At 39.4% G+C, this 144,179-nt stretch overlaps 1 protein-coding gene and 1 pseudogene across 1 annotated transcript; one reads left to right on the top strand and one right to left on the bottom strand.

The window, feature by feature from the left end:
• The first annotated feature begins 51,563 nt into the window (after nucleotides 1-51,563).
• On the top strand, nucleotides 51,564-52,290 carry LOC125157824 (uncharacterized protein CXorf51A-like). The gene is made up of 2 exons (XM_047844863.1): nucleotides 51,564-51,730; nucleotides 51,921-52,290. The coding sequence occupies exons 1-2, from the start codon at nucleotides 51,608-51,610 to the stop codon at nucleotides 52,164-52,166; spliced, it is 369 nt and encodes a 122-aa protein (XP_047700819.1). The 5' UTR covers nucleotides 51,564-51,607; the 3' UTR covers nucleotides 52,167-52,290.
• A 2,437-nt stretch (nucleotides 52,291-54,727) lies between these two features.
• On the bottom strand, nucleotides 54,728-132,289 carry LOC125157081 (tRNA pseudouridine(38/39) synthase-like; annotated as a pseudogene).
• Nucleotides 132,290-144,179: the final 11,890 nt, after the last annotated feature.

Genomic DNA, 144,179 nt, shown 5'->3' with positions numbered 1-144,179 from the left:
AACATGGATACAAAAATTCTCAACAAAATACTAGCAAATCAAATCCAACAATACATTTTAAAAAATCATTCACCATGATCAAGTGGGATTTATTCCTGGAATGCAAGTGTGGTTCAGTATTTGCTAAACAATCAACATTAATAAAAAGAAAGGGTAAGAACCATATGGTCCTCTCAATAGATTCAGGGAAAGAATTTTACGAATTACAGAATCCATTCTTGACAAATCTTGACAAAGTAGGGGTAGAGGAGACATACCTCAACATCATAAAGGCCATATACAAAAACCCCACAATTAATATCATCATCAATGGGGAAAAACTGAGAGCTTTTCCTCTATGGTCAGGAACAAGACAGAAATGTCCACTGTCACCACTGATATTCAATATAGTACTGGAAGTCTTAACCTCAGCAATCACACAACAGAAAGAAATAAAAGCCATCCAAGTTGGCAAAGAAGTCAGACTTTCACTATTCACAGACAACATGATACTCCCTGTAGAAAACGGCAAAGACTCCATCCAACATTGCTAGAACTGATACACAAGTTCAGTAACATCACAGGATACAAAATCAACATACAGACACTTGTTACATTTCTCTACAACAATAATGAAGCAGCAGAAAGAGAAATTAAGGAATCAGTCCCATTTACAATTGCACTGAAAATCATAAGATACCTAGGAATAAACCTAACCAAAGAGGTAAAAGATCCGTACTCTGAAAACTATAAAACAGTGATGAAGGAGCTTGAAGATGATGCAAAGAAATAGAAAAACATTCCATGTTCATGGATTGGAAGAACAAATATTGCTAAAATGTCTATACTACCCAAAGTGATCTACACCTTTAACGAAATCTCTATCAAAATACCACCAGCACTGGGGCACGTGGGTAGCTCAGTTGGTTAAGCATCAGACTGTGGCTCAGGTCACGATCTCACAGTTCGTGAGTCTGAGCCCCACATTGGGCTTTCTGCTATCAGCAAAGAGCCTGCTTCAGATCCTCTTTCCCCCTCTATATGCCCCTCCCTTGCTCTCTCTCTCAAAAATAAACAGACATTTTAAAAATATTTAAATATCACCAGCATTTTTCAAGAACAAACAATCCTAAAATTTGTATGGAATCACAGAAGACCTTGAATAGTCAAAGCAATCTTGAAAACGAAAAGCAAAGCTGTGGGCATCACAATCCCATATTCCAAGGTATAATACAAAGCTGTAGTCATCAAGATAGTATGGTACTGGCACAAAAAAAGACACACAGATCTTTGGAACAGAGTAGAAAACCCAGAAATGGAACCACAACCATGTGGTCAACTCATCTTCAACCAAGCAGGAAAGAATACCAATGGAAAAAAGGCATTCTTTTCAACAAATGGTGTTGAAAAACTGAACAGCAACATGCCAAAGAATGAAATTGGACCACTTTCTTACACCATACACAAAAATAAATTCAAAATCAATGAAGGACCTAAATGGGAGACAATCAAAATTGTAGAGGAAAACACAGGCAGTAACCTCTTTGACATTGGCTGTAGCAACTTACTAATCACATCACTGGAGGCATGGGAAACAAAAGCAAAAATGAACGATTGGGACTTGATCAAGATAAAAACTTCTGCACAGTGAAGGAAACAATCATCAAAACTAAAAGGCAACCTATGGAATTGGAGAAGATATTTGCAAATGACATATCTGATAAAGGATTACTGTTCAAAATATATAAGGAATGTATAAAACTCAACACCCAAAAATGAAATAATCCAGTTAAAAAATGGGCAAAGGACCTGAATACACATTTTCCAAAGACAACATACAGATAGCTAACAGGCTCATGAAAAGATGCTCAACATCATTTATCATCAGGGAAATACAAATCATAACTTCAATGAGATATCACCTCACTCCTGTCAGAATGCCTAAAATTAACAATGCAGGAAACAACAGATGTTGGCAAGGATGTGGAGAAAGGGGAACCCTCTTATACTGTTGGTGGGAATGCAGCCCCTCTGAAAAACAGTATAGAGCTTCCTCAAAAACTTAAAAATAGAACTGCCCTATGTTCTAGCAATTGCACTGCTAGTTAATTACCCAAAGGATACAAAAATACTGATTTGAAGGGATACATGCATCCTGATGTTTCTAGCCAAAGTATCAACAAGAGCCAAGTTATGGAAAGAGTACATATGTCCATCAAAGGGTGAATGGTATATATGAATGGTGTGTGTGTATGTATGTACAAAATGGAATATTAGTCATCAAAAAGAGTGAAATATTGCCATTTGCAATAATGTGGATGGAGCTAGAGGGTATTATGCAAAGCAAAAAAAGTCAGAGAGAGACAAAATATCACATGATTTCACTCATAAGGGGAATTTCGGAAATGTAATAGATGAACATGGGGGAAAAAAGAGAAGCAAACCATGAGACAGACCCTTAACAATAGAGAACAAACAGGTTGCTGGATGGGAGGTGGGTGGGGGGATGGGTTAAATTGGTAATGGGTATTAAGGAGGGCACTTGTGATGAGCACTGGGTGTTATACAGAAGTGACGAATCACTAAATTCTACACCTTAAACTACTAATATTACATTGTATGTTTTCTAACTGATATTTAAATAAAAACTTGGAAGGAAAAAAATTTTGCTACAACTCAACACTCAAAAACAGAAAGAATCCAATTTAAAAAATGGGTAGAAGATATGAACAGACATTTCTCCAAAGGTGACCTTCAGATGGCCAATGGACACATGAAAAGATGCTCAACATCACTCATCATGGGAAATGCAAATGAACACTCCAATGAGATATCACTTCACACCTGTCAGGATGGCTAAAATCAAAAACACAAGAAACAACAAGTGTTGCCAAGAATGTGGAGAAAAAGGAATATTCATGCACCTTTGATGGGAATGCTAATTGGTGCCACTATAGAAAACAGTAGGGAGTTTCATCAAAAAGTTAAAAAATGGAACTACCTTATTACAATCCAGTAATTGCACTACTGGGTATCTACCAAAAAAATATAAAAGCACTAATTCAAATGGATACATGCATCCCAATGTTTATAGCAGCATTATTTACAATAGCCAAATTATGGACACAACCCAAGTGTCCATAGACTAATGAATGGATAAATAAGATGTGAGACTGAGACACACACACACACACACACACACACACACACACACACACACAATGAAGTACTATTCAGCCATGAAAAATGATGAAATCTTGCCCCTTGCACTGAGATGGATAGAGCTAGATAGTATAATGCTAAGTGAAATAAATAAGAGAAAGACAAAAAAAAAGGAGAAAAATGAGAGAGAGAGAAACCAAGAAACAGACTCTTCACTATAGAGAATAAATGGATAATTACCAGAGGGAAGGAGGGTGTGGGGATGGGTGAAATAGGTGATGGGGATTAAGGAGTACATTTGTGATGAGTACTAGGTGATGTACAGAACTGATGAATCACTGTAGTATACACCTGAAACTAATACAACCCCGTATGCTAACCATACTGGAATTAAAAACTTCATTAAAAAATAAAGTAGCTTCCTTTCATCCTTTATCCTACCAGTATTTTTCATCTCAGCCCCCCTGCACCTCACCTTCATAGAACTTGCCAGTGCATTTGTAATTATACGTTCATTGGTTTCATTATTTGACAAATATCTCCTCATTCTCCACTTAACAAGTATATGTTGAGAACATATATATGAAGCCTGAATTTCAATATTGAGAATATATCAGAAAACAAGTCAGAAAGGATCCCCAGCAGACAGGCAAGGTCCCTTCTCTCACAAAGCTCACATTCTAGTATGAAAGGATGACAACAAACAAGTAAACACATAAATAAAGAAAATATCAAATAGGAAAACATTTTGGTAATATAAAAGAAGATGGTAATATAATAGAGAATTATCAAAGGACTCCTTAGCCTTGAGTTATTAAACTGGGCAAACTTTTCCACGAGGTAATGTTTGAACAGAGACCTGAACTATGGGGGAGTCAGTCACGCAAAAGTCTGAGAGGTGTGGGGTGTGGTAAAGGGATTTCTTTCCAGGCAGAGGAAAAAGCAAGTACAACTTTCTTAGACTGGGAAAGATCTCGGTGTTTTCGATGATTAACAAGGAAGCCAGAGTATATGGAATAGACTTAGTGAGAAGGGAACCTAGGAGATCAGGCAAGAGAGGCAGGAAGGAGCCAGATGACAAGGGTCTTGCAACGCCACGTTAAGAGGGGTATTGGAGAGTCATTGGAGAGCTGTGAGATTTTGGGTTTGTCTGTTTTTGTACACCATGGACGCAAACTCATATCTGAGATATGATAAGCACTATTTTTGATAATATATTTAATTAATATACTATGCCTCTTGAGAAATACAGAATCATATTCCCTTTGCCCAACAGTCTCTTTTAAACCTTCTGCAATCCCTCTTTTGTGTTCAGAAATTGAGAGTACAAATTCTAGGGCTTCTTCTTCAACACTTTTGGTGGCCACAGAGAACTTTCTCTACTTACCGGCCATAGGTAGACTTTTGAGATGTTTGGAAAATGAATTCCAGATAGGCCTAGGGGATATACCTCCAATGGTTTTGCTAAGATCTAGTCTTTCTGGAATGAAGACCTTGAGAGCTATTCAACCTGGGAATGCCACACCCAACAACTCTACTCTCCGTGGTATAGCACACACACTAACTTCTACAGGCATCAAGTTTATCAGCATTTGTTTACTGAACTCCTATTGTGTTCCAGCATTGCTTAGAAACTTAAAAGACAAGGGTGCCTGGGTGGCTCAGTTGGTGAAGCATCGCACTCTTGGTTTTGGCTCAGATCATGATCTCATGATTCAGAAGTTCAAGCCCGGCATCAGGCTCTGCACTGACAGCACAAAGCCTGCTTGGGATGCCCAATCTCTTTGTCTCTCTGTCTCTCTGTCTCTCTGTCTCTCTCTCTCTCTCTCTCTGTCTCTCTCTCTCAAAATAAATAAATAAACTTCAAATAATTTGTTAAAAGACAGTGAACAAGTGTACAAATAAGGTATTGTTTTGATGCAGGTAGTGATTCATTGGGAAGAACCAGTCAATATAAAGTAAAATTAAAATAAACAGAAGCCCAAACATAAAATTTCTCATAGCAATAGTTTTTCCATAAAAATAAAAGTAGTTGGTGTGATAGTTGTAGGAGGAAGAGGGGACTATTTTAAATAAAGAGGGGTATGAGTTCAGGGATGGCCTCTCTGAGGGACTGACGTTGAAGCTGAGACGACCTGAAATAAGGTATCCGGTTCTCCCCCAAATCACCAGTTCTGGTTAAAATGGAAGAGAAACTGCAAAGAGAGCACAAGCCAGGGAGCATCTGTGTCTGTGTTTTAAGTTCTCATCTAAGTCTCCTTTAGAATGTTCAAAGCAAGTATTGAGACGCCACTTGATTAACAAGATTGTAAGACTATTTCCGTCATTGATGTGCAGAGATGAGAAGCCTCACAGAGTCCCCTTGGTCACATTCCTAGAGCAGTTCGCTTCAGGGTGCCCTCAGTCATCTGTACCCTCCTTTCAACATGACCATTTGCTTGAGGGGATTGAGATGCAATGATGGCAACTTGGACAAAGCTCCTATTCAAAAATCCCTTAAGTACTAGGGAGGAGAATGTACAACACAGCTCCAAGGTGGCACCGTTGAATAATGTATTTGCAAAAAGAAAAAAAAAAAGAAAGAAAGAAAAATCTGGCATAAACCTATGTAATTTTTGGACATTCTGAATGTTCTTGTTTGTCCTGCTTTGTTTTTACACCAGGGTTTGATCGCGATTGAAAGATGGTAGCTGAAACTATTCTTTCAATCGCAAAGTCACTCCATAAAAGATAGCCATTGTAAGTAACATTATTAAAATTAATACTGATTCTTGACGAAGGCTTCTTGATCACTGTCCATGGATGGCTTCTGATGTGGGGCAGTTGTTTGAGAATCTGCAAGAATTGGATGGCATAGGTGTATGAACAAACTCTAATAAGCTACAGTGAGGGCATATTTGTAAACACTGGAATAATGGAATTGAGATGACCAACTGTGGATCCTGACTCTAAAGGCACTTATGATTTTCCCCAAGTCTCACTGGAAGACCAATCAAATTGGAATCACTCACTGGGCACATCTCATTTCTTGGATACTGTAATGAATTAAATAGTCAAGTTATTGTTCACTTACATGAACTTAAGGTAAAAATACTCAGAGTAAAAATACATTCTTAGCATTGCGGACAACTGACACAACCCATTCCTGGACCAGAAAGAACAGCATGGGCCTCTCCCTTCTGAGATTCCATCTTGGAAAAATGTTTTGGAGAATTTGCTGTCACTCCTCAAAGGGTAAATTATAGTACTGCTTTAAATGCCTCAGTCACTGGGCTCTAACTATGGGAATCTTCAAAAGGAACTTATGGGGCTGTATGTCTGAAAAGTGGGAGCAAACAATTATATAATTGCCTTTGGGGTATGTTCTGTTCTTATCTCTATCTCATAGGAAACTGTGGTTCAAAAATTGAAGGTGACTTTGCTAAAGGTGACAGTTAGTCAGTGCCTTAACTGGAGTGGGACAAATATTTGTCTACTCTAACATTATATCTCAGGGAAAAGGTTAAGCATAAGGTTTTCAGTGGCTTGATTTGCGTCTATTCTGCAGATTCTTATTAAGGACTGTGGATGGCATATTTAAAATTGCATTTGTCCAAGAAGTATTTGGAGGACATGTAATTGGAAGTTGATGGAGTCTGGGACCTGTGAAAGATGCTGAGTTTAAAAAAAGTGTTTTCCCACTGCATCCTAGTTGAAAAGGAGTCAGGTTGAGGTACAAGGGGGTATCAGACATACAACCCACCCAAAATTTCTCCCAGTTACTTCAGAGCTTGTTACAAAATCTAAGGCCCTGTCTATCTAAAGAAAAATCTGAATCTGCACATAACCCTGCCATTGCCCTGACCCCTGGCCTGGGAACATCCCCCTCCCCCAAATGGAGATATTCAGAACCAGAAAGACAATAATAGAGGGAGAAAAGTAGATATTAACAGATAAATGGGGAAAGTAGATAGGCAAATGAAAGGTGGATCTTCTTTATATAAATCTAAAATTGTGCTTGGTCAAAGTCATTGATAAGGGCTTCATGATATACTGTACCTGAAGGTGAATCAGTAACATTTCATCTGAGAGGTTTCTGCCCTCCAAGAGCTCACACTCTAATAGGACAGATGGACAACTCAGCAGGCAGTTTAAGTAAAGAGTGGTATATATGGTATATAATGTAGGACGTACAGGGGGTTATAGAGGCTCATAGGAAGAAAAACAAACTTTTTGTAGGTCCTGCAAGGGTTATTGGAAGAAGAGATATTTCAACTGGGGGCTGAAAGATGAGTAGAAGTCAGTCAGTCTAGCAGTGTAGATGGCTGGGTGTGTGCATGGGGGTGGAGAGTGATTGCTGTATTGTTTTGGGTTTTGTTTTTTGTTTTTGGCTCCTGGTGACATAGCAGGAAAAGTGAAAACAAACACACCTGCTTCCCACAGCCCTGGAAGAACAGGGCCCTTATTGGTTTATCCATAAGTGAGCTCACTGCATCTCTATCCATATCTTTAGTCACACCTTTGGAGGAAAGTAAGGAGACTGTGTGTGTCAAGCCCTTTAACAGGGGTTATGATCAATGTTTTCAGAATAGGAGAGGATAGAGGCTAATCCTTTAAAAGAAAAGTAAATGGCTTTAATCTTGTGGGGGAGATGGTGACTTTTCTTAGAGACACTGGATAGAACCTGAGACTGGGGTTTATATAAATGCGAGGGGGCTGAGGTTTCACTCCAATACAGCACCCCTGAAAGGTGATGAAACATTTAGGTGGTATACGGATTCATGAGTGGAGAGGGGGACACATAAGATGTGGTCAAGAATGAGTGCTAAGCCCCTTGGTACCGATAGCTAAGGTGCAGATCCTTTTGCCCATTTCTCAGCATAGAAATATTGGTGCTTTCCATGTTGAATGGACCATATGGATTTAGATAACGAGCGTCTCTAGGATGACCACCATAACTAAGAACAGAGCCCCTTTCATGGTTTTTCAGCACAAAGTAAGTCTGGGATTATTTAAAACCCAATGTAGTCAGGAAGGGACTCAAATGATGACTAAGATTAAATTTCCCAGGGGTGCCTGGGTGCCTCATTTGGTTAAGCTTACGACTTTGGCTCAGGTCATGATCTCACAGCTCGTGGGTCTGAGCCCCGCGTTGGGCTCTGTGCTGACAGCTTAGACCCTGGAGCCTGCCTCCAATTCTGTGTCTCCCTTTCTCTCTGCCCCTCTCCCGCTCACATTCTCTCTCTCTCTCAAAAAATAAACAATTTTTTTTAATTTCCCAGGAGCCAGATGTTTAAATGAAATTTAACTTGAATTAGAGAAATTAAATAAATGAAATTTATTGTTGTTCCTAAATGTTGGTATAACTCACATAAATCTTTATATATAAGATCCAAAAGCAGGGGAGGTCATGGTATATGTTGTGAACTGAAAGTAATTCAGAATCTTATGGGTATAATGCCATCTCATTTAAAATGTGGCAAGATTATTTGGTAGCAAATTGAGAGGGGAAGGAGGAGGAAAGTGATCTAAGTAGGCAGAAACATCATGTGCAAAATTAGAGAATATGGCATGCATGTTTGAGTAGCTTAAAGAAATGTGGGATGCCTAACATTCCAGTAGCATTTGAACAACCATATCTGAAATACAGAAGAGAGAACTGGGTTGGAGATTTTGTATTTTTCAGCATTTAAATGGTAATAGAAACCATGAGAATATTTGGAAAGAGGAAAAGGACCTATGACAAAAGTGTCAATATTTATTTTATTTTTTAAAAAATCTACTTATTTTGAGGGATGCCTGGGTGGCTCAACTGGTTAAGTATCTGACTTCAGCTCAGGTCAAGATCTCACGGCTTGTGAGTTCGAGCCCCGCGTCGGGCTCTGTGCTGATGGCTCAGAGCCTGGAGCCTGCTTCGGATTCTGTGTCTCCCTCTCTCTCTGCCCCTCCCCCACTCGTGTGCACGCTCTCTCTCTCTCTCTCTCTCTCAAAAATAAACGTTAAAAATTTTTTCTAACTTACTTATTTTGAGAGACACAGAGACAGCACAAGTGGGAGAGGGGCAGAGAGAGGGGGAGAGAGAGAAAAATCCTAAACAGGTTGTACACAGTCAGCACGGAGCCCCATATGGAGCTCGAATTTACGAAACTATACGATCATGACCTGAGCCAAAACCTAGAGTTGGACACTTAACCGACTGAGCTACCCAGGTGTCCCAAAAGTATTAGTATTCAAAGATGGACAGAGAAGGGAAACCTACACAGGAGACAGAGAGGCACTAGAAGAATAGGAAACAAACAGGAGAATGTAGAACAGTGTGTTTCTTGGCTCCTATAAAGGGCTCATATAAGGCAAGGAATGAAGCATGTCTGCTAGATTTAGCATTTAGAATGATTGTGGTGACCTAGGCAAGGACAATTTTAGTGGGATAGTTAAGGCACAAGCCAAATTACAGTGGGTTTGGGAGTGGATACGATCTGAGGACATAGAGAAGAAAATGTAGATCATTCGTAAGAGTTTTGACTGGAGAGCAAAGAAAAACTCTAACAACTTGAGAGCGACATGGGTTCCGACATGGCGGGGCTTGAATTTTAGTCTAGTTGGAACGGAATTCACATACACGATGATGTGAAAGTCACGAGTATGTGACAGCACCTAGAGAATAACAAAGTTCTGGTCTCAATTCTGATTTTCTAGTCTATTTCAATAAAATGATTTCTGAGCTCTCAATTAGAGGAGACTACCAGAAGAAACTGAAGAAGCTATTAACACAAAAACAGAAGAATACTAGGAACTCTGGAAAACGTCGAGCAGCCATAACATGTCAGCAGCGGTGGTGATTGATGGGAGAAAAGCCAGAGGAGAAGAGGAAGTCATATGGTAGCTATCGTATAGCAGCAGAGGTCTCATTTAAAAGCACCCATGAACTACTCCACTGGTACTTTCAGAGGTAATTGAGGGCAGGATATTTGTAGAGGTCTGGAACTGGAATTCATAGATTTAAAAAAAAAAAACTAGGAAAGTAGAATATAGCGTTCTCTGATTATTTTGATTCCATTCAAGTATAAACCCAGAAACGCGTGGGTCAAACATACAAACAACCACAACACACAGCAGAATTAAATATGCGTTAGCAAGAGATGCAAAGTAATGACAAGAATAACAAGGAAATGCCGGGTGACATTCCAAAGAAATGAACAGAGAAAGCCTTCTGGAGGATGTGGCATTTGGAGAGATAGCGGAGAGATAGGATTCTTTCTTGTGATCTCATAGTTTAGCTATAAAAGCTTTGCACATAATTGGCACCAAGTGAATTGTTACAGGAAGCCATTTTGGAGCAGATTGAGTCAACCCAGAAGAAGGATATGAATGGGAGAAACGGGGTTAATTTGGGAATGCTTCCTGACAAGGGCTTCGTGCACTGAAAGGATGTTCTGTCCTAGGAAGACACTAGGAGGAATTACTCCACAGAACAGAAAGCAATGAAGTGATTGTAACTGGAATGTGGGAAGGAAGAGTTGGGCTGTAGCTTAGAAGGGGTCCCCGAATGGAATGTGAATGTAACTCGGAAAACTGCTACTTGACCTTAACATTTTAGAACCTAAACTGCACTCATTTTTAAATCTTATCCTGGTTTTCCTGCATCTTTAAACCATCTCAAAATCACAAACTCGTTTCTATTTGCGTATGCGTTCCCTGGATAAAGCCTTGATTCACAGCACAGAATAAGAATCAGACCAAGTAATATTTAGAATGTAAGGTTTTATATTTTCAAAGAGACTTACAATTTTAATTTAGAAAGCGTTCCTATGAGATGCTGGTTTTTTCACCTGCTTTTACATTTAAATTGGAGTTAATCTATTTTTTCCCCCATTCAGGGATAAACCCTTTAAGAGAATTTATATGCACTTGAAAATGTGCACAGAGGATTATTACAGGCCTGAATATTTAAAATTTTAAAATAACTTTACTAAATATTAATTTATGAATTCCAATTTTGAAGGAAATCTTTTACAGTTCATTAGCTATTTATAGCAACTGATCATATACAAGATAAAGGCCAGCTTAAAGTTGCTTTGTTTTTCTGAAAGGTAGCCTAACATTTGAGACAAATTTCACTTGAGACCAATTTTCTTCGACTTTCGAAGTCCCTCTTGTATGTATTTGAAATTCTAAACTCAAATTTGTCCAAGACTATTTTAACTTTGTTCTATTTACTTTTGCTCTCCTAATGATTTGCCATTATTCTAGGTTCATAAAACCATCTTTTCAGGGCGCCTGGGTGGCTCAGTCGGTTAAGCATGTGACTTCGGCTCAGGTCATGATCTGACAGTTCGTGAGTTTGAGCCCCGCATGGGGCTCTGTGCTGACAGCTCAGGGCCTGGAGCCTGCTTCCAATTCTGTGTCTCTCTCTCTGCCTCTATGCCACTTGTTCTCTCTCTCTCTCTCTCTCTCTCTCTCTCTCTCTCAAAAATAAACATTAAAAAATTTTAATAAAAAAACCATCTTTTCTATAAAGAAGGTTGGGCTATAATCTTTTGAGCTTAACTCTACGTGGAAAGATTAGTGATTGCATACCTAAAGAATAATTGGCTGGTAATTACCAGCTGCTTGGCCATTTAAAATTTCCACATTTAGGGGCGCCTGGGTGGCGCAGTCGGTTAAGCGTCCGACTTTAGCCAGATCACGATCTCACGGTCCGTGAGTTCGAGCCCCGCATCGGGCTCTGGGCTGATGGCTCAGAGCCTGGAGCCTGTTTCCGATTCTGTGTCTCCCTCTCTCTGCCCCTCCCCCGTTCATGCTCTGTCTCTCTCTGTCCCAAAAATAAATAAACGTTGAAAAAAAATTTTTTTTTTAAATTAAAATTTCCACATTTACCATAAGCTTTTTTCTTAACTCTGAAATTTTTACCGAAAATCTATTTCCAAGCCACTTTTCCAATGAGAAATGTTTACCACTGACACTTTGTCACTGAAATATTTTATGTTGAGATGGTGAAATGGTACGAGCAGTGTTATGGTTTTTAGAATCCTGCAGCTGAGTAAGAAGCCATTCTCAGCCACATAATAGGTTTCTGACAACGTTCTGTTAGCAGTAAAAGATATGAGGACCACGAACGTTGATGGAAGATACAGGTACGTTAAGTCACATGTACCACAAATAAGACTGGCAAAAAGGCAATGACTTTGTCGACCGAAGTGCACAGAGAGGTTCATGGCAACAGAGGACACTGTCGCCAACCTTTCAGGTGAGTTTTTCTGCTTGCAGGGCCGACTGAGAGTGTCCCTCTCGACAGGCTGTACCAGCCCCACCACAAATGGGAGTCAAGGAGCCCTCCCTGAATTTCAAGTTCTGCCTAAATTGTAGCTCTAATGGAATGGCAATCTTTTCGAGCATTCACCAAAAGCCTTGGTCTGTTTCCTTCCTGTATATTTGAAATTGGATGTATTTTCTCTGCTCTTAATTTCAGTCATACCCGCCTTGCCCATTAAGTGGGGGGAAGATGCGTTTGTAGATAACGTCCAAGCGGGACGATGAAAGGATTTCTCCTAAACCCTTTTTCATTTCTTGGTTCCTGACTTTTCCAGACTGAGCATAGGTACGGGATGGCTCCTGACATATTTAAAATGTGCTAAAGCCCCTAATCCTTGTTTACTTCCTCCTGAACCTCCTAGGAGGGCAGAAGAAAATACGAACCTCTGGCCAAACATAGAAAGTTGCTTTCTCAGAAAACTCTGGTCAATTAAGGGAGCCAGCCTTTAGATCGTATTAACCACATGATATTTCCCCCCTTGGCCTAGTTTTAAGCATTACAATGGGGACTGTGAGCTTTGCTTAGTTGTGTGTTGTCACTTCTATTTAGTCCCCTCATGAATCTTTCACCAAAAATGAACTCATTTCAAGATGAAGTGGCGAACTGATGCAGTTATATAATCCAGCAAAGACATCTAATTTGAGAGTCTGTCAATTAGAATGTGGCGGGGCCTCTGGCCTTCACAGTCAAAATACCAGTCTACTGGGGTACGTGTTTGTTTTGTTTCTTTGTCCTCAGATGCCTCTCGCGGAGAATATTCTATTTTTGACTCCCCTCATATCAGAGGTCAACATGTGGCGCTCTGCAGCTTTCATAGAGGAAGATGAAAGGCAAAATGAGAATGTAGTTCTGGAGTCTCAAGCACGTGGCCCCAGGCATCCTGGAGTGGACAGCAGGCAGATGGCTGCAGCGGTGTGGAAACGCATCCGTGGCCGTGGTGCCAACTGGCGCCTTTCCAGAGGCATGCCGGGTCACAGAGGTGGCGCTCCTCAGGTTAAGCGTGAGTTTCCTGTGGGAGTGCAGTTGCTGCCCCGGTTGTTCCAAATAAACCCGACGTTGGAAAGAGCCCGCCCATCAAAATGGGCATTTCCAAACACCAATGTTTAAAATTGCACCGCATCAACCGATTTCGGGTCTGCTATTTACGTGCGATCTGTGGTTGGTTGTCTAACGGGATTGACCCTATGATGATGCATGTTGCAGATGAACACGAGCGAGAAAGGGCCTCTTCTGTGGCAAAAACGAGGGCAGCCGACGTGCCTGTGTTGTAAGGGTCCGGGGTGGTGAAATCTACTGGGCAGGTGGGACGAGGCATACTGTTCTCCGCTATCAGTCCTTCTCTCAGAGAAAGGGGACCTTGTGTGAGCAGAAAGACTAATCGTCGTCAGAAGATTGTCAACACATAGGAGAAAAGTCTCCACTATTATCGCAGGGAGTCTGGGAACAACGGTTCATTGCTACGTTTCAATCTTATCTTTCCTTTCCTACCCTTACTGACACGGGCAAGATTTTCCCCACAGGAGGAACTACTGAAAATAAGGAGTAAATAGTGACTCTTAAGAGCAGCCAGAGGAAACGGATACCTTACAGACATGGGGACATGGATACAAATGACAGTTGAGTTTTCAACATCAATAATGGACGACAGAGGACAATGGGTAAATATTCTTAAAGTACAGGTGGAAATAAACTTAAGCAGGACTCTATCTCCAGCAAATAAATGTATCTTTTATAAGTGAAGGCAAAGAAAAGGCATTTTCAGACGGACAAAAGTTGAGATAATTTGTCCTGAGCAGACCAGCATCTCAAAAGATGGTGTAAAATAATTTTCAGGGTGAAGGAAAGTGATGTCAAATGGAATTCTGCCGGGGAGAGAATAAGAAGCAATACAACACTACAAAGTGTATGTATCTAGGTAACTATAAGACCCCTTCTAAAAATGAGTCATATATATTAAATATTGATTGTTTAAAGCAAAGCTATCAATAATGTAAATTTTGTAGCATGTGTGGAAATAAAATAGAACACAAAAGCACAAAAGATAGGAAGAAAGGTAAATAGAATTACACGGTTTTAATTTGTTGTCTTGCTCTTGAAGTGATCTATTTTTTGAAGACAAGCTACGATAACTTAAAAATACACATCGAAAGTTTTAGAACCAATTAAACAACAGGACGAGGAACGCCTAAAAAAGTTCTCAGAGCAGATAAAACAGAATACTAAAAAATAATTGATTTATCCAAAAGAAGGTAGGAAGAAAGGGACAAAAAAGAACTCTAAAAACAAAGAATTCAAGATAATTTCCAGATATAAAAAGATATATTTCACAGCAATAAAAAAGATCAGTTCATGAAAAGACACTTAACAATACTAAATCACCGTGCAACTAAGAAGGCAATTTCAAAATACATGGTGCAAAAAAAAAAAAAATGACAGAACTAAAAAAAGACATTAAAAACCCTATAATCACAGAGATTTTAGAACCTAGCTCCCAGTAACATGTGGAAAAATAGACAATAAAAGCAGCGAGTACATATAAGATTATAACAACACTATATACAAAGCGATTTTAGATCATACACTCAACAAAAGCACAATACATATTCTTCTCATACGGACGCGAAACAGTCACCAAGACCGGTGTATAGTCCCATATCCTGGGATTTAATACACATTCCAATAAATGCCAAAGCATCTACATTATGTAGAGTATAGCCTCTGGCCAAAATGTGAAGGTTTGAAGTTACACAGTGTGCTTTTTAACCACAACAGAGTTGAAGTCGAAATCAGTTACGATAAGATATCCAGGCAATCCAATGTATTTGGAAATTAAATAGCATACTTCTAAACAAACATGGATCAACGGATTCACAAAGAAATAAGAAAATAGTTTGATGTGAATGGTAACGAAACAGTGCTTATCAAACTTTAAAGTACAATCAAAGCAATATTTAGACGGTGATTATAGCTTTAAATGAGTACATTGGAAAACAAACAGACAATTAATTATTAAGAGACCTAATGTGAGAGGACAGAACTCTGAGCCACACGCAAGAGGAGTTCACATCCACTTGATTTCTTGCTCATGAGAAACAGAGGTCGGGCAGAGGCTGAGAAATCCCCCTTTATGGTACAGGCCAGGGAGAAGACGATAGCACTTTATGAAGCTCCATAGGAATAAGCCTTCTCTATTGCCCATATGGAATAAAAGTATTAATTCACTGTGGGAATAACAATAAACTTCATCACTCTGAGGCACCGATGAAAACCAATTACAGCTGGGAGAAGGAAACAGAAAAAATCTCTCCATAACTAGGCAAAGGGAAGAAACACAGCTTTGTCCCAGAACAATAGAGACACTCTACTGCTGGAGGAACAGGATCAATAAGAAGGCCCCATAATGATAAGGGGATGTGATAAAAAATTATATGGCAACAAATTGGGCAAACTGGAAGAAATAGATAAATTTCTGGGAACATAGAAACTACCAAAACTAAAACAGGAAGAAACAGAAAATTTGAACAGACCCATAACTAGCGAAAAAAATTGAATCACTAGTCAAAAATCTCCCAACAAACAAAAGTCCAGGGCCAGATGGCTTCCCAGGGGAGTTCTACCAAACATTTAAAAAAGAGTTAACACCTATTCTTCTCCAACTGTTCCAAAAAAACCAGAAATGGAAGGAAACCTTTCAAATTCATTCTACAAGGCCAGCATTACCTTGATTCCAAAACCAAAGAAAGACCCCACTAAAAAGGAGAATTATAGACGAACATCTCTGATGAACATGGATGCAAAAATTCTCGACAAGCTATTAGCAAATCAAAACCAACGGTACATTAAAACAATTATTCACCACAATCAAATGGGATTTATCCCTGGACTGCAAGGGTGGTTCAATATTTGCAAATCAATCAACACGATACACCACATTAACGAAATAAGGGATGAGAACCAAATGATTCTCTCAACCGATGCAGAAAAAACAGTCTACAAAGTACAGCATCCATTCTTGACAAAAACCCTCAACAAATTAGGGATAGAGGGAACATACCTCAACATCCTAGAGGCCATACTAACATCATCCTCAATGGGGAAAAGCTGAGAACTTTTCCTCGATGGTAGGAACAAGACAGGGATGCCTGTGCTCATCATTATTATTTAACACAGTACAGGACGTCCTACAGCAATCAGACAACAGAAAGAAATAAAAGGCATCCAAACTGCAAGGAAGAAGTCAAACTTCCACTATCCACAAATGATGTAATACTGTATGTAACAAAAACAAACAAACAAACAAAAAAAGGCCCCACGATGAGACCAAGGAGGGAGACACAGAGCCTGCTGCATCTGAGCCAGAACAACTGAGGACACTCGTCACCTTCTGTCAGGCTAGTGAGCTTTGAGTAACAAGCAACAACAATCTTCTGCTGAGAGAGGGGGTAAGAGAGACTTACTCTGAGATATTGGCAAGAGAGAAGACCTGCCACTGGAGGAGGAGCAGACATTAGAGAAAGCCATCTGGAAATCCAGACTGTACCCTAAACACAAAGTAACACTAGAGGAACCTGAAGACGGTGGTGCACTGAAGGTCATCATTACAACAACAAACCCCTACCCAGCTCAACTACTTAGTAGATAGATAATCTCAGTCTCCCACACTGAAGACAAGGCGTGCTTGTTTTCTGGGCATACATATTATAAATCTTAGTTCCTACTGTCCTAAACAAAATGCACAGCATTTAACCAGAAATTAGGAGACACACAAAGAAGTAAAAACATTATGAATCAATCAAGCAATTAACAGAACCAGACTGATAGAATTCAGTAGTTGGATCTATCATACTGGGAAGTTAAAAACAACAACAACAACAACTTTGATTATCAAGTCACTGGTTGAAAAGGCAAACTATGTGCACAATCAGATGGAAAATTTCAACGGAAATACAGAAATTATAAGAAATGAACAAATGGAAAAGGAGAGTAAAAAACACAATAAGATAAATGAACAGCTCCTGTGTCAGACTCATTATTAGAATTAATGAAGCCAAGAAAAGAATCAGTGAACTTGAAGATAGGTCAGTAGAAACCACCAAAGAGTGAACACAAAGAGGAAGAAAAAAAGAGTACGCGTGGGTGGGGGGTGGGCAAGTATCCACAACTGTGGGACTGTATCAAATGCCCTGAAATATGCATCATTGGAATCACCAACGTAGAAAAGAAAGAGTGTATGGGGTAGAAGAAATATATGAATGGGAAATGGCTGAGAATTTTCCACACACACACACCCAAACCATGTAAACAAGAAGCTCAGAGAACACCAAACAAAATAAATACCCAGATCAACCACACCAAGACGCATCAAACTGCGGGGGAAAAAAAGAGAAAATCTTTAAGGCATCCATTAAGCACAAAACAAATATTACCAAATTTAAAAGAACTGAATGATACAAAGTTTCTCTGACCAAAAAGAATTAAACTAAAAGGAATTACAGAATAATACATGAAAAATACTCAAATACTTGAATAACCTAGGGGTCAAAAGGGAAATTACTATAAAAAGCAGAAAGTATTTTTATTTGACTGAAAATAGAAACACAACATATCAAACTATGTGGATGTAGCTAAAAGAAGGTGTTTTGTTGTTGTTGTTGTTGTTTATTTGGGTTGTTTTGTTTTGTTTTAGAGAGAAGATAACGTGTGTGAGCAGGGGAGGGGCAGAGGGAGAAGCAGAATCCCAAGCAGGCTCTAGGCTCAGCACAGAGCCCAATGGCGGGGCTCAGTCCCACAAACCTGGGGATCATCACCTGAGCTGAAATCAAGGTCGGCTGCTCAACCAACTGAGCCACCCAGGACCCCTAAAAGAAGGTCTTAAGTGTAATTTAAGGTGTAAAGACTTATACTAGAAAATAAGAAAAGTCTCAAATAATAACCAAAGCTATCACACTAAAAAACTAGAAAAATACATGGAACTTAAAGTCAAAGAAAGCAGACAGATGGATATAAAAAAGAACAGAGATAACAAATGGAAAATAAAATAGGAGAGAAAGCCAATGACTAAAAACTGATTCTTTGACACAGTCAATAAAGCTAATACATCTCTAGTCAGATTAAAACATAAAGGTAGAAGACACAAATAACAAAAATTAGGAATGACACTACAGGCTATTCAGACTATGAAAATAATAAAATTTCCTCATTTTTATATGTTATCTATGAAAAATCTACAATTAACATTAAGTTTACCATTATAAACTGTAATCATAATTTCAACTGTGAAAAATTAAACCCTTTTCCCCTAAAATCAAGAACCCAGCAAAGAAGTTTGTTTTCACCATTTTTATGCAACATTACACTAGGCTTCTATCCAGTGCAATAAGGCAAGACACGCATTAAAAGACTTAAAGATTAGGAAAAGAGAAGTAAAATTCTTGTTGTTCCTAGATTTGTTATGAAATAAACTTTATGGAGTCTTAAAAAAATGCTTTTAAATGAAAATTTAAAAAATTTTTTAAACACCAGTACTCAGCTAGTTTAGCAAAGCAGCATCCTGCAAAATTAACATAAAATTTCTATTTTAGAGCTATGTACTAGCAAGAATCAATTGGAAAATAAAACTGAAATTATTGCCATTTTTAATAGCACAAGAAACAGCAAATATTTAAGCAAGAGTCTAATGAGATGTGTGATACAAGTACACTGGAAAATACAAACATCGCTAAAAGAAATCAAAGAGTAGTGAAATACATGTGGAAAACGTCTATGGACTGAAAGTGTCAGTATTATTAGGATATCGTGCTCCTCAAATTTGCCTATATTAGATGAAATCCTTATCAACCTTTCAGGATGAATTTTTTTTTAATTTTTTTTTCAACGTTTATTTTTATTTTGGGGACAGAGAGAGACAGAGCATGAACGGGGGAGGGGCAGAGAGAGAGGGAGACACAGAATCGGAAACAGGCTCCAGGCTCGGAGCCATCAGCCCAGAGCCCGACGCGGGGCTCGAACTCACGGACCGCGAGATCGTGACCTGGCTGAAGTCGGACGCTTAACCGACTGCGCCACCCAGGCGCCCCCAGGATGAATTTTTAAAAAATAATTATCTGATCATGAAAAAGATCTAACACATCCAAAACAATCTTGAAAAAGAAATTAAATATGGAGGATTCAACCTACCAGACTTCAAAGCTTAATCTAAATGTATAGTGATTAAGACAGTGTGGCATCGGTATTAGGATAAATAATAGATCAATGGAACATAATAGGTAGCCCAGAAATAGACTCACACTTATCCAGCCAAGTGATTTTATACCAAGATGCCAAATCAATTCGATGGGGCAAAAAGTATGCCTGTTTAAAAAAAAAACAACAACAACAAAAAAAACAACAACAACAAAAAAACGCTGGGAAATTGTAATGTTCATATAGGGAGAACAGAAATATCAGTCTATATACAAAATTTATTTGAGACGGCTCATAGACCAGAATGTTAATCCCAGGAGTACAAATCTCCAGAAGAAAATATTTCAGAATGTTTTGTAATTTGGGGGTAGGCAAAGATATCTCAGAGAGGAACACACACACATATGAATCACAAAAAGAAGCAGTGGGGCTGGGGCACCTGGGTGGCTCAGCCGGTTGAGGGTCCGACTTCAGCTCAGGTCATGATCTCGCCGTCCGTGAATTTGAGCCCCGTGTCGGGCTCTGTGCTGACAGCTCGGAGCCTGGAGCCTGCTTCCGATTCTGTGTCTCTGCCCCTCCCCTGCTTGTGCACTCGCTCTCTCTCTCTCTCTCTCTCTCTCAAAAATAAACATTAAAAAAAGAAGTATTAACTGGACTTCATAAAAATTAAAAGTCGTTTTATTCAAGGCACCATTCAGAAAATGAATAGTGAGAAGTACAAAAGATCTCTCAGCATTCCTGCACGAAGGGACTTGACCACCACTACCATGGCCTCTGGCAGCCTAAGGGTGCTTCCCTGAGTGACCTCCTTCCCCAAGTTCCTGCCTGTGAAGAACCCAAGGCTTATCAAAAGAATTTCCTGTTTGTTCCAGCCAAGGCCCCTGACGCATCTCCCTTTTCTCAAAGCATTTACTACAAAGAGCTGACAATTACAAATCCTTCTTCTGTTCCTTTCAGATATGTATGTATCTGCGCTGTGTTTTTCAAGGACTTGAAAGCCATCCCTTGCAATATCATCCCCATGAAGGAGAGGGACTGTTTCCAAGTCTCTATGGCAGGACAGAATCCCTAACTTCTCTAATCACCAGCCGGCCTAATCGCATTTACACTGATCAACTCTTTGTAATTTTTCACTCGAGTCCTTGCTCACTCCCCCTCCCTACTGAAGAAAACCTGTTTTGACCATTTCATGTCTGGCTTGGTTGATCTTTGACAGAGTCATGGACTGGGAGAAAACATTTGTGCACATCTATCTGACCAAATGTTTCATAGCCTGATCTATAAAAAACTACAAAACACTAGCTTCTTGAAAAACAATAAATACATGTTTGTGTATGTGATGTGTATGTATATATGTATATACATGCAGTCAATAAACATGTAATGAGGTGCTTAATATTGTAAACTCACTAGGGAAATGCAAAATAAGATCCAAATGAGGCAAAATTTCACATTCAATACATTGGCTAAAATATAAAAAGTTTGACTACGTCAAATTTTGGCAAGGATGTGTATTCCCAGTGGGAGTGTAAAACTGTACAACCACTTTAGAAAACAGTTTGGCAGTTTCTTATAAAGTGAAAACGTACATTTACCCTATGACCCACCAATTCTATTCCTAGGTACTTACTGAAAAGACATGAAAACAGATGTCTACAAACTGACTTGTGCAAGGCTGTTCATTCTTAGCAAATTTGTTTATAATATCCCCAAACTGGAAGCCAACCCAAATGCCCATCAATGGGAACATGGATAAACAAACTGAAATATACTTGCATAATGGAATACTTCTCAGCCAGAGAAAACAATGAAACAGAAGTAAATGCAACAACACGGATGCATGGAAAAAACATGACTTTGAGTGAAAGAAGCCAGACACAAAATGTGCATATTGTATGATCCAATTTATATAAATTACAACAACAGTCAAAATTAATCTTTGGTGAAATAAGTTACTAAGTGGTTGCCTCTGTAAGGATGATGTGGAAATTGGCATAGCAGAGGCATGAGAAAACTTCCTGGGGTGATGGAAATATTTGATATCTTCATTGTGATGGTAGTTACAGGGGTTCAAACACTTGTCAAGTCATTGAACTGAACACATATTTGTGCATTTTATTGATTGCAAACTCTACCCTAATTGAAATCAAGCTTAAACAAGCAATCAGGAAGCAGTTCAAAAAGTGAGTGGCTATGTGTAATGACTTTCTTTCATACTGGATTTTTGGCAAATATCCTAGGAATGGAAGTAGAGAACACAGTAAAAATAAAGTATTAATAACCTGATTTATTTTAGAAAATATTTTCATTGCTCAAGAGGTCTAAATATAGCCTAAAAATGGATTCATTTCATTGTCTTTTTTTATTGATGTAGGATTGTTAACAGCTGAGACGACTAAGTCCTTACGATGCTCAGTTGTTGAAATGGGAGACTAAAATATGCTTACTTAATGAATAAGTCGAGGTCTCAATCAAATTAACTAATAGTATTAACTAACACACTGAGTACTTACGATGAGCTGGGTGCTGTGCTAGGTGATTGACATATGTCAACTGATGCATTCTTTTCAAGTAGCCACTGGCTCCCTACTGACGAAGAAACTATAATACGGCGAGGGTCAGGTAACTTGCCAAAGGCCATGAATCTGGTACAGCATATAGCTACCATTTGGTGCTACTGCATCAAATTTGTACAAATTTGTTTATAATATCCCCAAACTGGAGGCGGGTACCAAATACGACCGCTTTGGTACGACCGCTACCACTACGTGGCACAGAAATATAATGCCTCAAATACCAAATAATACAAAGGTAAATCAGTGTTATCCATTACATCCCTAGTAACGTTTTATTTGTATGTTCATTCATTTTAACACACGTACGGAACAGCAGCTACCCTGTGTCAGATAAAGTGGTGGGATTTGGGGCAATTCAAGATGTTGCCTCCTCCATGATATTTAAGGGTCTAAATACTTGCCATATTGCAGCATTTGCAAAGCACTGTGGGAGCACAGAGGATGGAAGTTGTTTCTGATTCAACCTAGAAGTTGATATTTGCTCTGGGCTATAACGAATGAGTTCACTGGGCTGGAGAGATTAAAAAAAATTTTTTAAAAAATGGTGCTCCGGGTAGAAAGAAAGACAGCATGTGCACACATGAAAACACGGAGAAAGGGGTATTGGGATGCACTTGTTTTTATTTTAAAGAGAACATGAGATAATATAATAAGATTAAAGGCTGGAAAGATAACCAGGGACTAGATCACAGGGAGTCTTAAGTACCTAATATATTTGGAGATTTTATCTTGCACCCCCAAAGGTTTACAGATTTTTTTCTTAAGCTTTTTTTCCAAGGGAAAACTTATGCAGGACTCAAAACATAAAATAAATCACAGAGGCAACTCTGGATGAAGTGGGGACAAGGATACCTGGAGTGCCATTTTATCAGGCACTTTAATATTTCCCCCCACCCAACCCCATCAATTTTAATTGGGCTAGAATAAAACATTTGATCTTCTATGCCTAGGGTACTCACTCCTTAGGAGCTACAATGAATGTCATCTCCTCTGTATGATTATAGGTCTTCCAATAAGAATATTTGAAAAACAGTGCTGTAGGCAATGGAGAGTTACTGAAGAGTTTTAAACAGGTCGGGGGTTCAACGATCACATTTTTGGTTTAGAAAAAGACCCTATAGCCAAGAAGGACCAAGACAGTGACATAATACACTGACGGTGGTAGAAATGGAGAGAAGATAGGTAATAAATGCTACTAAAGCCTGCAACCTGATTGCAGGGATAAAGAGAGGAAAGAATGAGTTTCTTGGTTGATGTGGTACCATTACCAGAGACTATTATGCTCAATGCAAAAAAAAAAGGGGGGGCGGGCGCTTCATAGAGCTGAAAATCATGGGTCTGCAGAAGTAATTCATCACAGGGGGATGTTAATTTCAAGACAGGAATATGAAGAGGTATCCAAAACTGATACTCAGAATTCACTACTAAAATCTCCTAAGTACCCTATTAACCTAACCCAGAGAGTAGGAGAGCAGATCCTTTTGGAAAATAAAGAATATCAGGAGAGTGGAACCAGGAATTCTAAAGCAAGATGGTTTACGTTATAATTATGTAAGAATGGATTTGTTTGTCCAGGGATATAGTACTTGCTGTGGTTCTAAAGGGAACAAAAGGCGCTTTCCACTCTCTTCAGAGAATTCACCAACTGAAAAGAGGAAGAGGAGGAGGACACCGTTTAGGTCAAGAAACATTTACAGATTCCTATTTAGATGGCAAACACCAAATACTCTATGCTCCTGACAGACAAATCAGTGGGGTTTTTTTTGGGGGGGGGTGGGTTTCCACCTTGAACCTGTCCTGGCTTCAGAATCCTTCTCAATTCAGCTACTGTCAATTCCAGTTGGTACAGGAGATAAACCTGTTCAGCATTTCTGGTCTGGAAGATATATATTGGACATCCAGATGGGAAAGTCAGTAAGCACTTAGGTACATGAGTCTGATTTTCATGAGGGTCAACAAAAGTAGAAATACATACTTGCAAGTAATCAGTGTGGAAACGGCAAGTAGGCTGTGGAGGGGAACGAGGTCACCCAGGGAGAGTCTGACTTAGATGTCTAAGGACACTGTTCATTCTTTGGGGGAAAAGGGCGTGTCTTCTAACCCTTTATGTTGTCCCTAGCACAGAATTTAGCCTCAGGGGATGTTCATTTATTTCTGTCATCTCCTAAACTTTTTCCCAATATGGACTACAATTACTTTAATGCAAATACCTAGGGTAGTGATTCTCAAAGCATGTTCCCTGTAGGAAAAGGAACAGCAATCCCTGGGAATTTGTTAAAAATGCAAATGCTTAGGCTTGACCCCAGAACTGCTTAATCAAAAACCATGGCGGTGTAACAGCAACCTGTGTTTCCGTAAGCCCTCCCAGTGATTCCGATACACAACCCAGTCTGAAAACATAGGCCTCTAGACGATACAGTTAAGCCTGTTCAATCTCTCAGGACTAACCTGTGGTCTACCATGTCTCGTTATACTTAACTCGTATACTCTTTACTGTGCCAAGATATGGATATACCATTCATATCTAGAGGTTAATCATCATCTTGATTTCAATACCCTTAATCTTTTATCTAACCCAGATGTAACAAAGAGCTTTTATTCTACAGGCTGACTCTGATTAATTGATAGTGGTTGATTGGCAATGTTAGGAAAGACTCTGGGGGAATATGTAGGGTCTGTGTGAAAGAATGCTGTGATCTGTTAGGTCCACCATGGGTGCTGTTGGGCTAATGTCAGGCACTCCCCTATCCTTCCAGGGTGTTATACTGATCTGCCAATTTCCAAGGAGACCATGCTTCTCAATGCAATATAAAAACCAAAAAATATGTATGCTCAACTCTTAAGCTGACATCTCCCTCCAATCCCCAATTATAAATCAGTTCACACAGAGCCCACTTGGCCTGAAATACAAAAACATGAAAAAATAGAGTGGGTGGGGGATATAAACCACCAGACTAATTTGCCATGGCATTAAAATGTAGGGAAAAAGTTCTGTAATATTTCTTTTGGTGTGTTCTACCTGAAATCAACTTAGAGTTTATCCAGCATTATGATAAAATCTCATTAGTGCCCGGCTTTATGTCAGCAAATTACCCTAAGGACATATTTTACTTAACATGAATTCTAGAAAAGCGTTGTAAATGCGGGAAAATATCAAAGGCATTTTTAAATTATTTATGACATGCACTCATTCAACAAATATTTAATGAGTACTACTTAGTATTGTATTAAGGCTTAGGAATCAGAAATGATTCATACATAGTTCATGCTTGCAACAACTCTAGAAGAAACGAGGAGTCATGATAGCTTGCTGTGGTAAGGCCCGTGGTAGTGGTAAGACCAGGAGGCAAATAAAGGAGATAAGTATGTGAAGATGGGATGGGAAGAACAGAAATAGAAAGCCTTCAGGAAAAGGCAGAATGAGAACTGAGCTTCCAAGGACAAACATGAGTTAAACGGATGAGTGGAGAAACTACCACGTGGGAAAATTTAGAGGTGATAAATAGCATGATGCTATTCATTAATTACATGTGCTTACGCGTGACTGAGACAAAAGTTTGGGGGGGGGGTAGGGAAGGAGGAAGTCGGTAAGATGGAACTTAGGCTGCAGAAATGAGTAGGGGCAAACGCCAGCCAAGGGGAAGTTCCTTTGAGGACTAACCAGCTCTGAGTTCATTTTGATTTCTGCTTTGCCATCATTTCTCTGTGCTACTGTTCAGAGCCATCCTGGAACAGTTCACTCCACATCAATTTCATCCATTTGGAAACTAGTCTGGTAAAAATAGGTTGAAAGAAATTATGCTGTCCTCAGAAATTGTGAGGAAAAAGGTTGCTGGCATGTGTACACGGCCATTTCTTTCTGGAAAGACTTGCTGCTGGATATGGCCGTTGTTGGCTTTCTCCTGCTGTGCATGGGAGATGTGCCTGCCTTCCAGAATTCTGATAGGTGTTATTAATGATTTTTGGTGGATGTGGAGGGACTATTGCAGAGCCCTGCATTCTCGGATTTAGAAAAGATTGCATTCAGTTGATAGTATCAGAGAACTTTAAAACAGTGGATGAAACAAATGGGATTTGTTATTTTTCTTTTGCCAAAGTCTGCAATTAGGTAGTATGGGGTTTACATAGTAGCTCTGTGAAGTCCTGAATATCCTAGGCTTCTTTCTTTTCTGTTCTGCTTCCCATAGTCTGTGCCTTCCACCCATGGGTCATCTCATGATCTCATTATGGCCACTGCAGAGGTAGCCATCTTGTTACCCTTTCAGGATGAAAGAAGAGTGGAGAACAGCAAAAACCTGTGTGCCAGCAGACTCTGATCTCTTGGACAGTTTTGTTCAGAAACTCTGCCCAGTGACTTTTACTTATATCTCATTGGCCAGAACGATCACATGACAATCTCTAGTTGGAAAGGAGAGTGGGAAATATAATCTTTTAGTTGGTCGTGCTGTTATCCAAAATAAAATGGTGGCACAGTGAGCAACGAGGAGATAATGCCGATTGGATAGACAATTAAGAATCTGCCATATCGGAAGTCTCACCTGAAGCTGGTACCCAGCTCTCGTAACTCTCAATGCTAGTTTCACTCTTCCTTTTCTCCTGTCAACACACAAGTGCTTTGTCAGAATCCTCCAATGCTGCAGTTCCTATTTTGGGTCTAGTATGTTGTCACCACTTTGTTTCCAAGCCATTTTCCTCTCCTTTTCACGCTTCTCCTTTTTTTTTTATCCTCTCTTCTATTCACCACTGGTACAAAGGCATGTGGGTGCTGCACACATATGTGCAGTATGTGTTTCCAACCGCTCTGAGCTTATGCAGGAACATGGCATTATTTCCTGAGGCGGGACTACATGCTTTATATTTCTGGTTTACAATCTCCATTCATGAAAGAGCTCAATTGCTTTCCAACCCCTCCTCTCCTCTGCCTTTGGAAAATTATCCTTGAAGAAAAACTCAGTGGGTTGCCCCATTTGTCAGCAAATGAAAGAAAAAGAAAAAAATGTAGAAAAGAAGCCCATGCCTTTCATAATTAGAACTTAGGCTTACATCTGTGTCCTGGAAATTGAGACTTTAAAAACAATTCCTTAAGGGCTAATTAGAGGAAAGTTCGTTGTGCGTTCTGGCAAGAGTTTCTTTGCAAGAAGATATTGAGGGAAGATGGAAGGATGACTTCACTCCCAGCACTGTTCTGAGTTCAGGAAAAAAAAAAAACTTCAGCTCCTGGCATACCGAATATTTTATCGAGCATAAACTTCCCAATTTAACCCATTCCCTGGATGCTGTTTGCCTTTCCTCAGTTGGAGACAGATTAAAAATGAAATGTAATAAGATGACATTAGAGAACACAACCACACAATTAATGTGGAGAATCGTCCAGAATAAATACAGATCATACTGCCTTTGGAAGGGGCACCAATTTCTTCACAGATGTTTAGCTCATTGGGTCTGAGGAAGGGTACATGGGGGTAAGCATTTCCAAAACCAAACAGGTAGATGGGAATTACTTCACGAATTGGAGAAAATGTCTGGCAAAAGAGGGTTTCACCCCAAGGTACTGCTTTGGCCCATTTTCTGTTTTGTTCATCCACAGACCTTTTCCTTTAGCTCATCCCTGCCTCATATCCTCCTCCGACCTCTCTCACCCTACCCGTGAGGAGAGTTATAAAGCTGGTCGTACATGCACTGTTTGGGGTCCTCCCAATCAGTTCCCTTGCCTTAAATGGCTCTTTATGAATGTAATATAAAATTTTCTTTAAAAAGAGTCTTTAAAAGATTCTTAGATAACACCAATTCCTGAGTTTCCAATGAGAAAATGAAGAATGTGTTTCAGATACTCTAAGGTACCACCCAAGTGCAATGAATTGTCATTATGACCCAAAAGGTGAATTGTCCTGTATATACTTAGCACACATAGAAGCCACACGCACATATACATAGTATCCTTATGAACACATACACGTATATTCACGCACAACCCTTTAGCATGCATGTGAATATTTCTAGATATTTGGAGTTCTAGAATTGTCTCTGCTAGATTTAAATAGTTCATGCAGTTTTCATTGTGATAGATGATACAAACTGCTCACCCAGAAAGGATGCATAAATATACCCTCTTCCCAGCACTTTCATGGGGTTACTTGTTCCCCCATATTTTCATTAACAGAGCTTATTAGCAAACATGTTTTTGCTAACCTCAAAGATGAAAAATGGCATTTCATTTTAATTTGCATTTTTGCATTAGTGAGGTTGAATATTGTTATATGTTTAATAACAAGCTGCATCTCCTATAAATGGACCATTCATGTTCTTTTGTACATTTTGTCACCGGGTTGTGTTGTTTTTCTTTATTTTTAGTGAGAAGGACTTTAGAAGACAAAAAAGTCTTAGGAAGACATTCCAGGCTTAGGAGATGCTAGAGAGCAACGTCGAAGTGGCACGAAAGTGCATGGCAAGCCTAAGAACTGTCAAGTCGACCAACATGTCTGGAGTGTAGGGTAGGTGAAGGCCATGGGAAATGGTGCTGAGAAAATTGCTCTGCGTCGAGCCGAATTGAACAGGGTAACACCATGCATGATTATGGGAAAAGTATTTCTTGATGCCAAGATTAGTCTCTGTGCATAAGCAACATTGTGGATTCACAGGCTGTGGACCACTGTTTGCTAACTGCATGGTGAGAAATGTTAGGTGTCTTCTCAGGTGGAAGACTGAAGTCTGAATCGAGAACCAAGAGCCTTGCAGCGAGCAGCTGGGAAACACTAGCTACGAAACACCATCTGAAGCAGCACAAATGCTCTTGGCCAGACCCCAGTTTGGGGAGTTGGTAAATGTGGATCTGCTCCGGATTTGACTCTAACTGACCGGGTGAACTTGACCTAAGCATTTTCAATCCCTGAGCAGTTGCCTCATGTTCAAAATGAGGTCCATCAAAAGACTTTTACATTCTTTGTAACTTCAAAATCCTGATACTTATACATGTTCACACCATTAGATAGTTCCACTTCGTGATAGGCCATGATGTTTGTTCAGTCCAGAACATGAAAGAAGGCTGAGGGTACTGTGATCATGTCTCAGTGCTCCTTGGGACCTCATTCAGTGCCTGCTAATTAACCGCAGGAGCACACTCATTTCCCAGGTACATTTTCAGGGATACAAATGAAGTGGAAAAATCTGACATTTTCAGAGTCCTTTTGCCTTCTGTTTTTAAAGATATGAACACCATTTTCACCTCTTCAGAAAACTCTCCAGGCCTCCTGCTTAATCTCTTTGATTTTTCTTGATCAACGTGTTTATGACAAGTGAGCGCTTTGGTTCCAAAACACGTGTCGTGTGCAATCTTCTTACAAGTATATTAGTGAGGAACTTAGCCTACCTCAGGCCCATTCTTCTCTATGTTATCAGATCTTGGTATGATTTCATTATTCTCTAATAGAATGTTTCTTCCATCACTAAATGTTACAGGCGACAAGACAAAATTTCTGATTGCTTTCATATGTAGCTGCTAATAAAAATTGTTTCTGGATAGCTCTATACTCATGGATAAATTCATTTCATTTTAAATAAAAAGAAATTAAGCAAAAAGCAACAACTGATAAAATGAGGGCTTCCAATATTTCCACAATCATACCTGTGATCTTTTATTAGAGAAATCTTATAGTCTCCAGTATGGCTATAACCGTATATCATTTATTAAAATACATAAACCCCTTCCTTTCAAAGGCTTTGTTGCCATCAATTTTAATTGCTAGATGAAAAATTTTATAACAAAGCTAAGTAGTAAAAATTTCCTTGCTAATATTTTCAATTGAGCATTAACATTTTTTAGTTATTAAAAGCAATGCAAAGCTCTCATAATTAAAGTGCTCTCTTTCTTTTAATATATGAAATTTAATATCAAACTGGTTTCCATGCAACACCCAGTGCTCATCCCAAAAGATGCCCTCCTCAATACCCATCACCCACCCTCCCCTCCCTTCCACCCCCCATCAACCCTCAGTTTGTTCTCAGTTTTTAAGAGTCTCTTATGCTTTGGCTCTCTCCCACTCTAACCTCTTTTTTTTTCCTTCCCCTCCCCCATGGGTTCCTGTTAAGTTTCTCAGGATCCACATAAGAGTGAAAACATATGGTATCTGTCTTTCTCTGTATAGCTTATTTCACTTAGCATCTTAAAGTGCTCTTTTTATTTAGGAAAACCTTTGTTCCTCTTTGGAAAGGTTTCACAGACCATAGATCTATAAATTCGGGCTAATGCCATTTTTTGATACGTGCTTACGAAAGTTGACAGAATCTGTTTAGAGAATTTTATTTCCCAAACCCTAAACCCAAATTAATGCTAGAAATAGAAGTAAAAATAAATAAAAACCTTTTTCATAAATGAATGAACTAAAAGGCTTTCCCTCATAAAGCATTTCAATTTAACAAAGTCATGATATTTATATGCTAAAGAAGATATTGCCATTCTATTTAGATTCTAAATGTTACAAAAACAAATCGCTTTTGTTTTGTATAAGGCACTTGAAAGGCAAAAGAAAGCAATTCCTTATTCACTGACATTATCCAAACCGAAGCAAAATTTAGTTTTGTTTGTCAAATTGACAACATCTTGACTTTCTATTTAGTCAAAACTGGTATATCATAAAGTCAACGGAAAAGTTATTTGGAAGACACTGAGATACTCCCCCTTGCCAAAGAATTGTCATACTCAAGGTTACAAAGACAAATGATTAAAGGCGTGGAAACCCTGGGAGGGGCAAGCACGTGGTAGGGTCCACAGAACAGGAAAAGGCTAGCCAGCTTCCCCAAACTCCTCTGGGTGGAGAGCCAATCAGAGCCAAAGGTTTTGGAGACTGGGGAGAGGTATATGCCGTTTTCCAGAAGAGGGAAGTTTCACCAAATGTGTGAACACCGTAGTTCTGGTTAAACACGTAGACCCAAGGATTTTCCTTTTGCAAATATTTGGCACTATCCGGGGAAAAAATTGACAGAGGATAACTCTTCACACACACACACACAAATCTGGCTATTATGTCTAGAGTGATATTTTCCAGGTACAAGGTATGAGATTGAAATGGGCCTGTAATTCAGAAATGCTACAAATTTCACAGATACCTATCTCATTGAAAGCTTCCAGAAGAAAATCAAGTAAGGTTACTGGTATCTACCCTATTTGGATTGCTTTCTGTTATCAACCTTGCTAATTTACAGGCAATCTATTTCAATTGTCCAAAGTCTATTCACAGTTCAAACTTAAGCACTTTTTAACCTCAATCATTAGAAATGAAAGTGGGAAACATATTTACAGGTTCTTACAAGAACAACAACAACAACAAAAACCATAAGAAGAAAAGAGAAGAAAAAAAGTTACAAAGGAAAGGCAAATGGAACCAACTTCCTTATCCCCCTAATTCCTACTCTGATCTCAAAACAGAAGATTTTCATAGGCTGGGGAAACTTCCTCAGGGTTCATGTAGTAGGAAATGGATATTACATTGTTGACCTCTCCTAGGCCAACATGTCACTGCCAGGCCCCCATTTGTAGTTTGCTTGTTTTTGCAGGAGAATTCAAGATGGGGTCAAATTGAAACTCAAAGTATCATCTAGAGAAGTAAAACATGTACTACCATGTACATCTCCTCTTGATTACGGCCGTCTAAAGATGCTTTCTTCATTGTTCCTTCCCATAAGGTAAAGCTATCTTCTCACAGGTACTTCTCAAAGGTTCAATTACAGCAGGGATAGGAAACTCATATTTCACTAACTAGTTTACTTTGCTTGGGAAAAAACAAGGCATGACGATATCAGATGTCAAGCATTTATCTTTCCTGTTAGTGCTTACCTAAGCAAAATGATATTCAATCCATTTTATATAAACAAGTATCATTCTCCAAGTTTGGAACATTAGACAACCTGTATTTCTCTTTTTTAAATGGGAGAGAACAGGGGTGACTGGGTGGCTCAGTCGGTTAAGCACCTGACTCTTGATTTTGGCTCAGGTCATGATCTCACAGTTCTTGAGTTTGAGCCTCACATCAGGCTCCACACTGAAGGTGCAGAGCCTACTTGGGATAGTTTCTCTCTCTCTCTCTCTCTCTCTCTCTCTCTCTCTCTGCCCCTACCCTGCTCGCACCCTCTCTCTCTCTCTCTCAAAAAATAAAAAAATAAACTTTAAGACAAAAAGGAAGAGAACAATACTCAGAATAAGAAAATCCCTAATTCACAGGCTGGTACCTGCTTCATCCTTTCTTGTTCTAATTAAGATTATGTAAACACTGTTTTAAGACATTTCTATATTCCCTATGTAGCCATCATGATTCAGACTTGACGTTTCATAGTACAGTCTGAAATAGTGAAAATGGCTGTAATAGATTCCAGATATAGGATCATGTAAGGAACAGCGCTTGAAAGAAATATTCTTTTTAGTGAACACAAGTGGAGTTTTACATGTACCAGGAATTTGGGGACAGGCACAAAAGGTTGATGAATGGCTGAGGCTGTTCCAAGAAGCACACCATGAATAAAATGGTTTCTTATTTTACCAATGAGGATCAGTGTCCTATTCTACTCTTCCTTCTAAATTGCAAGTTCCTTGTAGACATTATAGTATGCTTTTTACATCTTCATGTTTTTTTAATCACCCCGATTGCTAAGAAGTGTCTGGGCTCATAATGGATGCCTAATAAATATGTAGTGGTTTTCCCAACAGGCTATAAACTCTATGGTGGCAGGGACAAACCCTATTAGGCCTGTACATCACTATATATCCAGTGCAGGCCCAATGTCTGATATATTGTAGGAGTTCAAAGTATTTATTAAACAAATCAGTGGGTTAGTGAATGAATGATCCCACCATGCTCCAGTGATAACTGAATATGCAAATTTTGAAGAAAACTGCATTTATTCAGCCCTTTCTATTCAGACACGTTTGAGGAAGAAACCCGCAAGTGGGAACCTCCACATGGTTTAATAGATCTGGGAAACTTGAATTTGAAATTTGAAATAGAATCTGTTCATGGGAAAATTTATTCAACAGTTATTATGTACAGACAGCAACACCTGCAACTAATTCTGATTCTCAAATATTGCCCTTGCCAATTCCCAGCATATTATAACAGGGAAATACTTTAAAGGTCAGAAGGCACACCTTGACAACGGGGTTGTTTTCCCTTAACAGTCCTAGGGTAGAAAGACTGAGACAAGCAGCCTCAAGCAATCCCAGAAAAGACTCCCCAAATCTTACTGGAAAGACGTTTATTCTATTACTCCATCGGCTGGTGTCATTTGGCAGCTGTTTATGAAAAACAGTGTTAAATGCAGGGATGTGTTGCAAACTTACAACCAGAAGACCAAACTCACCAGCTCACTACTAATCCATTTGTGCCAGACCTTATAATACTAATTGAAGTGACAATAGAAAGCTACATCTCCATGGAAGTCTCTACTACTCAATATATCCATAGAGGTTGACCTTTATAACCAGACCTCGATTGTGATTAATTCATTAAAAAACTCATTCTCTAGATAATGAACGCTTCTATTATATTTTTCAGCCATGGCTGTAGACATGAAAAATAGAAAGTTGAGGGGCGCCTGGGTAGCTCAGTCGGTTGAACGTCTGACTCTTGGTTTAGGCTCAGGTCATGATCTCACAGTTCATAAGATAGAGCCCCGTATTGCCCATGCTGTGAGCATGGAGCCTGCTTGGGATTCTCTAAATGAATAAATAACCATAAAAAATACAAAGTTGAGTAATACATGTCCCCTGCCTTCAAAGATATTGCAACAAAAGAAAAGACTTATGGTCCAATTTTGTGCATGATGCCAAAAGCACAGAGGAAGCAGGGCTTCATTGTCCTGGGTGGTAGAGAAGGTTTTGCAGAAGAAATGAAATGTAAGCAGCATCTCAAAAGATGGAACAAATATTCAGTAGGCAAGCAAAAGCAAGGCCTGGTGGGTAGAGGGAACAATATGTTTTCAGAGTGTGTACAGCTGGTATTTTAGAGAAAAGAGAGAACCACATGTTGTTAGAGAGTTAGACATTTAAGTCTAACAGTACAACTGTATTGGATGGTGAGCGGCTAAAGAAGCTTGGATAGTTAATGACCTTTGTGTTTTATTTTAAAATTGTTTGACTCTTCCTGGTAACTGAAAGGAATCCTTTGAAACTATGCAAAAAGACCATCTGTGTATCTTCTTTGACAAAATGTATAGTCTGCCTCATGTTTTAGATCATTTCTGGAGAGTTTCTTTGGGGTTGGGTTGTTTCAGTTCTTTATATATTTTGTATATTAACCCCGTCTCAGCTATGACATTTGCAAATACCTTCTTCCATTCAGTAGGCTGCCTTTTCATTTTGTTGAAATGTTATTTTGCTGTGTAAAAGCTTTTGATTTTGGTGTCGTCCAAAAAGCTTATTTTTGCTTTTGTTTCACTTGCCTAGGAGACATGCAGATGGCCAACAGAGACATGAAAAGATGCTCATTACTAACCATCAGGGAAATGCAGATCAAAACCACAATGAGATATCACCTTACACCTGGCTAGAATCATAAAGACAAGAAATAACAAATGTTGGCAAGAACGTAAAGAAAAGGAATCCTGGTGAACTGTTGGTGGGAATGCAAATTGGTACAGCCATTGTGGAAACAAGTACAGAGGTTCCTCAAAAGATAAAAACAGAAATACCATATGATCCAGTAATTCTACTATTTACACAAAGAAAATGAAAACACTGGTTTGAAAAGATATATGCACTCCTATGTTTATCGCAACATTATTTACAATAGACAAGATATGGAAGCAATCCAAGTATCCATCTATAGATGAATGGATAAAGAAGATGTGGGGTGTGTGAATGTGTGTGTACGTGTGCGCACACACACATGCACAAGAGTATTATGAAGCCATAAAAAAGGATGAGATCTTGCCATTTGCAACAACATGGATGGACCTAAAGGCTATTGTGCCAAGTGAAATAATGAAGACAGAAAAAGACAAATATCATATGATTTTACTATATGTGAAACCTAAAATAAATAAATAAAAAGAATCAGAACTATAAATACAGAGAATTGATGGCTGCTGGAGGGGAGAGAGTGGGGGATGGGCAAAGTGGGTGAAGGGGAAAGAGAGATACAGGCCTCCAGTTGTGGAATGAATAAGTCATGGGGATGAAAGTTACAGCATGGCGCATATAGTCAATGATACTGTAGTAGCATTGTATGGTGACAGATGGTAGCTACATTGTATGGTGACAGACGGTAGCTACAATCGTGAACATAGCATAACATGGAGAAGTTGAATCGCTATGCTGTAGGCTTGAAACTAACGTAACCTTGTGTCAACTCTACTGAAATAAAAAATTTTAAACTATATAAAAAGAGGACGGTAGCTTGAACTGGAGCACTAGCAGAGGGAAAGGCAACGAGGGGCTGATTTTGAAGTGTGTTTCTCATGTGGAATCAACATATTTTTGTATGGAGGTGGCAGACTAGATTTAATAGAGGAGGAAGACTTGAAGCTGGGTGTGTAATTATGAACCTGTAGGGTTGGACAGATCATTGTATTAAAGTTTGGAAACAAAAGGCAACCGAAACAAACAAGAGGACATTGGTAAAATCACTTCCCTATTTAAGTTCAGTGTACTTAACAGTAGGTGGTTAAGAGTTAAAATAGTCATCTTCAAAATTATGCCCAAATCTAAAGGTCGATGAGAAATAATTTGATTTTATTTTTAAAATGCTTGGAGTGAATTTCCAGTTTTCATACTTCCTTAAATGTTATCGCCAGGGCTGCAGATTGGTTTCTGCTACTGTCAACTATAGCAATCATTGGAAAGGAATGGGAGAGACATACTCTCATTAGTGAAAAATCTATTCCCAGAGAACAATTAAATGAAGTATTCACTGAGTGACAGATCTTAGAATTTTTAGCATGAATTGTGCGTATATGCTTTCGGGTTTGCTCTACCATAATTAAGCGATGCTAAAACGTTTGCCAAAGTCTCAGAAGTCAAAAGCAGAATTCCCTTTTCTTGTGATTTACAAGAAGGGGTGTTAATATCTGTATTAAAATCTCACATTTTGGCTGAGGTCCAAGAGCATATCGAAGAAAAATTAAAGTGAGGTTTTTTATGAATAATGAAATTTGTAATAAAGATTACACTCTGCCTTGAATGAAGACTGCATTTCACCCCTACTTTCATTTTAGTTCCACAAAGTTCACTAAGATGTGTTTTGAGGAATAAAAACCTCTTGATGACATATCATCTTTGCTAGAAGAAAAACATATGAATGCTTTCAATTAAAAGTAAGAAAATGTTGCCCAAAACAATAAAAGCCCCCCACTCGAATTTTGCTTTACCTTAGGTGAGGCCGAATGCAGTCAATTCTCAGAATTCTTCCATCTGTGACTCCCTATAGAGCAAGTTCTTGGATATCAGACTGTGGTCTCAGATTTGCAAGGTAAAAGATAGATTAGGCATGCCTGGGAGTTGCCATTTCCTTGATAGTTTCTACAGTTTCAGATCTAGTTGGCCTTGAGTACTTCCTGATTCTCCTATTCCTATTTTAATGCCACTTCTATCAAATCTTTCCTTATTCCTCCAAACTTTACTCGTATTCTAATAGTGTCCTTGTCTGTAATACCGCAAGGCATCGGTCTTTCAATTGCTAGAGATCTTGACACTTGTGTTATAGTTAGGGGCATGTGTGTGTAAAATATACATTATACAGATTATATATATAAACTCACACTTGCTATTGAGATCCTTGAGATGTCTAATTCATCATAGTGCCCCTCGAAACTTCAAGCTAAAATAGACTCTAGGATCCTGGTCAATTCTAGGGCCACAGCAAGACCTACGCCTTTGAAAATTTATAAGCTGGGAGTGGGCATGTTTCAAAATCACTACTTTATCTTCTTAAACTTGCTCACTTCGTTTGTAAAAGTACTGTAGTGATTGACAAGAATGTCTCTCCTACTAAATTATCATCTTATCGAGGCATAACTGTGTGAGATTGAAATGCTTCACGAAAAACCCATGAACCCTGGAACCATTTATGCCTGGGTCAGATTGTGCACTGGTCTCTTACTCTGTGGCCTTGTGTGCTAGGTATGTGGCTCCCTCCATATCCTTTGTCTATCGTCCTCCATCCTATTCTCTGCCTGGCAGGCCGATTGTTATGAAATACACAAACAGACTCAATTGGTTGGGGGAATGGGTTAGTCAATGGAAAACCCCAAGGAAAAGATATGAGGGGCGGGGAGAGAGATCTATTACGTGGGCATTGCCAGCCTGGTTGTATCCCTAGACATACTGGCCCTGCTGCTCTCAATGAGTCCAGCTTTACATAATTCTATCCCCACCCCTTCCTAATTGCGGTTCCTGCAGTATCCTTCGAGTTTCTTTTCTACTCCACCCACACCTTTATAATCATAGTTCCTTTCTAAACACCTACCCTGCTCCACAAATTATTCTAATTTGAACAGATTCTCTGTTTCTTATGGAGACCTTAAGTGATAAATATTAGAGAAGTTATTAGGGATAACAGTGACTGCTACTGAAAGTTCTTGGGAGAAATAAATAAGAAAGGGCACATCAATAGTCCGCCTGCCACAAATCCTGTTGCATAATCTGCATTCAGCAGACAGTAGTGATCATTTTTCTTATTTTTCATGTCTATGTATAAGCACAGACTCTGGCATGAACAAGATACTCATTAAATGTTGGTTATATGAATAAATACAATTGCAAAAAAGGCCAACTGAGACCTCATTTATAAATTGACCCACTATCATTCTATTTTAATTTTCCTACACTCTTCCTTGTGGTTTTCTCTCACATTCTCCTTTGGCTGTGTCTCCAGGACCTGACCTATATTTTAAGCTCTTTCAGATTAGGAACTGTAATTTTAGTTCCTATTTTAAAATAATTCCTATTCCTTCTATAGGACTGCTTCCTACCTAGTGGGCACACATGTTTTATGAACTTTAGGGATAGACAACCGTTCTGGCACGTAATTTTATGTGTTTCTGCTGTTATCTCAAATTTAATTCATTAAGAGCCTTTGACAGGTTGAAATATCATTTTGATTCCTAAATACCAGCATCACTCCATCAGCAGTGACTTACTGGAGAGAACAAGCACACTGGTAGCAAAAACACTGTCATTACTCCTTTATAGGTCATAATGTATTTTGCCACGTCATCTCATTCCAACAGAACACAACTTCCTTTGATGTTGTACATGTGTGCTTATTGTCCTGTTAAGTCATACTGTACAGTCAGGCTCATTTAACTTTATTTTTCTCTTGATTTCAAAAAATGCCAGCAATCCCAAATCATTCCAAAATAGGCCGTTAGGACCAAGTTACCATCATACCTGCCTCACTTGGAATTGTTGGAAGCGACGAGCCTATCGCCAGAAGGGAGACTAAAGGGTTTTTTAATCATTTTATAAACCTAATAAATTGGAGGCAAAACTCCTTACTTGAATATCTGAAGAACTGAGTCTATATAAAATAAATGTTTTTAGCCTTCGCAATTTCATTAAAGGCTAAATGACAATGTGGGAGCAATAAAAAACTATTTTCTTTCATTGCATATATATTTTGATTTAATTCCTTAAAGAATTCAGATGTATCTCACTTCCAAATTAAATGTACTTTATGTATTTGAATCCCTGCCATGAAGACTACTCTGGGTTTCCTAAATGTCTAAAGTCCCCAGGTACTTTACTCCAGAGGCATAAGATAATAAGGTAGTAGATTGAATATACACATCTAATTTCACTTCCTCTGAAAACTCCACCCGGATCCACAAGGACAGAGAGAACGTGAGTGAATAAAACAGCAACAACATTTTAGGAGTTGGAAAGCAAATGAACCAGTGATAATTGGCTTAGAACTAAGAAAGCTGTATCTCAAACAGGCCGTAGGAAAAGTGAGAACCCACCAGATTCACATTACAGAATCCTTACAGATTCAGGAAATATTAGCACTAGGTACTTACTGGGCATGAAAGAGAGCTACTAAAGTAAGGAGAAAGGTTAAAAACTGTTGAAAAACATTCAGATTTCTAGATCCCTTATCCAGTCTATGTCCCTAAAGAATGGTCTCTGTCCCACTCCAGCAGACAGCTAGAGGTTTACTCTCTGGAAATACCAGGCACAGTTGAGGGTATGTGTACTAAAAAACGGATGTTAAATGACCATGAACCATGTGCATATCAAATGCTGACAATTCCTGGCTCTCCTTCCTTAATTCTCACTGAATGTTTCTCCCAAATCGCTGGCAGCCAGCCAGACCTTTACCATCCAGAAAGGAGTTAAGAAAATTCTTCTCAATGATATTTGATTAAAGAAGAATGACATAAAGCTATAAACACGTGGCATTCTTTAATAACAAACATAGCATTCACATAATGTCACAATAAAATTCAATGTCAACCAATGATATTCACACACTCCCAACTCAAAACATTATTTTATTCCTTTATCCTTAATTATGAGCAGATAATCAAGGGTTATCAGACATCTGACAGAACGTTCAAGCAAAGAAAATGAAGAATAACACAGAACCAAAGTAAAACAAATATATACTGGAAACACACAGAGAATACAGTGGGGAAAGAAAACTTCAAAAACACTCTTAGCATTACCATAATCACAGACAAAAGACTAGGTACTACCCATCACATTTCCACGGCTAGGGAACATTAGGATTTGTAGAGGCTGAAAGGCTTGCCAATATCCCATAGAAAGTGATTTAGAAAATTTTATTTTTCTTTTTATGTTTTTACATAAAAATATGTCATAGCTTAAGCCTTGAAATGCAGTAGTGGTTTATAATGCAACATTTAATAATCTCCCATTACACAGCTTTCTTTTCACACCCCATTTTAATAGATACCCCAGTATCTACTTTATGGGTTTTATTCAAATAAATTTGTTATGTGCAAAGAAAGGCCGGTTGGGGGCGGGGTAGACAGAGGCAGAGAGGGAAGGAGGAAAGAAGGCAGGGGAGAGAGAGGGGAAGATTCCACTACAATGCCTGGTACGGGGTAGTTTATTTTCCTATAAACATTGGAACACATTATGTATATGCTTATGCCACTGGTTTCCTCCCTCATCACTCCATGGACATCTATACCACCATGTATCCATCACTGGACAGATATGTAGATCTGTATACAGTGTACTTTAATTATTTTTACTTTTTATTTTAGAGAGAGAGCATGAGCAGGGTAGAGGGGCAGAGAGGGATGGAGGGAGGGAAAAGAGAGAGAGACAGAGAGACAGACACAGAGAGAGAGAGAGAGAGAGAGAGAGAGAGAGAGAGAGAGAGAGAGAAAGAGAATGAATCTCAAGCAGGCTCCAGCCCTACGTGGAGCTTGACTCCACAACCCTGGGGATCACGACCTGAGCTGAAATCAAGAGTCTTATGCTCAACTGACTGAGCCACTCAGGCACCCATATAGACAATGTATTTTAAAATTAACCTCTGGAAACCACAAGCAACGTCTTGTAGGGAGAGGTGTTTTTTGTTTTTGTTTTTTGGCGAAATGGAATCTTGATTTTTCAATGTACGATTCAAATTTATCTGACAGCATTTTGTGTATTCATTTTTCCATTGTGCACTTCATTAAAACTCTAGCTGATGCCATACTTTTAAAATGTATGTATATGACAGATCCATCATATACTTTGGCTCTGCCGTTGCCAAACCCCTTAGCTGGGGTACTTGTATTGGCTTAGACATAAGAAAGCTTTTTTGCCTTCTTTATGCAAACCTAGGAGATTTTGTTAAGACTTCGTGTAGCAACTAACTAAAAAATTGCCCAGGTAGGCAAATATCAGTTGCATTGACTGAATATTTGACTTCTAAAAAGTGAAAATAAAATTAAATACTCAATATTTTAGAAAAGAAAGATAAACACTGTGACCACTGGTAAGGGTAGGAGGGTAATAATCATCCTCTCATATAAGGAGGTATTATGATGTGTAAGTTATAAGCAGGAGCTCTAGAATCTGGGAGACTGCATCTAAAATTCAGCTCTGTCACTTACATAGTAATGTAAATCTTGGAAAATTCCTGAACTTCTCTGAGTTCTGATTCAGTGTTCTCATCTTTAAAATATCGGGTCAGTAAACATTTTCTGTAAAAACTCAGATAGGAAATAATTAAGGCTTTCCAGGTTATATAGGTCTCTGTTGCTTTAGCACAAAAGCAACCAAAGGTAATATGTAAATGAATGGGTATGGCCAGATTCCACTAAAATTATGTTTGTAAAAATGAACTGTGGCCTATATTTGACATCACATGGACAGTGGTTTGCTGGCCCCTAAATCACAGCGGTATATTATATATGTATGTATTTATATATGTAGGTGTGTATAACATATATAATATGTAACATATAATATGTAAAACATATAATATATAAATAATATATAACACACAGATACATGCACACACTTTAATAATTGTCATCAAGAAAGAAGAATTCTAGCTAGAATTTAAATACCAACATCTAAAACACATATAAAAGACTTAAAAGAATACTATAAAGCTAAGAAGTTTGGAAAATACAGCCAAATGGATGATTTCTTCACAATTACACAATAGCAATTTTCACACACTAAATTGCAAACAAGGGGGGGAAAACCAGAACAAGTGACCAAAAGAAATATAGAATTATTAAATGTATAAATCTCACTTGGTCCTTATTACAAAATATAATAAAAGAGAGTTCATCTAATGATTATTTACAATAGATGGGCAAAACTCTGACAATATAGCCCAGCAACACAACCTGAAGATGATTTAATTGTGTTACAAACGATAACAAAGTAAAATGTGGACGTACAACATTATTGACTGTAAAGGAAAATGTTTTCATTGATTTTTTTAAAAAAATATGCTATTTAAAGTTATTGTTGTCAGGTTTAGGTTTATATTTAGTAAGACAAGTTTTTCATATCCTAAAATTGCTTTACCAGAGAGAGAGTACATATTTTTACCACCAGTAATAAGAAATATTAATCATTCCATCATGTCATTTCTGACAGTCACATATTGACCCTATTTCTTGGCACTATCTGCAAAGAGGGTATTTCACTTATTAATATTTCACTATTAGAAGCTCTGCTGGGATCTGAAAAGTTAGTTCAGGTTCCAGAAAGACCTAATTGTAAATATTGGGTTAGGTAAAATCAACATTTCTAAATATTCCTTCTTTGTAGCAACCCCATTTCATACTGCTTTTCAGAACACATTATTTTTACTAGGCTACTTTATCTTAAAATGTCTGGGGAGGAACTCACACCACAGTTTTCTGTATGCAAATATTTACTTAGTGCCTACTACGGGTTTAGTTTTGAATGATGATTGAAAAAAATTATCAAACAAAACAGCATAATTTAACACAAATTATTGGTAGGAAATATTAGGAAAATTGTTTAAGCAGAAAACACAGAAATATAGCAAGATATTTGTATTTTATCTTGAAAGAGTGACGGTAATTCCTCTGCACGAACCTTTCTATGCTTTATTTGGCTTCCTATGAATTTGCATTTAGAATCCTTTTTACTGCTTTATAATATAGGTGGAATTGACACTGATACATAAGTCTTATTCATTGTGAAAATAAGTAACTGATCTTTCTAAAAATAAAACACAAAAACAGCTTAAATCAACTCTCAATTTCGTAGCCCAAAGTCACAGCTGGGACCAGAAACCTAGCTAGCCTCAAGAGTGCTAGGATCCTACCCTGAGTCCCCACCTTCATTTTAAGAAATGTTCTTACTTTGAGAAATCAGAATAGTAGTGCCTGAAGGAAAAGCACACTAATAATACTAGAGATGTTTGATGTTATTTGAGAGAATGGTATACTATTACATAGTGCTCCACAGTGATGCCTTCGTTGGAAAGGTTTTATTTTATTTTACTAACTTTCATCTTGCTTATTGCCTCTAATTATATTAATGGTCAACTATATTCTGTGACCTGCAGGAATACACAGATGAATGAAACCTAAACCCTGCCCTCAAAAACCCCAGGGGTGGACAACGTTCCCCCCCCCCCCCTTAAAGAGCTAGACACTAAATAATTTTGGCTTTGTGCGCCATATGGTCTTTATCCCAACTACTCAACTCTGTCCATATAGCATGAAATTAGCCATAGAAAATAGATACATGAATGTGTATATGATTTTTTGTTTTGTTTTTGCCTAATCAGGCAACCAAACTGAATTTGGCCCACAAGCCATCATTTACTGACTACTGACTGATCTAGCATCAGAACAGAGAGGTTATATATGTATATGTAAATTTTTTGTCAATGTTTGTCCATTTGGACAAATGGCTAGGATGTTGTGTTTAATTGGATTCCGAGGCTGCAGCAGGAAAATATCATATGATCAATTAGCTATGCTTTCATATATGCATTGGGGTGGTTGCAGAAAAGTCATTTACCTACATAGTTTTTAATATGAAAGACACTAAAAATAAAACATTAAAACATGTGGAAAATGCCATAACAGACATATGTACATAAGGAAAAAAGGACTTAAAAGATATTGGAAATACCAGAAAGGATTGCTAAAAGTTTCACAAGAAAGAACAACAAGCCTCAGTGTCTCCAAATCAAGACTTGCTCCCAATGATATTTTTTAAATGTTTATTTATTTTTGTGAGAGAGAGCGAGAGGGTGCAAGTGGCGGGGGGGAGCAGAGAGAGAGGGAGAGAGGGAGAATCCCAAGCAAGCTCCATGCTGTCAGCACAGAGCCCAATGCAGGGCTCGATCCCATGAGCCGTTGAGATCATGACCTGAGCCAAATCAAGAGGCGTTTGCTTAACCGACTGAGCCACCCAGGCACCCCAAATTTTTATCTAGCCAAATTTTATGTAGCCAATTTTCATCTGTATTTGTCTTTTTCTTTATGGCTTGCAATATAGCTTTTAAAATATCATGTTGTTGGGGCACCTGGGTGGCTCAGTTGGTTAAGCGACTGACTCTTGATATGGGTTCAAGTCATGACCTCATGGTCATGAGATTGAGCCCTGTGTCGGGATCTGTGCTGACAGTACGAAGCCTGCTTGGGATTCTCTCTCTCTCCCCCTCTCTCTCTGCCCCTCCCCCCTCAAAATAAATAAATAACCATTAAAAAATTAAACATCTCTAAATGTCAAATAATGATGAACACATTTCTCAAAAGACAAATGAGAAACTGGGCACTATATTAGACAGATACATTTGACAGACAAAAGGCAGTTTTACATAATATAGTATGAACTTTGTACAGTTTAAGAGTAATTTCTTTATACAAATAGGGAAATTGAGGATGAAAATGTCAAAGGAAAGGACATGAGAAGCACTTAAAAAAAAACTCCAATGGTTTACTGGCATGTATAAATACGTATTACGGTTAATTAAATGTTTAAACAAAATGAGAAGATAATTCTCAATAATTACAGATGACTATGTGAAAGCTGACATTTAGTGCTTCAGAGTAATGGTAGTCTCACTGCCTATAAGTTGCCTCTACACTTTTCCACGCATCTATGTGGTCATTCACTTACTCATTCAAGCACCTACTGAGCTCCTGTTATATGTCCACTGCTTGAATGGAGAACAAATCCTATACCTTCTGTTCACTAAAAGCTCACATGTTAACAATGAAGGTAAAGATGTGAAAGATCAAAAGGCACTGATTTAAAATTTCCCAGCTAGGGGACGTCTCAAACGTTTCATTTCTTCTCCTCAAAAGTACAAATGTAGGGGGACTTTTCTGACACCTACTAGGGTCCAGGGACCTACATCCTTTTGTAATGCTCATAGATGTTTTGGGGCTTTGCAGAGAAAGCTCTGCCTAGGGCCATCACATGGAGATATGGCCAAGTCAGGTATCTGTCCCACTAGGTAATCAGTGGGTAAGGTGCTAACAAAGTGAGGCCCTCATCAGAAGTATGGTGGGTGAAAATGAAGGGATGGAAATAGTTATGCCAGGCAACTAGAAACCAAGAGAGAAGGGGACAAAAAAAAAAGGAGAGAAGGAGGATCTCATTAATAGAATCAATAACACACATTATTTTCAAGCAATAACACACATTATTTCAATCAAGGAATAGTCTCAACAATTGACAACATGCAAGTTCACAAAGAAAGCCTTGGGGCGTCTGGGTGGCTCAGTCAGGTAAGCCTCCACCTCTTGATTTCAGCTCAGGTCCTGATCTCATGGTTCATGAGTTCGAGACCTGTGTCGGGCTTTGCACAGACAGTGCGGAGCCTGCTTGGTATTCTATCTCTCTCTCCCTCTTTCTCTGCTCCTCCTAGCTCTCACTCTCTCTCTCCCTCAAAATAAGAACTTTAAAAAAAAAGAAAGTGGGGCGCCTGGGTGGCGCAGTCGGTTAAGCGTCCAACTTCAGCCAGGTCACGATCTCACGGTCCGTGAGTTCGAGCCCCGCGTCAGGCTCTGGGCTGATGGCTCAGAGCCTGGAGCCTGTTTCCGATTCTGTGTCTCCCTCTCTCTCTGCCCCTCCCCCGTTCATGCTCTGTCTCTCTCTGTCCCAAAAATAAATAAACGTTGAAAAAAAAAATTTTAAAAAAAAAGAAAGCCTTAAAAACTTTAATGAGTCATTATCATATAGACTATGTCCTTTGAATACAATAAAGTAGAAATAAATTTTTTAAGAATAGCTTAAAAATTTAACATGCTTAGAAACTAAGATCATAGTAGATAATGATTGGATTAAAGAGGAAATAATTCAAAAATTATGAGATATTCCTAACATTACTTAACACTAGAAGATTTGCTAAAATATTTTTTATCAGAAATAAAAAAAAAATACTGAGGACTGATAAGCTATATGTCCAGCTCAACAAGCTGGAAGAAAAGGTAACAGAGTAAATGCAAAAGAAACCAGAAGGAAGGAAATAGACATAAAGACCAAGAAATGTAGACCAAAAGAACCATTACAACATCAAGAAACGATTACCTAAAAAGACTGATAAATCACAAGTGAGACATGAAGAAAAAAACCTAACACTCAAAATATGAACAAGGAAAACTACCACAGCAATTAAAAAAGTAATGAAACACCCGATTTCCCCTCTTGTTGGGATGAGCACCGGGTGTTGTATGGAAGCGATGAACCACGGGAATCTACTCCCAAGACCAAGAACACACTGTCCACACTGTATGTTAGCCAACTTGACAACAAATTACATTGAAAATAAATAAACAAATAAAATAAAGTGTGATGAAACGGTATTATGTACGAGTAAGTGCTTGCCCATAAACCGGAAGCTCAAGAAGAAATGAACATATTGTCGGGGGAAACAGTATAAATGGCTAAATTTTGCAGAAAACACCCATAAGGCCAAGAGGTTGAGAGACTCTTCTTTGTTCTGGTGCACTTGTTAACACCTTTAACCATCTTGCCACCACCTCACTCACTTCTCCCCAGGAAGAGGCAGGGATTTAGTTAGTAAATTTGTAAGTGGCAGGGCATCCTTCACTCAGTCCCCTCCCATCCACTTTTCACAGGACAACCAGCTGAAAGGTGAAGTTTGGTCTGCCATGCGGTCAAGGGTCTGGCGAATTCAAAGGTGAGCCATTAGCAAATCCATTTGGCTAGAGACCTAAAGTCACAACTTGCAGTCACCTTTATCTGGATCTCTCTCTCAATAGGTTCTTAATTCTAAAAGGGAAGAAATGGGTACTATTAATTAGCCCTCTTACAAATTCAAATGCACATCACTATTAAAGAAATAAAAATGATAATCAGACTCCCCTCACCTACTGCCCCACATACAGTAAAACCCTAGATTTAGATGGCTTTATACATTTTACAAAATGTTCAAGGAACACACAATTCCCTCTCATACAAGTTGTGACAGAAAATTGAAGATGAGAGAAACCTTACCAAACTGTACCATTTTATAAGACTAGTAGAACTTTGGATTCAACACTAAGAACAGACCACAAAATAAAATGTAAAGGGGGATTTCCTTATAAACATAGATACAAAATTATATAAGGATAAGGATGTATCATAGTCAAATAGGGTTTGCCTTGGGAACGTAAGACGGATTTAAGGTAGAAAAATATATCTATGCAATTCTCCACCCTAATAAAATAAGGAAAACATTTCATTTAAACAATCATCTCAATAGGTACAGCAAAAACATCTGATACAGACAATTTTTATTTTTTAAGTGTTTTATTAGTTTCAAGTGTACAGTATAATGATTCAACACTTCCATGGGGCGCCTGGGTGGCTCAGTCAGTTAAGCGCCCAACTCGATTTTGGCTCAGGTCATGATCTCAGAGTCATGAGACGGAGCTGAGAATCGGGCTCCACACTGAGCGTTGGGCCTGCTTGGGATTCTCTCTTGCTCTCTCTCCCCCTCCCCTACTCATGCTCTCACTTCCTCTCACTCCAAATAAATAAACATTAAAACTGAGGGTTGATGTGGGGGGGGGGGGTTGGCGATGGGCATTGAGGAGGGCACCTGTTGGGATGAGCGCTGGGTCTTGTATGGAAACCAATTTGACAATAAATTTCATATTTAAAAAAAATAAAAAATAAAAAAAGATAACAAGCTATAGACCAACCACTTGCAGAAAAGAAATCACAACTAATAAAAGATATAAACAATACAGGAAAACATGTTCATACTTTTAAATGATCAAATGCAAATAAAGCCATTGTTTAAAAACAAAACAAAACAAAAACACTTCCATACAACACCCAGTGCTCATCACAAGTGCCCTCCTCAATCCCAATTACCTATTTTACCCACCCCCCCACTCACCTCCCCTCTGGTAACCATGAGTTTGTTCTCTATAGTTAAGACTGTTTCTTGGAGACGCCTGGGTGGCTCACTGGGTTAAGCTTTCAACTTCAGCTCAGGTCATGATCTCACAGATTGTGAGTTCAAGCCCCGCATCTGGCTCTCTGCTGTCAGTGCAGAGCCCACTTTGGATCCTCTGTCTCCCTCTCTGCCCCTCCCCCCCCTTTCTCAAAAATAAACATTTAAAAAAGTCTGCTTCTTGGTTTCTCTCTTTCTCTCTTCCTCTTTGCTCATTTAAGTTTCACATGAGTGAAATCATATGGTATTTGTCTTTCTCTGACTTATTTCACTTAGCATTATACTCTGTAGCTCCATCCATGTCATTGCAAAAGGCAACATTCTGTTTTTTATGGCTGAATAATAGTCTATTGTGTATATATACCATATCTTCTTTATCCATTCATCTATCGATGGACACTTGAGCTGCTTCCATAATTTGGCTATTTTAAATAATGCTACTATAAACATAGGGTGCATGCACCACTTTGAATTAGTTTTTTTGAGTTCTTTGCGTAAATACTCAGTAGTGTGGTTGCTGGATCATAGGGTAATTATATTTTTAACATTTTGAGGAACCTCCGTACAGTTTTCCACAGTGGTACTCAAGTTTGCATTCCTACCAACAGTGCATGAGTGTTCCTTTTTCCACATCCTCACCAAAACCGGTCGTTTCTTGTGTTGTTTTTTTTAGTTATTCTGACAGGTATGAAGTGATATCTCATTGTAGTCTTGATTTGCATTTCCCTGATGGTAAGTGATGATGAACATCTCAGACACATGATTTTTTAAAAAGCTTTTCCCAAAAACTGAGAACAGTTAGAAACTTCCTTAACATGATGAAGTCTCCATAGCAAAAAAATAAAATAAAAGAAACAACCTCCAAATCAATGTAACACACTAGGCACATGAACTTCAGGATATCTCATATTGCTTCTACACTCAACCTAGTACTAGAGGTCATGATCAATGAAACAATAACCCTAAAAATAAGAGGCATATGATAAAGATATCACCACCACATATCAGATGGTACAGGAAAACCATGTTGAGAAAAAAACAAAACTGGATAAACAGCAAGGATTTATGTTCAAAGTATATCAAAGACAAGGTTCACTAACAAGGAATTAAAATCCAAAATTACAAAGTAATGATGAAATCAACAGGAAGAAGACAAGAAATCCAATAATGAGAAATATTAATAACCAAAAACCAATTTTTAAAATAGAAAATGTGAATATCTGCATCACTAGTAATCACAGAAGTAAAAGGAGGTTGTGTTTTTTTTTTTTTACTAGATTTCTTTAGAAGTTAAAAGTTGGATAATACTAAGTATAACTTATCATTTGCTATGTAAAAAAGTTACCCTGAAATGTAATGCTTAAAACAATATGATCTATTATGCCAGATTTTCCATGGGTCAACAACCTGGGTGTAGCTTAACTGAGTCCTTTCATCCTGGGTCTCTCATAAGGCTACGTCATCTCAAGTCTCAATTGGAAAGGACCTTCTTCCCAGTTCACTAATGTGGTTGTTGGTAGGATTCAGGTCCTTGTGATTTTTTGCACTGAGGGCTTAGTTCCTTAGGAGATGCTCCTTGAGATGTGAGCCTCTTCAATGATTACTTCATGACATGCTTTCATCAGAATGAGAAAACGAGAAGGCAAGAGAGATTGCCATCAAAAAAAGAGTTCTAATAAGAGGAAACCCCATCATGTTAATAATATCCCATTTCTCTTGCTGGATTCTATGGATTCTATTCATTAGAAGTATGTCACTAGATAGGTCTTACACTCAAGGGGAATGGATTACACAAAAGTGTAAACATCAGAAGGCTAGGATCACTGGGAGTCATATCAGAAGTTCCCTTCCATACCAATTATTAGTGAGTGTGTAGGGAAACAGGTAATAATATCGTTCTATTGGGAACATAGATTGGTACATTTCAGAAAGCAATCTAGCAACATTTAGCAAAATTATTGCTTATACACTGAATGTTTGTGTCCCTCTAAAATTCATATGTTGAAGGTAATATCAAATGTGATAGTATTTGGAGGTGGGGCTCTTGGGAAGTTATTGGGGCTAGAATAGGTCACGAGAATGGGACCTAATAATGTATTTAATGCCATTATTTAAAAAGAGGGACAGAAGATAGCTCTTTCTTAGCGACCAAGGAGGGCCATGTAAGAACATAAGAAGAGGGTCTTCATCCAGAACCTGACCATGCTGCCATCTTCATCTTGGACTTCCAGCCTCCAGAACTGGAAGAATTAAGTGTTTGTTGTTTAAGCCACTCAAATGGACTAAGAATCGTATGTATCTAGGACCTAGAAATTCTATCCTTGAGTATATATTCCAGAGAATTATAGGCAGAATTCCATAAGGGGACATGATTGAGGATGTTCATCACAGCATTGTTTGTGGCAGTGGAGGGGAGAGCCAAAACAGGTGTTCCTTAAAGGGGGAAATGATGGACAAGCAAAACTTGGTGCATGCATGCTAATGGAGTATGGTGAAGCAATGAACTAAAGAGATGTATAGCCATATAATTTGAACTTAAGAGCATCGTGTTGAGTGTATAAGGTAAGAATACACTCATGTGTATTATGCACAATACTATGCATTCAAACACACACATTTAACAAGGTCATATATTTCACGAGAGTATAAACATATGCAAGGATATAATTCAAACACATCAGAGTAGACGCCTAATGGTGGGAAGGAAATGAGTGCTGAACTCTAGGAAGAATGAAAGGAAAACCGATAAAATATAAAGTAAAATATAAGCAAAATATAAGAGAAAGAACCTTGGAAAACTCAATGACGATAACATTGCCAGAGTCTAAACACAGAATAAAAGATAAAAGCAACCGTCATGGGTGGACAGTTAATTCTAATCCCTGCCTGTAAGTTGCCGAGCTGGCAGAAAATAATTTAATCAAAATCAGCAGTCTGCCAAATGCCGTAGATATGGAGCTTAAGCATGGGAGCTGTGTTTTTGTTAGTTTGTAAGATGATTCATATCCCCACTGATATTTAAATTCAGCCATACTGCTCTTGGAGGGATTTTAGGTAAAATAACCAAACACTAATTAATAGCTAAGGGTGGGACACAACAAAAGAAACCACTGAGTGGGGTGACCTTGGAGAATAACCTGGAGGAAAGATTCTTTGTCTACTATTTGCACCACCAAAATTAAACGTGGGGATATGAGGAGCAGTGACAGTTCAGCTTGGGAAAACTCTTTGAGAGATGTTAAAGAAAAGCCCCCTTTCTCTAACCAAACCATTTTTGCCTCCTCATCATTCCCCCTCCCAACCAGAGGTGTCAGGAATGACACTTTGAAATGTAGAAACCACATTTTGTCCTCCCTAGCAACTTCTCCAACACAGAGTAGTGTCATAAGTAGTACTTTGTGACATCTGAGCCATACCTTGGCCACCATTGGCTGGGGGAGAGCCTTGCTGACCAATCAAAACTCAAGGGTGTGGCCCCTCATTATCCTGGGAAGAGGTATGCACAGTAGGAAGGTTAGGACGCCTGGGGTAGACCACTAGGAAGCTTCAATATGGGTAAGGTAACCAGGAAACCACCACAACCTGATACAGATACAGATATGGACCAACCAACCTCAAGTTCCAATGAGAAGATGACGACTCCCTATCAACCCAGGTCCAGAGATGGTAGCAAGGTAAGATGACCCTGGCCAAGCTCCTCTTTTCTTCATTGATTCCCCTCCCCCAAGAATCTTACCCTTTCTCACCTGGCACAAACTCCTTCCCCATCTCTGATACCTTCTCATGAAGCCCCCTTTTCCATCAATATCCCATCTTTTCCACCTAAGTTAATGCCCTTTCCACCTCTCTCCATTGTTGTTACAGGTCCTGAAGACAACCATAAAGGTCAAAAGACCAATTAAAAGGAGTTTGAATAAAAAAGTCTTGAACAAAACCACCAACTCTGTAAGAAGGCCTAAGAAAGCTAGAGGAACAATACTATTCGGTCACTATCACAGACTGAATGAGAGATTGAATCAACGTGAGCAAGACCAAGACCAAGGCCAAGACCAAGACCAAGAGAATGTGGAGAAGGCCACCACATCAAGTGATGATCTGGCCAGCCAGTAGCTCCAGAGCAAGGCCAGAGACTTCAGTGATACCTGCTAAGTCTCCAGAGGTCTGGTGGTTGAGAAATGGACAATTGTGTATACTGTGAATTTTACACAACAGGGTACACTGATGGTACCTGAAATAAAATCAACCTGCTGTGGAAATTTGTGTGTTTCTGTGAGTTTTCTCATGGTAGGAGCAGGGAAGGAAGGGAAGAGGCAGTTGTGGGAAAAGGAAGAAACATGGGGTACTGCGGCATCGGGGGAAAGACTGGGTCAGGACTGAACACTGAAGATAATTTCCTCCTTAACACTTGACCTAATGGGCAAGCTGAAAAATGACTTCGTGTTTCTGTCTTTGGGAGGTAGGGGGAAGGAGTGGGGGAATGGCGGCAAAGCATAGATTGCCAAGGTCTATAAGGGGTGAGGTGTGTGGGTGGCAGTACCATCCCACAAAATGAACAAGGAAACAATTTCCAGGCCATCTACCTCATAGAGGTGTTTGTGACATTTTACCCAATGATGTCAACAACTAGAAGTCCTCTGAAGGGCCAAAAATCTCACCCTAGTAAAAGTTACTGAAAACACACAAAGGGCAAAAAAATGGTGATTGGAAGCCACAAACTCAACACTGATTAGCCCATGTTAAGAAACTTAGGGTACAGGAGAGGCCTCCCAAGGCCAAGAGCAGTGTGTAGTGCAGGCAATACAGGGGAGCACTGTCTACAGAGAATCTTAAAACAACATATTTGGAGTGGAGACCATCATTTATCTTTATTATTTCCAAAGTTTTTTTTTTCCTGAAGAGAATATCACTGTAAATGATTTTATTGAAGTGTAATTGACAAATAATAATTGCACATGCTTAGAGTGACAGCTTGAAGAGTTTGGTCACACGTATACACTGCTAAACCATCCCCATAAATTTAAGAGTGAACATATCCATCACCCCCGTGAGTTTCCTCTTGTCCTTGGTAACTTCTCCCTCCTGCCCCTCCCTGTACCCCCATCCTTAGACAACTACTGGTCTGCTTGCTATCTTTATGGATTGTATGGATTCCATTAGTATAAAATGCTACAAAATGTAAACCATACTCATTTTTATCCAGCTTCTTTCACTTCAGCATTATTATGAGAACCATCAATGTTCTTGTGTACATCAATATTACATTTTTAGGTTATGATTGTTTTCTTAAAAATTTAGGAGCATTTAAAGGATAATCCAAAGTTGCTTTAGTTTCATGTTTTTTTTTAATTTTGAGATCAATGTGAATTTACATGCAGTTGTAAGAAACAGAAAGATGCCTTATACCCTTAACTTTGTTCCCCAATGGTAACATCTTGCATGTCTATACTATGATATCAAAATCAGGGAAGTGAAACTGCTATGATCTATTTACCTTATTCCAATTTCACCAGTTATACATGCATAGTTTGTGTGTATGTCTCACTTTGTGCAGTTTTATTACCTGTGTCTATCACTATAGTCAAGATACAGAAACATTCCATCAGAAGGATCCCTCTTGCTATTAATTTACAGCTACGGCCACCTCCCTCCCTCACCCCTGGAAGCCAGTAATTTGCTCTTCAACTCCATAATCTTGCCATTACAAGTATGTTACATAAATGAAATCATTCAATATATAACATTTTGTGATCGGCTTTTACATTCAGCACAAATCCCGAGATCCATTCAAGTCATTGTATATATCAATGTTTTGTGTGTGTGTGTGTGTGTGTGTGTGTGTGTGTTTTATTGCCGAGTAATATTGTAAGTGTGAATGCACCAGAGTTCGTTACACCACTCATTTATTGAAGGACATTTTGGTTCTGATGTCTGGACTCATTACAAATAAGTTGACACAATAATTTCTGCATAGATTTTTCTGTGAACTTAAAGTTTTCATTTTTCAGGGATAAATGTCCAAGAGCAACTCCTGGGTCATGTGGTAACGGCAAGCCTAGTTTTGTAACCAATACTTTTTTTTTGTTTTTTCCAGAGTGGCTGTACCATTTTATATTCCCACCAGCAATCTCTGAATGACACAGTTTCTCTACATTCTCACCAGCATGTGGTGTTACCATTAAACAAAAAAATTTTAAGTCATTCTGGTGCCTGTGTGGTGAGACCTCATTGAAGTTTTCATTTGCATTTCACTAATGGTTAATGTTGAACATCTTTTTATGTGTTCATTTGCCATCTGCGTATCTTCTTTGATGAAATTTCTATTCATGTCTGTAGCCCATTTCCTTCTTTTTTTGACACTTGCATGATCAAGCTTTAATGAATTTGAACACAAGTCACACATTTCCAAGGATACATAAATATATCTCCATTTTACAATTGCTTTTGGCTTCTTTTACTTAAATCTTTTTGGACAGTGATAAGAAAATGCTTGAACTCTTTCTCATTTAAGCAACAAGAATGTCCTTATTAGGAGTTTATGCCTTTTTTTTTTCATAGAGTTGATCATCTGAGTTTCTAGGACTTCTTACAGTAAATATTTTGTTTAAATTTCCTTTCTATCCACCTACCACTAGCCTGTGGTTGCCTCCTAGATCCTGGGGAGTTCTCTATGGTTAAATGCTGCTTTTAATTTCTGTATCCACACAGAGCCTCTTTGTTGGTCTCTCCAAGATTGTATTTTCTTCCTCTAGTGTATTATTACAGTTCCTTTTGGCTTTTGTTTTTTCCCAATGAAATAAATGTGGATGTACAATGCATCCCTAGTTATAAAATGCTGGATTGAGATTCCTATCCTTGACATTTATGATAATCTATTAGGGACTTATGTGTGAATTTTCACTCCTATTACAAAGGCACTGGTCTGCTTTATGACAGAGGGCCTAATATTTCTCCCTTATATCAATCCACCCAGCTTTGAATCTGCAAATATACTTTTGGGTACTGCAACACAATCCAGTCCTTGCAGAAGACAATACAACATGTGAGTTTTAACATTACCTTTAGCCTAGATTGCTATAGGTGGGTGACACTGAACTCCTGACCCTCCCAGTCATAGATCCACTTGATATTTTCAAACTTAAAATCATTTAAGACTAGAGAAAACTCTACACCCATTCTGTACTGAGGTTTCTGGGGATTTTTCACCTATGTTCAGCAGCTTATCAATAATCACAGGCTTCTCCATTCCTTCGCCAATCAGAGAGGAGAAAACCATCATACAACAGACTCAATGACAAAGGAATCTCTGGTCAATCACTGCAAACTGACATAACCAGAAAGGTTCTTGCCATCTCCCCTCATCCAAGCTCTGGCCTACTAGCTGTCCTTGAGCAGACAAAAAAGTCCATATGATTTCTGAAACGATATGTGCCATCATACTCCGAGCCACAGAATTCATGACTATAATATCTCAATCAGAATAAGGGGGAAAAGAGCAGTAAGTCTTCTCAAACAGCTGAACCTAGCACTGAAGCTGGGTTTTACAGAAGCCCAAGCCAGTATATGAACGTCTCAAGGGAACACCTGATGGAAAATGTGGGTATAATGGATTTTTTAGCAGTTTTGACTTCTTCAAGTTAAAATCCTCTGAATCCTTGGAAAGTGAGAGCAAAGGTTAAGAGAAATTAATTGTCTAAAGGCACTTAAGTCCCTTGTCTGTTTATCCACATCAGTGAGAGTTGAATGTCTGCTTTCTCATTGTCAAGTCTCAGTGCCTCAGTTTCTCTTCAATAATATTGTTTGTGTTTTCTTGACGGGCAAAGCCCTAGCATCGCTAGCCTAGATAGGCTAGCCTTAGGGCTACATGACTTTGGCCATTAGCACTGAAATCAAATGCACAGTTGGCTTTTCCAGCTCCTGAAGAATTTTCTCTAATGTTTGAGTTCTTGTTGTTGTTGGCTGGATCCTATTTAAGTCATTGTATCTCCCTTTCCAGTTCTTGCATTCTTTTTCTTAGGAGTTCCTCAGTTTAGTTTCTCACTATGTCATTTTCAGCAACTATATGGCAACCCCAGGAATAAAGGAGTCATACAGGTCCATCGTACCTGCTTATCCTAAGCCACACCTGTAGCTCCTTTTTCTGATTTTTTTATTCTGTTGAATTCCAAGAGCTCTTTATGTATTTTAGACACGTCTTTCATCAGTTATGTGGTTTACATTTTTTCCCAGTCTGTAGCCTTTCATTATCCAGAGAGCACAAGTTGTTAATTTTGATGAGGTCCAGTGTATCAATTTTTTCTTTTCATGGATCATGCTTTTGGTGTCAGGTCTAAGAACTTTTCACCTGGCCTTCAGTGTGGAATAACACCTCCAAAATGTTATAATTTTACATATGTATCTGTAATTCATTTTACATTTGTTTTGCATAAGGTATGAGATTTAGGCCAAGGTTCAGTTGTTTTACTATGGATGTCTAATTGCTCCAGGACCATTTGTTAAAAAGGCTATTCCTCCTCCATTGATATACTTTTACACCTTTATCAAAAAATAGATGGGTATATTGGTTTGGGTCTATTTCTGGGCTCTGTATTCTATTGTATTGATCTATGCGTCCATCCCTCAGCAAACACTATACTGTGTTCATTATAGTGGCTATACGGTAAGCCTTAATACCAAGTAGGGTGATTCTTTCCACTTTATTCTTCTACTCTGGTTTTGTTATTAGGGTAATACTGGATTCATGAAATGAGATATAAAATGCCCCATCCTCTTGGATTTTGTGGTAGAGATTGTAAATTGGCTTTTTATTTTTTATTTAAATTTTAGTTAACCCACAGAGCAATATTGGTTTCAGGAGAATTTAGTGACTCATCACTCACATACAACATCCAGTGCTGATCACAAGTACCCTCCTTAGTACCCATCACTCATCTAGCCCATCCCTCACCTACTTCCCTCTATCAACTCATAGTTAATTCTCTATCATTAAGAATCTTCTATGGTTTGTTTTCCTCTCTTCTCTTCCCCCCATTTCCCACATGTTCATCTGTTTTGGTTCTTAAATTCCACATATGAATGGAATAATATGGCACTTGACTTTCTGATGGACTCATTTCACTTAGCATAATACATTCTAGCTCCATCCACATCATTGCAAATGGCAAGATTTCATCTTTTTATGTCAGAGGACTATTCCATTGTATATATACACCACATCTTCTTTATCCATTCATCAGTCGATAGACATTTGGGCTCTCTGCATAGTTTGGCTATTGCTGATAATGCTATAAACATTGGGTGCATCTACACTTTTGAATCTATATTTTTGTATCCTTTGGGCAAATACCTAAGTGCAATTGCTGGATCATAGGGTAGTTCTATTTTTGGTTTTGTGAGGAACCTCCATAATGTTCTCGAGAGTGGCTGCACCAGTTTGCATTCCCACCAACAGTGCAAAAGGATTTCCCTTTCTCTACATCCTTGCCAACATCAGTTGTTTCTTGTGTCATTAATTTTAGACATTCTGACAGGTGTGAGGTAGTATCTCAATGTGATTTTGATTTGTATTTACCTGATGATGACAGATATTGAGCATCTTTTCATGTGCCTGTTAGCCACCTGGATGTCATCTTTGGAAAAGTGTCTATCCATGCCTTCTGTCCATTTCTTAACTGGGTTATGTTTTTTGGGTGTTGAGTTTGATAAGTTCTTTATAGATTTTGGATACTAACACTTTATCAGATAAATCACTTGCAAATATCTTCTATTCCATAGACTTTTAGTTTTGTTGGTTATTACCTTCACTGTGCTTAAGTTTGGTTTTTTTGATTTTTATCTTGATGAAGTCCCAATAGTTCATCTTTGCTTTTGTTTCCCTTGCCTTCAATTACATGTCTAATAAAAAGTTTCTCTGGTCAAGGTCAAAGAGCTTGCAGCCTGTGTTATCCTCTAGGATTTTGATGGTTTCCTGTCTCACATTTAGGTCTTTCACCCATTTTGAATTTATTTTTGTGTACAGTGTAAGAAAGTTATCCTGTTTCATTCTTCTGCATGTCACCATCCAGTTTTCCTAACAACATTTATTGAAGAGACTGTCTTTTCTCCATTGGATATTCTTTCCTGCTTTGTTGAAGATTAGTTGGCCATATAGTTGTGGGTCCATTTCTGGGTTTTCTATTCTGCTCCATTGATCTATGTGTCTGTTTTTGTGCTGGTACCATACTGTCTTGAAGACTACGGCTTTGTAATAGAGCTTGAAATCTGGAATCGGGATTCCTCCAGTTTTTCTTTGTCAGAATTGCTTTGACTACTCAGGGTCTTTTGTGGCTGCATACAAATTTTAGGACTGAATGTTCTAGCTAGGAAATAAAATTAATAATAGTGAATTTTTTATTACCAATCATCACAGTCTTGTCATTTGCCTCTGGAAAAAGTAGGTTCTTCATCTGGAGACTAAAACCAAGTCATGTTGAAACATGGTTTCCTTGTATTTCTCTGAGGGAATGGCCATGTGATCAGCTGGCTGATGCTCCGGGAGTAGTGAATAAGAGGGCAGGCAGGTGAGAAAGTAGGGAGCCTAAAGGTCAGGTGCTGGGAAGTCGTTGCAGTCCTTAGCAATGTGGCTGCCTTTGGAATAGAAACTTGGACTTGGCAAGGTTGGCAAGTTGTTGCTTTCTCACTTAGTCTTATGTACTTCCTCTGTGTCCTCCCTTAATTCTGAATAAACCCTACTTTTCAAAATGCCATCCTGACTCGGCTAGATTAAGAGAACCAAAGGAATAGGGGTAGGACAGGGGCATTACCACACTTCTGAAATTGGTAGGATAGTTTTTTTTAAGATTTTATTTTTAAGTAATCTCTACACCCTGCGTGGGGTGGGGCTCAACCCCACGGTCAAGAGTCATGCACTCCACCACCTGAGCCGGCCAGGCACCCCTACGTATGATGGCAGTTTTAAAGAATTCTAAGGGTTTTGGTGAAATTCAAGGGGCTGTGAAGGATTCTGTTTCCCTTTAATTAGACAATTATTTGGCAGTCATTTTTGTTGTTTCCATCGCCCAGAAGAGTGCTTGCCACAAGGTAAGGGCTGAGTCCTTGTTTGCCGAAGGACTGGGGCCATTTTTCCCCGGGCAGACCAGGCGATACTTCTGTCTCGCCCAGTTAATGGTTCTGCAGTGGAGACAACCTTATGGCAGAAATGAGACAAAGACGTTCCCATGTTTCTGTTGCCGTTGAGCAAGGTTACCCTACTCAGTCCATTAAATATGCCTGCTCTCAGCGCGCACTGGTCTTTTGTCTTGGGGGATATTTTCCAGGCATGTGGGTGTGATTACAGAATCATCAGTAATTGCATACAACTTTATTTACCAAATATATTCTGTCAGAGAAGGCTCTGGCTGTAGCAACTAGTGACCAGCACCATCCTCCTGCCATGTTCCAGGCAGCAATGACTATAGCACTAAGAGCTGGGTTACTAGTGCATCTTACCCTGCCTCCGTCTTTGGACCTGGGTTGATAGGGAGTCTTCGTCTTCTCTTTGGAACCTGAGGTACTTTGATAGGAATTGCATTAAATGTGTAGATTGCTTCGGGTAGTGTAGCCATTTTCACAATGCTGTTCTTCCAACCCTTGAACATGGAATACTTTTCCATTTCTTTGTATCATCTTCAATTTCTTAAGTGTTCTATGGTTTTTAGAGTATAGATGCTTTACCTCTCTAGTTAGGTTCATTCCTTGATATCTTATTACTTTTGGTGCAATTGCAAATGAGATTGATTCCTTGATTTCTTTTTCTGCTGCTTTGTTATTGGTGTATAGAAAGTCAACAGATTTCTGCACATTGATTTTATAGCCTGTGACTTTACTGAATTCATGTATCAGTTCTAGCAATTTTTTTTTTTGGCGGAGCCTTTTGGGTTTTCTACATAAAGTATCATGTCATCTGCAAATAGAAGTTTGACTTCTTCATTGCTGCTGGTGATACACCACATTTTAATAAAAGAAAGGATAAGAACTATATGATCCTCTCAATGGATGCAGAAAAAGCATTTGACAAAATATAGGTATCCATTCTTGGTAAAAACCCTCAACAAAGTAGGATAGATGGAACATACCTCAACATTGTAAAGGCCATATATGAAAGACCCACAGCTAATATCATCCTCAATGGGGAAAAACTGAGAGCCTTTCCCCTAAGGTCAGGAACAAGACAGGGATGTGCACTCTCACCGTTACTATTTAACATAGTACTGGAAGTCAAAGCCTCAGTAATTAGACAACAAGAAATAAAATGCATTCAAATCAGTAAATTGGCTGTTTAAACATTTGGTAGAATTTTCCAGTGAAATCACACGGGCCTGGATATTTTTCCTTCAGGACTTTCTTAAACTACATATTCAATTTCTTTATCATTTATAAGATTAATTACATTGCCTATATAACTTTGGGAGGGTTGTTGTAATTTGTGGTTTCTCAAGGAATTGATCCATTTCTTCTATGTTTTCAAATTTATGAGCATTCAGTCATTAACAGTATTCCCTTATTATCCACTTAGAAATTACAGAATTTGCAGTGATATTCCTATTTAATCACTGATATTGATCCTTGTCTTCTCTAATTTTATCTGTGCCAGTCTTGCTAGAGGCTTACCAATTTTATTAATTCAAGAAATAGCTTTTCCCCCATTGATTTTCTTTATTGTGTTCTTTTAATTTCATTGATTTCTGCTCTTATCATTATTATTTACTTCCTTCTGCTCACTTTAGGTTTTTCTCTTTTCCTATATCTTTTAGGTAAAAACTTGGGTGTGTAATTTGAGATCTTTCCTTATTTCTAATGTTAGCATTTAATGCTAGAATTTTCTCTCTCAGGGGTGCCTGGGAGGCTCAGTTCGTTAAGCGTCTGATTCTAGATCTAGGCTCAGGTCCTGATTTCACAGTTCCTAAGTTCAAGTCCCCTGTAGGCTCTGCTCTGACAGCACAGAGCCTGTTTTTGATTCTGTCTCTCCCTGTCTGCCCCTTCCCCCCGTGCATGCTCTCTCTGTTAAAACAAATAAATAAATAAGCTTCAAAAAATAGATTTTGTATTCAAAAATAATTCCCTCTCAGTGCTACTTTAGCTACATTCCATAGGTTTTGATTTGTCTTCTTTTCATTTTCATTTGGTTCAATTTTTAAAAATTTCCTTTGAGTCTTATTTGACCCATGGATTATTTAGAAGTGTGCTGTTTAATTTCTAAGTGTTTTCTTTCAAGTTTACAGACTTCTAAATGTTTTTTAAATGTTTATTTATTTTTGAGAGAGAGCGAGCGAGCATGAGCAGGAGAGGGGCAGCGACAGAGAGGAAGACATAGAATCCGAAGCAGGCTCCAGTCTCTGAGCTGTCAGCACAGAGCCCGATGTGGGGCTTGAACCCACAAACTGTGAGCTCATGACCTGAGCTAAAGTTGGATGCTTAACCAACTGAGCCACCCAGGTGCCCCCAGATTTACAGATTTCTAGTTTGATTTCACTATACTCAGAGGACACATTGTATAGGATATATTTTCATTCTGTTGATGTTTGTTTTATGGTCCAGCATATAGTCTATCTTGGTATATGTCCTGTAGGCACATGAAACAAGTGTGTACTGTGCTATTGTTGAGTGCAGTATATTTACACAAATAAGATCCTGTTGGTCACTGTTTTGTTTAGTCATCCTATTCTTGCTGATTTTGTCTGGTAGTTCTATCAGTTGCTGAGTGTCGGGTGTGTGAAGTCCAATGTTAACTGTGGCTTGGTCTGTCTCAACTATCAGATTTTGCTTTGTGTATTTGGAAGTTCTGTTGTTTGGTTGCTATCTATTTAGAGTAGATACATCTTTGTGATGGACTGATACTTTTATAATCACGTAATGTCTCTCTTTGCCTTTCATAATTTTCTTTGCTCTGATGTTGACTTTATCTGATAATACAGTCATTCCTGCTCTTTATTTCTGTGGCAAAATACACCTGCCATGAAATTTGCCATCTTAACCATTTTAAGTGCACCTTTCGGTAATATTAAGCCCATTTATGTAAGCAATCCGAAAATTGTCTGTGTTGCAAAACTGAAACTCTATACCCATTGAACAATAACTCCTCAATGCCCCTCCCACAGTGCCTGACAACCACTATTCTCCTTTCTGTCTCTATGAGTTTAACAACTCTAGGTACCTCATGTAAATGGAATCGTACAGTATTTGTCTTTTCCTGGCTGGCTTATTTCACTTAGCATAATGCCCTCAAGTTTCATAATGCTACAGAACATGTCACAATTTCCTATCATTTTAAGGGCTGAATGATACCCGTTGCATGTATGTACCACGTTTTATGTATCCATTCATCCATCAATGGACACTTGGGTTACTCCCACCATTTGCCTACTGTGAACAATGCTGCTATAAACATGGGTGTACAAATATGTCTTCAACCCTGTTTATAATTCTTTTGTGTATTTATCCAAAAGAACTGCTGGATAACTCAGTAATGCTGTCTTTAATTTTTAAAAGTTTTAATTCCTGTATAGTTAACATACAGTGTTATATTTGTCTCAGGGGTACAAAATAGCGATTCAACAATTCGACACATGATTCAGTGCCTTCATCTTAATCCCCTTCATCTATTTCACCCATCCCCCCCCCCTCCCCTCTGGCAACCACCAGTGTGTCCTCTATAGTTAAGAATCTGTTTTTTGTTTTGTTTTGTTTCTTAAATTCCTCATGAATGAAATCATATGGCATTTGTCTTTTTCTGACTCACTTATTTCATTTAGCATTATACCCTCTGGATCCATTTATGTTGTTGCAAATGGCAGGATCTTCTCCTTTTTTAAGCCTGAGCAGTATTCCGTTGTGCACATATACCACACTTTCTTCATCCATTCATCTATCAACGGACACTTGGGTGGCTTCCATATCTTTGCTATTGTGAATAATGCTGCAATGGACATAGGGGTGCATATATTTTTTGAAATTAGTGTTTTCATTTTTTTTTTGATAAATACCCAGATGTGGAACTGCTAGATCATATGGTAGTCCTATTTTTAGTTTTTTGAGGAACCTCCAAACCGTTTCCCACAGTGACTGTACCAATTTACATGGCCACCAATAGTGCACGAGGGTTCCTTTTTCTCCACATTACGCCATACTGAGATTGAGCACTTGGGGTTGCCGAAGAGTTTTACTCAATGATTATGCTCTGTTCTCAGCTTTTTGTTGTCCCTGTCTATCTGCTCCATACAGAGAGTCTGTCTCTCCATGATTTTGCCAGTTGGAAATGCTGTTGATTGCCATTCATCAATAAGTTAGCAGTATGGTGAGAGTGTTCTTGATTCTAGTCCAACCTGAGTCTTGGGTAGGCCCCATGAGGTTGGTCATCAGAGGCATGTTCTTCAGTGCTTCTGGCCATATTCCCCATGATAGGCAGACTATCTTGTTATGTATCTTCTGTAGGAGATAGATTCCAACTCATCTCCAAGAGGTAGATGTTTCCCACATATCTGTATCACCTGCAATTGGGCATTTTAATTTTTGGCAGGAAATCATGCCTAGTAATCCTGGCAGTAGGCAAGGTAGCAGGCCTGAATACACATATAATTGTGTGCTATTACTGGAAACATCAGTCATTATATGTCACATTTGGTTTGAAATTGCTGCTTTGGATACTGGTGAATGCACTAGTAATCCAGCTCTTAGTGCTATAGTCATTGCTGCCTGGAACATGGCAGGAGGACGGTGCTGGTCACTAGTTTGCTACAGCCAGAGCCTTCTCTGACAGAATATATTTGGTAAATAAAGTTGTATGCAATTACTGATGATTCTGTAATCACACCCACGTGCCTGGAAAATATCCCCAAAGACAAAAGACCAGTGCGCGCTGAGAGCAGGCATATTTAATGGACTGAGTAGGGTAACCTTGCTCAATGGCAACAGAAACATGGGAACGTCTTTGTCTCATTTCTGCCATAAGGTTGTCTCCACTGCAGAACCATTAACTGGGCGAGACGGAAGTATCGCCTGGTCTGCCCGGGGAAAAATGGCCCCAGTCCTTCGGCAAACAAGGACTCAGCCCTTACCTTGTGGCAAGCACTCTTCTGGGCGATGGAAACAACAAAAATGACTGCCAAATAATTGTCTAATTAAAGGGAAACAGAATCCTTCACAGCCCCTTGAATTTCACCAAAACCCTTAGAATTCTTTAAAACTGCCATCATACGTAGGGGTGCCTGGCCGGCTCAGGTGGTGGAGTGCATGACTCTTGACCGTGGGGTTGAGCCCCACCCCACGCAGGGTGTAGAGATTACTTAAAAATAAAATCTTAAAAAAAAACTATCCTACCAATTTCAGAAGTGTGGTAATGCCCCTGTCCTACCCCTATTCCTTTGGTTCTCTTAATCTAGCCGAGTCAGGATGGCATTTTGAAAAGTAGGGTTTATTCAGAATTAAGGGAGGACACAGAGGAAGTACATAAGACTAAGTGAGAAAGCAACAACTTGCCAACCTTGTCAAGTCCAAGTTTCTATTCCAAAGGCAGCCACATTGCTAAGGACTGCAACGACTTCCCAGCACCTGACCTTTAGGCTCCCTACTTTCTCACCTGCCTGCCCTCTTATTCACTACTCCCGGAGCATCAGCCAGCTAATCACATGGCCATTCCCTCAGAGAAATACAAGGAAACCATGTTTCAACATGACTTGGTTTTAGTCTCCAGATGAAGAACCTACTTTTTCCAGAGGCAAATGACAAGACTGTGATGATTGGTAACAAAAAAAAATTCACCATTATTAGTTTTATTTCCTTTCAAATTTCCGACAGCATATCTTGTGTTTTTACTGATTCATAGTTAGGTTTTACCAAGTTGTCTATTTGTATTCTTTCGATGTGCCAGTGTTTGGATTTGTTTTAATCTCCATTTTCAATGCAATAGTTCGTGTTGCTAAATTTAATAATTCATTTCTCATGGTTCCTTTTGTTTGTATTTTTAACTTTCTGAATTGCCTCCTCAGTTCATTCATTTTCACTCATTCTTCTTTACTGATGAAACTTCTTTGGACTATGGACTTTCTCATATGTACAGTTTGTCTGCATTTTATAGTACTACTAATATTTATTAAGCGCTTAGTATGTGCCATTGTTGCAAATATCTTGTATACATTTGTTTATCCTCCCAATTACCTTATTGAGTAGGATACATTGCAGAGGGTTACGTTTTCTCCTATTTACCTAAAATGACACAAGTAGTAGATGGCAGAGCCAGAATTAGAATTCAGGCAATCTGTGTGCAGATCCTGTCCTGAACCCATCATAATTTTAAAAATATTCGATAGCATTTCCTGTGTTTGCCTCTGCCGATGGAAAATTCTGACTGGGACTTGGTGCCTAATTATGTCATTCTGGCACAAATCAAGATAAGTAGCAATATGCAAACACCCTTGAGTCCTCAGAAACTATCAACATCGGTTATTTGGAAACTAAAAGACTTTCTTTTAAAGTGTGATCACAAGTAACTGTCTTGTGGAAATCTTACATTGAATACAAAATAGTGAATTGTTAAACTAGTTTTAAAACTTTCATTTCTCTTCACTTCTCACTTCGTACTACAAACCCCCAAACCTTTCCTGAATACCCCCCCCAATACATACACTATGTCTTTAGGTAGCTTTAGCCAGCTTCTAGAAACACTTCTGTTCCATAGGCTCTCCCAAATATTTTAAGTGAATATATAAGTGAATTTTCAAAAGCAACATGTCAGTGATTAGAAGTGGGAAGATATTTTCAGTCTTAAAATGATTTGCACATTTTTCCTGGTGAAATTAACTTCCTAGCAAATCTCCCTCTTGGATAATGAGGAGACTCATGATCCAGATTTACATAGGTCCTATACCTTTCAAAAAGTAACCACTTTCCAAAGAAGCTAAATGAAGATTTTTGTGACCAATGGCATCTAAAACATTTCTCTGCTGCAAGTGGAAAAAGATCAACAGTGGAACATACAAATTTGTCATCAGTTCACATGCAATTCGGTTGAATACTCGTAACTCAGCAAACATGAACACTTATCTTTACTTGTGCATGCCAAGATACGGGGAGGTTCAACACTGGTATAATTCGTTCTTTTCACTTAATGCTTATTCTTGTGGGGAGCTTGTATTTGTACACTGCACAGAAATTGTGACTATTTAGCACTCTTTTAGGATGCCACAGCTGAGACCAACTTGTTCTACCGTTATTACTACCCAAAAATTATACCTTCTGCACATGTCATAAAAATAAATGATCTTAAAACTGCACATGATATTGCCTAAAAAATCGCATTTACAAGACTGGGATGTTTTAGCTAATTCTCTGAATGGGGAAAACTGGAGACTAACACTCCAACCACTAAAATATGTTGTGAAATTTCTTTCCTATCACTTCCTTTGTTTTGTATCGGGAAATCCCTCTGGTACCGTCTAGAAAAATATCTGCCACCCTTGTCTTTACTGTTATAATTTCACTATTTGTCTTATTCTAAGCCAATATTGAACAGAAATTGAAAGTGAGCGTACTCAAAATTAGTCTTTCCACTCATCTTCTTTTTTTAATATCAGAGAGTGGACAGAACTAAAACATCAATCAATGCTAAGTCAATAACACTTGGAAGAAAATGTTCTGGTTCTTGTTTCCCTAATCATCCTTCTTCCAATTACTTCCTGAACAAAATCCGACTTTGAGGACCATGATGTGACCTTCATTTTGACTCTATCTTGGGTCAAATCATTCAGTATGTCAGCTCCTACTACTTCAAGAAATTAGTTTGAAAAGGGGCAGTCTAAGCGATTGCCCCTAACCAAGGGCAGGGAGACTGTCTCAGCTCAGCCCAGTGGACTTGCTTCTCACGGCCCCACATGGTAAATGATGTATTTGGCCCCAGTCAACTGCTGCAAATCACTGTTACCCAAACCTGTATGTGTGGTCTGATTCTTTCTGGCATGTAGACGGGCAGACCTCATACTGACGGGCATACCTCACATTTTGAACTGATGGAAGTTTCCTATTCATCTTAGAGTATTGCATTTGAATTTTTGTACTGCATTTTCCGAGGGAATATTATTCAGAACTTATTCTGAGCACTTCTGTGGTACGTTACTCCATAAATATTCTGTCAGCCAAACAAGGTTCCCTATTTTCAATACAACATCCATTATTCACACTCAAAAAGGCACTGAAGATAAGGCTCAGCATTCTGTATGAATCCTGGCTTCTACTGAGTGCTGGCCTTAAACAATTCTTCTGTGCTTTGTGTACATAAGCCTAGCCTTCAACATCCTACCAAGATAGTAAAATATGCACACAATACTTTAAAAACATGATTTTTAACCATGATAGGGATAATTTATTTAGAACAGGGTATTTCTAATTATGTGTTGAAATCAAAGGCAAAATAGTAACTTCACATTGAAAGAATTTAGCAAACACCAACTTATCTCAGTGATTACAGTGAGTATCACCAACAAAGGGAGAAGCAGACATCATGCATCTCCTGAAAGGATACAATGAGAAGAACGCTGCATCGTTTTGGTGTTATTTCTGTTAAAAATGTATTTAACTTGAATCTATCATACGGAAATACAGATCACCCCATATCAAGAGACACCCTATGAGCATCGTTGGAGCATTCATCCACGATGAATCACTGGGTGCTACTCCTGAAGCCAAGATACACTATATGCTAACTAACTTGAATTTAAATAAAATAAATCAATAAACAAACTGAATCATATGCAACTAAAAAAAAGACATCCTGTTAGGTAAGTGGCCTTTAAGTCTTCAAAACTTTCAATGTCATCACATACAAAGAAAGTATCAGGACGCGTTGCGGATCGAAGGAGATTACAGAAACACGACAAACAAAATAAGCTATCTCAGGCGGATTCTGAGTGAGGAAATCTAATTATGAAGGTTCCTATTTGGATATGGTCAAATTTGAACTTGGACTTTGAAAAGAAGTATCAGGAAACTTCTTTTGCCAAGGATCAAATAGTAGATATTTTTCGACTTGTGGGTCCTATGGTCTCTACCGCAGCTACTTGGCTCTGTTGTAGTAGCTCAAAAACCGAGACAAAACGCAGTTGTGTTCTAGTAAAACTTTATTCACAACAACAAGCAGCAATGGTCCATATTTGACCTGAGGGCTATAGTTTTCAGATCCCTAAATTAGAGAATAGTATTGTATAAGCACGAAATCTCCTGGTTTTGGTAATTTTACTGTGGTTTATCGTTCTAGGATATACCTCCTAAGGTATTTAGGGTAAAGATTCATAATATGTGTGATTTAACTCTGAAATGGGTGAGGGAGTAGGAGAAGTATATTTGACACACACACACACACACACACACACACACACACACACACACACGCACGTATGTACCTCTATATGTATATGGGTTATGGAGAGAGAATAAAGAGACATGGAGAAAATGTAATAAAATATTGATGAATCTGGTAAAGAAAAGAAATTCCTAGGACCATACTTGAAAGCTTGCAGAAATGTGAAATTGTATCAACATAGTAAAAAGATGTAAATTTAAAAAATAAACATGTACACCAGATAGATGTTTATTCTGTCGTTGGTTTTCTAAACCTACACAGTCAATGGATCATTTTAAGCTGCTCTTCTCTCTCGTTCACAATAGCTATACTTAAATATTTTAAAACTCTCATTTTTAAAATGTCTTCACTCAACAAGCACTCTATCTTTAGCTCTTTATTTTTTTTTTTGACTTTGAGAAATGTTCTGAAACATAGCATTGAGATGGCACAGAATGAAATTTGAGGAATCAGAGGATCTGAATTTGAGCTCCAACCAGATTTCTTATTAGCTTAATTTATAGATAAGTCACTTAGCTTCTCATTTTACTCATTTGTAACTATGTCATAGTGTTCTGAGCACTGAGATAATGAATATGACGCTGTAAAATCCCTAAATTGCTATGCATAAGAGCGATTTGCCCTCATTTATAGTGACTAGATTTTCTAAGCTAAAGAGCAAATGCAAAATATACCATTGCATTTATAAATGTTTTCAAAGGACCAGATGGACTTGCTTTTATGAAACCGAAGTTTGATACAAGATGTCAAACTAGCCTGGGCTCCGTCTCCCAAACCCAACCGAAGAAGAAACAAAGGAAAAGTCAAGATATTGACAGAACGCATTCCCATATTCCATACCTGAAATAGATGAGTGAGAAATCCTTCCAGAGGCATAAAATGTGTTTGGGTCCCAGCATGGGGGGGAGGGGTGACTCACTGAAACTGTAATTTCTTCTACATTGTGCTGGAGAGCCCCAAGGCAGAGATGTGATCGAGACGGGCCACGTCAAGCATGGAAATGGAAAGTACCTCCCAGTCACTCTTACAAACCTAGATTTCTACCCACTGTCCCTGCACAAGTCTCAGAGCGCTTGGGACCTTTAGAAGACAGAACCCACACAAAAAAAGGAAACCAGAATACATGTGGGAAAAGCAATGAAGTAAATAACAGCACAACTAAAAGACTGTTCAAGCCTAGACACATGGATCTGTACCTGCCATAATAATGTGGGGCAATCAAAAGATAGAGTCTCCAATATTAAATAAACAAAAATCCCAACAATATCCTGCTTTTAAAAGATGTACTCAAGCCTCCAGGGGACAGGAGTATGTGTGTGCCTCGTATTTGTGCTGTCATCTATTATGATTTTTAAATATCTTTAGACCTTTAGCATCTCCAATACCTATCGCTGTGATTGGTGCCCTGTGTATATTCTTTAAATGTTTGCTTGCTAAGGAGACAGTGCTGCCCATGGGCTTTGACATAAAGCAGAGCTGTGTTCATATGACAGCACAGCCACTTAGTAAGCAGGGGAATGAGCTGTAGAATGTGTAAGTTATTTAAAAGTTTCAGGCTTACATCCTTATCCAAAACACAGGGATAATGCCACCTTTCCAGTACTGTTAAGTAGCCATTACTAAAGGAGAAAACATAGGCGTTGTAATTCTGTCCTGCAACAAACGTTTTTTGAGTACGTTCTAATTGTCAAGCCACGTGTCTTTTATGGATATTTAGTAGGAAACACTACCAACGGTTTCGTTTCTCATGGAGCTCAAAGTCTAGAAGGGGATATATACATTCCAACTATTAAGTCGTTAGGAGTTACTTTAACGCCTGGTATATGAACCAACTTGATTTCCTTTACGAGTTGGTAGCCCATAAGCGGAAAGTACCAGTGAGCTTCATATAAACTTGGCAAGCCTCCCTACCAGTATCTCCAGAAAATGCCTAACACTCCATTCTCCCCCCGCTAGCTCTCCTCTCACCTACTCTGTGTTTATCGAGTCACCTTATCCTGCTAATGACCCTCTCCACAGCCCTTTTGGATTCATGCTTCTGGTCAACTGTTTCGTTCTTTTTTTTTTTTCTTTTCTTTTTTCTTTTTTTTTTTTTTTTCAACTGTTTCGTTCTTAATCTCAGCTTCAATCCTTTATGTCGCTATTCAGATCACCCTTCTCCCGTTCCCAGGAGGATAGAGACTGTCCTGTCCCCAAACTACACTCAAACCAATCTCTAGGACCCTTCAAGGTTACAGGGCCTGTAATTTTATGGAAAACACTGACACGAGACAAAAACGTAAGATTCCATTGCTCTTAATCTGATATTGCTCAATGGGTTTTTGTGTCCTCTCCAATCCTTCGTCCCTATTAATCACAATAAACCTGCACTATGAGCCAAGGTCTCAAATTTGAGAGAAAGTACACAGGATCTCGTGGATTCCCTCCTGCAGATACTCCAGGCACTGGCCCCACGTTTTTCTGTCATTACAGTATTTGTACCTCCACTGAAATCTGACGTGATAGCACACTCAGCATTTCTAGTGCATCTATTTAAGAAGCAGCCACTTGAAGATTGTTATTTAAGGGGCACCTGAGTGGCTCAGTCAGTTGTCAGACTTCGCCTCAGGTCATGATCTTGCGGTTGGTGAGTTCGAGTCCCACGTCTGGCTCTCTGCTGTCAGCAGGGAGCATGGTTCAGATCCTCCCTCCTGCTCACTCTCTACCCTTCCCCCCCCACCCGCCCCAGTCTCTCCCTCTCAAAAATAAACATTTTAAAAAATAAAATTGTTATCTAAAAAAAAAATACTGAAGTTGAGGATAAGGATTCCCCTATATGCCGTTCTTAGAATTTATGCCAAGAAAACAGTTTTGGAAGCTCAAATTCTTTCTTTTCATCAGAAAATGACACAATATTATCCAGTGGATTCTGCTTCTTGTTTAGGCTGTGAAAGTCAGAGTTCAGTTTCCATACTTCATTCATCCCAGGCTCTAACCTAATTGTTTCTCCCCTCTTTTTAATTAGAAATACATACACATAGGAGAACCTATGTGTGCTTTTTTTTTTTTTGCATTTCAACAGCATTTAAAATTATTTTCATATTGTGTCTTATCTTAAATCCTTTTAGAAGTAGGCACTATGTAATTTGTAAGTAATTTAAATGTCTTAATTATCATCTGGAAGAGGAGTCATTTCTATACTGAGCCCTCAAGCTAATATGCCCAACCATTCACCAAATCCATCAAATCATGAGCGACAGACCCAGTTTACTCCATACTTTAAATTGACATTTATTCCCACAAAGAAGTGAGTGGTAAAAAGCACTAAGCTCTTTAAAAATCTCAGCATGCAACAAATATACAGGTTCGTCAGCCCATTCTTAAATACTGACCTTGAAAATACTTCGGGGCCAACTTAGCTCTATATGATGTCAATATGAGTATCGAAATGGTGAAAATAAAATTGATAGAAACAGCCGTTTATTTCAAATGAACCCGCAGTGACTGCCTAAGTCTTGGTTCACACCTGAAATGACTTAGCCTGACCATTGATAAGGCCTGGCCTAAAACCATACCCGAAAACTCGAGTCAGGAATGAATGCAAATACTGCTAAGTTCAGCCTCCAGCCCCCGTTGCTATGTTTGTGGAGATGAGACGTATTGGGAATTTTAAACAATTGCTAACAGCTCAATTTTGTTTCTCAAAAAGTAAGACATAGAGGCCCAATATCTACAACACGTAGAAGCAAAACTGCCTGAGTTGAAGTACAGAGAAGAGGCCCTGAGGCCTGGCTCTTACAGGTCCCTTTGGCCACCTCTGTTCTTTTTTTTTTTTTTTTTTTTTAATTTTTTTTTTTCAACGTTTATTTATTTTTGCGACAGAGAGAGACAGAGCATGAATGGGGGAGGAGCCGAGAGAGAGGGAGACACAGAATCCGAAACGGGCTCCAGGCTCTGAGCCATCAGCCCAGAGCCTGACGCGGGGCTCGAACTCACAAACCGCGAGATCGTGACCTGGCTGAAGTGGGACGCTTAACCGACTGCGCCACCCAGGCGCCCCTGGCCACCTCTGTTCTGATGGCTCACTGTTCTCGGTGTATTTGGTACTTCTGACGAAAAAGAGAATCAATAACAGGTTAACCCATATCTCAGTTAAATAATGCTGCAATAAATATCTAAGTGCATTGTTTGCATTTTGTTTCAGTAAATACCCAGTAATGGAATTATTGGACCATACGGTAGTTCTATTTTTAATTTCTTGAGGAATCTCCACACTGCTTTCCACAGTGGCTGCACCTCTCTACATTCCCACCAACAGTGCACAAAGGTTCCTTTTTCTCCACATCCTCGCCAACACTTGTCTTTTACTTTAGCCGTTGTGACAGGTGAAAGGGGATGTCTCATTGTGGTTTTGATTTGCATTTCCCTGATGATGAGCGATGATGAGCATCTTTTCGTGTGTCTGTTGGCCATCTGGATGTCTTCTTTGGAAAAATGTCTATTCATGTCCTCCCATTTTTTTCATTGTTTTTTTTTTTTCGGGGGGGGGCACTGAGGTCTAGAAATTCTTTATATACCTCAGATAGTAACCTTTTGTCACATATATATCATTTGCAAATATGTCCTACCATTCAGTAGGTTGCCGTTTTCTTTTGTTGATCATTTCCTTCACTGTGTAAAAGCTTTCTATTTTAATGTAGTCCCAATAATTTACTTTTTCTTTCTGTTTCCTTTGCCTTAGGAGACATATAGTGCTATGGCCAGTGTCAGAGAAATTACTGCCTGTGTTCTCTTCTAGAATTTTTTTTTTTATGGTTTCAGGTCTCACATTTAGGTCCTCAATCCATTTTGAGTTTATTTTTGTATATACTTCTAGAAAGAGGTCCAGTTTTAACCTTTTACATGTAGCTGTCTGGTTTTCCTAGCACCATTTATTAAAGAGAAATGTTGCCAGGGCGCCTGAGGGGTGCAATCTGTCAAAGCACCCAACTTCGGCTAAGGTCTTGATCTCATGGTTGTTGAGTTCGAGCCCCACATCAGGCTCACTGCTGTCAGTGCAGAGCCTGCTTTAGATCCTGTCCCCCTCTCTGTATACCCCTCCCCACACGTGCTCTCTTTCATAAATAAATAAATAAATAAATAAATAAATAAATCATTTAAAAAATATATAAAGAGACTGTTCCCTATGTTTATTGCATCATACAGTAGCCAAGATATGGAAGCAACCCAAATGCTCACTGATAGATGAATGGAAAAGGAAGATGTGTGTGCGTGTAGTATATGTTTTAGTTTATATACATGTATATACTAAATATATTTACATATATATTTATGTATTATATTTATGTGTACATATTTTTCTCTATACATATGTATATATCATATATTATATATATTTATATAAATATATTCCATTTATATATATAGTATACATGTATAAACCAAATATTACACAGCCATGAAAAAAACAATGAGATCATGCTATTTGAGGCAGCCTGGGTGGATCTACAGGGTATTAAGCTAAGTGAAGTAAGTTAGACTAAAAAAGAAAAATAGCATGTAACTTCCCTCATGTGTGGAATCTGAAACAAACAAACAAACAAACGAATCAACAAAAAGCAGAATCAGACCTATAAATACCGAGAACAAACTGGTGGTTGCCAGAAGGGAGAGGATGAGCAAATGGGTAAAATGGGTGAAGGGGAGGGGGAGATACAGGCTCCCACTTGTGGAATAAGTCATAGACGTGGAAGGTACAGGATAAGGAATACAGTCAATGATATTGTAATAGTGCTGTGGGCTACACTCGCAGTGAGCACAGCCTAATGTACGGAGAAGTCGCGTCACTGTTACACACCTGAAACTAATATAACACTGTACCAAATATGCTCAAAATTTTTTTTGAATCTTTAAAAATTAAACATTCAGTGCCATTTCACTTGCCTTTGCATATTTAAAAATGTAAATGGATTTCTTATATTAGGAAACATCCTGTTCCGAAACGCAAGTAAACATAATACATTATAAGAGGAAAAAAAAAGCTTAGCACAGTACATAGGCACTCATGTGTTCATGTAGAAATTAATAAGAGGGGCGTGTGGGTGGCTCAGTCGGTTGAGCATCCGACTTCCGCTCAGGTCAGGATCTCGTGGTTGGTGAGTTGGAGCCTCACATCAGGCTGTGTGCTGACAGCTCAGAGCCTGCTTCAGATTCTGTCTCCCTCCATCTCTCTCTCTCTCTCTCTCTCTCTCTCTCTCTTTCTCTCTCTCTCTCTCCCCAACCCCCACTTGGTCTCTGTCTCAAAAATAAATAAAATTAAAAAAATTTTTAAAGAAATTGATAAGAAATATAAAAGTGAAAAATATTTATTTGACCTCTCTGAATCTCTAAAATAAGTTAGACTGCCTCCTAGGATTAAACCAAGTAGTGTTTATATTGAAGCACAAAAGGTGCTTAACTTTAAGGGGGAAATAACAACAAACATTTTGTGAACTTTATCATTAAATTGTATATGTAATCCAGTTAACATCTCAGCTCATGAACTTTTTTGCTATAACATTAAAACCACTAAATATGAGCTGAAAATTATTTCCTACCTTTATTGCGGTATAATCAACAAATAAACATTATGCTTAAGGTATACATGGTGATTAGATATACCTGTACGTTGTAAAATGATTACCACAGTTAATTAACACATCCACCACCATTTTTGGGGAGACAGGGGAAGAGCCCCCCGAGGAGTTTTATACTTTTTGACCATTTGCCACTGTATCCCTGTGGTAATCCTAGGATATTGAGGACATAAATGGTGAAAGTTTCCATTTGCTAATCACATTTGTTCCCAGATCCATTACAAGTAGGTTTCAACAATGGAAATAGATTTTTCACTAGGCCAACCAATAATACCATCTATCCTTCTATGACAGCTTTCTGACATAAATCAGATTTAATCCTCAATAAAGACAGATCTTCCTTACTTTGTGTGAATCTAAGTAGTCGATAAAATGTGGGAGTTGAGCCTGTAGCCTTATGGCTTAATATTAATACCCAACATAATAAAAGATTTGAATCTTTCTCCTGCTGTGCTAAGAAAACATGATGGCTATTTTTCTGAGATTGCTGTTTATACTATGGGTTTGTTTGGGTCATTCAATGCATCTTATAATAACCCTAAGAATAGGATTGCGGTGGGACACCTGGGTGGCTCAGTTGATTGAATGCCTGACAAGGTTGCAGCTCAGGTCGTGATCTCATGGTTTGTGGAATCGAGGCCCGTGTTGGGTTCCATGCTGTGAGCGAGGAATCCTTCTTGAGATTCATTCTCTCCCTCCCTCTCTCTCTCTCTCTGTCCCCTACTCTCACTCTCTGTCTCTCTCTCAAAATTAATAAGTAAATATTAAAAAAGGAATAGGATTATAGTTAGCCTATACTTTAGTCCAAGTTTTCCAGGATGGTAGGAGATATACCCAATGCAGTCCCTTACTACAGAAGTATCTGAGTAAAATTTGAAACATTGGAAACAGATACCAAATATCCCTGGAGAATTTTCACATGGAATCTAGAACACAACACTCTGAATCACTAACAACGTAACCACTGGTGTCCACCTCACCCATGCCCTGGGGCCTCAGTTTTTCTAACCACTTCTAATCCCCTCCGCATACATGGACAATTATATCATCTAGAACATGACTCTGACAAATTCTTGGCTCTTTACGCTAATAGAGACTACTCATCATCCTTGTCTATTGGACAGCCCCTTGTGTGAGGTGGGTCGTAACCACTGAATTGCACAATTTGAAGAACACTGAGCGACAGTGAATTCTAATCACATAAAACAAAGACGAGGACCCAAACAGAATTCCAGATAGTGCAAAGAAGACGTAGAGCATCACAAGGCATTCTGCTAACGATATTCAACTTGTTGGGAAGATGGGTACTGTTACTCAGCGTTCCTGCTACTTGGTCCCAGTGGAACAGAGCCATAATCACTCACTGGCAGCCCCCACTGGAAACACGTAAACTACTTTCGGATAGCCTCCCACTTTGCCATTTGGAATCTAGGTTTCAATCACCTCCCTCTATCCGTCTGCATCACCTGACATCTAGCGCCATGAGGGAGACCAGATGCAATACCCAACCGAGAAAAAGACCCCAGTAAAATTTGTGGCATTTGCTTTGGGGATGCCTGGGCTTGTGGGCGATAGCAGGCGCCAGCCTCTGTGTCTACCGTTTTTTCAACTCCTCCAGCAACTCCAAGAGGAGCTTTGGTGTGAGAGGAAACACCAGGAACTGATCAAGGCTTGCGTCCCTTCCACTTTATTTGGCATACGACGCACACTGGACAACATGCAAAAATCCTTTCTGCCTTAATCCTACCATGCGTCAAATGACTGAAATTATGTACCTTCTGGTTGTGACCATAAAAATCAACAACCCAGAGAGGAAAGGTTTTATTTGACAACTGCCTTACTAGAAGATCTATGAAAAACATTAAGAGTAAGTACTTTTTTATACTCATAAAAAGGCAGTGAAGAAAACTGCAAAATCACTTTTTATTTCTTGCCAAGGGCAAGGAAGTAGAAGCATAAAGAGCAAACCAACCACAAACAGCATGGATATCACTACACATCCTTCATGTTTATGCATCATGTAATGAAAAAGGCTTTCCAGAAATACAAACTGTAAATACATCTCCGAGAAAAATGGAAATGAGAAAAAAAGCTGAGGTGTTTGTTTTGTACAGGGATCTCACTTTTGCCCCCTTGCCTTTATCTTCTCTTCCTTCCCATCAAAGGGGAGAAACACCATAGAAGGAGTGACAGTAAATCTTTGAAAGATTCCGGTTAATCTAATAAGACGGTATTTCTTAATAACAGTGTTGAAGCAAAGATAATGAGCTGGGCGGCATGATACAGGAAGTTCAGGTATAGGTTAAACTTTTCCGACGCAAAAGAAACGCAGTGACACAGAGCTGAAAATGTCCCAGCTACTAGGCCACTGTGATTGGCATAGCAAAAAAAAAAAAAAAAAATCAAAAATAAAAAGCAATCTCAAACACACTTTTCCATAGGTAATTTCTAAAACATGAAGGATTCTGTCTACTTTGATGTGTAAGTACTACAAGCCTTTGAAAAAAAATCAGTTAAATTACGGCTTAATGAGTTAAGTACTATATTGAGACAAAAATAACCTAATTCTGCTTCTTTAGAGATTAATGATAACTAGTATCGAAACATTTCTGGGGGAGGGAGAAACATGCCTTTCAAAAAATCCAAATAAGCCATGTTTCCTTGGCCCAAACTGCCACTGGACAGGATAGACGATCAAAAATGGCTCTGGCACTTGACATGCTATTCTTCAAATTTACGGTGAATATTCAAACATCAGATGATAAATTTTTAGCCAGTTTTGAAAAAAGTAATTTCTGCATTTATAAAATATGGCTTGATTTCTAAATGCTAGAAATAAATGGTCCCTTATCACCCTGTTTTTTCCACTCTTATTTAAATTTCAAATAAATGTAAATAATAGTCTCCAAGATAATTAGCTCCAGGGTGGACGGGTGGCAAAGTAGGAACACATTCAAGTGAAAATGAGAAGATGCTCTAGAGTTGTCTGTATTGGATACTGGTGACTCTCCTCTCTGTGCTCCATTTTGTTGCACGTAGAAATAGCTCTGTGTTCCTGTTCAGCAATAAAATGTCAGTTATTTTTCTAATGAGACTATCAAAAATCCAAACGTATTCATTGGAAAAAAATACATATAGCTTTTTAAAATTGTTTTAATGTTTGTTTATTTTTGAGAGAGAACGAGACAGACTGCCAGCAGGGGAGGGGCAGAGAGAGAGGGAGACACAGGATCCGAAGCAGGCTCCAGGCTCCGAGCCGTCAGCACAGAGCCTGATGTGGGGCTTGAACCCAGACTGTGAGATCATGACCTGAGCCGAAGTCAGATGCTCAACGGACTGAGTCACCCAGGCGCTCAAATACATATAAGCTTTCTGTAGCTAAGTCCTATTAACCACTTGGCTATGTGTAGTCATTGACCTAACCCATGTACTCACTTATTTCTCATATAATTCTCACAACTATGAGCTCTGTGCCTTTTTCCCATTTTATAAATAATAAAATTGAGCAAAGAATGAGTAAGAAATTTGTACTGTATGCAAATAAAATGGGGGGTGGGGAATGAACCCCGGGCTGTGTACTGTGAAAGACTGAAAAATGTTAATCTTTCAGACAGACTAGCTTATGGCATTAATAACAAATACAGACCTAAAGATCAACGCTGTTAAAAAGTACAGTGGTTATAGAGATATAAACCAAGTAATTCCAGTCCAATTTAGATCATTGCTTAGCCAATCAGGAGCCCCCACACATATACCAACACCCTTGGATCCTTTATGTGAGAAGGTTAGACATAAATAACTCATTGTGAATGAAAGAGAAAAGAGAATAGGAAAATATTAGGGCAAGGAGGCAGATTGGTAGAATAATTGTCAAGTGACAAAACTGCGATTTAGTGAGGAGTTTGATATCCCTTATTCAAGGAAAATAAATCCATGGATTGGGGGAGCACAGTGCCCCAAGCAGCAAAACACTGTTCTAGAAAGATTTGGGGCAAGAACGGGTTTTATGGGATGCCAGAAGAGGCACTGTGGAAATAGTATATGATTGGCTGAAGTCCAGGGATTTCCTTATAAGGCCAACAGGTCCTGTTTTCTAGGTTAAGGCGAGCTACCGAAAGCTGAGTTGGAGGACAGTGATTGGTGCACGTTACTATTCCTTGAAAGGTGTTTCTTGGAAGTGCAGGCCAACTTAGGTATAGATTTGGGATGTGGGCCAGGCTACTGGGGCAGCCCCTATTTTGTGGGCCCCCATATACGAAGTAACTTTTATCAATATACACGGATCATATGGCCCAGCGCAAGGGTTAGAGCTGAGCTACAACATATCCCTAACAATACTGTGACCAAAACAGTGTAGGAATTAATCTAACAAAGCACTATTGACACTTTTGGCAAGACAATTCTGTTTTTCAAGTTTATGCTGGGCATTTGCAGGACACGTAGCCACTGTCTTCTAAATCACAAGCAGTTAACTGCAGCGGTCCCCAGTCTTTGCGACAACCATGGTTGTTTTCCCCTCCCCGTATTTCCCAACTGTCCTCCTTGAGGACCTCTCTACTATGGGATTTACATCTTTTACCATCTTCTATTTATCAAACAGTAGTGCAACTTGTAGGTGCAAACTTGTTCCAAGAGCTCTTAGGGTACTATGAAGGAAAATAAAGTTAGCTAAATGACAATAAAACCCTAGGATCTGCAGAAACAAGACCACTGCCCAAAGCACGTACACAGTGCTCGGTGCCATGGCCCATGTATCTCTGGGCTCTATAGTACCTGTAATACCAAGAACTGCCCGAGGTCTCAGTTTCTCCCCATCATCTCTCTACCGTCAAGCCATTTTCAACTCATACTTTGTACAACATACCATGGCATATTTAGCCTTTATTTGGTGCAAAAGGATCACTTAGATATGAAGCCCATACCTCCTCTTTCCTCAGTAGTTCAAGGCTAAGTAGCGATACCTGGTGCCAACACGACTATAAAACTAAATGCAGGCACGGATATCATGGGGCAACACGCCATTAAAAGATGGTTAACCCGGAAATCCAGAAGGGTGCAAAGTACAAAATAGCCACAGATTTGCTCTCTTAGTTAATGGAGTTTTTCTAAGTGATTGTCCATTCTGTCATTTGTCCCGTGGATGTGCAACCGGAAATATAAATGAGTTCCTTGCAGAGGCAGATTTTTCAATTTAAAGAAAAATGAATATTAAAAACCCAAATGGACTCTTCTGATAGGGCACATTAAGTACTGCAGTGTCATGATCACCAAACACATAATATATATGTTAAGCATCCTGTGTCTCTGCATATACACTTGACCCTTCAGCAACACAGCTTTGAACTGTGCAAATTCACTTATGTGTTGTTCTTCTATATAGTACAGTACTATAAATGTATTTTCTCTTATGATTTTATTAACATTTTTTCTTTAGCTTACATTATTGTAAGAATATAGTATATGATACAAATAATGTCCAACATATGTATTAGTTGACTATCCTTGGTAAGGCTTCCAGTCAACAGTAGGGTGTCAGTAGTTAAGTTTGGGGGGAGTCCAAAGTTTTACATGGATCTTTGATTATGTAGGGGGTCAGCACTCCTAACCCCTGTGTTGTTCAAGGGTCAACTATATACTTAAATTCTTGCTGACAGCAAAGCACACAAAATTGGGCTTATATAAAGTGGCATATTCTCCTTGCATACAGGCAGACCTTATCCCTGCCTTATTCCTATCTAAAGGATTTCAGTTGGCAGCAACATTCTGGACTCTGGAAGAGCTTAGGAACTAAACAAACTCAGCATATTTTATACTACATCATTTGAGACTAAGTTTTGTGCTTTATTTTCATAGATTAGTGAGCACTTCCCAAGGTATATACCTCAGAATCCTAGCTTTTTTTTTTCATATGAATTGGTATTTGCAATATTGTGATTTATGAGAAATATACTTTGGTCGTCTGAATGACCAAATATCTATTTCTTATATGTTTTCGATCTTTTTCCATGGCTCCCAGCTCACAGGTCCTCAAACTCTTGGAATTTCCTGAATAGTAAGGACAATGGGAGCATCCTGTTACAATATTTGGTATCTTACCCTCAGTTCCTGAAATTGTATCAGGGCCATGAAGGTCTTGCTATGCATAACAAGCTCCTGTCCACCATGACTGGGTTTATGTTAACGAGGGGACTTTTGGAAAGCTTCTAATATGGGGGCTGGTTGCCAGGAGAATCAATCATGAATACACAGGGTGGGAATTGTCCCACCTCCTGATTTCCAGGAGGGGGAAGGGGCTGGTGGTTGACTCAATCATCAATGGCAGGTGATGTAATCAGCCATGCCTATGTAATGAAGCCTCAATAAAAACCCAAAGGGGCAGGGTTCTTGAGAGCTTCCGGGTTGGGTTGCGTTGAACATGTCGAGGTGCTAGGAGACTGATACTCTTTCCTACAGAGGGCCTTGCCATGTGCATTTCTTCCATCTGGCTGCTCCTGAGTTAGATGCTTTTATAATCGACCAGTGTTCTAATAAATAAAAGCCCTCTGAGTTTTGTGACGTGATCTAGCAAATTAATCAAACCCAAGGAAGGAGCCTATTACAGGAACCTCTGATTTGTAGCTGGTTGGTCAAAAGCACAAATGATAACCTGGCCTTTTGACTAGTGTCCTAAGGGGTGAGGCCATCTTGCAGAGCTGAGCCCTTTACCTGTGGGATAAGATGCTATCTCTGTGCAGATCGTGTCAGCATTAAGTCGAATTGTAGGATACCCAGTTGTGTCACATTGCTTGTTGAACATGTGGGGAAACCTCTCCACAGTAAAATTAGTGACCAGAACCCCCTTTTTAGCGTTCTCATGAAAAACAAAGTTCTGTCAATGAAACTAAGCTGTGTTAAGGAAAGCAATTAAGCCTTTCATTACAGGACTGTGGCGTTTTTCGTGTGCTAACATATATTGCGCATCCTCAAGAGGAAGAGGAAGATCTATCCTTTTTATCATGAAAATTTTCAAACGTGATTCTAAACCAATGTTACTGTAGCTTGCAAAAGCCCAAGGAGTCTAACAAAGCGAGAAATGGTCTTGGAGATATTTTTGGCTTTACCCACTTGGTTAGGTTATGATCTGTGGCAAGCAGCTTAACTTCAAGCCTCACTTTCTACTTCTGAAAACACGGAGCATAACTGGAATCATCTAATGGAATTGTTAAGCAGATTAAATATGGTTCACAAAGAGCTAGGAACCAGTGCTAACTAGTACTTTTTGGAGCTACTACTATTTCTCATAGGCAATTTGATTACCTGCTTTTGTCATTTCTGCAGTAGTAACTCATCTACTCCTATCTGTAATTGCGGAAAGTTAACAATGATCATGCAAGAGGCCAATGAAAGTATTCATTTATTCACTCATTCGTTCAATATTTATTGAAAATCTATGCATTAGTTACTGCTAAATTTGAAAATAGAGATAAGTGTGACACAATGTCCCTTTCCTTGATATATTCACAACTTCTTGTGGCGAACAGCAACGGAAACAAATCAGAATACGGTGTCAGAGCACAAAATTCTATGACTTGCAATGTGTTTGTTACTCCTTCCCTGTGAGATATGCAATCTGGGAGGAAGAAGAGGCAGATGTGGCTTCTTGGAGGACACTGATAGCAGACCTTCCATTTCAAAGATGATTCACAATGTTGGGGGTAAGAAAAGTGGGACAACGAAGGCATTCTAGGTTCAGGAAATAGCAGATAGGCTTGAAACAGCATTGTGTGCCCTGGATATTTTTGTTTGTTATTTCTATAGCACAATATAAAGAGGACAATGGTAGATGGCCCTGCAGAAAGCACCATCCTTGTATAATAGATGCATGCAGTCTCTTTAAAATGTTAACTTGCTGTGCATCTCATTTTATAATTTCATTTTCAGTCGGTGAGTCTAATTCATACAATAACTCTAAGTTAGCATCAGGAAAGCTAACTTGCTGAGTACTTACTGTGTGTCAGGGAGCATCCCAAGAACTCTACATTTGATAACTCATTTGACTTTCACACCTCTGAGGCAGATACTGGTAACACCACTTTACACGTAGGAAAATAAAGGCAGGAAGCTGCTAAATGGCTTGTGCAAGGTCATGAAGCTAGTCCATGACTGAGTCAAGATGGGCTCTAGAGCCTACGTTTTTATTTTCACAGCATTCTCTCTCCTGCTCCCTTGTATTATTCTTCACTCTGCCTGTTCTCCCATCTTTTGCCTGTTTTTATGTAGCAACTGTTCCAACTTGTAATTATCCTTCTGTTTCCTTGTTGGCTTTTATAGTTGCCCCCCACCCCCGACACACACTAATATGTAAGGTCCTTGCCCAGAGTACACTATTGAACTCCAAGTCTTAGCATAGTACTTAATATAAAGTATTTAATAAACACAGTAAAGGAATTTCCATTTTTAAAAAAATTGTGCAGGGGCGCCTGGGTGGCTCAGTTGGAGAAGCGCCCGACTTTGGCTCAGGTCATGATCTCACGGTTCGTGAGTTAGAGCCCCGCGTCGGGCTCTGTGCTGACAGCTCAGAACCTGGAGCTGCTTTGATTCTGTGTCTCCTTCTCTGTCTGCTGCTCTGTCTCTCTCTCGCTCTCAAACATAAATAAACATTAAAAAAATTTAAAAAAAATTGTGCAGCAGAAAAGTTGTGCTTCTTGCCTCGAAGTGTATAATTCAGGAGTTCTACAGGCATCATTTGAATGCATTTTACTTACAGTGTCTGTTCTACTGTAACAGATATCTGCTCCATAGATTTTTAGGAAAATATTTTTATTAAATAAAATGCTGATTGTTCATATGATCGATACTCTGCAAACTCTACTCCTGTCCCGAATTCAAACTGGTATCACAGGTGGCTGCCTGAATCATTCTTGCTATCTCTTTGTTACTAAACAAGTCAAGTCTCCATTCCCTTAGCTACACAATTTTCTGTTCCATAATATACATTCCTTTAAAAGCAGGGAGTGGAACCTACCAGTTCTTCCACCAAATCCTACAGATATACTCTGACCAACATGGTCTTTTAAAGGACTGGATTTCGGGGCACCTGGGTGGCTCAGACGTTGAGCGTCCGACTTCGGCTCAGGTCATGATCTTGTGGTCTGTGAGTCCGAGCCCCAAGTCGGGCTCTGTGCTGATAGCTCGGAGCCTGGAGCTTGCTTCGGATTCTGTGTCTCCCTCTCTCTCTGCCCCTCCCCCGTTCATGCTCTGTCTCTCTCTCTATCAAAAATAAATAAACATTAAAAAATCGTTTTTTAAAGATGGAATTTCAAGGTCTTCAAATTGGGCATGTATACCCCAGTCCAACAAAGGTTAGGCCCTTCCCTACTACCTTGTACCCAACTCCTTGATGCATTTCTTTTCCAGACAACGCCACAGAAATGCTGGGAGCAAAGCAAGATGAACTAGTTCTGCGTCTCTCATTGTGGATGGCAATGCAAGTTGCACCACTGTTTGGGAAACCAGTCTAGTGTCATCTTTTAAATAAAAATACACCTAGACTCTTTGAGCCCGTAATCCTCAGTAATTTGGTGAATGGGTCATTTTCGAAGTCGGCTTCCAACAAATAGATTTGATTAATTGGCCTCCTTCCAGCATTTAGTAAATGTTAGGTATTGTTTTCATTTGAATTTTTAATTACTGGTTGTGGGCAATGCTGTGGTACACTGCCTAGATACCTCTTCTGGACCAGGGCACTTATTTTCCCAGCTGCCCGGAGTGTCGGCTGCTGATGGCTCACAGCTGCAATCTTCTCTGAGAATTGCCCTTGGCCTACAAGTTGCTTCCCTCAAGGTTACGTATCTTGCCCAAGGGAAGCCGGCATCCAGTGACTGACTGGTACAGGATTATGAAGGCCCAGGCCCCTAGCCTCAATTCTGGACAACCGTGAAGGGCCATGCCAGCTCCAGAGCCTCTGGTGGGATCAGATGAGGAATCTGTTGCAACGACATCTACATCGCTGTTCGCCTTCTCCCTCTGTTCAGTCCACCCCCCACCATCCCCTTCCTCCCTCGCAGGTGTTGTTTCCCACTGCACTCCCCATTCAGCCTCCTAACTGCAAATTTCCCTCTTAAGAGTCTGTTTCTCGGAAACCCAATCTAACACACTATTGATGTTGAATAACATTTTTAAAGAAAAACAAGTCTTTAAATGTTTTGCAAATTGCTCAAGTAATGTATCCTTTTCTCTGGTGAAAAATATAATCTGCTATTCACCCTATCCCACAGAAAGAAGTGTTTTCGTTCCTAGACAAATACACAAAACAGTTTACTGTTGCTTTGCTCATGGGATCACAAAGCGGGGAATGACCCTCCACTCTCCCAATAAGGGAAATAACTCAATGCGTTAACACGCACTAACACCATAGACTCTTATGCAGTATTTTTTAAAATAGTGAATGGGAGCAATGCTAGGTGACTTGGTGGGATGTTGTTCTGGTTTTGCAGAGTAAGGAGAGCAAAGATGCCAAGAAACGTGTAGTATCTGATTCCACGTTTAAAGCACAGAATCATTAAAAACAAACTCTATACCTGAGGGTTAAGTGTGTGTACAAGCATATGTGTGCGAACACTTACGTGAATGTGGAGAAAAGTGGAGCATTAATGTGGGTTTTGGAGCGGGAATATACAGATGCAGTATGTTGTTTCGTGTATTGCAAAAAAGCACATTCCATCTGCAATTTGAGAAATAACGGACAAAGACAAATTTTAACTAAAATGAAGTTTAGGTTGAAGAGAGGAAGACAGTAGCAGAGTAGGAAGATCCTGGGGTCACCTCATCTCAGGAACACAACTGGATAACTATCAAATCACCCTAAATATCCCAGTAATGGGCCTGAAGACTGACAGAACAAACTGTACAGCTAAAGAGAGAGAAGAGGCCACATCAAAGAAGGTAAGAAGTGTGGAGACGTGGTTTAGAGGAGAAATTGATCATGGGTGCTGTGGAGGGAAGGGGGTTGTGGAGAGGGACAGAGGGCGAAGCACACAGGGTAACTCACAAGAACATTTCGCAAAAGCCATTGGCCTGAAAAATGGGTGGCGCTGAATTTCAGGAGTTCTTGCAACAAGTTGGGCTTAAAGCTTGGGGTTTTAAAGGTCAGCAGGCTTGGCTGAGAGAGAGCCTATGGGACACTGTGCTGCTCCTGTACAGAAGGCAGGCAAAGAACCCAGGGGCAGACACTATGGAAACAGCCATCTGAAGAGCACGTGGTTTGGCAGAGAAATTGATCATGGGTGCTGTGGATGGGACAGGGTTATGCCCAACTCAGGGGAACAGAGTTGGGAGATTGTTTGGTCTTCTCAGAGCATGTCCCTGCGAGGCAGCATTCACAGAGATGCTTCTCTGAGAACAAAGGAGCTGGCTGGTGCCATTTCTCCCCTCACCCCACTAGTCACATACACACAGAACCATCTGCAGGAAGCAGTGAAGCACAGAGCTTGGCTGCCTAACTTGCTTACAGGAAGCCCCACCCTCCCTGTGCTCCGATGATACTGCCTTTGTCCCACAGACCTCAGACCTCAGCAGAGTAGGCCTCTCTCACAGAAGAACAGCACAAACTCCTGCACACACCACATCTCCTGACACAGTTCTGCAGGGCCTCAGTTCTGGTGGAGGTGGTGACAGGTCCTCTTTTACAACCAGACCAGACAATACCTACTAAAACTTTCCAGTTCGGGCCAGCAACCAAATGGTGACCACAGCAGAAAAGGAGAGCTTGTGCAGATGACTAGCTTGAAGGATAGAATAGCCAGATCACAACAGCAGAGCGCATGACACACACACTTGAGACACTCCCTGAAGTGCCAGTCCCTGGGCACTACATGACCTCTTCTTCATAAGGCCATTAGTTTCAGGAGCAGGAGACATAATTGGGTTTTTTAACACAGAGAAGGCAGCAGAGACTTAGACTAAATGGGAAGATGGAGGAATTTATCCCAAAGGAAAGAACATAAGGCCATGGCCAGAGAACCAATCAAAATAGATATAATAACATGCCTGATGGAGAATTTAAAGCAACAATCATAAGGATACTCACTGGGCTTGAGAAGAGTATAGAAGATGTAAATGGGACCCTTACCACAGAGATAAAAGAGTTTAGAAAGAAACAATCAGAGGTGAAGAATGCAATAAACGAGATTGGAAACAGGCTTGATGCAATGATCAGCAGGCTGGAAGAAGCACAGGGATGGGTTAGTGACCTAGAAGATAAAATAATGGAAAATAATGAAGGTGAACAAAAGAGAGAAAGAAAAATTATGGAACATGAGAATAGACTTCGGGAACTCAGTGACTCCATCAAACATAATAACATTCGTATTATAGGAGTCCCAGAAGAAGAGAGAGAAGAGGAGGCAGAAAATTTATTTCAAGAAATAACAGCAGAAAAAAACATCACTAATCTGGGGGAAGGAAACAGACACCCAGAATCAGGAGGCACAGAGAATTCCCATCAAAATCAACAAAAACAGTCTGATACCAAGACATATTACAATTAAATTTGCAAAATATAGTGATGGAGAAAAAATGCTAAAAGCAACAAGACGAAAGAAGTCCTTAATTTACAAGGGAAGTCCCATAAGGCTAACGGGAGATTTCTCAAAGGAAACTTGGCAAGCCAGAAGGGAGTGGCATGATATATTCAAAGTGCTGAATGGGAAAAATCTGCAGCCAAGAATACTCTATTACCCAGCAAGCCTATCATTCAGAATAGAAGAGATAAAGAGTTACACAGGCAAACTGAAGGAGTTTGTGACCATTAAACCAGCCCTGTGAGCAATATTAAAGGGGACTCTGAGTGCAAAGGAGAGAGCAAAAGTGAAACAGATAAGAAAGAATCAGAGGAAATCTGCAGCAACAACAAAAAAAGAGCAATAAAATGGCAATAAATACATATCTATCAATAATTACTTTGAATGTAAAACGACTAAAAGCTCCAATCAAAAGATATAGGGTGTCAGAAGGGATAAAAAAAAAAAGACCCATCTATATGCTGCCCATAAGAGACACATTTTACACCTAAAGACACTTGCAGATTGAAAGTGAGGGGGTGGAGTATTTATCACACAAACGGATGTGAAAAGAAAGCTGGAGTAGCAAGACTTATATCAGACAAAATGGACTTAAAACAAAGATTGTAATAAGAGACAAAGAAGGGAACTATATAGTAATAAAGGGGACAATCCAACAAGAAGACAGAAAAATTATAAATATTTACATACCAAACATGAGAGCACCCAAATATGTAAAACAATAACAAACATAAAGGAACTAATAGATAATAATACATTATTAGTTGGGGACTTTAACACCCCACTTACCTCAACGTACAGATCACGTAAACAGAAAATCAACAAGGAAACAATAGTTTTGTATGAGAAACTGGACCAGATGGACTTAACAAATATATTCAGAACATTCCATCCTAAACAGCAAGATACACATTCTTTTCAAGTGGACACAAAACATTCTCCACAATAGATCACATATTAGGTCACAAATCAGACCTCAACAAATACATAAAGATTGAAAGCATACCATGCACCTTTTCTGACCACAATGCTATGAAACTATAAGTAACCCACGAGAAAACATTTGGGAAGACCAGAAATATATGGAGGTTAAATAACAGGTTACTAAAGAATGAATGGGTCAACCAGAAAAATCAAAGAATAAAAAAAAAATACATGGAAACAAATGAAAACAAAAACACAGTGGTCCAAAACCTTTGGGATGCAGCCAAAGCAGTCCTACATAGAAGTCTATGTCAATATAGGCTTACCTCCAGAAGCTAGAAAAATCTCAAATAAACAACCCAATCACACCTAAAGGAACTAGACAAATAACAAGAAATGAAACCTAAAGCCAGCAGAAGGAATGAAATAATGATTAGAGCAGAAATAAAGGATATAGAAACTAAAAAAAAAAAACATAGATCAACGAAACCAGAAGCTGGTTCTTTGAAAAAATTAATAAAATTGATAACCCCCTAGCTAGACTTATCAAAAATAAAAGAGGACCGAAGTAAATAAAAATCACAAAGGAGAGAGGAGAAATAACAACTAACACTACAGAAATGCAAACAATTTTAAGAGAATATTATGAAAAACTATATGTCAACAAATTGCACAACGTGGAAGAAATGGATAAATTCTTAGAACTACCAAAATGGAAACAGGAAGAAATAGAAAACTTGAACTGACCGATAGCCAGCAGAGATATTGCATCAGTAATCAAAAAACTCCCAACAAAAGTCCAGGGCCAGATGGCTTCACAGGCAAATTCTATCACACATTTAAATAATATTTAATACTTACTCTTCTCAAACTATTCCAAAAACAAAAAACAAAAAACAAAAAAACAGAACAGGAAGGAAAGCTTCTTAATTCATTCTATGAGTCCAGCATTACCCTGATACCAAAACCAGAATAAGACACCACTAAAAAAAAAAAAAAACAAAAAAAACAAAAAAAACAAACAAAACTATAGGCCAATATACCTGATGAACATGAATACAAAAATTCTCAGTAAAATACTAGCAAACTGAATCCAACAATACCTTAAAAATATGAGTTGCCACAATCAAGTGGGGTTTATACCAGGGTTGCCAAATGGCTCAGTATTCACAAATCAATCATGATACAGCACACTAATAAAAGGATAGAAGCCACATGATCATTACAATAGATGCAGAATAAGCATTTGACAAAGCACTACATCTATTCAAGAAAAAAAAACCTTCAACAAAGTAGAGGTAGAGGGGACATACCTCAACATAATAAAGGCCATATATAAAAAGCCTACAGCTAATATCCTCTGGGGAAAAACAGCGCTTTTTCCTTTACAGTCAGTAATAAGACAAGGGTGTCCACTCTCACCACTGTTATTTAACACAGTACTAGAAGTCCTAGCCACAGCAATCAGACAACAAAATGAAATAAAAGGCATCCAAATCGGTAAGGGAGAAGTCGAACTCTCACTACTTGCAGATGATACGATACTCTATGTAGAAAACCCAAAAGACTCCACCAAAAAACTGCTAGAGTAAATGAATTCAGTAAAGTCACAGGTTCCAAAATCAACGTGCAGAAATCTGTTGCGTTTTTATACACCAATAATGAAGCCTCAGAAAGAAAAATTAAGGAATCAATCCCATTTACAATTGCACCAAAAAACATACAATACCTAGCAATGAACCTAACCTCTACTCTGAAAACTCAAATACTGATGAAAGAAATTGAAGATGACACAAAGAAAGGGAAGGACATCTCCTGTTCGAGAATTGGAACAAATACCTGGGACACGTGGGTGGCTCAGCTGAGTGTCTGACTTTTTATTTAGGCTCAGGTCATGATCCCAGGGTCATGAGCTAGAGCTCCACATCAGGCTCCTCCTGCGTGGAGCAAGCTTAAGATTCTCTGTCTCTGGGGCGCCTGGGTGGCTCAGGCATCTGACTTTGGCTCAGGTCATGATCTTGTGGTTCGTGAGCTCGAACACCACATCAGGCTCTGGGCTGACAGCTCGGAGCCTGGAGCCTGCTTCAGATTCTGTGTCTCCCTCTCTCTCTACCCCTCGCCCGCTCGCTCGCTCTCGCTCACTCTCTCTCTCTCAAAAATAAACATTAAAAAAAAAAAACATTCTCTGTCTCTGGCTGCTCCTCCCCCACTTGCTCTCTAAAAATAAAAATTAAAAACAATTTTAAATGTCTATAGTACCCAAACAAAGCAATCTACACATTTAATGCAATCCCTATCAAAATACCCCCAGCATTTTTCACAGAGATAGCACAATCCTAAAATTTGTATAGAACCATAAGAGACTCCGAGTAGCCAAAGCAACCTTGAAAGAGGGAAGCAAAGCTGGAGATACCACAATTCTGGTCTTCAAGTTATATTATAAAGCTGCAATGATCAAGACAGTATGGTACAAAATAGCACAAAAATAGACACACAGATCAATAGAAGACCCATAAATGAACCCACAGTTATATGGTCAATTAATCTTTGACAAAGCAGGAAAGAATACCCAATCAGAAAAAGTTTCTTCAACAAATGGTGTTGGGAAAGCTGGACAGCGACATGCAGAAGAATGAAATTGGCCCACTTTCTTGCACCATACACAAAAATAAATTCAAAATGGATGAAAGATCTAAATGTAAGAAAAGAAATCACAAAAATCCTAAAGGAGAATACAGGCAGCAACCTCTTTCTCATTGGCCATAGCAACTTCTTACTAGATAGGTCTCTTGAGGCAAGGGAAACAAAAGCAAAAGTAAACTATTGGGACCTCATCAAAATAAAAAGCTTCTGCCCAGCAAAGTAAGCAATCAACAAAACTTAAAGGAAACCTATCGAATGGGAGAAGATATTTGCAAATGACATATCCGATAAAGGGCTAGTATTCAAAATATATGAATAACTTATACAACTCAATGCCCCCCCCCAAAAAAACATATAATCCAATTTAAAAATGGGCAGAAGACATGAACAGACATTCTCCAAAGACATCCAGATGGCCAACAGACACGTGGAAAGATGTTCAATGTCGCTCATCGTCAGGGAAATATACATCAAAACTAGTATATCACCTCACACCTCTCATAATGACTAAAATCAAGGGCATAAGAAATAACAGGTGTTGGCAAGACTGTGGAGAAAGGAGAACCCTCTAGCACTGTTGGTGGGGATGCAAACTGGTGCAGCCACCGTGAAAACAGTGTGGAGGATCCTCAAGAAGTCAAAAATATAACTACCCTATGATCTAGCAATTACTACTAGGTATTTACCCCATGGCAACAAAAATACTAATTCAAAGGGATACATTCACCCCAATGATTTTAGCATTATCTACAGTAGCCAAATTATGGAAAGAGCTCAAGTGTCCATTGATGATGAATGAACAAAGAAGATATGGGGGGGTGTGTGCGTACATTCCATTACATATATGGTGTTTGGTTTCATTCTTCATTTTATATATATATATATATATATATATATATATACACACACACATATATGTATATATATGTATATATATATGTATGTATATATATACATATATATAAAATATATAATGGACTATTACTAAGCCATAAAAAGAATGAAATCTTGCCATTTGCAACAACATGGATGGAGCTAGACAGTATAATTTTGAGGGAAATAAGTCAGAGAAGGACAAATACCCTATGATTTCACTCATGTGTAGAATAAACAAATGAGCAAGGGAAGAAGAGAGAGGGGTGAGGGGGAGGGGGGGGAGGGAGGGAGGGAGGGAGAGAGAGAAGCCATGAGACAGACTCTTAACTCTAGAGAACACACTGGTGGTTACCAGAGGAGAGGTGGGGGGAGAATGGATAAAACAGGTGACGGGGATTAAAAAGTACACGTGTTGTGGGCGCCTGGGTGGCCCAGTCTGTTGAGCATCCGGCTTCAGCTCAGGTCATGATCTCATAGCTCATGGGTTCGAGCCCTGCGTCATACTCTGTGCTGACAGCTCAGAGCCTGGAGACTGCTTAGGATTCTGTGTCTCCCTCTCTCTCTCTGCCCCTCCCTTCCTTACTCATTCTCTGTCTCTCTCTCAAAAAATAAACATTTAAAAAAGTACATTTGTTGTGATGAGCAGCTGGCGTCATGTGAAAGCAAGTTGAATCACTATATTGTACACCTGAAATTAATATTACACTGTATGTTAACTAACTGGAACTTAAATAAAAACATAATGAAGTTTAAGCATCCACATTACTAAATGCATGTTTAAGCTAAAATAATTTACAGTCATTGAGCCCGGGGAGCAGGCTTGCTTGCTAGAAAGCAATTCATTGAAATCCAACCTACTACAAGATGAACTTGCCTAATAAGTTCTATTTTTTTCTGCCTCTGCCTCTTGCTGTTGCTTCTCTCCAGTAGCAGGGCAAATGCAGTGCCCTCTTCACTGTGCTACCTACCATATCTTCCGCTGCCAGACTCCGCTTCTGCCTCTGTCCTCATTTTCCTAAAAAAACAAAGTCTTTTTGTAGACTTCAGCCCTCTTCCTCCCAGCAACGTATGCCTGGAGTGAACCATCCAAAGCCAGATTTCACTCTCTGGTCTTTGAGTTGACAGAGAATGGCACACTTAGTAAGTTGATTACCAAGGAATTTACAGGAATCTACCCAACTGCATTAGGTACCGCCGGCACTCTATTTGGCTCTTTACTTGTGTGGTCTCATTTAATCCTGATAAGCAGCCTTAGGAGTTAGGTCCGCTATTTGCCCCAATTTATAAAGGAGGAAACCGGAACTTAGAGTGTTTAACTTGCACAAGAACACAAAGTTAATAGCAGAGCTAGGATTCAAGTTCAGATCCCAGTGGCATTAAGATTGGAGTTCCTTGCCAGAAAAATAAGACACTGACCCCCTTCAAGTTAGCAAATAGAAGAATAATATCACCATTGGTGATATTATAGGAGACTATGTGCTAGAGAAAAATGGAGGATAAGTTTCTAACTTTTTTTTTTTAAATCTTCAAGATATGCATTGAGTAGGCAGGGACTTCTTCTCCTAGGTAGGATTCTACCTTCAGAACATTACTGGTGAATTAAAATGAATATTTCTCATCAAGTACTGCTTCAAATAGAAAAAAAGAGAGAGAGAGGGGCTCCTGGGTGGCTCAGTCAGTTAAGCATCTGACTCTTGGTTTCAGCTCAACTCATGATTTCATAATTAGTGGGATCGAGTCCCGTGTCGGGCTCTGCAAGGACAGCGTGGAGCTTGCTTGGGATTCTCTCTCCCCCTCTCTCTGCCTCTCTCTCCCTCTCAAAATAATAAACTGTAAAAAAAAAAAAAAAAAAGAAAAGAAAAGACCACCTAAATGTCCAACAGGATCATCCAAGAATCTTTTTGGTAGCACAAAAACAAGGAAAATTGTATACAGAGAACTTTATTTTGGGGGATGTAATTTATATACAAAAAATATACAGATCTTAAGTTTAATAGCATTTCATTTATATCTACTCAAATTACCAACGCCCAAGACAAGATAAAGAACATCTCAACTCCTCCTCATATTCTGTGGCATCCCTTTCAGTTTGATCCCATATCTACCGGCAACCATTCCCTGGTTTCTTACGCTTCACCTAACTGGAATCAGATAGTATGTGTACTGGTGTGCTTGAATTCTCTTGCCCAAAGTGACATTTCTGGAGTTTTTCAGCATTATTCCAGGTATCACTAGTTCACTCATTTGTATTGCCAAGTATCATTCCTTTGTATGCATTTATCATAATTTGTTTATCCATTTTGCTGATGACCGCTTTTTTTTCCTATTATGAATAATGCTGTTATGAATGTTTGTCTACAAGTCTTTATGTAGACACAGATTTTCATTTCCTTTTGGTAAATACTTAGGAGAGAAATTCCTGGGTCAAAGGCAGAAGCATGTTAACATTATAAAACTTGCCAAACCTTTTTCCAAAACAGTTAAACAATTTTATACTAGCATCACTAGCTTCTGAAAGTTCCAGTGGCTTAGCATTCTCTGGGACTGGTATTTTCAGTCTTTCCAATTTTAGATATTCAAGTAGAGGTGAAATTGCATTTCAGAGTAGTGTAAAGTTCCAGTTCACTGGTGACTAATGTTCAGTATCATCTCATGTGCTCACCGATTATCCATATATCTTTTGTCAAGCATCTGTTCAAGTTTTGCCTTGTTTTTAAACTAGGTTTGTCTTAATACTGAATTCTAAGAGTTATTTATATATTCTTTATATAATTTCTAAACTATTAAAAATATAAGAAAGATCACCATACATAATTCCAAGTTGACTAGGGTTTTATATAAAGCATATGCTTATAATAAAAATAGTAGTTACCTCCCATCTTGACCCACCACTGACAGCTTTTATCAACTCTTTGCTTTTTCTTATATTATTTCCTCCATTTATCTAAATAATATGCATGTACCTGAAATTTCATCCACTCCCCCCCCATTATAAACACTATTATTTTGTCCTGTTAGGAAAATGAAACATTTTGCTTTCTTTCATCATGATCACACATGAAAATTTTCCCTGTGATATTAATATATCTTGTTTTTATTAAATCAATTCAGCATTTACATCAATTAGAAATACATAAGTATTGATCATGGCATACTCACTTTAGGTACAATGATTGTTTTATTTATTTATGTTTTTTTAGAGTTTACAACTGCCTTATTTTTGTACGAGATAATTTTCAAGAGAACTATCCCTATACCCCCTCCTCATTTCTAACTATACTACAAAAATCCTTCTCAATAAGGGTAAATACATCAAGTAATCCATTAATTCAACTTTTTCTGGAGGGGAGCCATCCCTCCTAGAGGGTACCAGCCACCTGCTCTACTCTGAGCTACTTTTTCTCTAAGCCTGATGTACAGCCTTATCATAGACATCTCCTTCAGTATCATCTATTCTCTCTCATGGTGGCTCAGATACAGTCTTCACTCTCAGTTTAATCTCTACTTTCAGAGGAGCACACTTTCCAGAAAGTTCCTGACAGAGTCCATAAAAGGGAATTTTTTGAAAGGTGTACTTTTGAAAATGGATTAATTCTACCCTCGCCTCTGTATCAGAGTTTGGCTAAATATCCATTTCTAGGTTAGAAATACTTCCCCTTGGACTATTAGGGCAGTTTTCAGTTGACTTCTGTATCATAGTCTTATCATAGAAAACATTCTAATGCCACTGTGACTACATACAGCTGGTACAAGGGTCTTAGAAAGCTATTTTTTTTTTATTATCCACTAGAGATAACCTCTAAAGCCAAACAAACGTATACTCTGATCCAGCAGTATCAGTCCTAGACAAGTGCCCTATGAAACATGTCCATATGCTAACTGAAAGATATTTGTACATGAATGTTCAGGGCCATATTTTTCCTAATAGCCAAAAACTGCCAATTACCCAAATGCCTTTTATCAAATGGGTAAATGGTGCCGTATTTATACAATGGAATACCATACAGCAATAAGAGTGAACAATCTATGGCTATACGCAATGACATGGGTGAATCTCGATGTACAGCAAAAGATGCTGGACATAAAAGCATACATTGCCATATGATTCTATTTTCTAAATTGCAACAGCTGGAAAAATTAATATTAGCTAGAAATCAGGATAGCGTTAGCCTCAGCAGAAGATAGTGACGGGGGGGGGGGGGATACTATATTTATGATAGGATTCATGTTCTGTTTATTGATCTGGGTCATGGTTATGAGAATGTGTTCAATATTTTTTTAATTTTTTTAATGTTTATTTTTGACAGAGAGAGACAGAGAGAGAGACAGAGAGAGAGAGAGAGAGAGAGAGAGAGAGAGAGAGAGAGAATGAGCGGGGGAGGGGCAGAGAGAGAGAGGGAGACACAGAATCTAAAACAGGCTCCAGGCTCTGAGCTGTCAGCACAGAGCCCGACATGGGGCTTGAACTCACAAACCACGAGATCATGACCTGAGCCGAAGTCGGATGCTCAACTGACTGAGCCATGCAGGCACCCCAGAATGTGTTCAATTTTTAAAGCCAAGCTATTCATTTATGGCATGTATACTTTCCTTATATGTAAATTCTATGTCATTAAAAACTCCCAAACAAGTTTACAGGCCCTGACTTAGCTTTTTATTTAAAAAAAATTTTTAACGTTTATTTATTATTGAGAGACAGAGACAGAGCATGAGCATGGGAGGGGCAGAGAGAGGGGGAGACACAGAATTTGAGGCAGGCTCCAGGCTCCGAGCTGTCGGCACAGAGCCTAATGCGGGGCTCGAAGTCACAGACCGCGAGATCATGACCTGAGCCGAAGTTGGATGCTTAACTGACTGAACCACCCAGGCGCCCCTTAGTTTTTTTATTTTAAATTTTGTATTTTGAAATAATTTTCCATTCACAGGTGAGTTTCATAGAGAGTATGGAGTTCCTGTGCCCTCTTCACCTCTTCACCCAGGTTCTCTTATAATTAACATCTTACGTCATTCTGTTACATTTCTCAAAACAAAAATATTGGGGCGCCTGGGTGGCGCAGTCGGTTAAGCGTCCGACTTCAGCCAGGTCACGATCTCGCGGTCCGTGAGTTCGAGCCCCGCGTCGGGCTCTGGGCTGATGGCTCAGAGCCTGGAGCCTGTTTCCGATTCTGTGTCTCCCTCTCTCTCTGCCTCTCCCCCGTTCATGCTCTGTCTCTCTCTGTCCCAAAAATAAAAATAAACGTTGAAAAAAAAAATTAAAAAAAAAAACAAAAAAAAAAACAAAAATATTAACATTGGTGCACCACTATTAACTAAACTACAGACTTGATTCACATTTCTCCAGTTTTTCCACTATGTCCTTTTACCATTCCAGGATCCAGTTTAAGACACCACATTGCATTTGACTAATTTTTAATACATCTGATAATTTTTAAACAGTGTATTTTCAGAAACAAACATGTAGAAATCACATCAATGCCCAACATTACCAGGATTGATAAATTCTATATATTGGAATAACATCCAGCAATTATAATTGAGGAATATCTAATAATATATAAAATGTGATAAATACCATGATCCCAATGATACTATTACATTATTATTATATACACTACTATATAACTTATAATTATTCTAGTATAAATTATACAACATGTATAATATATAATATAAATTAAAATATAAATTTATATAATTTATATATATAAATATATTACGATATTCCTATATACTTATAAACACAAAACTTCTCTTCTACAAATGTATTCAAATGACATCAGTGGTTATACTTGGGTTGTATGACTATGTGGTATTTTCATATTCTCTTTAAACTTTCCTGGGGGGCAAGCCCTCACAACGTTTATTTATTAGTGCTCACCAAATTACAGCTCACCAAAGACCATTAAGCTTTAATATTCTAAAGCGGGAGTTATCCACCTTTTTCTATAAAGGAGTGCCCGCTACTAATTATTTTAGATATCGCAGGCCATACGGTCTCTTTCACAACAACTGCTCAACTGTGCCATTGTAGTGTGAAAGCGGCCATAGATAATGGCCTAAACACCCATGAAATTAATGGGTGTGGCTTGTTCCAATAAAACTATTTACAAACCAGGCAGCAGGTCACATTTGGCCTACAAGCTGCAGTTTTATCCGCCCTGTTCTAATGCATCTGTCCTATTCATCAAGAATGCTACTAACTATTCACTGCCCTTGGAGAACTAAGAGAACGGTTATTCCAATCATTTTCTGTTGGGCTTAATTCGTTCATTGAAGTTGTTGAAAAAGATTGCCGTATTTTCTAAACTCTCAGAAACAATCAGCTCCTTTGTATGTAATCAGCATTTTAAATAGCCTGCACTTTTGAATGAAATCAATATACTACGGAGGAGGGACAAGAAGAGGATGAGAAAGGTATTGATGCCAAGGTTGTGCCAAAAAGGATATTCGGAAGGAAGGAAGAACACTGGTTACGGAAAAGTGTGGATGGATTCCAGAGTTATTAAAGTTTGACAAATAGAAATTGGTGACTCATTGGCCGTGAGGGGAGTGGAATGACTTCATTGATTCTGCTTTGTGTACTGGGTGGATGTTGCTAGTATTTACTCTAAATGACAAACACAGACACACAAAAATGGGCGATGAGCACGAGTTGGGGGATTTCTCTAAGCGCTTGTCTTAGAGACTCTGTCGTGCCATTTTCCAGGTGCTCTCTGATAACAACCCATTACTTGGGTCTTGAGTTGATCGATGGCTGTGAGACGGTACCCCATATCAGATGAGGCCCTTAAAGACTTGTGAACAAGCATGGGATCAAGTTAATTAACTAACATATCTATCTTTGGGAAATATAAAGCAGAGAGTCATTTTGGTGTTTACCATGATGGGAACAAAGCCTCCCACCTGTTTTCATCTCTTCGTAATAATCCCTCTTATAAAATCTAGGATTCCAGCTGTCAGGTGAAAAGTCAGGTGAGAGATGAATTACTTACTAGTTGGAAAGTCCTAGATCTATATTAATGATATCTCACATTGATAGATCTTAAAGATCTTCTGATTAAGCTAGGAGAGATATATACAACAAGCATACAGAAACTCATTATCTAACCTCAAGATATATGGGAGATTTTTAAAAATGGAAAAAGATACGTCGATAAGAAAACCAACAGAAACAAGTACAACAATTACAGCCACGACAAACGCACCAAAATAAATCAGCTTTGTCTTTGACATTCATTCTCTTTCAAAGGCATCCCGGATCCAATCAATTGTCGCAGATCCATCACCACGCCTTTACCATCTGCCCCTCAGCTCCATTCCCGGAGCCCTTGCAACTGTTCAGCCTCGCATTTCTTTTCTCAATTATTTCACCCGCTCCCCGGGCCTCTAGGCTCTCCCCACGCTTAATCCACCTTCTATACCGCTGCCAGAATTCATGTTTAAGCTTCACTGATGATGTAACTCCTTAACTAGAAAAGCTCATCTCCCGCTGCTGCGGCCAAATTACATCACTTGCACTTCCCAGAACTCTCCTCTCATTCAATTTCTGGCCACCCTCCATTTCTTAATGCTTTTCGCGCTTACCGATTGATCTCCTTCTCCCTTGGCCATCATACGGGCCTGTCAAAATCCTGCCCGTTCAAGACCGGTCTCAGAATTCTCTAACTTTATCTTTTTTTTTGGGGGGGGGGGGGAGCCTTTGTAACTGTGTTTACCACTGAAACAGGAAAGTGGGCGCAGACAGCGTAGGAACTACACATTCCCTTGACTGGAAGCGGACTTCTGGTACCTTAGGAAAGCTTGAGGTGGCATACAGAGCCACGCCAGTCAAATCGGCACAGAACAACGATGCGATCCTTATGAAAGCGAATCTCTCCGCATCCTCTCCTTGGATGATAGTTGTCCTATTTGTTAGATTGCAAACTCCATGAGAACTCAGACTGTACTTTAAGCCTCTGGGTATCCCTTGAGGAACTTAAGGCAGTGTCTTCTTTGTTGTCCATACTATATTGAATCAATGTAGTTGTAAATTCGTACCCGGACCGTTAACCACACGTGATTCCCCTAGTGCAGACACTGGCATAACTGCCTCTCCTGTGTCATCGAATTTCATACACATTGTTTGCTAACTGTCCCGTCCTGTTTCTAACTAGCATTCCGGAGCCCCACCAGCATGGCCCCAGGAGGACGGAGGTCAAGATTGCACATGGCAAAGATGACGTATTGGGTAAATTTCCACCTAAATCTTCACAATTAGCTGGCAAAATGAGACACCTGTACACAAAACGAACATAGGCAGGAAATAACAGATAGGAGAGAACTGTTTTAATTAACTAGAAATGCAGTGTAGAGAAATAGACTATGCCACTATAGCACAGTCACTATATTTTTCTATGCCTTTGGCTGAAAATACAATCGGATACACTTTGAATCAAGTTACCTTTAATATTACGTGGGTATTGTTTTCCTCTCCAAATGGATTCTTTAAATACCTACAATGCCTGGCTAGCTACCTGAAGACAAATAACAGATTATTTTGGCCCGATACTAGCCAGAGACAGAAAGAGACAGAAAGAGACAGAAAGAGACAGAAAGAGACAGAAAGAGACAGAAAGAGACAGAAAGAGACAGAAAGAGACAAAGAGACAAAGAGACAGAAAGAGACAGAAAGAGACAAAGAGACAGAAAGAGACAAAGAGACAGAAAGAGACAAAGAGACAGAAAGAGACACAGTTTCCAAATGAGCTTTCTGCAGACTGTGAACATTCTATCTAGGCTTTAGGACCATTATTTACTGAGAAATGAAGGGCTCCTAATTTAAAAGGACTTCCAAGGGACTTTTCTGTAAAAATGTATCATCTTCTTTTTATCTTAGATTCTGATGCTCCTGTTATAAATCTAATACCAGGTCCTCTCCCTTACAGGAATAGAAACCAACACATGGCAAACCACAGAGTCTCCAAACACACCTTCCAAATGTTCTTCTAATCCCACTGCAGGTCAAAATGAAAGCTATCCCAAATATATTTTTGGAAAATTTTTGAGTATAGTTCGTAATTATGCCAGTCAAACCTATTAACTCGTTTAAAAAAAAAAAGACAGACAGACAGACAGACTTGCAACTACTCAGGTTCCTGACAGTGTAAGTTTGGACCAAAAAATTTTACCATTGCAAGCTTAGAAACATGAATGGCCAGCTGGCAGAGTGTAAGAATGTCATGTTTTTTTGCCAGAGTTTTGAACATATTTGAGTATTTCCACAATGTTCAAGGAATACACAAAGGGAAGATCCTTTAAAGTTTCTTTAATAGGAGTATACACATCCTTCTTTCTCACGTCTCAATAGGAAATTAGTCTATTACAGGTGTATTCACTTTTTACCTTTTCAAAATACTTTCCCCTATCAATCTATATGATCCATACAAAGAGTTAAAGATGAGCCTCTCTTGTTATCCTCGTGTTTAGAGAGAGAACTTAGGTTCAGAAAGATGAAGTGATTTGCTAAAAGTCATGGCAAGAAGGGAACTAAATCGCCTTCTAAGACTACATTCTTGTTAAAAATTCAAAGGACGTACTCTGAGAAGACAAATATATTTGATCACATATGGGATCAGAAGATAAACCAAGCGTATCTGTAAGTGAGGAAGTCTGTTGATTCCACATCTATTAGACATCTCCCAGTGGTGTCTCATATACCTCTAAGACTGAGTATCATTACTAGCATTAATGTTGTTATTACTTGTATGGCCAAACATTTGCAGGATTCTCCAGGCCGTTGTCCTTTAAGCACACTGACTGGTAGGACTACTCAGCTTGCCCACCAACCGATAATGCTCAGCTCCTCTTTCTCCCTTACCCACCACAGTCGATCATTCTCCAAGCCCTGTCAATCCAATCTCTTCAAAAGCACTCCCCTATTCTCTTGCCTTCATCTGGACACTCCATGACCTTGTTCAATTCATTACCTTTCACCTGGAATAGTAAAACAGACCCTTAACTTCTCTTCTTAGGCTGTAGGTTTACCGTCTCCTAACTGCCCTTCCAAATGCTGCCAGAATGATCTTTCTGAACTGCTCGCCCCAAAAAGAAGGACTAGAGCATTCAACCACCTTTGAGCACTTCCAGGACAAAGTACAAATTCCTTAGTGCGAGCAAAACCAGACCCTTCCAACTTGATCCAACTTAACTTTTCATCTTTCCCTCTGTAGATTTCTACATCTTTTCTGTACTGTGCAAGGATAGGAATAGAGGATTTCTAAGATTTCCTTCCAGCTCTGACATTCTGTGATGGGCTCAAAAAAAAAAAAGGCTCAAGAGATATGACAAAAAAAACCCATTTCTGAACTTTCAGAAATATCTATATGTCAAGGTAGAGTAGTGAGCTTTAAATACAAATCAGAGAAGTAGTTGCAGTCAGGAGAGAAGGCATGCTATCCACCCAAGTGGAGCGAACCAATCCAAAGAGAATTTCATTTATCCTCTAAGCTGCAAGCCCCAAATCTACATTAATATGATTTCTTACCGAAGAGCACTGCATATTCAGGGCCATTAGGCTGGGTTCTCCAAGGGACTGAATTGAGAGGTGAATCTATTACTTGCATTAAAAATTAATTAGCTGTGGGGGCAACCATGGAAGAGACAGAAGGCCCCCAATTCTCCCCTCCCATCCTTCCTTCACATAGCGGCTTGAAGAACCCCTTTTTCCAATGCCATATCCCTCCCGATCACCTGCAGTGGCTCTGAATTGGATGCATTTTAATAGTGACTTAATGAGATCTATTTCACGGCTAATGTGATTGGCCAGGCAAAAACCAATTATTACTTTAGATTAATCAGCTTTTCAGTAGATTCTGTGACCACACGTAGACACAGTAGGCTAGTGTAACTGATCAAAGTGGAACCCTATTTAAATTATAGACGGATTCTCTTCTTCCTTGGCTTCTATAGGTCTTTCCTTTCAAAGGCAGCCTTGGGCCCTTAGCCCCTCAGGCACCCTGCCAGGCTGAAGTAGGCATTGTTACCAAGCTCCGAGAACTCTGGGAATTTCTGCATTTTATGCTCCAAGAAATCCAGCAACATTTTCCCAAGCTTATGTATCATTCAGAGACAGAACAAAGAGGAATGGACTACAATTCAAGTTTGTGGAAAAAAAAGATCATTCAAAATAGCCAAACCTTTTTTGCATGGGAAACCATAGGCTGTGTTTGCATGAAGCCAGCAGAGTAAATGTGGATATTTTGGAATAAGTAGGTTACTGAGGAAATCATCAAACACTGAAAAAAAAAAAAAACCTTTAACTTACTGGATTTGGAGAGTGGACATTAGCTGCATTTACTCTTCTGCTCTACAGAGAGGCAAAGCTGACAGTTTCAGATTTGAGCTTTCCCCCTTTTACTAACAGCAGCCATTTAGGCAACTTTGACAAGTGGTAAACATTAAATGCTATTGGTTTTACTTAAAATGCTTTTCATGGCAGCACCCGGGTGGCTCAGTTGGTTGTGTCTGACTTCAGCTCAGGTCATGATCTCACAGTTCGTGACTTCGAGCCCCATGTCAGGCTCTGTGCTGACAGCTCAGAGCCTGGAGCCTGCTTCACATTCTGTGTCTCCCTCTCTCTCTGCCCCTCTCCTGCTCGCTTGCTCTCTAACAATAAATAAACATTTAGATTAATAAATAAAATGCTTTTCATGATAAGGACAAACTGAGGGCTGCTGGAGGGGAGGTGAGCTGGGGGTGGGCTACATGGGTGATGGGTATTAAGGAGGGCAGTTGTGGTGAGCACCAGGTGTTCTCTGTAAGCGATGAATCACTAAACTCTACTCCCAAAACCAATGTTACACTATATGTTAACTAGCTAGAATTTAAATGAAAACTTAAACATACAGAAAATGCTTTCTCAAAGATCATTTGGGATTAAACATTTTTAAGACAACTTGATATCAAGAACATGTTTTACTTGGCCAGGACGAAGCAACTGAAGTCATGAAAGGCCTTCTATAAAACTGCCCAGAAACTCATTGTTCTCGGAATTTTAGTGTTTAAACTCACCCTGAGTTAAAAAGCATTATTTTTGTTCCAGGGAAAGCCTGATCAAGACTCACATACCGAATTGTAAGCATGCACAGCGAACAAGGGCAAAGTATTAAAAATCCCTAGTAGATTAGGAATAGCACATTTTCTGATATGGACGAGGCTGATAAAAAGGGAGGCTTTTAGATGCCGTGCTCAAACTTCAAGGATTTGGTCCTCATCTTTCGGGCAAAAAAAAAAAAAACAAACCAAACCGAACCAAAGCAAACCCAGTTTTCGTAGTTTCAATAGGTTGAAGAGCCCTTCATAGGTCAGCCTTTCTTTTCCTCCAGATTTTCAGTTACTTATGGCTAATGCTCCAGATTTCCATGTGATTAGTGTTCGACCGATGTGCATTTTAATTTTGTCCATTAAAGCAAATGGAAAAGGTTTAAAACCCTGTTAGATTCTTTCCCAAAGTAGTGAGGATTGGACAGACAATAAATGAAAAACTTGAGATCTAAAATAATGGAAAAATACTTTCATAAGAGATCATTCTAATCTGAATTCAGTAGACTAGGTAAATCCCTATCTGATGATCATTTCTAACACATAGATGAACAACAGTTTAGGAATTGCCTTTTAAAATATATTCATTGATCTATAATTCACACTATAAAACTCACCCTTTCAAAGTACACAATTTGGTGTTTACTCTATTAACAAAGTTGCGCAGCCATTACCCAAATCTAAGTGTAGAATATTTCATCAACCTAAAAGGAAACCTTGTACCCTTTAGCAGTCACTTGACTATTACCTTTCAAAGTATTCAAAATAAGGACTCAGTGTTTAACTATGTACTTTCTTCATGTAGGTCATTCAAATAAATAGCTGAGTCAATTGATTTAGTAATTTTTTTAAAAATACTCTGTCCATCTTAGAGAAAATCCTAATACTAGCTAATACTACCTGTGAACTTTTGTCAAATGTTTAATGAATAAGCAAAATGGAGGGGGGGGGACTTAATTATATTTGAAGATGCCTGAAAAAAAGTTCTTGAGAACGTGGCATCTTCGATTATAATTAAGAATCAATTGCAAGATACTAAGTAAGGCCTAGATGTTCCTCTATCTCCACCTGGGTGTTCATTTGACCAAAAAACTGGGGAAAAAAAATCAATATTATTCTCTATATAGGCATGGTTTTAAAAAACGGAATAGAAAAGAAAGCCAGCCACTGTTATGGACTGAATTGTGTCCCCCAAAATTCATATGCTGAAGCCCTACCCCCCCCCCCATATGACTACATTTGGAGATAGGGCCTTTAGAGAGATAGTTAAGGTTGAATTAGGTCCTAAGAGGGAGGTGGTAATCCAATATAACTGTTGTTTAAACCACCACTTTGTGACATTTTCACATGGCAGTCCTGGGAAACTGACAGAGCTATAAGAACCAAAGTATTCGCGTTCTGGGATGCTGTCTTGAACATGGACCCAATGTGGTTCTTAGTCTTACAGAGGCTCCAAACCTAGAATAGCGGCAACTGTTGAAGGACATGTAAAATGTGTCAAATAACATATAATGCAATTCTTTTTCTAAGTAATGCAGCAGAGGAGACACCAAGGATAAATGGGAACGTACTAAAAAAAAAATGAACTTGCAACTTACAGGAATGATGGAGAGTTATTTTCCTCACATCATAATTATTATTGATTTAACAGATATTTGTTGAAAGCCTACTATGTGTTTATGTGCTGTGCTAGTTGCCAGAGACATGGAAATGAACACAGCCAATCCAGCAACTAGCATTATAGAACGTTAAAGGAGGCAAATAGAAAATAAGCAAATAAACACATAAACAACAACTAAAATTTGGGCTGAGGCCGTAGAAAGTGAGGGTGCTAATAGGAATATGATGTCAAGGACTTTTATTTTTAATGTTTATTTTTGAGAGAGAAAGAATGTGAGTGGGGGAGGGGCATAGAGCGAGGGGGACAGAGGATCCAAAATGGACAGCAGCAAGCCCGATGCAGGGCTCAAACTCACAAACTGAGTTCATGACCTGAGCTGAAATCAGGCACTCAAACGACCGAGCCACCCAGGTGCCTGAGGACTATTTTAAATGTAGGGTTTGATGAACACTACTTTGGAAGAACTTCAGGTGAAAGATGAATATAATTTAGCCTTGTAACAAATGGAAGGAAGAGTTTTCCAGATGCAATAAAGGTGCCAGAGTGATACACAGTTTGAGCATGCTCTAGATGTGCATTTGAACATGGTTATAGCCCCAAGGAGAATGAAAATTGACTACATATATAGTCTCAAGTGGTAGGATACCTGTTGGGAGGGGCATCTCTCTGCTAATACAGAGTAGCATGAATTGGTACCACTGGGAGGTTATGACTAATCAGGCATAAAATCCAGGGGGACATCTCTTGAGCAGTCTAGACAGCTTGCCATTGGAGGTATGAACATTTCAAAAAGACATGCCAAAAGTTAGTTTAAAGAGATACTGGCTAAATATAGGATCTATAAATCGATAATGCTAGTAATAGATTTTAACCTACGGAATCTATAAGTCCACACCAATATGAAAAATATATATGGAGAACAAACTGAGGGTTGCTGGAGGGTTTGTGGGAGGAGGGATGGGCTAAATGGGTCGGGGGCATTAAGGAATCCACTCCTTAAATCATTGTTTCACTATAGGCTAACTAATTTGGAGGTAAATTTTAAAAAATAAAAAATTAAATTAAAAAAATAAATTAAAAAATTAACAAAGGTCAACAAAATAAAAAAAATCTAAATAAATAAATAAACATATATATAGAGAGAGAGAGCCAAAAAAAAAAGAGAGAGACCAAAAAGAAGCTCTTCCTTACAGTACAATGTCAACAACTAGAAAATGTAGAAGAAATAATGGGATTACAAAATCAACATCTGGTAACAATTATAGTAATAATTCAGGCACAAAACAGCAATAGATGTCAAAATTACTGGGTAAAATTTGAAGAATAGGATTTTATACAGTCTGAAAATATCTACCCATAAAACACTTAAAAGTAACTCTGCAGTGGAAAAACCGGCCGCCACCACCTTAATCCGGTGACTAAGCAAGTGATAAAAGTTGCCACTACCAGTAATAAGACAAATGATATTATTTGCCACCTTACTTGAAATCAGAAGAAATACGTCTATGACAGACCCTGGCCAAAATGCCTAACATAGATCTAAGGATCATGGAACATGGAGTAAATCCAACTTGAGGGACATATTACAAAATGAGTAGCCTGTCCTCTTTATAAGTATGAAGGTGATTGTATTCAAGGAAAGATTGAACAATAAGCTGTCCCAGATTAAAAGAAACTAAAAAGACATAACTGGGTGCAACTCATGACCTTGGAAGACTTTTGCTATAAAGGCTATCATTGGGACAGATGGTAAAAGGTGAATGAGATCTCTGGGCAACTAATCTACAAGAACTCTTTGCACTAGCCTTAAAACTTTTCTGCAAATTTCATATTTTTCAGGAGAGAAAGTAAAAAAGAAAAAAAAATCGTAATAGTGTGTTTCTGGCTGCGTCATCAGAAGATAGTTCCGAACTGTGCTGAAATAATTTTTTAAAGAGCCGACGTATGGGCACCTGGGTGGCTCAGTTAGTTAAGTTTTCTACTCTTGGTTTCAGCTCTGGCCATGATCTCACAGTTCATGAGATCCAGCCCCACCTTGCTCTGCACTAATATTGTGGAGTCTGCTTGGGATTCTTGCTCTCTCCCTCCCTGCCTCTCTCTCTCCCGCTCTCTCTGCCCTTCCCCCCACTCATGTGTGCTCTCTCTCAAAATAAATAAACTTAAAAAAATAAAGACCTAATGTGGATAGAACATGAATACAGGAAAGAGTTGGAGTTTCACAATTTGTAAGCCAATGGCTTACAGAGCCCTGTCAGCCAAGAAAAGCCATGTTAAATGTATTCTAAGGTCACTAAGAAACCATTGGCAAGGTTGCAAGCTAGGGTATAATAGAGACTACCTTAGGTATTGTATAAGGAATATAGTATGGGGAAGTTGAGAGAATGAAATCAAGGAGACCAGATAGGAGGCTTTGAAATTGTCCTGGGGAGAGACGATTTTGGCCCTCACTAAAACACAGTGCAGACTGAGAACCTGGCTTGAGGTTCCAGGTAGGTGGTAATGTCATTTTATAACATGGGGGGGGGGTGGAGTGATATCTGGGAAATTAAAAATCGTTGAGGTTTATTCAATGTATATTGCAAGCAGCGTGCAGAGGGCATTATTTCGTTTTAATTTAGTGTAATGATTTGTGTCAATTGGGAAATAATAATAGAGTACATCCTACAGAGCATCAGAGTACATAATCATAACATCCTCTGTAAGCACCGAAATCTGCTACCGGTCCATTAAAAATCCCTGATTGGAATTCTCTGGGTCATAATATGGTACTATATTTGACTTCCTGGAGAACTATAAAACTGGACAAAACGCATAGAGCAACTGCTTTCAGGCACCGGGCCAAAGGCAGCAGAGATGACAGTATTTAAGAGAAGAAAACAGGAAGTGAGGTCTCTGCTCACCCAAGCTCCACAGCTGATGAACACCCCCCAACCACAGCACACGGAAGCTGAGCCGAAGCAAAGCATGAAAATCCCACTGGAGAGAAGGAGCTGCACAGAGGGTGGGGCCTGGGAGTCTGTACGTGTTTGTGCCCTCACAGATGCGCAGGGCAAGACTTACCGAGGCTGAGTAGAAGTTAGTTGCTCTTGGGTTAAGAGTGGAACAGAGACTTTAAAAGCTCACATAGTGCTGGATATTTCCATTCCGAAAGGCCAGAACTTCATATCTCTAACACTATACACATTCAGCTGACATGTTAGAAAGTACATGATTTAGGATTAAGGAACATACTCTGGAGCAAGGACTGCTCCACAAGCATCCTAAATGCTTAAAAATAAACTCTAACAGGATGGGGAAGGGATTACAACAAATTAACTTCCAACTAGCCAAAAAAAAAAAAAAGAGAGAGAGAGAGAGAGAAAGAGAAAACACTAAAAGATAACATAATTCAAGTTTATTTCAGTGTATTCTTTACAATGTCCAGCACATAAGAAAAATTGCAAGATGTGAAAAAGTAGAAAAATGTGACTCATAACCAAGGAAACAGCAATCAATATTATCACCAAGATGATACAGATGTTGGAATTTACAAAGATTTTAAAGTAACTCTTATGTGGATCCTGAGAAACTTAACAGAAGACCATGGGGGAGGGGAAGGAAAAAAAAAGAGAGGGAGGGAGGCAAACCGTAAGAGACTCTGAAAAACTGAGAACAATCTGAGGGTTGATGGGGGGTGGGAGGGAGGGGAGGGTGGGTGATGGGCATGGAGGAGGGCACCTGTTGGGATGAGCACTGGGTGTTGTATGGAAACCAGTTTGACAATAAATTTCATATTAAAAAAATTAAGTAACTCTGATAAATATATCCAAAACCATAATACAGAACATGATCTCCATGCGTGAATAGTTAGGGAATGCTTATCAGAAAAATGGAAACAACTAAAACTAAACATAAATCCTAAAACTGTAAAGTTCAATATCAGAAATATTAAAAAGATCATTGAAGGAGTTTTAAAAGTGCATTACTGATGGCAGTCAGGAGCTGGAAGACAAAACCATAGAACTGGTCAAATCTGGGGGTGCCTGGGTGGCTTGGTCAGTTGAGTGTCCTACTCTTGATCTCAGCTCAGGTCATGATCTCATAGTTCATGAGTTCAAGACCTATGCCCATGGCACGAAGCCTGTATGGGATTCTCTCTCTCTGCCCCTTCTCCACTTGTATGCACACTAACTTTAAAAAAAATTATCAAATCTGAAGGAAACCAATAGCAAAGAAAAAAACCTACACAAAATATTAAGGAGTATAACACATGCATCATTGCAGAATCAGAAGAGAAAGTAAGGTAAAAATTTGGACATTTGGATAAGCAATAAGTGAAAATTTGCCACCTAGACCTGAACTAAAAAGTACTTAAATAAGTCTTTCAAACCACTACTGGATGGAAAGAAGACTTCAACACAAAGGTACAATACATGTTCACGTACTGGGAAGCTCAAAATCATGAGGTCAAGTCTTCCCAAAATGATCTACAGATTCAACATCCCCACCCCACGCCCCAAAAAAAATACCCAGAATATTTATAGAAATGAACAAGTTGGTTCTAAAATTGACAAGAGAGGGGCTCCTGGGTGGCTCAGTCAGTGAAGCATCTGACTTCAGCTCAGGTCATCATTTCATGGTCCATGAGTTCGAGCCCCATGTCGGGCTCTGTGCTGACAGCTCAGAGCCTGGAGCCTGCTTGGGATTCTCTGTCTCCTTCTCTCTCTGCCCCTCCCCTGCTCATGCTCTGTCTCTCTCTTCTCAAAAATAAAGAAACACTAAAAAAATTAAAAATAAAATTGATAGGAGAAAGAAATGCATCTAAAATAACCAAAGTGGCTTGAAAAATAATGGACTTGGAAGTCTTCCACCACTTGAAAACTTAATAGCATGTTGCAGGAATACAGACAACGTGGTAATGGTATAGGGGGCGGGGGGTGTGGGGAGGAAATCATTCAAACAGAATAGAGATTTCAGAACCAAAATCAACTATGTATATCCAAGTGTTTGTATGAAGTGGCCAAGGTTATTTAATGGACAAAGGGCAGACTTTTCCATAAATACTGCTGGATCCACTGGCTGAATAGAAAAAAAACAAAAACAAAAAAACGAGCCTCAAACCCTCCCTTGCCCCATATACACAAACTAACACAAAATGCACTGCAGACCACAATGAATGGGTTTGTTAACAATGGAGAGGTAGCACACAGCCAATAAACTGGTCGTTTGTTCTCAAGACATCCACCAAGCTAAGGAACGTGTCGAATGATCTGGCGTATAATTTTTTTCAGACCTAAGAAAATGTAACAGAAAATGTTCAGGAAAGGCCTTCATAAAGATAAAATGGGATACTCTGTAGATAATTTATACCAACCTAGTAACAATGGTTTCTCCGGTAAGATTTTAAACAACGTTCCAGCCTTCTAATAAGATGGCATTGGAGACTCCTGGATTCTCAAAGAAACAAGAATAGACATAATAGTCTATGTAAATCTTCATGGATATTTTTCTACTCCCTGGGAAACGTCTAAATATCATCATCCTTTTTGCAGATGACATGATATTATATATGGAAAATCCGAGAGACTCCACCAGAAGTCTGCTAGAACTGATACATGAATTTAGCAAAGTTGCAGGATACAAAATCAATGTACAGAAATCAGTTGCATTCTTATACACTAATAATGAAGCAACAGAAAGACAAATAAAGAAACTGATCCCATTCACAATTGCACCAAGAAGCATAAAATACCTAGGAATAAATCTAACCAAAGATGTACAAGATCTGTACGCTAAAAACTATAGAAAGCTTATGAAGGAAATTGAAGAAGACATAAAGAAATGGAAAAACATTCCATGCTCATGGATTGGAAGAATAAATATTGTCAAAGTGTCAATACTACCCAAAGCTATCTACACATTCAATGCAATCCCAATCAAAATTGCACCAGCATTCTTCTCGAAACTAGAACAAGCAATCCTAAAATTCATATGGAAGCACAAAAGGCCCCGAATAGCCAAAGGAATTTTGAAGAAGAAGACCAAAGCAGGAGGCATCACAATCCCAGACTTTAGCCTCTACTACAAAGCTGTCATCAAGACAGCATGGTATTGGCACAAAAACAGACACATAGACCAATGGAATAGAATAGAAACCCCAGAACTAGACCCACAAACGTATGGCCAACTCATCTTTGACAAAGCAGGAAAGAATATCCAATGGAAAAAAGACAGTCTCTTTAACAAATGGTGCTGGGAGAACTGGACAGCAACATGCAGAAGGATGAGACTAAACCACTTTCTCACACCATTCACAAAAATAAACTCAAAATGGATAAAGGACCTAAATGTGAGACAGGAAACCATCAAAACCCTAGAGGAGAAAGCAGGAAAAGACCTCTCTGACCTCAGCCATAGCAATTTCTTACTTGACACATCTCCAAAGGCAAGGGAATTAAAAGCAAAAATGAACTACTGGGACCTTATGAAGATAAAAAGCTTCTGCACAGCAAAGGAAACAACCAACAAAACTAAAAGGCAACCAACGGAATGGGAAAAGATATTCGCAAATGACATATCGGACAAAGGGCTAGTATCCAAAATCTATAAAGAGCTCACCAAACTCCACACCCAAAAAACAAATAACCCAGTGAAGAAATGGGCAGAAAACATGAATAGACACTTCTCTAAAGAAGACATCCAGATGGCCAACAGGCACATGAAAAGATGCTCAACGTCGCTCCTCATCAGGGAAATACAAATCAAAACCCCACTCAGATATCACCTCATGCCGGTCAGAGTGGCCAAAATGAACAAATCAGGAGACTATAGATGCTGGCGAGGATGTGGAGAAACGGGAACCCTCTTGCACTGTTGGTGGGAATGCAAATTGGTGCAGGCACTCTGGAAAACAGTGTGGAGGTTCCTCAAAAAATTAAAAATAGACCTACCCTATGACCCAGCAATACCACTGCTAGGAATTTACCCAAGGAATACAGGAGTACTGATGCATAGGGGCACTTGTACCCCAATGTTTATAGCAGCACTCTCAACAATAGCCAAATTGTGGAAAAAGCCTAAATGTCCATCAACTGATGAATGGATAAAGAAATTGTGGTTTATATACACAGTGGAGTACTACGTGGCAATGAGAAAGAATGAAATATGGCCTTTTGTAGCAACATGGATGGAACTGGAGAGTGTTATGCTAAGTGAAATAAGCCATACAGAGAAAGACAGATACCATATGGTTTCACTCTTATGTGGATCCTGAAAAACTAACAGAAACCCATGGGGGAGGGGAAGGAAAAAAAAAGAGGTTAGAGAGGGAGAGAGCCAAAGCATAAGAGACTCTTAAAAACTGAGAACAAACTGAGGGTTGATGGGGGCTGGGAGGGAGGGGAGGGTGGGTGATGGGTATTGAGGAGGGCACCTGTTGGGACGAGCACTGGGTGTTGTATGGAAACCAATTTGACAATAAACTTCATATATTGAAAAAAAATAAAAAATAAAAAAATAAAAAATAAATAAATAAATATCATCATCTTAAAAAAAAAGAATTGCTATAGCTTCACAGCCTAATAATAAATAATCATAATGCCTTTAAAATTAGAAATGAAATTCTGTTATTTCCACAGTACCGTGTCGGGAGTCAGACACTGATAGCCAAGACCAAATGCTGCGGAAGGGGTAAGGTTCCCATTTCACCTGCACGGTGAGCTCTGGCTTTGACCATGATGCCCCTGTGCACTTTTATAATAGAGGCTCTAATGGAGGGAGCCGCTCCCATTGTTTACATTTATTTATATAAATAATGTGCAGGTCCCTTTCTTTTCCTTAGCCCAAGAATTCTGCAATGAGTCTCTTAGGTAGAAGTGTCTTTTCGCTATTCACTGGGAGGAAATGGTCTATAAACACTGATCACTGTGGTAAACACCACTTTTGAGATGGCTTCCTGACTCTCAGATCAATTTCTCCAATGGTTTGATTTGTAGATTTTATAGCGGCCTACACTCTGAGCCAGGCTTTAGACATTTTTTTAAGGAAACAGTCTTCAAGTAGTTACAGAACCGAACTAGTGATCCAAGGAGTCTCTGCACCAAAATGGAGAAATTTTGTCTCATTTGTCAAAGTGGGACTGGGTCGTCTTTAAATGCTGTATTAATTGCCAATTCTGTGCTTTTGCATGTATGTGAAATAGCTTTAAGAACCAGCATTTTCATTTTGCCCTCAAAGTCACCAAAGATGCCAGGATTTGTATTTTGTATTTGATTCTAGTGTGAAGGAACTCAAAGTGAAAGACTCTTTGTGAGCTAAAACAAAAACAGTACTTTGAGGGCCATTTTCTCCGTAGGAGATTATAGTCTATTATATATCTTATGCCCAGCACAAAGAGAACTGAGAATTGAATAGAAAGATTGTTTTCTCATTTTATTCGTCATTCAGAGTGGAGATTTGCAGTCCATTTCTAGCCCTGTCTCCAGTTCAGACACAGGCGAGAACTTTGTATAGAAATACTCTGACGTTCCATATGTTTAGTCAGTAGACAGATTGCCAGTAGCTCTTCTTCTCTCTTGGTCCCAAGAAGACAGGTACCAGTCGCCCTGCACCACACTTCCGATTAAAGAGGGGCCCCATTGGCAGCACTGAACGTTTTGTGTTCATTTGGTTTCTCTCTTAACCACGCCCATTTGCGTGGTTTCTCTTTTAACCACACCCATTTCAGTGAAACGCAAGCAAATAAAGTCAACCAGCGATTTGCAGATGATCAACATGTTAAAGCTTGGCTGAATTTGCCACGTTTCAACTGGTTTGTTTCAACTGGTTTTACAGGCATTGTGTACATAAAGGATAATTTCAGGTGAATACTAGATCAACAGTAAGACACAGATTAACTAGAACTTCAGTCACAAAATACTGAAGTAACTGGTGAGTCTGCATTTGCAAGGAGGAGATTTAACACTGATGAGACTCTAATTAAAGTCTCAGTTCAAGGGAGCGCTATGATTATGAAAAGCCTTCAAGTATACACCTCTCCTAGTAATCCGTTATTAAAAACACATTTCGCCTGAAAACACTAATCAGGAGCTAATTTTCCATCACTTTCAATGGAAAACAATATAATGTCTTTTATATAAACCCCAAACTTCTAACCAGCTTCCTTTAAAGTCATTAAAAAATGGCAAAACATAGAAGTAACTGTTATCATGTGGCATGTAAAATGCTTAAAATAGGCCTTCCCGACCAATTAAAATGTTTTTGAACAGCCGCTGTGTATGCTGTGACACGGCCGCTCTTTGAGCAAACAATTTTTGTGACTCATATCCCCTTTGTTGACAGTGTAATTTTACAGACTTCTGTAAGTCACTCTGACATTCTAGAAACTGTGTCTGGAACGGAAGTCAGAAAGTTGTGAAAAATACTGTTTTGAGTGTTTGTGACCTAAATTTAAAGTTCCTGTAAAAATTGTGGCTGGAAAATAAAACATTCAACTGAGAAATAAATCCATTCTATGAAGTTTGGATATTAAAAGGCAAGCAAGGGGCACCCGGGTGGCTCAGTCAGTTAAGCCTCTGACTTCGGCTCAGGTCATGATCTCAGTGCTCATGAATTTGAGCCCCTCGTCGGGCTCTGCGCTGCCAGCTGGGAGCCTGGAGCCTACTTCGTGTTCTGGGTCTCCCACTCTCTCTGCCCCTGCTCCAGTCATGCTCGCTCGCTCTCTCTCTCTCTCTCTCTCTCTCAAAAATAAACATTAAAAAAATTTTTGTAGAGCCAAGCAATGTTCTATGGAACACCTTAAGAGGAAAACATTCTGTAACGGATGCCTATAGAACAAAAACTGGTCCTATATGTCCTACACCCAAGAGGAAGCTAGCTAGAGAAGAAAAATGCCAGCTAAGATCACCATAGAAATGGAGAAGCATGGGGCGCCTGGGTGGCTCAGTCGGTTGAGCGTCCGACTTCAGCCAGGTCACGATCTCGCGGTCCGTGAGTTCGAGCCCCGCGTCAGGCTCTGGGCTGATGGCTCAGAGCCTGGAGCCTGTTTCCGAATCTGTGTCTCCCTCTCTCTCTGACCCTCCCCCATTCATGCTCTGTCTCTCTCTGTCCCAAAAATAAATAAACGTTGAAAAAAAAATTAAAAAAAAAAAAGAAATGGAGAAGCAAAAAAAGTAGGTTGATTAAAAATTTTGAAGAAGACATTGTAAGAAAACTTTTCTGATTTCAACAGCATATACATATACAAAAATACCCTCTTGAGTTCCCTACTCCTGTTACACTTCTTCTGGGCCTACTTTCCATATGCTAAACTTTGGATTGGGGCAAATATTTACCCTGTTTATAATGCATGATATGAAGTATAATGAGAAAGATATGACACAGTACATTTATAGTTCCCAATTTACTCCGGTTTAGGTTCAGCCGCAAGTGACCCAAACAAGTCAAAATGGCGTAAGCAAATTTATCTCTGTTCTATATAAATGAAGTGTGGAGGTAATTAGTCACTCTGCCAATCTAAACCTATAAATCCGACCTCATGATTCAAGATGGCCACTTCAGTTCTAGACATTATGTCCCCACATTGCAGCCAGCAGGGAAGAGGTGGGGCAATTAAGAGTGTGACTTCTCCATTTAAGGACATGCCCAGAAAGTTGCTCCTAATAATTCTTACATTCTGTTGGCAAGAACTTAGTAACGTGCCAATTCCTAAGTCCGAAGTCATCTAAGAAATGTAATGTTCTTTCTGGATAATTATGTGCCCAAACAAAAGTCAGAGGGTTTCTTCCATTAAAGAAGGTAGTGAGAAAATACATTTAAGGACAACTAGCATTTTCTCTGCAATATCAGTATACATTCATGGTCACCCTAGAGGTCAGCAAACTATAGGGCAGGGGCCAAGTTCAACCTTCCATCTGTCTTTGTATGTGAAGTTTTATTCCCACAGCCATGATATTTTAATTATCAGGGAAGGGGTGCCTGGGTGGCTCAGTCGGTTGAGCGTCCGACTTCAGCTCAGGTCATGATCTCTCACTCCGTGAGTTCAAGCCCCGCGTCGGGCTCTGTGCTGACAGCTCAGAGCCTGGAGCCTGTTTCAGATTCTGTGTCTCCCTCTCTCTCTCTGCCCCTCCCTCACTCATGCTCTATCTCTCTCTCTATCAAAAATAAACAAACATTAAAAACAATTAATTATCAGGGAAAACGAGAGATTTTGAAAGGTCAGAAACAGACATACCTTATTTTAACTTTCCAGAGAACAAATGTGATTCCTACCAAATTCAGCCCTAGCAACCTTAACACTATCAGGATTCTGGAAGGAGGGGCACCTGGGTGACTCAGGTAGTTGAGCATCAGACTCATAATTTCAGCTCAGGTCATCATCTTGTGGTCGAGATCAAGCCCCACCTCACCCTGCACTGGACATGGAGGCTGCTTGAGGTTTTCTCTCTCTCCCTCTCCTCCTTCCCTGCATGCACGCACATGCTCCCTGTCTCTCAAAAAAAATAAAAAACAAGAACTCTTCTTGGGGAACCTGGTGGCTCAGTCAGCTAAGTGTCTGACTCTTGATTTTGGCTTATGTCATGATCTCATGGTTTGGGAGTTCAAGCCATGCATTGGGCTCCACATTGACAGCACAGAGCCTGCTTGGGATTCTCTCTCTCTGCCCCTCCTCCACTCACGTGCTCCCTTGCGTGCACGCTCTCTCTCAATAAATAAACTTAAAGATTCTGGAATGATTAAAGAGATGGTATACAAGCACCAAAGTGAAAAAAGCATCTCATTTTTGACATTAGATTTAATAAATATCCTACTCTAACTTTAAGCATGGTCTGTAAATTAAAATTATAACAATCAATACCATCAATAAATATTAATACAACCTGAAACCATGAAACTCCTAGAAGAAAATGTATGAATAAAGCTACTTGACGTGATTCTTGGTGATAACTTTTTGGATACCTAAAGCGCAAGAAACAAGAAACAAACAAGTGGAACCAAATCAAATGAAAGAAGTTCTCCACAGCAAAAGAAACCATCAACGAAGTGAAAAGAAAACCTACAGAATGGCAAAAAATATTTGCAAACCATATGTCTGATGAGGAGTTAAGACCCAAATACATATAAATAACTCCTACAACTCAATAGCAAAAAGTTAGCCCATTAAAAAATGGGCAAAGGACCTGAATAGGCATTTCTCCAAAGACAACATGTACGTGGTCAGTAAGTACATGAAAAAGTGTTCAACATCACTAATCAGGGAAATGCAGATTAAAACCAAAATGAGGTATCACCTCACACCTGTTAGAATGGCTATCATCACAAAGACAAGAGATAAATTCTGGCAAGGATGTGGAGAAAAGGGAGCCCTTGTACACTGTGGGTGGGTTGTAAACGGACATAGCCACTACGGAGAACAGTCCAGAGGATGCTCAAAAAATTAAACCGAGAACAACCACATGATCCAACAATTCCACTCCTGGGAATATATCCAGAGGAAACAAAAACACTAACTCAAAAAGAGACCTTCACCCCCATGTTCATAGCAGCATTATATAATAGCCAAGACATGGAAACAACCTAAGTGTCCATCAATGGATGAATGTATATAAAAAAAAAGTTGTGGTATATATACACAATGGATTATCATTCAGCCATTAAAAAACCAAGGAACCTACCATTTGTGATAGCATGCATGGACTTCTAAGGCATTATGCTAAGTTACAGAAAGACAAAGACTATATATGTGGAATACATATGTGGAATCGAAACAAAACCAACTCCTAGAAAGGACTTTGTGGACTCAAATACAAAACAAAACAAACTCATGGAAAAAGAGATCAGACTTGTAGTTACCAGAAGCAGAAGGTCTTAATTTATTCAGAAGTCCTATTAATAATATCTTCATTTTCAGGAGGCTTTTGACATATGCATATAATACTTATATAGTATCAAGATAACATATTGATTTAAAATAAGTTCAATATATTGACAACTTTAAATTCTTTGATAAAGTTATTTAACCATACTGCAGTGTAAAGTTGTACTTGTTTTCGTCAATGAAAATTGAGAAAATTCTAGAAGAAATTCATGATCATGTAGATTCATACGAGTAAAATATGGTTATAACGAAAATACATAAAAATAAAGCTGTTATTTTATGAATTTCTAATTGACTATTTACGAGTCATTCATTATTAAATTGGAATATCAAGACAAAAGTTCTATCCTAGGTTAACCGATGAATCATAGTCGTACTTGATTTTTTTTTTTTTTGGAGTTTCAACTTTTTATTTAAATTCCAGTTAGTTAACATAGAATGTAATATTAGTCTCAGGAGAATTTAGGGATTCATCACTTACATACAACACCCGGTACTCGTCACAGCAAGTATACTCGATTTTGATGAATTACCAAACTACAAATGCTAGCAGCCGTATTTAGTTTTGTAATATTTGCAACTCTCAGTAGCATAGCTTGTATCACTGGTGTTTGTGACCATATCAAACACGTCCCAAATAGCGCAGCCAGAAAGTTACCGTAATGACTACCTTTGCAATGCAAGTTTGGGTAAAAACAAAGCTTTTTTCTTGACCCAGATTTCTTGAAACCTCAATTTTATTGATCTTGTTACAACTCTAGTTAAACACATTGCACTCTGTGAGTACATGACTCATGAACAAAGAGAGAATTAAATGAATAGCTTGAGACATTATGTCCCATTCATTTTGTGTAACTGCAGAACTGCAAGTTGGCTTTACTGGTCTTTGGGTGGTAATGTCTCCTTTTTTAATCAACAAAATGGTGATTCCCAGTGAAATGAATGCACCTAAGGAGTCTACACTGGAGAGAAGTATGCAATTGGTGTGTTTACTACTATTGAAATACAGCTATAGAAAGAGTAACAACCATTTATAGATCACTTCCTATGGGCCACGAACTGCCTCAGACCTCCTGCAGAATCCCACTGATTCTTCAAGTCTATAATGTAGGTCCTATTGGAATTATAATTGTTTGAATTTTACAGATGGGGAAATAGAGGCTCATAGTTCTCATTCATACTAAGTGATAGAACTCGAGCTGAAACCTCTATTTATCTGATCTCAAGGCTCATACTATTACTATGCTACAAAAAAAAAAAAATCGCACAGTGATACAGGAAAAAAAAAATATGCTGAGTCCAAAGATAACATTGCAAATAGAAACCTATTTTATTCCAATAATGAATTTTGCTGAAAGAGAAGCAGGTCATACTTTTTAAACTTCCCACAATGTCTATTTCCCTATACAGTTGTATCTGTTGCCAGCTTGCATTTCTTCCAAAACAGGAGGCCCATTCATGTCCCCAAGTCTTTCTACGTGGTGTCCCTTTTATCTGGAATACTCTTTCTAAAGTTTTTCCAGATGATAAATTCCTACTCCTCTCTCAAGGTGCCGTCAACAATGCCCCAATCTCTAGCCGCTTGCAGAATTGAAAAAAATAATGAACAGAGGTGACCTCTGTCAACTCTTAGAGCTATTTAGTACCTTCAAAAATCTTTACTTACTTACCGCTTCCTCACCTTCTACACTGTACTCCATCTTTGCTTGCTTAGTGAAGAGCCTGACTTGCTACAATGCTTCCCCTCTCTGTCCACATCAATTTTTCCTCTTCACCGGAGCAGTCTCATCAGCACGCAAAAATTATTTATTCTAAAATAACTCAGGGGTGCCTGGGTAGCTTGGTTGAGCGACCAACTTTTGACTTGGGCTCAGGCCATGACCTCACGGTTCTCGCGAGATGGAACCCGCTGTTGGGCTCTGTGCTGACAGTGTGGTGCCTGCTTGGGATTCTCTCTTCCTCGCCCTCTGCCCCTCCCCTGCTCACACAGGCTCTCTCTTGGTCTCTCAAAACAAACACTTAAAAAGAACTCTCGACTCACTCACCAGCTACCCCTTCACTTCCCTGCTCCCTTGTATAACAATACACGTGAAAAGACTGGCCTATAATGGCTATTTCTTTATTCTCACTTGCGAAGGTTCCTGCTTCCCTGTTCAGTCCACTCCAGGCCCACCAGTCACTTGTTGTCTAGCGTCCCAAGTACATTCTCAACACAGAGCCTGCCCGCTTGCTGTTTTTTCTAACTAGAGTGCCCTCCCCCGGATACAAGCTTTCTCACTTCCTTTTAGGCTCAGCCCAAACCAGCATCCCCGTTCCCAAGCCCCAAGCATCCTCTAACCTCCTTACTCTGCTTAAATGTTCTAGTAACTACCACCATTTTATTCACCATATGTTTATTCATCTATGTGGTTGTGCCATACCACTAGAATTTAAGTGATTTGAAGGCAGGGACTTGTTTTGGCCACTGCTATATCCCCCGTGTTGAATCAACTGATTGGTTAACTAACTTCTTGAACGGCTTCTTAACATTTTAGGCACAAAGAACATTTCATTCCTTGAAGTGATCATCTTGGTTTCCTTCATAGCTCTCTCATACTTGGCAAGAGAATTTGTTTTCTTGAATAAACAGGAAAATATAGAAATATGAATCTTGAAACAATGGGGGGACCCTGTGCTCAACTACATTGACTGCAATACAAAACTTTCCTCCCAGCCAATCCAAACATAAAAGGAAATTAATATTAAGGATTTTCTATGACCCAGGCATTGAATTGACATCATGCAGGCAAACTAAGACATAAAACAATCCTGCTATTAGTTACAATCCTGCTCTTATTTACAAATGAAAAAGCTGAGGTTCGGGGTGGGTACAGCAACTCACACAAGGTTACAAAGATGAGAAATGCAGAGTTAGGATTTGAACACAGTGCTCTTGGCATCTAGGGAGTGAATACGTAAGCACTGAGAGCAGTGGTTCTTTAGCTGCTCCAGATTTACCACTGCCTTCTAAATATGAAAATATTAGTGTGGGTGCACCTGGGAGGCTCAGTAGGTTAAGCATCCTACTCCTGATCTCACAATTTGTGAGCCTGCTTGAGATTCTCCTCTCCCCCCATCTGCCCCTCCCCTGCATGCTCATGCTCACCCTCACGCTCCCTGGCTCATGCACGCACTCTCTCTCTCTCTCTCTCTCTCTCTCTCTCTCTCTCCCTCCCTCCCTCCCTCAAAATAAATAAACTTAAGGGGCCTCTGGGTGACTCAGTCAGTTGAGCTTCCAACTTTGGCTCAGGTCATGATCTCGCGGTTCGTGGGTTCGAGCCTCTCATCGGGCTCTGTGCTGACAGCTCAGAGCCTGAAGCCTGCTTCAGATTCTGTGTCTCCCTCTCTCTCTGCCCCTCCCCTGCTCCTGCTCACTTGCTCGCGCTCTCTCTCTGTCTCTCTCAAAAATAAAGACATTTTTTAAAAATTAAAAATAAACAAAATCAGTGTGATTTATAGAATCAGGGATAAGTGGACCCTCCTTATGCTGTTATAATTTTATGACAAAAACTTACTTAAGACTAATTTGAAAAACAAAATCTTTATTTTAATGAGTTAAGGTCATCTAATTACCAATTCATCTTAAAATAATTGCGTATTACACTTTGGTAGCACTTTAGAGGTTAAGTTATTCTTGGCATTTATTGCTCCTAAAAATCTTGTGATACACATAGGAAAGACCCCCTTTTCAACTGGGAAAACTGACTTAACGTGCCAGGATACGTCTACTACAAATCTAGTGTTTTTTCATTCATTTTAAATGGACACATCATAAACCCAGAACAAAGTTGGAGAGGCATTCAATGTAATGCTGGAACTGCTGGGCTAAGTATAGGGGGCAGGGTGTCAAAAGCACATAGGATATAATAAAAATAAATAAAAATCGGATTTATTGTGGACGTATTTAAGTTTCCTTGATCCAACAACGTCAACACCAAGACTTGTTAGAAGTATTTGGTGGGAAAAAAATGGAAAGACAGATACAAAACAGAAAATAGAGTGGAAGGCTTAATCATCTTACACAATAGTGGAGATGGAAAGCAAAGTTGGCATCTGTCAGACTCCCTGATTGCATTCTAACAGTAACCGAAATGCAGAAATTAAATGCTCTGATTTGTTACTCTAAAGGTTAAGAATTTCCTCATGATTTATATGTAATCGTTGAGAAATTTACGTCTAAAATCATATGTATACCTGCCATTTCCAATTCCTTCTCAGAAAAGCACTTTGAAGTTAGATTCAAATCTACATTACATTGGCCCTTGCCCCAATTGCAGGCAATAAAGGACTTTTTAAAATCCTGGCATTTTCTATGAAGCACTTTTGTGTTACATTTTAAACTATGCATGTTCTCCTTCTTCACAGATGACTATTAATTAACTATAGTCGGAAGCACTGAGGTAGCTGGCCAAATGCTGAAGCGTTAACACTGTAAGAGATGAAAGGCTGGTTCGGGCTCCTTTAGTCCTTAGCATTAGCTGGAAAGCCTAGATGATAACAACTTGAACGGTCATTCATTCATTCATCTATTCATTCAAGCCCTTAATGAACATTACCTACACAAAAGACACTTTGATATGTGGCCAAATAGCCTGCTGTAAATAAAATGGACTTTAAGATGTACCATTAATGCAATCAAAAATTCAATTAGATCTCCTCCAAGATTTAAGTATTAACATTGAAAGGAAGCTGGCCTACTTCATGCTATTCCACGAGGAAAGAGGTAAAGGAAGGCTGTGGGATGAGAGTTGCCTGTTAACTGGGAAGGATATGGCGAGTGAAATTGATCCAACCCTTGGTTCCAATCCTGGCTCCATTGCCTGCCTCTGAAAAAAGACGTCATATTTGACCAAATTAACTTTGTGATGAAGAACAAAAGTGGGAAAAGCAGAATGAAAGAACTCTCCAAGACACTGTATAAATCTCTATTAGTAATGCCTTTGATAGTAATGCATTAAAATCCCAATAAATGATATATGCTAATATTCTGATATCAAGCCAGAATTTTTAAAAAGGATAACGAGTAGGTCTTTTTTCTTTATCCCTCTTTAATGAATCATTTCTCCATCCAGTGTCAAATATCCTGGGTGCCATGGAGCCAATGTGAAGGCTTTATGTTTCGTACTAGGTCTGGACCCTCTATGTTCTTCCATATAAAATAGATAATAACTATCTTGCTGATTTGGTGGGGTTTACTGAATGTTATGTACAATGTGAAAAATGTACCTTCAAATATAAAACCGACTTTTTTTATAATTAATAATGATACAGTAACAGAATTCAACAAATTTATGTCCATGGGTCTCAGTTTTGATTTTAAGAGGCAGCAAAAGGTCACATTTAACTCCAAACTCAATCCAGCGTGCCTGGGCTCAAATCTCACCTCCCCCACTTATTCTCTCTGCCTCAATTTTCTCATCTGTATGTAACAGGAGGAAAAACAGCCCCTGCGGACTAAGGTTATCAATAAAGACTCAGGGAGTTCGCGTGGGCAAAGTGCTTAGAATAGTGCCAGGCCATAGTGAGTCCTGTAGAACTTTTTGCTATTCTAGTTTTATTAACGTTCAAAATCACAGATTGGAACTACATCTGTGTATACATATAACATTCTTATCATTCTATGAAATAAGTCTTACTTCACATTATCAAGGAGAAAGTAATTATAATTATTATTTGCTACCAACTCACTGTAAAAACTCATCATTTCCGTAGTTCCAAGTATAGGCCTGGAGACATTGGCAGCATCATTGAAGTCTTAAGGCTCAGACAGGACAGTAGGGCTCGCTCGTGGAATATATACCACTGATTACACCTTGTATGTTCTCGTGCAAGGTATTCTCTGGTGGCCACATTTGCCATTTAATGAAGTGGCCATCTGCTTCTATCCTCAAGTACTTGGTCAGGTTTGAGAAATCGAATTAGCTGCCCTCTGGAGATTTTGAAAATGTTTGCAGAGTGTGTGCCCTCTCTTGTAGACAGTATTTCTAAAACCCTCATGTAAAATTTTACTATACCTATAAGTCCAGAATGTGTTTCTTTATTGTAACGCCCTGAATGAAATCTAGGATTTAGTTTGTACTGTGATTAAAAGGCTGTGGATGTCTCTAAAAGAGAGTTAAGAGTCGGAACAACTAAACTCAATTCCTTAGTCTCCAAAGTTCCAGAATTCATATAGACCAAGTTAGAGAATGGCGCTACTTAAAACTAAGGAGAATTCCAACATCCAAAATTTAAAAAATATCCCAACCGTCTACAAGAGACAGTACATGTACTTTTTAATGTTTTTCAGACAAACCAGGACTTCACTTTGAGCGTATTCTTGATCTGGAGAATGGGAATCAAAGTGTAACTTGACTAATGGCTACAAACTATAAAATCCTGATACACCTTATCAATAGGATAGTCCCGAATGGGCACCACCTGTGATAGGTCTTAGCTGGGACCCAAGAAAATTGGTCTCTCCTCTTTCCAAGTTCTACAACAATGTTAGATATCCTAAGATCATAGGTGAGGCTACAGTCATCAACTTGCTTCTCCATAAACTTAGTTCTCTTGCTTCTGGTCCAGAGAACCTTTTATGGAAAACATGTTACAACAGTGGTGGCACCTGCAAGGACTTCATGCACTGTGTGTTGACTAAAATCATTCAACTTTCATATAAAGTTGACAGGCAGGCCCTCGATTCTCATCTGAAACATTTACAGAAGCACATAAAAGATACCTAAATTTGCATTAGAAATCCAAATCAAGAATATCAAGGCCCTGACGTATCCCAGAAAAAAGACTGCACAGATAAAACAGGCATGGGGGACTAGTACATAATTTCAGGACAACAGAAAGGGTAGGAAAAGATTCCCGGTCATGTTCTGTCGAGCACAGATTCCACCGACTAGGAAACTTTGCACACAAAGTAGGCGACCCCCGGTCTCTAATATCAGAACTGCTTTCTGAGGAAGTAAAAGGCTTTTCTCCTGGCCTCCATCATGGCCATTAACATTTTCCTTTTTTTTTTTTTTTATGTGTTTGGAATGCAGTGAGGTAGAGAGCAAAACCTACAGGACAGGTCTCCCAACATTCTCAAGTTAAAAGCTTGTCCTGCAAATATGTAACCACTAGACAGACCCTGGAAGAGGAGCAAGATAAACATTATAGAAGGTTGCAACGTACCCAGATATTAATATCCCTTTGTAGAATCAGATAGCCGGGCCCTAGAAGTTAATATCCCTTTGTAGAATCAGATAATCAGGCGCTAGAAGGAAATAAGATCTCTCCTCCTCCGTCCAGCAGTACCACACTATTAAAGTACCCCAGACTTCAGAAATAATGGTAAGTGGCTACATACATAAGCAAAACCCCAACATAATATCAAAGAAAAGGACCTAAGAGCACCCACGTAGAACCTGAGGGTAATCAGCAAAATTATCTACATTGTTTAGCGGAAAACCACAGATGTGAGTGAAACTCATTATTTCAAAGTAAATAAAACTCATTACTTCAAAGTTAATGAAACAGAAACAACAATATGGAGCCTTTGAAAAGATTTCATGGTCAAGGGAGAAGGAAAACACAGTTATGCTTGAGAAGTACTCAGCGTTAATTAATAAGGAAATTTCAGAAGTCACCTGCTTTGCATACTCACTTAAAATGAAGAGAAAAGAAACTTAGATAAGCAAATGGTAAAATGAAAGAAGACCATAAGAAACTAAGGTAGAAAGGTCGCTTATTTCAACGTCCAGAGCGTCGAAAGGAAATGGAGATCAGAATTTTCTAAGTAAGCCACATAGAAATGCTGGAATAAGAATCTTCATCCAAAGCCAAAAAGAGCAAAAATTATGCTGGGGAGTGTCAAATCAGTGATGTAACATTCAAGTCTGAGAAACTAACATTATTAATAAAGTATCCAATTCCAAAATGCTGGGGTTTTGTTCTAGTCAACTCTCCACCCAATGTGGGGCTAGAACTCACAATCCCGCAATTAAGAGTCCACGCTCTACTGTCCAAGCCAGCCAGGTGCCTCCAAAATACCGTGATAATAGTTGGAAGTAGTATAGCATTTTGGAAGGCAATATGGCAACCCTGTAGGGGAATAAAGGCCTTGAAATGTGATCAAATGTTTGTTTATAAGGGCATCTTATTATTTATATATTACGGTATTTAGAATATTTCTAGCCTTATTTAGTCTTAATGTCTAAAGTTACATGAACGCTCAAGTAAACTGTGCTAGAACCACATGATGGGATGCCACGCGAGTCAACAAACTGGAGAATGTTGTACATTTTCGATCAATTCTTCCCCAAATCCTCAACTCCAATGAACTGAAACAAATGAAACAAAAAAAATGAGAAAACACCTACGCTAAAACTGGGAAGTTACCTCAAAGAACATCGGTCAAATAAAATGCATAATTGACCATACTGGGGAAAAAACAAAACAAAACAAAACAAAAGTATTCCTGCTTCAGAGTCTGCCATCTTCAGACAAAAAGATGAAGAACTTTTGAAGAATGGATGGCCAGAGACACAGTTGGGTGTGGACCACCATATTTTGGAGCCTGCTCACCCATTAGAGATTGGCAGTAATCATAGGGCCTCAAAAGTGACTACCCAGTCTCACTCAGTCATTTTTATTTTTAATATCAACTCCCGACTCAGTTTTAAGGGAGAAGGTAGATGGGAAGAAAATGGAAAATGCCGTTTGGGAGTTTTACAGCTGTGACCTAAAAGTGGAATTTTTAGACCTAAAGAAATGCTTTTTATGTTACAAGGCCACAAGCTGAGGAGCAAGGTTTTATCCCAACCTCCCATCCAGAAGATTAGCTCTCACAGGGGCGCCTGGGTGGCTCAGCTGGTTAAGCATCCAACTCTTGGTTTCAGCTCAGATCATGGTTTCACGTTTCTCGAGTTCAAGTCGGGCTCTGTGCTGACAGTGCGGAGCCTGCTTGGGATTCTCCCTCTCCCTCTCCCCTGCTAACTTTCTCTGTCTCACAAAATAAATAAATAAACTTCAAAATAATTTTTTTTGAAAAAAAAGACTAAATCTCACAGAAAAGAAAGAAACACTGAATAACAAAAGGACATGACAGGCCTTAAACACCATAGACAGAGCTGATCCCTGGTGCACAGTTTCATCATACATCCTTTTTCATTTTTAGAATAGTTTTAGGTTTACCGAGAAGTTGCAAATATAGTACAGCAAGTTCCTATGTAACTCCATTGCCCCTACCACTAACAACTGACATTATCATAGGACGTTTGTCACAATGAATGAACCTGTATTAATATGTTATCACTAAGTCCACATTTTATTAGGATTTCCTTAGTTTTTAGTTAAGGTCCTTTCCCTGTTCCAGGATACCAGATCACATTTAATCACCAAGTCCGCTTGGACTCGTCTTGGTTATGACAGCTTTCCAAGCTTTGATTTTGATGACCTGGAGAGTTTTGAGTAATACTGTTCTGGTATTTTGTAGTAGGTCCCTCAGTTGGAGTTTATCTCATGTATTTCTCACAATTAGACTGAAGTTATGGATTTGGGGAGGAAGATCACAGAAATAAGGCACCTATCAGATCAAAGGTACATCCGGACAACAGAACCTATCACTGTTGATGTTGACTGTGGTTGCCTGGCTCAGGTAGTATTGGTCAGGTCTCCCCACTACAAAGTTACTTTCCACCCTCCCTTTTCAGACTTGATCCTTTGGAAGGAAGTCACTATGCACAGCCCACAATTAAGGGTGGGAAGTTATGCAGGGAGTATCTCTGTAAAAGGATATTCTTCGGCATAGATTTATTCATTCCCATTTATCCAGTCATTGATTTATATTCGTATGGACCCGTGGACGTTTATAATTTGGTTTCTAGTCCAATACTACTTTATTTTTGCTGAAATTGTTCTGGCTTTGGACATTGGGAGGCGCTTTCATTCATTCCTATACCCCTTGGATGTACCCCCACGATTGTATTTGTTTTGATCTGTTTACTTTCTGACACCACAAGATGCCCCAGGCTCATGTTAGATATCCCCTGTCACAGTACTAGAAGCAACCATTTTCCAAAGAACTATGGGAAACTTTTTAGTCACACTTAGTTTCCAATAGTCCTGGTTTTGTATGTACATCATCCCATCAGTGGCAAATAACAATTTAATTTCTCCCTTTGTTTATTTGTATTTATTTTAGAGCTTCTGTCTAATCACATCAGCAGATTCTTCCAGAAATATACATACATATTTGCACATACTTATCCATGTTTAGAAAAAGCAAAACCTGAGGCTAGAACATCCAGAAACAAACCTAGGCTGTGATTTAAAAAAAAATAATAAGTGGAAAAAAGATACGCTATTTACTAACAGCGTTACAATGATTAGGTAACAATGGGTCAGAAATCTACCTCGTGATTGTAATCGGAATGAATCTCCTATGCAAAATAGAAAAAATCAGGATGATAGGAGAACAAAAGTACAAAACACCTTAAATGTAAAACACATTACATTCGCTGTTAGGAATAACGCTTCTGCCAACAATCGTGTGCAAGGTTTGGTGTAGATCGAGGTATTCAGTTCTATTCCGTATGCACCCAGGAGTAGAATCTTTTGGTCATACGTTAACTCTATGTCTAGCTTTTTATAGAACCATTAAACTGTATCCTAAAGTGCTTGTACTATCTTACATTCCCACCAGCAAGGTATGACGGTTCTAATTCTCCATATCCTCACCAACAATTGCTATCGTCTGCTTTTTATCACAGCCATTGCAGTACATGTGAAACAGTACCTCATCGTGGTTTTGATTTGCGTTTCCCCAAAAGCTAATGAGGTTGAGGGTCTTTCGTTCTATAGCCTAGTTAGCCATCTGCCCAGCTCTTTGAAACGCTCATGTCCCAAATGAACTTCATGTGTCATGTGGCCTTAATTTTAAACCAGTGCATCCCAAATATACTCTGAATATTTGATGAAATAGATTCTAGTCATTTGAATGTGCTTTGATAGCAGAAAAAAAAACTATTTCATACAGAAGATAAAGACACAAAAGTAGCCCACCAAAATATTGACAGCAATTACCTTTTGGGTGGAAAAAATCACAGGTAATTTGGATTTGTGTGTGTGTGTGTGTGTGTGTGTGTGTGTGTGTGTGTGCCTTGTTCTGTACTAAGAAGTATCTAATTCTAGTTTTTTTGGTCAAATTAAAAGATGAATAGAATTTGAAAGGTCAAATATTACCATAAGGGTCATAAAAAAAAAAAAAAAAACCAGTGGTCTACTCTATGATGCACCAAACTCATTTACTCTCTCCAGAGGTAGCCACTTTGAAATTTTAAAGGTTTTCAGTGTTATCTCTAAACATGTTTTGGGGCACTTGGGTGAGTCAGTCGGTTAAGCGTCCAACTTTGAGTCAGGTCATGATCTCGCAGTTTGTGAGCTCGAGCCTCGTGTCAGGTTCTGTGCTGACAGCTTGGAGCCTGGAGCCTGTTTCAGATTCTGTGACTCCCTCTCTCTCTCTTTCTGCCCCTCCCTCACTCACGCTCTGTCTCTCAAAAATAAACATCATTAAATAAACAAACATGTTTTAGTATTTCCTAAATTTTCAAGTGTATTTACTATAAAATTCCAACTAGGAAGAGGAGGAAACCTAGCTTTTTCAGCCATCTCCCAAAGATAGTTGTCCCCCCCCCAATTTTTAGATATATAACTTGTCAGCTTTTAATATCTGTATAGTTGTCATAATCAGAGATGAGCTATGGGTTATACCATAATTACATTTACATTCCCTGCAACATTTTGTTTTAAAGGAATTAATTATCATGTGCATATCTATTTATAACTGATCCCAAAATCTGTCAGTTTAATTCCTTCGTTACAAACACGTAAGATAACCTGTCAGCTCCAGTTTTTTCCCCTTCAGTGACCCCTTGTGCCCTCAGAGATCTCCTACCAATCTGGCCTGCATCTAATTGAAGCAAACCTGTCATCACAGCATTTCTCTACAACTTCATCCAGAGAAATCCTTTCCTTAGCCTTCCTATGTTGGATCTCCGGTTCTCTGGATACCAAGCCTTCCCCATTAGTAGTCTAATCCCTTGTTTTAGTGTGGCACATTCTTCAGTAGCTTCCTGAGAAAGGATGTTTGAACATTAGATTTGGGATCTTGAATGCCTAAAAATGTCTGCAGCCTGCCATTATATTTGATGAATAGTTTGGCTGTGTATGGAACTATGGTTTGGAAAAAAGTATCCATTTTTTCTTCATTGCCTTTAGATTCAAATTTTAAGAATTCGGGTGTCACATAGCTCTTGGGGTATCTGGGTGGCTCAGTTGGTTAAGCATCTGACTCTTGGTTTTGGTTCTCTCTCAGTTTGTGAGATTGAGCCTTGCATTGGCACAGAGCCTGCTTGGGATAGGCACCCCCCCCCCCCGCCCCGCCATTGTTCTGTCCCTCTGCCAATTACGCACACACTTGTGCGCTCATTCTTAAAAAATAAAAATGCTTATGTCATTCTAATTCCTACTCCTTTGTATATAATCTGACCTATTTTAAGTATGTTAGCTCTAAAAGCTTATGGGATCCTCTCCTCTCTATCTCTAGCATTTTCTCCCCTTAGTTGATATCAGACTTCTTGAATTGATTCTGAGTTTCTTATCTTTGGATTTATGGAATTTTCCATTTTTGCTGGTCTTTAGGACAGATTTCTCACCTTTATACCTTAACCCTGCAGTTACCAACTTAATTTGGCTTTCAAAAAATTTTTGAATAGCTCTTACTCTGTGAATTATTTTTATTTTTATTTTTTTGTAAGGTTTATTTTTGAGAGAGAATGAGGGAGAGTGTGTGTGTGAGTGGGTTAGGGGCAGAGAGAGAGGGAGACACAGAATGTGAAGTAGGCTCCAGGCTCTGAGCTGTCAGCACAGAGCCCGACATGGAGGTTGAACTTGTGAAGCACGAGATCGTGACCTGAGCTGAAGTTGGACGCTCAACCAACTGAGCCACCCAGATGCCCCTGTTTTTTTTTTTTTTTAAATAGTATGAGATCTGTTTCATCACTAGTTTCTTCATATGTTATTATCTCCTCTGAATATCATTTTAATTTTAATCTTGTCTTTTAGGTTAAATGCTTTCCTCAATGTCTACCGACACTTGACTGGCAGTTTATATTTAAGGGCGAAATATTTAAATGTGGATTCGAAGTTCTATGTGCAGGTGGGGATGGGGTAGGGGAAGAGACTGCTTTACCTCTCATCTGGAGTACAGAAGCCTGGCTGCCAATGTTCTGATCTCCAAGTGGGAGATGGGACTAGGATCTTGTGGTTAAATATGCTATTGTCCATTACCTCGTGTTCCCTCAGACACCTCACCCGGAATGGTACCTTGTTTCCGCGAGTCCAGAATTTCTTTGGGCTCAACCTCCTCAGTCTCTCTAGAGGTCCCAACTACGATCTTCTGCTGCTGGATTTGGGAGGTCATCTGGGTCGTCTGGTAGCCCTTAATATAGACTTTTGACCAGTAGTATCCACAGCGCACCTCACGTGTACTTCTGCTCCCAGAAGTACCTGGCGCCTTCCATTTTCTGAGCCTTTCCAAGATACAAATGTGCCGTGCAAGCCAGCTTTGCACACAGTGAAGACGAGCGACGTCCGTGAGAACTGGCATAGTTATCAAGGAGACCCTAATCCCATTTGTCCCGGGTTTCTAGCTCCCAAACACGAGGCTGGGACATGTTCGTGTGGCTGGGGAAACTGACCAACCTAAGAAGATACTTTGTTCATAGTCCTTGCCACAGCTGGGGTCTTCGCCTGTCTGCATTGTGCTAATTAAGTTACCACTTCTCCATCTTGCAAGATTTTTTTAACCATTTTTGGAATCATTTTCTTACCCATATTTTGTTTATTTGCGTATTTGTAGATGCTTGTTCCTGCACTCTAACTTTATTGGCTACGGATAGGAGTTAAAAGCGGATGTTCAATCGGCCATGCTTAACTATGTTTCTATTAAATCAGAAACATCAGAGTCTAGATAACACTGAAAATCCAAGTTTGAACCCTTAGTGTTGTAGCGTCTGGTTAATTCCACTCTCGATAGTGGCTCAGTTAGAATTTAGCCTGCCTGCACAGATTATGACTTCTTTTAGCTCTGCGCCAGAGAGGAGCCATGCTAAGCATGCCTGGGCGCTGCAAACACCTTTGAGGATCCAACTAAACTCACTCATTATAAAAAAAATCTATTCACGTTATCCTACAACAGATCTTGAGAACTTTATCTTGCACAACTAAAGCTGTCCACTGAACAAGTCCCCGCTTCCCCCACAGCAAGCCCTATTCTACTTTGTTTCTAGAAGTCCAACTGCTTTATACACCTCATCTAAGTAGATTCATACTGGTTTTGTACTTTTGTAATGGGATGATTCCACTTACGGTAATGTTCTGAAGGTGCATCTATGGTGGGGCATGTAATAAGACTTTTTTTAATGTTTATTTTTGAGAGAGACAGAGCATGAGTGGGGGGAGAGGCTGAAGCAGGTTCCAAGCGGATAGCAGAGCACCTGATGTGGGGCTCGAACTCACAAACTGGGAGTTCATGACCGGAGCTGAAGTTGGACGCTTAACTGACTGAGCCACTCAGGCGCCAACCCCCCCAAGACTTTCTATGGCTGAGGGATAGCCTTACGTTTGTGTAGACCTCATTTTCTTTATTCATTCATCCCTCAAACGGACCTCTAGTTTTTCACATTGTGTCTATTGTGAATAGTACTGCAATGAACATAGGAAGGTAATGTTTTTATTTTGATTTTTTCTGGATAAAAGGCGGGACTGCTGGATCACAGGATAGTTGTTTTTAATTTGAAGAGCCTCCATACTCTTTTCCATGGTGACTACACCATTTTGCAATGCCACCAACAGGGCTCCAATTTCCCCACATCCTCACCAACATTTGCTTCCCCCTCCCCCTTAGTGGCCATCCTAATGTGTGCGAGGTGATACGGTAATTTTGATTTATATTTCCCTGATGATTAGTCATCTTGAAGATGTTGAACCTAATTAGATTTTGTCAGCTGAATGATTTCCTATTTTCATGTGCTTGTGAGCCATTTGTAGATCTTTTGAGAAACAGCTATTCAAGCCCTTTGCCCATTGTTTAAATGAGGTTACCTGATTTGCTATTGAGTTGTGGGAGTTCTTTATATATTCTGGACGTTAAGCCCTTACCAGATATATGCCTTTCGAGTATTTTCTCTCATTCTGTAAGTTGCCTTTTCACTCTAGGTTTTTTCCTATGCGGAACAGTTTTTAAGTTTGACATAGTCCCACTAGTCTATTTTTGCTTTTGTCACATGTACAATCGGGGTCCAATCCAAGTTTTACTGCACATTTCTGACCTAATATTTCACTAAAGTTTTGTTTTTACCAAATGGAAAATGAGGATATGTATGTGATAAATTGATATGCCCAGTGTACTTTTCATCTCTATTGAGCAATCACAGAAGATTCGTTTTAGAGTTTGTATGCAGTATAGTTTCACAAGTCCCTGGCCGTAAACCCAGGTCTGTCTGGCCTACTGCATCAATAACAACATGTGTTCTACAATTCAGTGATTTTAGTGATCAACAGGGTTTTACTGAGATCAAGGGATCAAGGACTAATTAAAATTGAAGCTTAAAAAATGAATATCAGAAGGAAATCAAAATCACACTCAGACAGGATCGGTCTTTCAGCAGATCCAAGAAACCGAAGAACTGCTAAAACAAAAATGTTTGAGGTGACTGGCTCTTTCACCAATACACAGAAATTAATAGCTTTTCCATAGATAAGATAATCAGCCTTAAAACTAAAGAAATTTCCAACAGCCACGAAATGTGAAACAGAAATAAACTCATTACGGGGCGCCTGGGTGGTCGAGTCAGTTAAGCGCCCGACTTCGGCTCAGGTCACGATCTCGCAATTCAGGAGTTCCAGCCCAGCATCTGGAGCCTACCTCGGATTCTGGGTCTCCGTCTCTCTCTGCCCATCCCCACGCCCCCCCCCCCCGTCTCAAAAATAAATAAAAATCTTAAGAAATTAAAAAATAAACTCATAACGAAACACATTGCTACTATAGGAGAAAAAGCTATAAAACTCAGGTAAGGGACATAAAAGGAGGCCTGAGTAAATAGAGAAGCATTTTGCTTTTGGATAGGAATGGACAACATAGTTATCGTGTCAAGTCTTCCAAATTAAACTATAAATTTTATGGAATAGCACTTGAAATTTAAACAATTTGAGAACTTGACAAAGTGAGAGTAAAATTGATGTGGAAAATAAACGTTAGAGGTCATCCAGGAAAATTCTGAGAAAGGGGAGGGATGAGGCCTATCAGCCCTATTAGCCAATACGACTTATTACAAAGCTGCAGTAACTAAGGCCCAGGAACAGACGGACAGACGGCTGTGACTGAAGACAATACAGAAAAAAGGCTTTCCTCTAAGTTTAGAATGAATAAAAATAGAAACAATTTTTACCTGAAATGAAACCTCTTAGAGGCTCAAGAAAGACTGCATTAAAATATCTAAATTCTTGCTTGGCTAATAACCCTCTTAATTAAGGCAATCCTGAATATTAAGTAAACCGGCAATCCCCCCACAAATTACTTATAATCCCTCCTCTCCCGTCAAATTTTTCTTTGGGCTTACATCTAGTTTTACCCCCATGCTAGATATAGATTATAGATGTCAAATATACTATAGGGCTTTCACATAGTTACAAGACACTGTAAAAAGATAACATTTCATGAATGTTTTCCTATTTTCTATATAAAACCTTGAAGTGACTAATTTGACAATTCTCTATCATTCTGCATGAACGGGTCAGGATTTTAAAACTGAATATTGTGGGGCACCTGGGTGGCTCAGTCAGTGAAGCGTCCGACTTCAGCTCAGGCCCCGATCTCACGGTTTGTGGGATCGAGCCCCGCGTGGGGCTCTGTGCTGACAGCTCAGAGCTTGGAGCCTGCTTCAGATTCTGTCTCGCTCTCGCTCTCCCTGCTCTTCCCTCGCATGCGCACATGTTCTCTCTCTTTCTCTCTCAAAAAAATAAATAAATATACATTAGAAAATTTTAAATAAAAATAAAAGATAAAACTGAATATTGTTACATATTAATTTCTATTGAGGTTTTGTTGTATAAATGTCAGAGCTGTTTAGCCCATGGTCTCAATTATTCTTTTGTAGTAAATTGTGGGAGATACATTTCTGGAACAAATGTTTTAATAAATATAAACTGCTTTTTGAAAGCATTAGATGAATGTACATTGCAATAAATGATTGCTTAACTGTGTTTACATAATATATTTTTCCCAGTTTCAGAGTAAAAAGATAACTTGATTTTAATCTGTACTCTACAAATTGATAGTGTTACTGCAGTGATACTGAAATTTTCTGCTATACATATATACACGTACCTCAGTTTAATTATCTAAATATCACTTCCTTACCCACACATCTCTCTCTAATATCAGAGGTTAACTTAAATACAAATATCATTTACTAGTAAACCAAAAACTCCACTCCTATTAAGTCTGATAGGAAACTTTTCTATTAACCCACGATGAACCCAATAAGAAAATTTTTAACTCCTGAAATAAGTTTCTATAAAATATTAGAAAACACAGATTTGCAATAAACAGGCATTTTTTTTTTTTGGATCAAATGTAAAAAGAAAACTAAAAAGACCTCTCAGTCATGAGAGCATAGGAGGAAAATAGGAAGAAAAAAAGTAGCTTGGATAAAGGGTTCTCGGGAGTAGCTGTGATAGTTTGTCCTCCTAACAAGGAGACATCGAGGAAAGAGTGGCAAGAGAATGAGCGGTTTTCTGAAAAGATGAATTACTAACAATCACTCAGAGATAAATAGAAAACCATATGAAAGCTACAATCATTTTAAAATTTAATTAGTATTCAAAAATCTATCCACAAAGCACCATTTCTAATGAACAGTCTAAGGACAGGGAAATAATTTGCATAGGGTAGAGTTTAAGAGTAGAGATTGTAGGGGCACCTGGGTGGCTCAGTTGATTAAGTTTCCACCTCTTAATTTGGGATTCAGGCCATGATCTCACAGGTCAGGAGTTCAAGCCCCTCATCGGTCTCCTCTGTGCTGCCAGCTTGGGATTCTCTGTCTCTGTCTCTCTGTCTCTGTGTCTCTCTCTCTCTCTGCCCTGCCCCTGCTCACAATTTCTGTCAAAAATAAAACGTTTTTTAAAAATAATTCATCAGATGAAGTTTAGATCAGTGGAAAACCACACTGATCTCACTCTGGTTACTGAAAGCTTAGAACAAATTCCCTGTAAGACGGCTGAGGGAATTTGCTTTTTTTTTTTTTTTTAAAGCTCTCACTGTAGAATAGGATAATCAAGTCTAACCTGGCTTCCTATTTGGGGGGGCAGGGTGTGAAACTAAACTTCGTCCATGCTCAGGGAAAGTAGGCTCAAAGCCTAGGGGAGAAAGGTACAGTTGTAGGCACAGGACATAGGATATAGAAATCAAGCCATCTGCAAATTGGCATATAAACATGCCAAGATAGAAAGGCAATCCTAAACATAATTACAATAACATAAGAAATAACTTTACTTTTTATGACTCAATTACAAATTTAAAACATTGGAGATTTCTATTTGCCTCTAGTCTTAGCCAAGATGAAGTATCCCCATTCCTTCCAATCCAGCAACAGAAACAGATTTAAGGGGGGGAAAAAAAAAGCCTATTCCTCCAAGCCAAAAGACTTGAAAAAGAATGACTTAAAACAGAATATTTGAAAATATCCATCTGGCTCCAGCCAAACATCAGTGGCAAAAACGTAGCCCTTCTCTAGTTTCAGCTGGCTTGAGCAGAAAGCCAATAGGAAGTGGACCCCCAACCCCACAGACACAGCCAGCAGTGTTCTGGTTCCCCCGGTTGAACAGTGTCAGGAAACCAAATAGAGATTGGATCTCCAGCCTATGCTAAGCAAAAGCAGGTGATGCCCAGCCATGTTGGTATAGGCAGGGCCCTGCAGGGCACTGATCTTTCAACCCCCCACCAGTAGACATGGGTAGTATTCCAACAGTCAGCAAGATTCAGTGAGCGGAGCCTTGGCTCGCACCTGGCAGCGGTGAGATGTAGGGAGCCTACAGGAGTCAGGGCAAATCCACGTTCTTCTTCAGGTGCCAGCAGGTTCCAGAAGATAGCTGAATCTCCATCCTCGATTTGGAGAGACAAGACTGAACAAGGTGGTAGGAGCAGAAGGGACACCGTAATTTCCCTCACCGCTGGAGTCGGTGGGGCCCAATGGGGAAGCTAACATCCATACCCAACTGACAGCAACAGAGACTAAGCAATATGGTCTAAGCGGGAATAAGGCAGTACAAGTCTGCATCACTGTACTCCTTCTCCACACCCTTGCGCCAGGGGTAGGGAACAGAGTTGGTACCCTCTGTGAAGGGATCGGCAAAGCCAAGGGGTGAGCTGAACTTCTACTCTGCCAATAGGTAATGAAGCCGTAGGAGTCAGGACTCCATTTTTGCCGGAGAGGTGTTAGTGAGGCCCCGAGGGAAGTTGAACCCACGTACCCACCAGGGCCTTGCACTACACCCGAACAGGGGCGCTCTCTACTAAGAGCAAATATTCAACGGGATCCACAATCTCCTAGTAGAACATCTTTCTTAGTCTTTTCAGACCGCTGTAATACAATACCATAGATCAGGTGGCGTATAGGTAGAGATTTCACACAATTCTGGAGGCCGGGAAACCCAAGAGCATAGTGCCAGCATACCTGCTGTCCGGTGAGGGCCTGCTTACCTGGTTCATAGAGGACAGTCTTTTGGTGTTTCTCACCCAGAGGAAGGAGCAAGGGATCTCTCCAGGGCCTCTTTTATGAGGACAGAGCCCTCATTTATAAGGGGGAACCTAATCACCTCCTAAAAGCTCCCACCTCCCCACCTCCAAATACCATCATACGGGGGGATAAGGTTTCAACATATGAAACTGGGGAGAAAGGCAAACAGTGTATAACATCATCCCAAAGAACCAGGATACAGTTAAGAGTCACTCATCATACCAAAAACCAGGGGAAAAGAAAACACAAATGAGAAAAGCCAATCAATAAATGCCAAAGTCATACAGAGTGTGTCCTCTAACCACAATGGAATCGAACCAAAGTCAACAAACAGAGAGAGAAATAGCTCTAAGGATTTGAAAAGTAAATAACACACTTCCAGAGAATCCCTGGGTCAAAGAGGAATTCTCAAAGAAAATAGAAATAATATGTGGAACTCAACGATAACGAAAATACAATATATCAGTTTACACAAGAGGCAGTTAAGCAGTGCACGCGGGTAGATTTAGGCTATACATTTACTATAATTGTAATTCATTTCAGTAAATCTTTATTTCAGAACCTTAGATTAGCAACAGAATTTCCTGCCTCAACAAGTTAGAAAAATAAGAGCAAACTAAACCCTATGCAAGTAGAAGGACAGGTTAGTAAAAGTGAACACCAAAAGCCAATAAGGTCAGGGTTTTTTTTTTTAATATCGATATGGGGCGCCTGGGTGGCACAGTCGGTTAAGCGTCCGACTTCGGCTCAGGTCACGATCTCGCGGTCCGTGAGTTCGAGCCCCGCGTCGGGCTCTGGGCTGATGGCTCGGAGCCTGGAGCCTGTTTCCGATTCTGTGTCTCCCTCTCTCTCTGCCCCTCCCCCGTTCATGCTCTGTCTCTCTCTGTCCCAAAGAAAATAAATAAACGTTGAAAAAAAAAATTAAAAAAAAAATATCGACAACATTGACAAGCCCATAAAAAGACCAAACAAAAAAAGAGGAAAACACAAAATTCCAACATCAAGAATGGAAAAAGCAGATCATTACAGATCCTGCAGCCATAATAAGGATAATATAAAGGGATTGTGTAATATGCTAAGGGAACGCTATAAACAACTCCGTGCACACAAATTGCATACAGAAGAAATGGACAAACCCCTTGCACTCCATGAACTACTGAAATTCACCCAAAATGAAATAGACGACTGCAACAGTCTTATGGCAGTTAAAGAAATCGAATTTGTATTTAAAAAGCGCCTGCGGGGCACCTGGGTGGCTCAGTCGGTTAAACGTCCGACTTCGGCTCAGGTCACGATCTCGCGGTCCGTGAGTTCGAGCCCCGCGTCGGGCTCTGGGCTGATGGCTCAGAGCCTGGTGCCTGCTTCCGATTCTGTGTCTCCCTCTCTCTCTGCCCCTCCCCCGTTCATGCTCTGTCTCTGTCTCAAAAATAAATAAAACGTTAAAAAAAAAAAAAAGTGCCTGCAAAGGAAGTTTCGAGGCCCAGATGGTTTGCAGGAGACTTCCACCACATATTTAAAGAGGAATTACTCCAAATTTATACAATTTCTCCCAGAAAATTAAAGAGGAAGAATCGCTTTCCAACCTGCTTTATGAGGTTAGTGTTACTTTGATAACAAAGCAGACAAACACAGAGGAAAAAAAAAAAAAAAAAGAACTATAGGCCAGTATCTCTAACCGACATAGTTGCAAATTCCTCAATAAAATATTTGAAAATTGAATCTAGCAAAAAAGAATAACCACCATGAGCAATTTGGTTTTACTCTAGGTACGGAAGAAAAACCACATGACCACATCAAGTGACGTAGAACACACATTTGACAAAAGCCGAGGCTTACCATGATTTTTTAAAAACTCAGCCAATTAGGAATAGAGGACTTTCCTCCTTACACACAGCCCACTACACCTCAGAACCAGCAAAGAAACACCAAATCCTTCTCCCGCTTGCAATCTCTCTCACTTACCTTTCTGTTGTACCTCTCCCACCCGTTCCCTCTTCTTCTGATGCATTTATTTCTCTGGCTTTTTCGCGCCTGCCTCTTCCGCTTTTAAGGTATCATGTGATTGCATTGAGCCCACCTGGAGAATCGAAACCCCCTTTGCCAATTTTAAAGTCACCTGATTACTAACCTCATTACATCTGCCAAATCTCTTCAGAGCAGGACCCAGCTTAGCGCTTGATCGAATAACCAGGTGACAGGACTCTTGGAGAGAGACTTAGATAGACCCCTACCACCGGTGGAAAATTCAGACAACTCTCTGTATGGACAGGGAGAGGAAGTCCTAATGGATAAATTCCGCATCAGTTTCTTCCTCTTCTCTTCTATTCCTCCAGTGACTAAATCTTCACTTAATGGACGATATGTACGCAGACCGTGCAAGGTGAAAGGGATAGAGCTGCCTAAGAAACCGTCCTGCCCTCGTGGGTAACCTTGTGGCAAATGCCACGACGTAAAAATGTGTGGCCAATATCAGGAAGGAAAAAGATCGCATTCAGGAAGAAGCGTGTGTTGGGAGCAGTGCTGTGATAGCTCAAGACAGGGGCACCCGGACCGGACTGATGAAGACCAAAGTTTGCCATCGACAGCCCTGCAAAGCTGGGGGAGGTGATAATGCCCGCAACGACTTCAGGCCTAAGGTCACTTCTGAGAAATGCTGAGTAGCTATAGCAGTCTTAAGGCAGGGTGGCAAGAATTGTTGAGAATAAGTTTCTTTCTTCTTTCTACTTTTGAAGCATAAGGGGAAATTGAGGGTTAGGTCCCATTGCGTTTTACAAACAAAGCAAATCGTTTCCCTGTGAGCTCTGGGCACGTTTATCAAGTGTCCCTCATCTGTGGGAACTACTGCAATGCCCAGTTGTACACAGTTCACACTATTGGAATCCTGTTGTTGGTTTTTTTTCCCCCTAAAATGAAATCTTCCCCAATGATCACTTCCCTTTTCGTTTCTAACTTCCCTGAGGAGGAACAGCTAGGGGTGAAGAGACATACCACTGCCATGTCAGGTGGAAGGTTCCTGAAGGAAACAATGGGAGTGACTATTAGGATACTGACTGAGCTGCATGAAAATGAGCTTTTGATGAGAAAATGGTTCCCGAAAACAAGATTCAGGCCAGCATCGAACATCCGGGTGCCGACTTAGGAAACCGTAGAACCGGCAACGCTTTAAGGGTTGCTAGAGAGGTTCTTTTCGATAAAAGGTCATGATTACTTTCAAAGCACCTTAAGTCTTATTCACACGTAAGTAGGGCAAAAGGAGACAAGATTAGAACGGAGATGATTTTAATACTCAGTTCACGTTTTGTCTCTTCCAGGAAGTGTTCCCTGACCCTGCTCCCTTTCTGCTCTTAAGGTTGAGTTAGGTACCTGTTCTTTCGTCTTTCCATAAGACCCCAGGCTCCCGTCTATAGTAGCACGTGTCTCTTAAAGGTTGGATACCCCCAGGGGCACCTGAGTGGCTCAGTTGGTTAAGCGGCTGACTTCGGCCCAGGTCATGATCTCGCGGTTCATGAGTTCGAGTCCCGCGTCAGGCTCTGTGCTGATAGCTCGGAGCCTGGAGCCTGTTTCAGATTCTGTGTCTCCCTCTCTCTGACCCTCCCCCGTTCATGCTTTGTCTCTCTCTGTCTCAAAAATAAATAAACGTTAAAAAAAAATTAAAAAAAAAAGTTGGATACCCCTGGCAGCTTCGGGGTATGCTACTCATTCTGTGGCAAGTAAACCGACCTTGCTAAGTGCTTGGCTTGGACTGAGGACTTAGTAAATAGCCGCTTGCAGTTATAAGTGGACACAAAAACAGACCCTAAGTTTCTCGACAGTGAAGAAATACAGGAGCCATAGTGAATTATAAAATTTGAAGACACTGTTCTGTGTATCCTTACTTGATCTTTCAGAGCCAGACACAGGGGGAATCACCTCCCCTTTTTTATTGACACACTCTCTTCTCAAGTTCTTGACAATGTACCGTCTTGCTTTTCCCCCTACCTGATTGGTTACTCTTGTTCGGTCTTTGTTACTTTCCCCCTCCTTATAAAGGTTAGAATTTCTCTCAGCTACATCTTGGGCCACATTCCCCTCTCTGTGCTTCTTTCCATAAGTGATCTCATTTATTCCCATGGTTTTCAGCATCAATTATGTCCAAAAATCTCAAAGGTATAAATATAGTCCACATCTCTCTTCTGAATTTCAGAGTCAACGATCCCATTGTCTACCTGTATCTCCAATTGAATATCTAATGTTTATTTCAAAAGAACGGTCCAACATTCAACATGGGACACCAGTTTGTGGTGTTCATCCATCCAAATCTTCCCCCCCCCCCCCGCCGCCAATCTTTTCAATCAGAGCAGCCACGAGAATGCTCCTCACAGACCTCTAAATACAGGGACTGTAATGTAACCTGAGGACCACGTCTCCAGATACTGAACCCTGAAATCCACCCACACATTTCTGGAGAGTCTACACTTCCCACAGACTTCTCCCAACCAACGACTGAGAGCAGTGGATATGAAGGCAGGTGTATTTGTGGGGATATATATAACCGACTTTGGCTCAAGGACTCCCCGGTGACCTTGCCGAACCCTCCCCAGACTAGATTGTGTGATATGCTTTCACTCGCACTTCCTTCTGTCCTCTACTCCAGGGCAAACCTACACTTGGATATGATAACTCTCTCAACCTTTCCTGGCATCCTCCTCATTTCCTCTCATAAGTGTTTGCTCTAATAAAATCCATGCACGTGGGGCGCCTGGGTGGCGCAGTCGGTTAAGCGTCCGACTTCAGCCAGGTCACGATCTCGCGGTCCGTGAGTTCGAGCCCCGCGTCGGGCTCCGGGCTGATGGCTCGGAGCCTGGAGCCTGTTTCCGATTCTGTGTCTCCCTCTCTCTCTGCCCCTCCCCCGTTCATGCTCTGTCTCTCTCTGTCCCCAAAATAAATAAACGTTGAAAAAAAAAAAAAATCCATGCACGTTTAGCACTGCCTTGGAGTCTACCTTTTAGAGGACTCAGATTAATAACAGTGGTACCAAAACTAGGGTGGTCTGAGAAAACAGGTAATAAGATGGGGGTTTGGTACTGGCTCACCCATGGCCCAGCAGATGAAAAGGTGGGGCCTGTTTGGGAGCTAAGGCATGGGTGGTCCATAGCACAAGTTGATAACTCAGTTGCCAAAGATTTCTCAGGGGATGATCTGGGAAACTGTCCCAGTGCAGAAGACTTTTGTGTTGGGTACAATGAAGTAGGCATTTGAAGGACATGGGGAGTACAAGGCCTACAGAGCAGCAGTTGGCTAGTTAATGCTAAGTTGTATCCATATACTGTAGAAGACTAATGAGAGACCGAAAGATGTTAACAAGCAGTTAGTAAGATGTTAACAAGATGTTAACAAGCAGTCAGTGTAAGTTGCTGACAGTCACTGGTATATAAGCAGTCTTATCACCTATAGTACAAGAGTAGACATAACTGAGTAGCAGGTTGCAGGCCCAGGTGTCAGAATACCAGAGATCCAGAAATGTTTCAGTGTTCAGCCAAGAAAGGTGGGTTATGCAAAGATCAGAGACCCCTGATACATGGGACTGAGACACCCCCTGAGGAAGCTGGCTCTGCAACTGCTTGACCCTGAGAACTTCTAGGCTGGCTCATCCTAGAGCCAGGGAAGGCAGGGAGCTACCTAGGGAAGGTAGCTCATCCTTCCCTAAAAAGAGCGAGCACT

The sequence above is a fragment of the Prionailurus viverrinus genome, chromosome X, assembly GCF_022837055.1.
Source record: "Prionailurus viverrinus isolate Anna chromosome X, UM_Priviv_1.0, whole genome shotgun sequence".
Lineage (NCBI taxonomy): Eukaryota > Metazoa > Chordata > Mammalia > Carnivora > Felidae > Prionailurus > Prionailurus viverrinus.
Note: the sequence above shows the minus strand (reverse complement) of the source record. Positions and strands in the feature narration are given on the sequence as shown.

Coding starts and splice junctions, on each gene's coding strand:
- LOC125157824 (XM_047844863.1), top strand. CDS start 51,608: ATGGGTAAGGTAACCAGGAAACCACCACAACCTGATACAGATACAGAT. Junction 51,731..51,920: donor GGTCCAGAGATGGTAGCAAG/GTAAGATGACCC, acceptor TTGTTGTTACAG/GTCCTGAAGACAACCATAAA.